The sequence below is a fragment of the Brassica rapa genome, chromosome A06 (assembly GCF_000309985.2).
Source record: "Brassica rapa cultivar Chiifu-401-42 chromosome A06, CAAS_Brap_v3.01, whole genome shotgun sequence".
NCBI classification, from domain to species: domain Eukaryota; kingdom Viridiplantae; phylum Streptophyta; class Magnoliopsida; order Brassicales; family Brassicaceae; genus Brassica; species Brassica rapa.
This window is the reverse complement of record NC_024800.2, coordinates 5,769,602-5,890,296: the sequence shown is the minus strand read 5'-3', so window position 1 is coordinate 5,890,296 and position 120,695 is coordinate 5,769,602. Positions and strand designations below refer to the sequence as shown.

At 36.4% G+C, this 120,695-nt stretch overlaps 20 protein-coding genes, 1 long non-coding RNA gene, 1 other non-coding gene and 1 pseudogene across 45 annotated transcripts in view; 12 read left to right on the top strand and 11 right to left on the bottom strand.

The window, feature by feature from the left end:
• The first annotated feature begins 3,840 nt into the window (after window positions 1–3,840).
• On the top strand, window positions 3,841–8,854 carry LOC103872262 (sodium/hydrogen exchanger 8). Of its 4 annotated transcripts, XM_009150599.3 has the most exons (19): window positions 3,843–4,428; window positions 4,511–4,561; window positions 4,850–4,941; window positions 5,044–5,121; window positions 5,190–5,347; window positions 5,426–5,527; window positions 5,613–5,730; window positions 5,814–5,866; window positions 5,942–6,007; window positions 6,102–6,146; window positions 6,265–6,317; window positions 6,423–6,607; window positions 6,752–6,796; window positions 6,872–6,979; window positions 7,279–7,507; window positions 7,589–7,891; window positions 8,064–8,161; window positions 8,242–8,373; window positions 8,449–8,854. In XM_009150599.3, exons 1-19 carry the CDS (start codon window positions 4,209–4,211, stop codon window positions 8,542–8,544), a joined length of 2,232 nt encoding a protein of 743 aa, XP_009148847.1. In that variant the 5' UTR covers window positions 3,843–4,208; the 3' UTR covers window positions 8,545–8,854. The 4 variants fall into 4 exon arrangements, with proteins under 4 accessions (XP_033128707.1, XP_009148847.1, XP_033128708.1 ...); XM_033272816.1 differs by having other exon boundaries at window positions 3,841–4,428; window positions 6,752–6,979; XM_033272817.1 differs by having other exon boundaries at window positions 3,843–4,439; window positions 6,752–6,979.
• Window positions 8,855–9,872: 1,018 nt separating this feature from the next.
• On the bottom strand, window positions 9,873–12,824 carry LOC103872261 (probable splicing factor 3A subunit 1). 2 transcript variants are annotated; one of them, XM_009150597.3, is made up of 3 exons: window positions 12,664–12,824; window positions 10,454–12,554; window positions 9,873–10,367 (listed from the first exon to the last, which is right to left on the bottom strand). In XM_009150597.3, exons 2-3 carry the CDS (start codon window positions 12,539–12,541, stop codon window positions 10,110–10,112), a joined length of 2,346 nt encoding a protein of 781 aa, XP_009148845.1. In that variant the 5' UTR covers window positions 12,542–12,554; window positions 12,664–12,824; the 3' UTR covers window positions 9,873–10,109. The 2 variants fall into 2 exon arrangements, with proteins under 2 accessions (XP_009148845.1, XP_018515437.1); XM_018659921.2 differs by having other exon boundaries at window positions 10,454–12,544; window positions 12,663–12,809.
• A 3,688-nt stretch (window positions 12,825–16,512) lies between these two features.
• Window positions 16,513–19,757, bottom strand: LOC103872260. The gene is made up of 5 exons (XM_009150596.3): window positions 17,861–19,757; window positions 17,482–17,666; window positions 17,298–17,349; window positions 17,078–17,164; window positions 16,513–16,939 (listed from the first exon to the last, which is right to left on the bottom strand). Exons 1-5 carry the CDS (start codon window positions 17,937–17,939, stop codon window positions 16,668–16,670), a joined length of 675 nt encoding a protein of 224 aa, XP_009148844.1. The 5' UTR covers window positions 17,940–19,757; the 3' UTR covers window positions 16,513–16,667.
• Window positions 19,758–24,128: 4,371 nt separating this feature from the next.
• LOC103872259 (valine--tRNA ligase, mitochondrial 1) lies at window positions 24,129–29,975 on the top strand. The gene is made up of 21 exons (XM_009150595.3): window positions 24,129–24,286; window positions 24,363–24,428; window positions 24,805–24,867; window positions 24,961–25,139; window positions 25,231–25,303; window positions 25,483–25,548; window positions 25,626–25,709; window positions 25,860–25,937; window positions 26,026–26,109; window positions 26,202–26,281; window positions 26,430–26,487; window positions 26,560–26,862; window positions 26,955–27,125; window positions 27,264–27,463; window positions 27,542–27,944; window positions 28,049–28,300; window positions 28,401–28,901; window positions 28,987–29,093; window positions 29,186–29,285; window positions 29,359–29,507; window positions 29,598–29,975. The coding sequence occupies exons 1-21, from the start codon at window positions 24,167–24,169 to the stop codon at window positions 29,782–29,784; spliced, it is 3,324 nt and encodes a 1,107-aa protein (XP_009148843.2). The 5' UTR covers window positions 24,129–24,166; the 3' UTR covers window positions 29,785–29,975.
• Window positions 29,976–30,144: 169 nt separating this feature from the next.
• LOC103872258 (protein NRT1/ PTR FAMILY 8.3) lies at window positions 30,145–34,733 on the top strand. Its single transcript, XM_009150594.3, has 5 exons — window positions 30,145–30,436; window positions 30,664–30,766; window positions 30,852–31,069; window positions 31,154–31,704; window positions 32,018–34,733. Exons 1-5 carry the CDS (start codon window positions 30,386–30,388, stop codon window positions 32,820–32,822), a joined length of 1,728 nt encoding a protein of 575 aa, XP_009148842.1. The 5' UTR covers window positions 30,145–30,385; the 3' UTR covers window positions 32,823–34,733.
• Window positions 34,734–38,873: 4,140 nt separating this feature from the next.
• Window positions 38,874–42,964, top strand: LOC103872257 (putative Myb family transcription factor At1g14600). 3 transcript variants are annotated; one of them, XM_009150592.3, is made up of 6 exons: window positions 38,874–40,489; window positions 40,684–40,760; window positions 40,923–40,962; window positions 41,403–41,523; window positions 41,713–41,836; window positions 42,597–42,964. In XM_009150592.3, the coding sequence occupies exons 1-6, from the start codon at window positions 40,348–40,350 to the stop codon at window positions 42,828–42,830; spliced, it is 738 nt and encodes a 245-aa protein (XP_009148840.1). In that variant the 5' UTR covers window positions 38,874–40,347; the 3' UTR covers window positions 42,831–42,964. The 3 variants fall into 3 exon arrangements, with proteins under 3 accessions (XP_009148840.1, XP_009148839.1, XP_033128036.1); XM_009150591.3 differs by having other exon boundaries at window positions 41,400–41,523; XM_033272145.1 differs by having other exon boundaries at window positions 41,400–41,523; window positions 41,713–41,860; window positions 42,612–42,964.
• Window positions 42,965–44,504: 1,540 nt separating this feature from the next.
• Window positions 44,505–60,537, bottom strand: LOC103872620 (protein indeterminate-domain 6, chloroplastic). Of its 3 annotated transcripts, XM_033272140.1 has the most exons (5): window positions 59,933–60,537; window positions 59,321–59,521; window positions 58,638–59,034; window positions 57,881–58,427; window positions 44,505–46,053 (listed from the first exon to the last, which is right to left on the bottom strand). In XM_033272140.1, exons 2-5 carry the CDS (start codon window positions 59,493–59,495, stop codon window positions 45,922–45,924), a joined length of 1,251 nt encoding a protein of 416 aa, XP_033128031.1. In that variant the 5' UTR covers window positions 59,496–59,521; window positions 59,933–60,537; the 3' UTR covers window positions 44,505–45,921. The 3 variants fall into 3 exon arrangements, with proteins under 3 accessions (XP_033128031.1, XP_033128029.1, XP_033128030.1); XM_033272138.1 differs by lacking the exon at window positions 44,505–46,053 and having other exon boundaries at window positions 57,648–58,427; XM_033272139.1 differs by lacking the exon at window positions 44,505–46,053 and having other exon boundaries at window positions 57,648–58,427; window positions 59,321–60,537.
• Window positions 49,134–49,240, bottom strand: LOC117126371. The gene has a single exon (XR_004448939.1). It is a non-coding gene; the product is annotated as a small nucleolar RNA R71 (small nucleolar RNA).
• Window positions 60,538–60,781: 244 nt separating the features above from the next.
• LOC103872256 (protein indeterminate-domain 6, chloroplastic) lies at window positions 60,782–66,996 on the bottom strand. 2 transcript variants are annotated; one of them, XM_009150589.2, is made up of 4 exons: window positions 65,197–66,996; window positions 64,579–64,776; window positions 63,899–64,298; window positions 60,782–63,631 (listed from the first exon to the last, which is right to left on the bottom strand). In XM_009150589.2, exons 2-4 carry the CDS (start codon window positions 64,748–64,750, stop codon window positions 62,851–62,853), a joined length of 1,353 nt encoding a protein of 450 aa, XP_009148837.2. In that variant the 5' UTR covers window positions 64,751–64,776; window positions 65,197–66,996; the 3' UTR covers window positions 60,782–62,850. The 2 variants fall into 2 exon arrangements, with proteins under 2 accessions (XP_009148837.2, XP_033128028.1); XM_033272137.1 differs by lacking the exon at window positions 65,197–66,996 and adding an exon at window positions 65,118–65,142.
• Window positions 66,997–67,494: 498 nt separating this feature from the next.
• LOC103872255 (plant UBX domain-containing protein 7) lies at window positions 67,495–70,539 on the bottom strand. Of its 2 annotated transcripts, none has more exons than XM_009150588.3 (10): window positions 70,384–70,539; window positions 70,120–70,251; window positions 69,627–69,754; window positions 69,428–69,532; window positions 68,901–69,123; window positions 68,747–68,824; window positions 68,591–68,659; window positions 68,259–68,508; window positions 67,911–68,188; window positions 67,495–67,822 (listed from the first exon to the last, which is right to left on the bottom strand). In XM_009150588.3, the coding sequence occupies exons 2-10, from the start codon at window positions 70,219–70,221 to the stop codon at window positions 67,655–67,657; spliced, it is 1,401 nt and encodes a 466-aa protein (XP_009148836.1). In that variant the 5' UTR covers window positions 70,222–70,251; window positions 70,384–70,539; the 3' UTR covers window positions 67,495–67,654. The 2 variants fall into 2 exon arrangements, with proteins under 2 accessions (XP_009148836.1, XP_018508147.1); XM_018652631.2 differs by having other exon boundaries at window positions 70,120–70,246; window positions 70,383–70,515.
• A 507-nt stretch (window positions 70,540–71,046) lies between these two features.
• LOC103872254 (mitochondrial carrier protein CoAc1) lies at window positions 71,047–73,208 on the bottom strand. Its single transcript, XM_009150587.3, has 7 exons — window positions 72,781–73,208; window positions 72,598–72,683; window positions 72,329–72,536; window positions 72,117–72,249; window positions 71,658–71,842; window positions 71,431–71,565; window positions 71,047–71,331 (listed from the first exon to the last, which is right to left on the bottom strand). The coding sequence occupies exons 1-7, from the start codon at window positions 72,922–72,924 to the stop codon at window positions 71,239–71,241; spliced, it is 984 nt and encodes a 327-aa protein (XP_009148835.1). The 5' UTR covers window positions 72,925–73,208; the 3' UTR covers window positions 71,047–71,238.
• A 296-nt stretch (window positions 73,209–73,504) lies between these two features.
• LOC103872253 (peroxidase 4) lies at window positions 73,505–77,465 on the top strand. The gene is made up of 4 exons (XM_009150586.3): window positions 73,505–76,139; window positions 76,238–76,429; window positions 76,654–76,822; window positions 76,909–77,465. Exons 1-4 carry the CDS (start codon window positions 75,939–75,941, stop codon window positions 77,298–77,300), a joined length of 954 nt encoding a protein of 317 aa, XP_009148834.1. The 5' UTR covers window positions 73,505–75,938; the 3' UTR covers window positions 77,301–77,465.
• A 1,419-nt stretch (window positions 77,466–78,884) lies between these two features.
• LOC103872252 (protein TOM THREE HOMOLOG 1) lies at window positions 78,885–81,339 on the top strand. 2 transcript variants are annotated; one of them, XR_633667.3, is made up of 12 exons: window positions 78,885–79,313; window positions 79,394–79,484; window positions 79,567–79,619; window positions 79,695–79,787; window positions 79,859–79,930; window positions 80,038–80,110; window positions 80,197–80,242; window positions 80,377–80,440; window positions 80,534–80,587; window positions 80,677–80,754; window positions 80,854–80,997; window positions 81,077–81,339. XR_633667.3 is itself a non-coding variant. In XM_009150585.3 (11 exons), exons 1-11 carry the CDS (start codon window positions 79,137–79,139, stop codon window positions 80,944–80,946), a joined length of 894 nt encoding a protein of 297 aa, XP_009148833.1. In that variant the 5' UTR covers window positions 78,885–79,136; the 3' UTR covers window positions 80,947–81,339. The 2 variants fall into 2 exon arrangements, 1 of the variants encoding a protein (XP_009148833.1); XM_009150585.3 differs by having other exon boundaries at window positions 80,854–81,339.
• A 1,179-nt stretch (window positions 81,340–82,518) lies between these two features.
• Window positions 82,519–84,558, top strand: LOC103872250 (inositol oxygenase 1). 4 transcript variants are annotated; one of them, XM_033272142.1, is made up of 8 exons: window positions 82,519–82,812; window positions 82,965–83,076; window positions 83,190–83,458; window positions 83,548–83,660; window positions 83,742–83,864; window positions 83,946–84,015; window positions 84,106–84,266; window positions 84,340–84,558. In XM_033272142.1, exons 1-8 carry the CDS (start codon window positions 82,779–82,781, stop codon window positions 84,364–84,366), a joined length of 909 nt encoding a protein of 302 aa, XP_033128033.1. In that variant the 5' UTR covers window positions 82,519–82,778; the 3' UTR covers window positions 84,367–84,558. The 4 variants fall into 4 exon arrangements, with proteins under 4 accessions (XP_033128033.1, XP_033128034.1, XP_009148830.1 ...); XM_033272143.1 differs by having other exon boundaries at window positions 82,523–82,812; window positions 82,971–83,076; XM_009150582.3 differs by having other exon boundaries at window positions 82,528–82,812; window positions 83,172–83,458.
• A 683-nt stretch (window positions 84,559–85,241) lies between these two features.
• On the top strand, window positions 85,242–87,245 carry LOC103872249 (PHD finger protein ALFIN-LIKE 7). Its single transcript, XM_009150581.3, has 5 exons — window positions 85,242–85,771; window positions 85,963–85,995; window positions 86,237–86,465; window positions 86,575–86,695; window positions 86,771–87,245. The coding sequence occupies exons 1-5, from the start codon at window positions 85,693–85,695 to the stop codon at window positions 87,059–87,061; spliced, it is 753 nt and encodes a 250-aa protein (XP_009148829.1). The 5' UTR covers window positions 85,242–85,692; the 3' UTR covers window positions 87,062–87,245.
• Window positions 87,246–87,478: 233 nt separating this feature from the next.
• On the top strand, window positions 87,479–91,195 carry LOC103849081 (AT-hook motif nuclear-localized protein 28). 9 transcript variants are annotated; one of them, XM_033272155.1, is made up of 4 exons: window positions 87,479–90,220; window positions 90,298–90,444; window positions 90,535–90,601; window positions 90,770–91,195. In XM_033272155.1, the coding sequence occupies exon 1, from the start codon at window positions 87,892–87,894 to the stop codon at window positions 88,507–88,509; it is 618 nt and encodes a 205-aa protein (XP_033128046.1). In that variant the 5' UTR covers window positions 87,479–87,891; the 3' UTR covers window positions 88,510–90,220; window positions 90,298–90,444; window positions 90,535–90,601; window positions 90,770–91,195. The 9 variants fall into 9 exon arrangements, with proteins under 9 accessions (XP_033128046.1, XP_033128043.1, XP_033128045.1 ...); XM_033272152.1 differs by having other exon boundaries at window positions 90,676–91,195; XM_033272154.1 differs by having other exon boundaries at window positions 90,520–90,601.
• Window positions 91,113–103,974, bottom strand: LOC103872247 (ankyrin repeat-containing protein BDA1-like). Of its 2 annotated transcripts, none has more exons than XM_018652656.2 (3): window positions 103,604–103,974; window positions 98,333–98,609; window positions 91,113–96,482 (listed from the first exon to the last, which is right to left on the bottom strand). In XM_018652656.2, the coding sequence occupies exons 1-3, from the start codon at window positions 103,921–103,923 to the stop codon at window positions 95,793–95,795; spliced, it is 1,287 nt and encodes a 428-aa protein (XP_018508172.1). In that variant the 5' UTR covers window positions 103,924–103,974; the 3' UTR covers window positions 91,113–95,792. The 2 variants fall into 2 exon arrangements, with proteins under 2 accessions (XP_018508172.1, XP_009148827.2); XM_009150579.3 differs by having other exon boundaries at window positions 98,333–98,614; window positions 103,609–103,974.
• Window positions 94,910–95,563, top strand: LOC103872623 (ankyrin repeat-containing protein BDA1). The gene is made up of 4 exons (XM_009151056.1): window positions 94,910–94,959; window positions 95,010–95,120; window positions 95,176–95,478; window positions 95,536–95,563. The coding sequence occupies exons 1-4, from the start codon at window positions 94,910–94,912 to the stop codon at window positions 95,561–95,563; spliced, it is 492 nt and encodes a 163-aa protein (XP_009149304.1).
• LOC103872245 lies at window positions 100,422–106,463 on the bottom strand (annotated as a pseudogene).
• A 170-nt stretch (window positions 106,464–106,633) lies between these two features.
• On the bottom strand, window positions 106,634–111,525 carry LOC103872243 (ankyrin repeat-containing protein BDA1). Its single transcript, XM_009150576.3, has 4 exons — window positions 110,771–111,525; window positions 110,021–110,669; window positions 109,143–109,843; window positions 106,634–106,841 (listed from the first exon to the last, which is right to left on the bottom strand). The coding sequence occupies exons 2-4, from the start codon at window positions 110,615–110,617 to the stop codon at window positions 106,772–106,774; spliced, it is 1,368 nt and encodes a 455-aa protein (XP_009148824.2). The 5' UTR covers window positions 110,618–110,669; window positions 110,771–111,525; the 3' UTR covers window positions 106,634–106,771.
• On the bottom strand, window positions 111,156–113,348 carry LOC103872244 (pentatricopeptide repeat-containing protein At1g14470). The gene is given in 9 exon segments (XM_009150577.3): window positions 111,156–111,487; window positions 111,635–111,875; window positions 111,877–112,219; window positions 112,222–112,274; window positions 112,276–112,493; window positions 112,495–112,576; window positions 112,578–112,711; window positions 112,713–112,993; window positions 112,996–113,348. Coding segments are annotated over 8 exon segments (1,458 nt in total). The 5' UTR covers window positions 113,288–113,348; the 3' UTR covers window positions 111,156–111,487; window positions 111,635–111,820.
• Window positions 113,349–114,208: 860 nt separating this feature from the next.
• On the top strand, window positions 114,209–115,499 carry LOC117125780. The gene is made up of 2 exons (XR_004448163.1): window positions 114,209–114,276; window positions 114,335–115,499. It is a non-coding gene; the product is annotated as an uncharacterized LOC117125780 (long non-coding RNA).
• Window positions 115,500–116,698: 1,199 nt separating this feature from the next.
• The window catches only part of LOC103872242 (protein STICHEL-like 1), a 5,934-nt gene continuing 1,937 nt past the window's right edge, over window positions 116,699–120,695 (top strand). Inside the window, exons 1-2 of the mRNA XM_009150575.3 lie at window positions 116,699–120,459; window positions 120,534–120,695. The exon at window positions 120,534–120,695 is cut by the window's right edge and continues 58 nt beyond it. Coding sequence (XP_009148823.1) covers window positions 118,759–120,459; window positions 120,534–120,695 — 1,863 coding nt within the window. The 5' untranslated portion in view covers window positions 116,699–118,758. The remainder of the gene's footprint in view (window positions 120,460–120,533) is intronic.

The window sequence follows — 120,695 nt, the reverse complement described above, 5'->3', positions numbered from 1 at the left end:
CATTTTGAGAGAGAATAGCCCCAATACCGTCGCCTGACGCATCGGTCTGAATGACAAAGGATTGTGTAAAGTCCGGTAAGGCCAGAGTCGGTGTTGTTGTCATAGCTGCCTTAAGTGCACAAAAACCTTGCTCCGCTTCAGAATCCCATGTAAATTGGCCTCTTCGCAGTCTGTTTGTCAAGGGACGAGCAATAATCCCATAATCTTTGACGAACTTGCGGTAGTAACCGGTTAAGCCCAAGAATCCACGAAGCTCTGTGATGTTTGTCGGAGGCGACCAGTCGAGCATGGCTTGAACCTTCGATTGATCCACCTTGACTCCTTGGCGAGATATAATATGCCCCAAGTATTCCAATTCTTCTCTGCCAAAGTCACATTTTTTGAATTTCACAGCAAGCTTGTGTTCACGCAAGAGTCGAAATACCTCATGTACATGCCGTAAATGGGACTCCCAATCTGAGCTGTAGATTAGAATGTCGTCGAAGAAGACGAGAACTGATTTGCGCATCAATGGCCGAAAGATAGAGTTCATGAGCGCCTGGAAAGTAGATGGTGCGTTGCACAAGCCGAACGGCATGACCAGATACTCATAGTGTCCGTTGTGTGTCCGAAAGGCTGTCTTAGAGATGTCGTTGGGGTTCATGCGAACCTGATGATACCCAGCAGTAAGATCGAGCTTGGTGAAGTACGCAGCGCCGTGTAGCTCGTCCAACATATCGTCTACGGTCGGGATTGGAAAACGATCCTTGATGGTTGCAGCGTTAAGAGCACGGTAGTCAGTACAAAAGTGCCAAGTTCCGTCCTTTTTCTTGACCAGAAGAACCGGCGACGAGAATGGACTGGAGCTAGTGCGGACGATTCCCGATTTCAGCATGTCTTCCACTTGTCTCTCGATCTCTTCTTTCTGGAAGTATGCATATCGGTACGGCCGGACATTCACAGGATCGGTTCCTTCCTTAAGAGTGATTGTGTGCTCAATCTCATGGTGTGGTGGTAGACCAGTTGGGGCCTGAAACAAATCGTCGAAGTCATGAATCAATGCTTTCATGTCGTCGGCTACTTGAGAAATCTGTGTCTCGGTGTCGGAGAGACAGAGAGCATACAGAAGGTGGCCTTGACGGGCTTCCTTAATGATTTCTTGTGGCCCAATTGCGTGAATGGTTGCAGCTTGGATCCCTTGGAGAAGATGGGCTTGGCCTTCCCACGCTATCTGTATAGATTGGGCCTTCCAATCGCAAATAGTTGGGCCTAGGGTTTCCAACCACTTAACTCCCAAAACAATGTCGAGGCCTGCTAAGGGAAGGACATGTAGGGTTATCGTGAAAGACGCCGTCCCAATCCTCATAGCTACTGCTTCATATCGCTGGTGACACTTCAGCGGAGTTCCGTTGGCCACCCGGACCGTGAAAGGCGTCGTACGCGTCGCTGATAAGTGTAATCGCTGTGCTGCCTTGTCGCTGATGAAGTTATGTGTGGAGCCACTGTCCACAAGAGCTAGCAAATGTTGCTGTTCGATCTTAGTGTGGAGGCGAAGAGTTGATGGTGTATCCCATCCTGTCAAAGCGTGTAATGAGATCTCAGGTTGCTGCTCTTCCTCGTTTTGATCCTCATCGCTGCTATCACCATCTTGTGTACTCTCCATGATGAACAACTGGGGTTGCTTACACTTGTGACCCGGAGCGAATTTGTCATCGCAGCTAAAGCACAATCCCAAACTTCGCTTCCTCTTCATCTCCTCCCACGTCAATTTCCGCGGCTCTGTTGGTGATTTCTCACTTCTGCGCTCCTGATTAGTTGGAGCCGATGAACTTGATGGATATTGTCGGGGATTATTCCAACGTTTCTCCTTCTGTAGTTGATCGTCCCGTAATCGTGCGAGATTGATGATCTCTGTCAAGGTTTTGGGCTTGAATATGCGTATAGCATTGGAGATGTTGGTGTGGAGACCTCCCATGAATGCACCAACCAGAGCTTTCTCCGTCCAGCCTTCCACCTTGTTCTGGAGTCGTTCAAACTCTCTCTGGTACTCCAATAGTGATCCTTTTTGTCGTATATGCGAAAGCGCTTCGTCGAAGTTTTCGCCGTCCATTGGACCAAACCGGGTCCACAACTCTGTCTCAAACGTCGCCCATGGGACCTGGGATGGATCGGTTCCCCGTGCTTTGGAAATCGCCTGCCACCACTCATTGGCCTCGTCGGTGAGATGATATGAGGCAAAGCTCACGCGTTTCTCCAGCGACATCTCATGGTACGCAAAGTATTGTTTCGCCTTGCTTATCCATTCGGTGGGATCTCCTCCACTGAACTTAGGGAATTCCAGCTTCACACGGTGCGGATTATATCGAACCGGAGCGAAGGGATTCACCGTTTCCTCCTGAGGAGTGGTTTGTGGTCGTATGTCAGGCTCTCTGCTCTGACGTGTTGCACTGGAGTCACCTGCACGACTATTGGCGACCATCTCCCGCATTCGTCCTAGAGTTTCCTCTAGAGTTCGTTGGAATGAGCTCTCAATTCCTCGGAGTCTGTCATCGATCCCGACGGTAAGCTTCTGGAACTCATCCTGCATCATTCCCAGTCCTGCTTCCAGGTCACCGAGTCTCTCCTTGTTGGTCATGGTCGTATCTCTTAGATTTTTTTTTTTGGTTTTTGTTTTGTTTTTTTGTTTTTGTTTTGTTTTTGGTGATTGTAGATGGAATGGTGGTGGAAAAAAAATGAAATGGTGATGGAAAGAAAATATGTTCTTGATGGACGTTGATTCACGTGAATGAATGTCGTCGCAAGAACAAACGGGCTTTGATACCAAATTGCTAAGGTCCCTCTTCAAAGCTTAAAGAGATTGTAATAACACAAGTACTCAAGATATTTGTTGGTAGATAAGTCTACCTTTTTCTGGGTTTTTCATTAGCTTAAATAAGAAAACAAATGGAGTCATGACTCCTTACAATACGTGAATGAGGGAAAGTGGAAGTACTCAACTTCCTACAAAACAGGAATGCAACAAAGTGGAGAACTATCTCCTCAAGACTAGGTCTTTTATTGAATAAGAAATAACAAAATGAAATACTCCTTCCTTATTCCACGTATCTTCTTGTTGGTACCTTTGCTCTAGTTGACTTACGTAGGACCATCTTGTCAACTCTGTTCTCAACTCCACCGTGTGCTATCCTATCACCATATAAGGACGATTACAACGATGGTTCCGAAGGGTAGTGCTGCGGTTGCGGTGTAGGTGATGGTGACGGTGTTGAGAAAGCAGAAGGTTAGGAATAGAGGAACGCATAAGAGACATCCTGTGAGTAACAAGAAAGGGAATTTTTTTTTTTTTTTAAACTAAAACCTATAAAACTGGGCCTGACTGGTTCAAACGCAGCGGTTGCAGTTGCGGTTGCGGGAGTTTGTGGATGCGGACGGTTGCGGTTTCTAGCGGTTTTAAGAGATTTGTACGACTGGTACTGTGGTTAAAAATTGGTGCGTTTGCGGGTGACTTATGACTGGTTAACTACCTAATGTGGTAACAGTCAAATAATAAATTAACAATATTTATATTTAATATAATTATAAAAATATCAAAAATCATAAAATTATAATAAATATAAAATTTATATTTAGAAAGTTATAATTTTAATTTTTGAAAATTTATTGAAATTTTTTTTATTATAAAATTTTATAATATTATTTAAATATAATAGATATATTTTAATATTTTCATAATTTTAATTTTAAATTTTTTATTAAATATTTTTACTTTTGTATATATATTGTTTTAAAAAAAAGAAAAAAATTTACTCTTCCGTAACCGTCCCAACCGCAAACGCTAGCTGGAGCCAGCTTTTGAATTTATGAGATTCAGAGCGGTTTGAAGCAATTTAGAGCGATTTGAATGATTGTTGCAAACCGTCGATAATCAATACCAATCGCAAAAGCTGCGTTTGCGGGTGGTAGCGGAAAAACCAGTCGTCCCAAAATCAGGATGCGAGCCAATTAAACCTTATCCTAGTCGTTATTCAGAAACCGTACAAAAACCGGTATACGCAAACAAAATTCGGTTGGACATCGATTACATTCGGTCCAATAAATAAATTTCGGCTAGGTTATTTTAATTTTCGTACCAAAGATAAACACAAACCGCTTCAGTCCTCAGTCACTACCCCCATTAAATCGAGAGTCCCCCCATTCATTTATCTTCCTTCTGCTTCCGTTTGACGGAGATGACGAGTATCACCGACGCGGTGGTTCCGTACTTTTCACCGGAGAAAACAAGTTTGTCGTTGTCGTATTCCGCCGAGAGCGGTTCGAGACCTGTAGATGCAGTTATCTTCGCGGGAGTTTCGCTGGTTCTCGGCACAGCCTGCAGACAACTGTTTAACGGCACCAGAGTTCCGTATACCGTCGTTCTCCTCGTCATCGGCATCGTTCTCGGATCTCTAGGTTTTCATTAGGTCCACGTTTGCTGCTTCTTTGTTTGTTTCCAATACTACTAATATCTCAGTATATATATTTGATTCTGCAGAGTACGGGACTAATCACAGCCTTGGGAAGATGGGCCATGGTATTCGTATCTGTAAGCTGACGTGTTCTTTCTCTACACTTGTTACATTACATTACGAGCTTTGAACATGGCTGGCCATAAACATTTTAAAATAATTTTTAATATTAAAATTCTTAGAACATTTCTCATGGTGGGATTCTTAGTGAAATATAAAAAACCGTTTATTAATTTTTTTTAGTAACCGGTTCTTACATTTTTTTACTTAAAAGTTAAAAAACAGTTTTTTATATTCTGCTAATAACTCCACCTAAGAATCCTTCATTAATCATGTTCTTATAATTTAAAGTTTCTTTTATACAGGGAACGATATTAACCCTGACCTACTTTTGGCTGTTTTTCTCCCTCCTCTTCTTTTTGAGAGCTCATTCTCCATGGATGTTCACCAGATCAAGGTTTTCTTTCTATCCTATATGTAAAGTCTGTGGTTTTGAGCTACTTTTTTGGTGTTTTTGGTTCTTGCTATTTGATTGATGATTGTCTATATCAATTTGTAGAGATGTCTTGGACAAATGGTTCTGCTTGCTGGCCCTGGAGTTTTGATTTCCACGTTTTGGATTGGTTCTCTCTTGAAGGTATGTATGCGTTTGATATGGAGACCTATCTAGTCCATGACGTTGTAAGTGTGTTGTGTTACCTGCAGCTTACTTTTCCATATAACTGGGATTGGAAAACATCATTGTTGCTTGGAGCACTTTTAGGTGCTACCGACCCTGTGGCTGTTGTTGCTTTGCTGAAGGAGCTTGGTGCTAGTAAGAAGATGACCACTATAATTGACGGGGAGTCCTTGATGAATGACGGGTAATCATCTCAAACGTGCCTAATCTAAAGGTGACTTTATGTCTTTTATGCTCAGCCTTGATTGTTTTATAAATTCAGGGTGTCAGTTGTGGTCTTCCAGTTATTCTTGAAGATGGTGATGGGGAGTACCTCTGATTGGAGTTTCATAATCAAATTTCTTACTCAAAACTCGTTTGGAGCGTATGAACTATTTTTCCCTTTGTTAGTGGCTTCGTATGTCATTGCTATTTTCTCAGATTATGTTGTTTGGTTCTTTTTGTTTTAGTGTAGGCATTGGTGTAGCTTTGGGCATTGCATCAGTTTTTTGGCTTAGATTCGTGTTTAATGACATAGTGGTTCAGATCACTGTAACGCTTTCAGTTAGCTATTTCGCGTATTACACTGTATGGTCTCTTCTCCACACGTTAATCTCCAATGCGAGAATCTTAGATCTCTAGAAATTCTGAGAGTTTTCTAACATGTACAGGCTCAAGAGTGGGCTGGGGTTTCTGGAATTTTGACTGTGATGACTTTGGGGATGTAAGTCGTGGTGAATTATCCCTTCTTTCTTTTTTTTTTGTATTAAAAAGTAACTTTGGTATATACTTGTTATAGGTTTTTCGCTGCATTTGCAAGGACAGCATTTAAGGGTGAGAACCACCAGAGTTTGCATCACTTCTGGTATTTTACAACTCAAGAGTTCTTACGTTCATCATAAGTAAGGAAATTATTTAAATATATATGTAAATATATGACTGTCTTCTTGATTATGTAGGGAAATGGTCGCTTATATTGCAAACACATTAGTTTTTATACTCAGGTAAATGTATCTGGAATCGTATATCTTTCATCTGTTATGAACTCTTCTTGCTATACTGCTGTCAATGTTTAGCTGGTTGATACAATTACATTGGATTTGTTTCTCTTGTGAATTGCAGTGGTGTTATTATTGCTGTAGGCGACTTTAGCAGTCGGAAAATATCTTACGAAGGTGCCTTTCACATTTGATGTGATTTAGTTTTTGTTCTGTTTCCTCTTTTTTTACATAATATTTGTTCCAAGGAACAATCATGACTCATTAGCCTTTTCTTACCAGGAGCCTCGTGGGGCTTTCTTTTCCTCTTATACTTGTATGTCCAACTATCCCGATGTGTAATGGTTGGAGTTTTGTACCCATTGCTACGTCGTTTTGGCTATGGCTTAGATTGGAAGGAATCCATCATACTCACGTGGTCTGGATTAAGGGGTGCTGTGTCCCTATCACTCGCTCTATCTGTAAAAGTGAGTTCTGTTATAAACGATCATTTTGTTCTTGCAAGAGCTATATGAACTTATATCTAGTTGTGTCTCTTTTTGCTGTCCTTTATACTCATGTCCTCAGTTCCTTAGCTTTGACACACTATGGCTCTCTGTCATAAATTTCAGCAATCAAGTGGCAATTCGTATATTAGTTCGGAGACGGGAACAAGGGTGAGGTTTAAATTTTATTTTTATTTTTGGGATTATTTTTTTTTGGGTTATCTTGAGGTTGCAGCTGTTTTGCAGTTTCTGTTCTTTACTGGTGGGATTGTGTTCCTAACTTTGGTTGTTAATGGATCCACTACCCAATTCCTCTTGCACCTTCTTCGCATGGACACTTTAACGGGCACCAAGGTGTGGATTTTAATCATATGTTCTCTTGAAATGCTACTTTTCAAAATTTAGATGCTAATGTTTGCGATCTTACTCTGGTAGATGATTGAACTTTTGATCATTTGTGTTTGTGCTTATACATACACAAGTGACTGCATCTTTCCATCAGTGTGTGTATATTGTCTTACGTTTGTGTGTGTTTCACCATCCGGTAATAGTATACATTGGATTCAACCTGATTCGGAATGTTTCTGATTCCTTATGTAGTGTTTTATAATGATTGTGTGTTTCCCCTCTGATTTGTGTTTTCCTGTTGGCAGAAAAGAATACTGGAGTATACAAAGTTTCAAATGATGAACACCGCCTTCAAAGCTTTTGAAAACCTTGGAGATGACGAGGAGCTTGGATCTGCTGACTGGCATACAGTTATAGGACATATTCCAAGTTTGAAAAATTTACAAGGGGAACAAGTTGATCCTCATGATGGGTGTGAAGCTGGCAATGTTGACCCAACGAATATAATGGACATACGTATACGCTTCTTAAATGGTATTTCACAATGCCTACATGAATCTTCTTGTTGTCAAACTATTTAGCTAGCTATCGATTCGAGACCCTTGCATGTATCAGGTGTTCAGGCAGCTTACTGGGAGATGCTTGATGATGGGAGGATTACACAAGGTACTGCCAACGTTTTGATGCAATCAGTAGATGAGGCACTCGACCTTGTTTCTACAGAGTCTTTATGCGACTGGAGAGGTTTAAAACCGTGTGTTCATTTCCCAAAGTACTACAAGTTTCTTCAATCAAGAATTATCCCCCGCAAGTTCGTCAGTTATTTAATCGTTGAAAGACTCGAATCTGCTTGTTACATTTCCTCTGCATTTCTCCGTGCTCATAGGATTGCGCGACAGCAATTGCATGGCTTTCTAGGTATGCGTCACCCCTGTTGTGTTATATCTTAATGTTTAATATTGGTTAAAACTCTGGACAACATTTCGGAAATAAAGACTAAAACCTTACCGGTTAGATCTATCTGATGTGAGCCTCAAATGAAACCATTTGCTTCATCATTTACTCAGTCATATTTGTTTCCTTTGCACAGGTGACAGTGACATTGCTTCTGTTGTAATCAATGAAAGTGAGGTGGAGGGAGAAGAAGCAAAACAATTCTTGGAAGATGTCCGAGATTCATTTCCTCAGGTTTGTTTTTTGAAACCCATGACATACGTTAGGTATTAGTTTATATATTCCTATATTACATCTAACTTGTGAGCGTCCAGGTTTTGAGTGTTTTGAAAACAAGACAAGTAACACATTACGTGCTGAACCATCTAAATGGGTATATCAAAAATCTTGAGAAGGTTGGGCTTTTAGAAGGAAAAGAGGTTTCTCATCTTCATGATGCTGTCCAGGTACGGTACCCACACAATTGTTTAGATTCTTTTGTCCTCACTGTTCTTTATATTTTTGTCTCTTAAATTTTTCAGTCTGACTTGAAGAAGCTCCTGAGAAATCCTCCTTCACTAAAACTTCCAAATGCACACGATTTGATCACCACCAATCCTTTATTGAGACCTCTCTGAGCATTAGCAATGTTAGCTCAAGCTTCATGGATTTTTTGGCCATGGACGAGACAGTCATGAACCTTTCGTGTTCGTTTCATGATTTCAATTAAGACTCTCCTTGTCAGAATCAACTCGAGAAGACTCAGTTTCATGAGCGGTTCAGCAACTCGTTCTTTTTACTTTTTTGAGTAGTTTAAGGATCCGAGTTCGTATGCGTATAGTTTTACTTGTAGGGAAAATACATTTTCAAGGGGAAATTGTAAAATAGTTATTGAATAAATTTGAGAGGCAAAAAATAAATAAATAAATTTAAGCTATTATGGTTTAATTGGGACTCAAGGAAAATTAATATCAATATTAATAACAAAACTAAAAACGCGTTAACTTGGTACCATAGAAAAAAAGAGAGTCTAGGACCACTTCAAACTATGAACAGTAACTATTCGAAAATAAACCTATCAAGTATTAATCACTTTTATGCAACATATATTATCCCAAAATATATACAAATTTCCAAAATCATAAATGAATTTGCATGAAAAGAAGAAAAATAAGAACGAGCCAACGCGTATTGAGAATTTTAACGCGGTCACTGTATATCGTTACAACGCTTCCTATATTAGAGTCATGTCGGCAGTTCCAGCTTGCAGACACATATCTCATCACTACTACTACTAAACCAAATCAAACCGACATAAACCGAGCAGAAAGACAAAAAGAAATGGCTGGAAGAGGAGCTAGTCTAGTCCCAAAGAGAGGAGAAGTCCTGAGAAGAGTTTTGAGAGTTGTTTTCTCTTCTTGTCTTTGGTTCTCTTCCCGGACAAGTGGACAGTCTCGCGTCCGATCATCTTCTTTTGTCACACCTTCTCTTGAAATCATCAAGCATTAGGGAAACTTTATTATATATTAGGATCAACCAAATAAGGATGAACCCCAACTCTCTGTTTTCTTCTTTCAACTTGTTTCTTGATAAAGAGTCGACGACCCATACGATACACGATGGTTTCAGAGTCATCCAGAGGGCACTTCAAAAATGTTCTAGTAGTTATTTATAGGCCACTGTAGTGTTTACTTTATTTTTTTTGTGTAGTCGTAAATCTCATTATAGAAACTTAAAGTCTGTTTTATTTTCTATTAATGTTTCATATTGTTTCAAACATGTCTCATCTATTTTTACGTTGTTTGATACAATCGAAGTGAAGCAAGTAAAATAGTACCATGGTTAAAAGCAAGAGTTTGGTTCTGCGAGCTTATGCTGGTAATTAACCATGCTATATGTTTCAGTATTGTAATATCGTGTACCATAGTAGGAAGACGCATGATTAAGGCAAATGCAAAACAAAGTATCAGATGGTAAAAAGGAGTTTGCCAAAACGTTACCTCAGAAACTAGCTGCAAAACGAATTTAAGTCTGTAATAATCTTTCCTCTTCAATCTAAAACTTCAATAGATACTAGATGCAATGGGCCAAGAGTAAGGATGTGCGAAAAAGATAGCAGTACATATAGTTTTGGCCACCAAGTTTTGAAAACATCTAAAGAAGGAATAAAAAGCATTTCTCTGCGTCCAACAGCTTACCCTCTCTATCTCTTTCTCCCACCACGTTCTCTCAAAGACAGTGTTAACATTTCACCTGCTCCAACATTGTAATGTGCAAGTGACAAGTTGTCCTTTAAGAACCCAGCTTTTCCACTCAACTTCTGTTTGTTTGCTGGAATCTGTGTTTCACCAGCTATCTTCTCTTTCAAACTTCCCACGTTTTCTGATAATGAATGCACTGTGATCTCAATGACTTGCCCATCATCCACGTTTGGAACAGAGACCCTGATCGTAGCAGGACCCTGCATACATAGAAAACAAATTATGTAAGATATAACTCAGACAAAAGATAAAAGAAAAGGATTGAAGGGTTTATAGAAAACATTACCGGATGCTGAGCAAGGAATTGTTCTTCTGGAACGAGAGCTGACTCGTCGAATTTCTGTCTCTTTGGCTCTGGCTCCTCAGGAAGAGGTGGTGCCTCCTCATGTGGTGGTGGAGGCGGCATCCCATGCATAGGTGGTGGTTGCATCATCCCATGCATAGTTGGTGGAAGCTGACCATAAGGTCTTGGAACTTGAAGATGAGCAAACTGTGATCCCGGTGGAGGTGGCACAGGCATGCCATGCTGCATCTGTGGAGGCCGGTTCATCATCATCGGCTGGTGTCCAGGTGGCCCAGGCATCGAGAGCTGGTGCTGTGGATGCATGGGTTGCATCATTGGAACACCTAATGGCCTGGGGGGACCGGGGTACTGAACAGACGGAGGAGGGCGAGGGAGGTTCAAGGCGAGATTGGGAGGTGGTGGCAATGACCTGATTATTGGGACACCTGGTCGAGGAGGAGGAAGAGCAGCTGGACCAGGGAAGCTATTCGGATCTCCATATTGCTCCTCTCCATTAGCATTCTGAGCCAAGGCTTGGTTTGCTGTGCGACCTATACTTCCTGTGTGACCATCCCATATTACTTGACTTGGCTGCTCATCTTTCTTCTTCTCAATCTCTGCTTTTACAGCGTTTGAGACTTCTTCTTCAGTTGTCCCGAAAATATCAGGACGCAGACGCGCAAGCCCGACTATGTTCTTTGCAATCTCGTCGTCTTGCGCAAGAGTAGTCTCGCGAATCTTAGCAAACATCCGATCCTTCTGCTCTTTGAACTTAGGATCAATAAGCGAGATCCGCATGTGCTCAGACATCTCGCTAATGGGAATCAGCTCGCCAGTAATTGGAGATATAACAACTTTAGTAGGATCTCTCTCTGTCGGGATCCTATCTTCTGGCCTCTTCCAGTTCTTAACAATCCTCATAGGTGCTTCCTCATCGTTCAAAGTTTCAATCTTTACAGAGCTACCGTTAGCTTCCAAGTTCGCTGCTCTCATTCCTTCCGCAACAAGCCTGACTTCTTCTTCATCCATTTCCATCTCGACTTCCTTGCCAGGCTCCACAACTTCATCCTCCTCCATCGCTGATGATACTTTGCTCCTCCTTATGACTTCCTCGAGCGTCATAGGCGGTGGCAACTCATCGTCCTCCTCGTCAGCAAAATCAATCGATTCAACAACCACGAAATCATGCCAATCAATCATAGCCATCTGCACTCTCTCCTGCTCTTTCTCGTCCTCTTCCTTCTTCCTCTGCTGCTCCTGAGAACGATCCCATTCAAGACGATGCAAACAACGCTCAAGAACAGTAGTCAAATCAGCAGCGCTCTTCCTCAGCTTCTCCTTCAAGTCTTCCGGAGGCTTTAACACATCAAAATACGCATCAACCAGAGCAGTGAAAAAAGAGAACAAACTATGAGTCGGCTTCATAAAATGAAACTGAGGATTGTTACTCTCCCTACTCTGCAACCCAGTCAAGAAAGACTTGCCATTCCTTGCCACAAACTGCGCCGTGAGCTTAATATACTCAAGCTCCTCCCCTGTAATCCCTTCAGGAAGTCTAACAGTATACTTCTCAGGCTCAGGAGGTTCCAAAGGCTTAGGAGGAACCCGAAACTGAGCCTGAAGGTCCGGCTGTCCCTCACCTGCTTCACCATCACCACCACCACCAGCATCAAGCTGAAGACTTGCACCATCAGGACCATCAGTATCATCACCCTGAGCTCCATCTTGATTCTGAGCACGGTACTCAGCGAGCTTGTGCTGGTAAAAGGCGTGATAAGGATCTGAGCTCGTCAAAAAGTTGAACTTAGCGTTCTTGGCATTGCTGGCGATGATCCTCTTCTCAAACTCCAAACCGTTCTTGGAGACGAACTGAGCAGTCTTCTCTACAATACTTCTGATATCCGGAGGCGGGTGGATGATTCCGATGGTCCTCGTGTGAGTCGCTACAGACTCCGGAGCTTGGTTTGAGCTGCTGCTTTGAAGCTCTCTCTCTTCGGCTTCCTGATCCGTTAGCTGCGAAGGAGGAAGTGGACCGAGGTTCCCGTCGGTGGGAGGAGCCTCGAGTGGGAGTATCTGCGACGAGCTGAACATCTTTTTTTTCTTCCTGCGAATGGATTCAAATCAGATCTTTGTTTCGACCTAATTGAACTCGGCTCTAGAATCTATCGAAGATGCGATAATCGATTTGGAGAGAGGGATGAGAAACTTCGTACCTCAGCTGTTAAGTAAGAGCTCCGCCGCGAGAAACGTCGTGAAGTAGAGGAGAAGCGGAGGAGGAAGCAGTTCGAGATTCGACGAGCAAACGGGAAGGAGATGGAGAAATCCTCCTGAGTAGAATTGAACTGAGCCCTAGGAGATTAATGAACAAGAGAGTTGTATTCAGATTTTAAATGGGCTTTTAAAAATGGGCTTTTAAAATTGGGCTGAAAGACGGCCTTTTTTAGTAGTTCGCCTCCATTGTATTCTTTTCAATGCAAATTTTTAACGTCAAATCTCATGTATTATATAACTACGAAAAAGTTCTAGCCTGAAATGAGATATTAATTTGAATTTTGGTCCAGTGAATCTCTGTGTCAAATTAATGTAGTTATGTTCTAATACACTACTGATTTAAACTTTTACTCAAGATTAAGCTTTATTAGATCGAAAGTTAACAAGCCTGAAATGATAATTGCAGTTAAATAATACACAAACTTAAGTGTGAGGACAAACATAAATTATTTTTAACGGGATACTAAATATACTACTAGTTAGAATTTCACACGTTTGATTTTGAAATTGTTTGTTTCATTATAAATTAGTGTAACTTTACAAGATCTTTAAATTGCTCTATTGATTTACACTGTAATTTTCTAATAAAAAGAGTTGCGGAGAGATCATTCAAAATATTATAGTTTTTTTCTCATCGTTATTAAATTTAGCTAGTGGTCTTATGAAGTGGACCCAAGCCACTAAGGTCAAAAGCTACACTGGTCCTTTGCAGGAGGAAAAATAATCGTAGCGACCAGTCGATTAGTAACTAATGTTCAATTTAATTTTGATTAGTCTAGCAAAGAGCACATTGAGTATTGTTGATTTGTTAACCAATCCACGTCACTTTCCACCTGAAGATATGTATGTTTTGTACACATGCTAAACACTTGTTTATCAGAGGAAACAGCAGTGCAACTTAAATTTTTTGCAGTATAACTCATGCCGACAAACGTCAGTTTTCATAAACATGACGCCATGTATGTATCTGACTGAGGGCAGATCGATCTGGGTCTTATCATAAATTATGTTGGATTTGGTTTCATTTTAATAAATTATATATACTTTGGAATAAAGTTTGAACTAAAGAGTGATTCAAATTAAAAATGATATTTAAAAATCATCAAGTTTATACGGAATTAAAATTTCTTCTCTTGTAACTTTTAGTTTAACTAGAGATTATTTCCGCGCTTCGCGCGGATTGTGTCTTATAAATTTATTTTATTTATGATATTATTTGTCGGTTTTTTTCTTTTACATTAACTTCTTGTTTTTCCAATGTTAGTTTTTCTTAATTTAAATTTATATGTTTATAATTTTTATTTTTCTTGTTGTAGATGGAGAATTATATTTTTTATTGATGATTTTTTGTATGTGGCATAAACTTTTTGAAATTTTAAAATAATGTTATATATAGTACGATTAATACATTAAAGAAGAGAAAGATATTCAGACACATTTTACACAGATTTTATATGCATAATTTTAAACATTATATATGTATATATTATAAGTTTGAAACATGTAAATGCTTTCTAAAGCTAAATACTTGTTCTGAGTTTACATAACTTATCGAAAGTTTTATCTTTTTTTTTTAAATTTAAATCACAGAAAAAAATATCAAAAAGTCAGTATAGATGGTTTTTTGGGCTTTTAAATCAACACTGAAAAATTACATGAATCAGATAACAACACTTTTATAAACAATTGGATAAAATTTGACCGAGTCAAAGATTTTCACACAATATGTTCTTTCTTCTTCAAATTGCGAAGAGCCTGTAGACACAAGAAAAAAAATCATAATTTTTGTTTTCACTTATATAACATTTTTTCTCCTTTACCCACAGAGTATATTACACTGCTATAAGCAATGGAAAACTCTATTCATATAAGATTCACATCTATGCATTTTGACAAAGAAGAATTTTAGCCATATTTAGTTTTGGAATGGACCAACTTCAGTCATATACACTATATTTTCTCTATGATTCAAATGTTACAATTTTAATATATGTGCAAATTTCCATGTGAAAAAGCATGCACGCCATCTATCATTCAACCTTTTACTTTTTCCAAAGTAAACACTATAATCCTCGTTTGGTTAGCTCCACAAACTAATCTCTTTGGATCAGTTTACTAAAAAATATGGATACTAATGTCAGAAAAGAATATAAACACTATCAACAATAAATATTGGCACAAGACTGTTTGGTTCAAGGAACATATTCAACGTAATGCGTTTATATCATGGTTGGCTTTGCGGAGAAGACTGCCAACCAAGAATCGCTTGAGGCGTTGAGGATTAAATGTCTCAGGAACGTGCGTCCTTTGTAATCTGGAAATAGAGACTCACTATCATCTCTTATTTGAGTGCTCTTTCTCTCGCTTGATATAGGAGCCTTTTGCTGCTGAAGTTTGGATTTCTCCTCCGGCTGATCTACACTCTGTTGCAGCCTGGATCAATCAACCTCGCGTCAACGCAGATGCACATACTACTCCACTCATCAAGCTCTACTTTCAGTCTGCCATCTACCTGCTGTGGAAAGAGCGTAATGCTCGTGTGGTCATAGCTGTCTCCTCACCTTCATCAGTCATCCTTGCCTCTCTCGACCGTATGATGTGTGATCGTCTCCTCTCTTACCTGGCAAGTTCTTCTTTCTCCTCTTCTCTACTTCTTTTTATCTTTCTTGTATAAGACCTTCTTAAGGCTTTTTTTACCTTAAGTTGTTGTTGGTTGTTTTTGTTTCCTTACTGTAATAAGTTGTTTAACATCTTACCAAAAAAAAACAACAAATATTGACTTATTTATGTGAACATATATTTTATTTTAAATCATTATAGTGGACGAAGAAAGCACCATAATTTGTACAACAAATTTTCTTAGATTCACCTCATCATACTCACTATTTTACCATTTTATTTACATAATTTTACATGAACTTCTTCACCTTCCCCGGATATTTTTTCTTTATTTATAACTACAATATAAAATTATAAACTATATATATTATAAATTAATAATTTATTACCCTTGAAGTCTAACGATTAAAAATAGAACATAATTCAATATAGATATATGATTCTATTAATAAATTAGCAGTTACAAATTTAAAATTTTTAAAAATATCAAAAGTCGCATGTTAGTTAATTATCTTCTAAATGATATTTATTTATAATTCTTTTTGGTTGAGAATATTTTGGATGAGGTGGATACTCCCAAAAGCCTTGAATTTAGTCCCTTTTATATAGTAGGATTTAAAATTTTCCTATGCCCTTTTGCACTTACTACATGGTAGACAAAAAGAATCAAGTATGTTGAACATATATGTAAGATAGTAATGATTTGTTGCCTTACAACTCTCTTAGAACATTGGAATTATAATGTCCTAAATACTCTCACTTTTTTTTCTTGCTTTTCAATACATTGATCTCTTTTACTTTATTTTCTGTAGTATTTATTCTTCTTCACGCTTCGTTTACTTATCGGGACCTTTATTTATTTATTTTGGGGGTAAAATTGGACCTTTCTTTATTTGTTAGTCTCTACACTCTACTGGATATATTTTCTTAAAGAACAAAGGTGGGATGCTATGGTGGAAAAGAGTAAAGAACAAAAAAAAAGCACGAACATGCAAACACATAATAAACCGAAACGAATATTTTAGAACTTTTTTGTTGATTCAAATTTTTGGCTAGTAAGTTTGTAAATAATTCTTGGTTCTTTGTCGAATAAACAAAAAAAAACAGAAAAAAAAATCTCAATAGCAAAAAAAACAGAAAAAAAAATCTCAATAGCAAAAAAAACACGAACAAAAAGAAACAGAAAAACGCATAACCATTTTTTCATTATACACACGAAGACGTTTAAACATGACAACCAATGATTAACGTTGTTTTATCATCTCGAGTACACACTACTTACTATCTATAAAGATTGCCCTGTCTAGGTACGAGTATTACATATATCTCATCCCTTGGTTCTTATTATAGTAATTGTACCCCTCCCTGATGTTTGTATCTTTGTGAAAGCAACCACGGCTTTGCCTGAAAGACCCGGTCCATGAGCAGAGAGACACGGACGGCATGCAAAGGCTCCAACCGGATGCCGAACTGGCCGAGCCGACGGCATGAGAATCTTCTTATTTATGTCGTTTAGGGTTACATCTTCTTCTCGACCACCTGGTTTCACCAGTCCAAATGGATACACTACTCTCTTCTTATTGTCACAGTAATGTTTCTCTGTACACATGTGAAATTAGTATGTATTTAAAGATTAACACAGAATATCATATTATGTAGACAGCTAAACGCAAATGAGAATAAATAATCTGATCCCAGATTATACAATTCATTCTGAATGAAATAAAGCATACATACCTGAAGTGGATGAAGATGGCTCGAAAGAGTGTTTCGGCTGATTTGAAGATTCTGGAAAAATATTAATGGATGAATTTGGAGATTCATCTGCTCAATATATAAGAAAATCAAGTCAAAAACATAAAATTTATTCACGAAGACTGTGAAACACCAGTACTAAAATAGTAAGCATACACACACACATATTATATGGGTGACAATTATAAAAAGTAGAACTCACCTGCAAACTGACTACTCGTGCAGCTATAATTCTCAGAGATTCTCCAATCATTCTGCATAATTATAATCCGCAGTCAACCAAATCAGTTTCACAATAATTTAAAAATGTCATTTAACCAGATAGTTAGAATTTTTGAACAATTATGTTAATGACTAACAAAAAAAAACAGAGTAAATATGCAAACCTGATAATTGTCAAAGTGATTATTTGGTTTGTCCTCGGCGTTGAACGAAAGACGTCTCCGCTTGCTTTTCACACGGAATTCGATGAGTGCGTCTTCGAGGTAGCCGGTGGATACATCACCGATAATATCCACCTCCGGCGAACGGAGTATATGCTCCGGCGATTCATCAATGTTGTAACATGCATCTACAAGTACATTGCACGGCCAAATTCCTCGCGAGCATTATTATATGGAATTTATAGAATTACTCAAATACATCATATTCAACAAAAAAATACATTATTTTGTCTGCATGAAGCCATCCACTTATGTATATCAACATGCCTAACATAAATCATACATATATATACATACATGAGTGTGTGGCAGTTGTATATACCTAAGTTGAAGTTTTGGTTGAAGAGTGATCCAAGGTTATGGAGATCCCAAGTGGGGAGAGTGTCGAAAAGCTCACTCATTGTTTTTATTTTCTTTACGAGATGTTCGTTGTGTGAATATGTTGAATTCAGGGGATACCATGTACCTATTTATCTTGGTGGGTTGTGAGGAAAAAAATTAAATTAAATTAAATAACTAAAAAGGAGAAAAAGGCAAACCACTGAAGAAATTAAGGAGAAAATTTATTTCTTAACGCAGTCAAATTGTAAAGAATATGTTGATGACAATAGTGGTTGGATAGTGTGTGTCCATCATCACGATTAATTTCAACAAGATAAAATTTACTGGTTTATCCGTGAGATAGTGAATTGTCATTTTTGTATATACTAATTCTTATACCGCATTGTAAGTTTTTTTTAAGAAAAATATCATTTATATGTATTCCTCCAGTACAGATTTTACAATATATTGACATTTACCAGTGTATAAGACAAAAATGAAAAAAAAAATGGACATTAACGTTTTAAAATTTGAGTGGGGTTAGGTAAATAGGGAACTGAATGGCTAAAGGCGATGATATTATCATCATGATTTCTATGTTTTATTGCTTCTCATGCATGTTATTCATGGAAGATAGATAGCGTGGTAGATACATGACATACAACTTGATTTGTGGTTCTGTACTACGTACGTACTAGACTATTAGTACTACATATAAAGCAATGATATGTTATTTTATGTTTGGTTTGTACATCTACATGAATGAGATCATCAATAATATTTATGATGGTTTCAGAAGGAGAAAGCTACTTATCGCCAGTTGTGAATATTGTCCTTGAGCTGGGTTTTGAAGTTTGAATTAGACTGCTAGTGAATATACAAGACCTTCAAAATTAGGAACATGAAAATTAAAGTGGGTTCAACTACAATAAAAACTTAAAAGAACAAAAAATGATCAAAATCTAACCAAGGCTCTATAATTGAAACGAGAAACTTCGTTAATTAATTAATCTTGATGTTAATGTTTGATCCAACCACATAATGCGAAAAAAATCTGCATATTCTTCATTATTTGTCATTGTGTACTGTGAAAGATTCACATTATATAAAGAAAAATGTAACTAGTAAATAAAACGTCAAGCCATTTAAATATGAACGTAGCAAGTTGTGAAGTAAAGAAAGAAGGTTTATCAGGGTCATGCATGCTGATCAGTTGTTGACCAAACAAAAACATCAAAATTCAAAAGTTACAAGATAAATTCAAATTTGCAGCTTTATCTTTGTATGTAATATTTATTCTTCGAAATAATTTTTGCTTTCAGATTTGGGGAACAACCTGTTCTTCTATCATTAGGTACTTTTTCTAATGTTTTTACTTTCATTTCTTCGCCATCGTGGGGTCATGTCAAACCTATCACGTTTACTCCATCATTGCCCACCTTTATTTATTTCAATATATTGTTATTTATATCTTGCACATCTCTATACTAATATGATGAGAATATAGCAAGCACATCACAAGCATACTAATTACTAACTCTATGACAATTTTAGCGTTATAAGATTAATGAAGCTTATGTTTGAGGTCATTGGATTATAAGATTATATAATTTAGCTATTTGTTTGAAAAATGTATAATTATGACTTTACACGTATTTATACAGTGACTATTAGTGCGACAAAAGAAAAACATATGTCTTTTGTCTCCCAGTATGCTTTTTATCGATTGCAATGCATATAGCCGGCACATAATTTTCAGTGGGCCCGAATGTATGCATGCCGGCGGGGCCCATTTGGAAAATCAGAAAGATGGCAACCGGATCATTTGTAGGGCATACTTCTTCAAATTCGCCTTTGAATGGTCCAAATGCACACCTAGGTTTAAAACCATCGATATATTAAGTTTGATGACTGTAGTTTACTTAATTTTCTTCATGGTGATGCGTAGAAAAAAGTTTCTCAGCTACATAAAGTTTACTATAATATGGTGGAAACCATCCAATGTATGAAAACGTATCAACAACTACACCACGTTTATGTTAATACATGTCACATATACAAAGTAAATGATTATATGGTGGCAACATCACAATCGGGTTTAATTGATTTTAAACTAAGTTAATGGGGTCAATCCATAATATATTAAACTTATATTTGATCTACTAAATTCGACCCGACCCAATTCTTTTACCCGACCCGTGTCGACTTAAGTATCATGTTTGGATCCCCAATTCTTAAATTAGGGTTCTTAACCAAAAAAATGATTTCAAAGAGATGCAATATTGAGATAGTTTTCTTTAATATTTTTTTTCTTCTCCGCCATTCTTAAACCTCGTGGAACAGAGTACATGAGTCAATCTTCTACAAAAGATACTTTTTTTTTTTCATATTCTGCAACTTTTGTATGTGAAGAAGCGTAAGAACAAGTGGGTGTGCAAACTCAAAGTTGGGGTTAAGCAAATCAACGAGAAAACATTATTTTCTCAGAAGTTGGACCAAGTTCTTGACAATGAGAATTTGACATTTCACTTGGCTCACATATCTCTTTTTTTTTTGCTGACCAAAGGAAAAGCGTTATGTGAAGGCTCCTTCTCTCTTTCTCCCTAGACTTTCTAACTCTTAATGTACATAACATACATTTGGCTTTGTTCCAATACAGGCACTAATCAGTTGGGGTTGGGACCGTTTATAAGAAAGAACAAGTATAAAAAACAAGCGGGAGATAAAAGTATTAAAGAAAATCTCCTCTGCATTGCATCTCTTTGAAATCAATTTTTTTTTTTTGTTATGAACCCTAATTTTGTATTGGGAATCCAAACAAGAGACTTAAAGGTGACACAGATCGGGTAAAGGAGTTGGGTCGGGTCGGATTTAGTAAATCAAATGTAAGTTTAATATATTACGGATTGACCTCATTAACTTAGCTTAAAGTCAATTAAGCCCGATTGTGATGTTGCCACCATATAATCATTTACTTTGTATATGTGACATGTATTAACATAAATGTGGTGTAGTTGTTGATACGTTTTCATACATTGGATGGTTTCCACCATATTATAGTAAACTTCGCGTAGCTGAGAAACTTTTTTCCAACTGAGAATTATGTACATATATCAGTCACATGGTTATATGTTGTATTATTTTCTCATTTTTTAAATTATGTTTATATATTAAAGTTTGGTTGACAATCCTTCTTTTTGTTTGGTTGTTTGTATCGAAGTCAATAACAATAAACATGCCCCACCACATAGTTACTCACTTGATTCAACCATTGAGGCTCGTCTACTTAGTTCAATATATGTTGTATATACTGCAGAAATAGCCGGTCGTTGAAAATCACAAACCATTAGATTTATTTTCATTCGCAGCACAGAAAATACATACAATTTTAACGATATGATTGATCCATGATATAAACATCTTTTATTTTGTATGGGTCCGAGTTGGATTTTCAAAATCTTATGTTGCTGGATCCTGTGATTATGCACCAACACACTGTTTATACATAAATATTTTAATGGGGGTAGATTCCAACCAAGGTTTTCTGGCATTATGATATAATTACACAATATAGGACATAAAAAGTTAATAATCAGTAGCTCAAACAATAATATATATATATATATATATATATAATATTTACTAAACCTAATCATCGATAATTTGAATCTTTGTTTCAGTAACAATGATTTTCATTCTACTTTTTTTTTGAGTAAATTAGCTAAATATACTAACAAAGGTGGGATATCATTGAATGGAGGGAAAATGGTAATGTTGGGGGGAAAAAAATTGGAGGGATATAGGGTATGGAGTGTAAATAGGGGAAAAATGGTGTGTAGGGAGTACAATTTCTCTTTTTTTTTTGCATGAAATTCAATCTACCTTCCAAGACTTGCAACTGCTATATAAAACTTGTAATTAGAAAAACATTCAAACGAAAAATCAATGTTTAATATCAACCAGAAAAGTACGACGGATACATTCCCTTTTCATTATTAATTTGGGGTATTCTGGATCTATAGAAATGCAAGATCTTCAAATGGAGATGTAATCCATGAATATATTCTTTTTTTTTCAGGTATTTCAATAGGCCAAAAACAAAAGTTCATATTCATGCAGTTGTTCAGAAAAGATGTGACTTAGTTTCGAATAACAAATTGATCGAACCTAAAACATGTTAACGTATCAATTATGTTCCTTTACACTCAATCACAAGATCCCAAACACTAAATAATTGCCATATATCAGTTGAACACCTTTTTGTAAATTATACATTCATAAACAAATCCATTATATATTAAACGAGAAACATTGTAATAAATGCGTTAGCACTATGATAGATATGTGATAGCCTCACAACGATTTGAGAATGAGCACGTTGACGTGTCACGTGTAGAAAACTTCTCAGCCAAACTCTACATAAATGTATTCATACTATATACTTTACGTTTTGTTCTAAGTGGGGGTTATTGGTTGGTGTATTTTGATGGATTTGAAAATCTAAACTAAATCTAGTGTTATTAATTCTATGATTTTAAAATATGTATTGAAATCATGTGTTATTCGTTTAATGATTCATAAATTTTAATTCAAATCAAGTGTTATTCAATCATACGGATTTATTAATAGATTTGATTTCATAATGTATTTGAATGAATTTGCATGAATTTCTTTGTTAAAAATACAAAGGCTCAAATCCGAGAGAAAACCTCCGGATTTGTAAATACTAATCCGAGAGAATTAGAAAATTTGTATATTTTACTTGGATTTATAAATATTGTATGAATTTCTACATCAATCAAAATATATAAACCAATAATATCTCCTAAATATAAAATTCACATGTAAGGTTCCAATAAAACTCACACTATCCATATTTTTTTATTCGAATCAAAACGGACAATGAATCGAAATTCCAATTATACATATATTACTTTTATTATTTACGGATAAGTTGGACAAAATATTTGTAAATTTTTTGTTTTGATTCGTTATCCATTTTGATTCGAACCAAAAAATTGGATATTCGTAACACTACGAAGCAAATCAAATACTAAAATGTAATATCTGTAAAACATGAAGCAAATAAAAAATACTAATATTTTTAGGAATGTATATCCGATTCGATCCGCTTTATGCATATATATACATATATTAAAAATATATATATGTTATAAATATATTATAGTTTATATAATTTTTAGAATATTTTTTGTATTAAATTTATTATATTAGGTATCAGAATTTTAAAATTTAAATAATAATTTATTTTTGTAAAGAAATATTATTATTTTATATTATTTTTAGATTTTCATTTATTTTTTAAAAAATTATTTTATTTACGTATCAAATTGGATATTCGTGAAACTAAAATTTTCTGGATATCCGAGACACAGGATATCCGAGACACCAGATATCCGGGTAGCTACGAATCAAATCGACACTAATACCTCCAAATATCTGGATATTCGATCCGTACCAACCCCTATTTACCCCTATTTACGGATACAATTTTATTTTCTTTATATGAAAGAAAATTCACTAATGTCTAGGCTTATTTTATTTTTTGTTATCACCGGAAAACCAAAAAAAATCAACGATTTGAACCGAACAAATTAAAATAAATATTAATTTAGAATTATAGCTATATTTTAGGAGATTTAAAAAACAACATAAAACCGAACCGATATTCAAATTAAAACAAATTTAATGTCTTTTTATTAAAAAAATAACAAAACTAATAATCATATTATATGGGAGGCGGGTGTTATTACCTAGTTCATATCAAGAGAGCTTTTGTCTTTATAAAAGATAGTGCTATATTTATCGTTGCATGTGTATTTGTACGTAGAGTTGCGCATCGGACGGTTCGAGATCGGTAATTATGGTGAATCAAACGGCCATGATTGATGCGCATGTTCATCTTCAGTTGAAAATTTTGGCCGTTGCTATGACTTGGACCCATTGCTTTCAATACTATACAAGTAAAGTCATGGCCACACTAAAAGTTGCCTTGAGTAATTTTCACAATCTACAAATGACATGAGACAAGAACTCCAAACACATGGACTCTGTCTTCTCGTGTGTTGCTTGCTTGCTTGTGTTCTACTCCCAGCAAATCGACGTTACACAAATATAAGTCAAACTTACGTTAGACAAATATAAAATCACAAGTCTGAAAAAGTCAATTGTAATTTCTAGCCCACTGGGCCTAAACGACCCGTTTTACTAACCCAAATCTCTATTTTTCTTTCAATAAAAATAAATATAAAACATTTCAATCAGCCCTAGCAGGTTTGGTTAGTCTATGTCACTCTTCTTCCTCAGAAGAGCCAAGCCGTTATTTACATCTCCTTCTCAGGCCAGCTTCGTATCTCCGACGCTTACGAATCTAATCCATCGTTCGTTTCACGGTTCGAGAATAATGGTACGGATGATTCTGAATTGTTTCTGCCTGTTGTTTAAGCTCAGAGAATCTAATGTTTGTTTTCATGAATTCGCAGTCCGAAGCTGAGAAGAAGATCCTCACAGAGGAGGAGCTTGAGAGAAAGAAGAAGAAGGATGAGAAGGTTTGACTTCTTAATCTTCTTTTTTTTTTACAGTTGTGATAAAGTTAGAATCAGCCTTGTTTATGTTGCTCTCCTGCAGCTTGATTACAAGAATTTTAACACTTCGAATCTTATAGACCAATGCAGTTTGATTTTGTTGCTCAATCAAAGAGATCCTTAGAGAGATTAGATAGTGATGCAATTGATGAATGACGATAAGGACATTGATAGATAGATAGATAGATAGATAGATAGATAGATAGATAGATAGATAGATAGAATACGTTGTTGCTTAAGATAAGAAAGTTAGTTCAACTGTTCAACCATCTTTGCTATATCAGAATTTAATTAGTACAGTATCAACTTTGAAAGTGACTTTTAAAGAGCATTTTAATAGGCTAGAGAAAAGGAGTTGAAGAAGCAAAAGGCTGCGGAGAAAGCAAAGCTTGCAGAACTCAAGGTAACCTCTGAGGAAAGATACATACTTTTTTTTCCCCTGGAACATGGAATAATGAATTCGTTTATCATGGTGATGGTGTGATTGTGGTATTAGGCAAAGCAGGCGAAAGATGGAACCAGTGCCCCTAAAAAGAGCACAAAGAAGAGTTCCAAACGGGATGCAATCGAAGAGAATCCTGCGGATTTTGTTGACCCTGAAACTCCTCTTGGTGAGAGGAAAAGACTCTCTTCACAGATGGCTAAACAGTACAGTCCTGCTGCCGTTGAGAAATCGTAAGTGTGTAGAGCTTTGAGCTTTTTGTGTTCATTAATCTCACAAAACAACTCTAGGTAATCTTTGTGTTATACTTTGATTGCGTGTCAGATGGTATGCTTGGTGGGAGAATTCTGACTTCTTTAAGGCGGATGCTAAGAGTTCTAAGCCACCGTTTGTTATTGTAAGGCCTCATTTCTTGAATTCATGTTCATTCTGGATTAGACCTTGTTTCTATTGTCTTCACGAATACTTTAACCGTCCAACGAAATTCAGTTGAGAAAGTCTTGAGCATTTGGAAGTTATTAGTTACAATTCTAAATTCTGTAAAGGGTTTCTCTAATCCTATTGTTGATTGTGCAGGTTCTTCCTCCTCCAAATGTGACTGGGGCCTTGCATATTGGCCATGCCCTCACATCTGCCATTGAGGTTTCATTTTATATTGGTGCTATTGCTCTGTCTATTGTAACTCCTGATGATCACCGACATGAAATTATCTGATGCAGGATTTGATTATTCGTTGGAAGAGAATGTCTGGTTATAATGCTCTGTGGGTGCCCGGGATGGACCATGCTGGTATTGCTACACAGGTTCGTCATTACCGTCATTGTTCTTAACTTATCTCTGGTCCCAAATTGATATAAGTTTAGCCTATAGAGCAAACATCTTCTTTTGGCATGATTGTAGAATATTTTTATTTGCACATTGTTATATGCTATTTGATTGGATGTACATTCTAGGTTGTGGTTGAGAAAAAGCTCATGCGTGAAAGAGGATTGACTAGGCATGACGTTGGCCGTGAAGACTTCATAAACGAAGTAAGTTGAAAATAAATTTCGCTCACGAATCATTTTCCATTTTGCATTGCTAAAAAACATTTGTGGTTCCTTTATGATCATGTAAAAGGTTTGGAAGTGGAAGAACCAACATGGTAGCACGATTCTAACACAACTACGGCGTCTAGGAGCTTCTCTTGATTGGTCTCGTGAGGTAAAATTCGCTGAACCGACCTTTGTTGGTCAAATGTTATGGAAAATTGGCAATGTTATTATTTACTACTACATTCTGCCTGTATTTTGTAGTGTTTTACAATGGACGAGCAAAGATCAAAAGCTGTTACTGAGGGCTTTGTACGGTTATACAAGGAAGGGCTTATCTATAGGTTTGTTTAAGACTGACTTTGTTCTTTTAGGCTATAGAATTACCTTTAGTAAAAGTACTTGGAAACAGAAATGTACAAAAACCAGGAGTAGTACTCTTTTATTTTTTCAGTTACTTTGTTGATAGAAACCACATGTGAACTTGTGCAGGGATGTTCGACTTGTTAATTGGGATTGTGTTTTGAAAACAGCCGTATCTGACGTTGAGGTAAGCCAACAACTGTTGGACTATGATTATTAGACGGCATCCTTCTTATACGGAGTGTGTCTGTTTCTGTAGGTTGAGCATATCGATATCAAAGAAAAAACGCTGTTAAAAGTTCCTGGCTATGAGAAGCCAGTAGAATTTGGTCTGCTAACTTCATTTGCTTACCCTCTGGAGGGAGGCTTGGGCGAGGTTGTCGTTGCCACTACTAGGGTGGAAACAATGCTTGGGGATACTGCCATTGCTATTCATCCTGATGATGCAAGATACAAGCATCTTCATGGAAAATTCGTTGTGCACCCATTTAATGGACGGAGGTTGCCAATTATTTGTGATGGTATACTTGTTGATCCAAACTTTGGTACTGGTTGTGTTAAGGTACATGCTCGCTCTTATATATTTCGATGCTTCGTTTGTGCCTCTATTAGTTGGTTTACTTGCGTTAAAGTTGCGTTATTCTTCTTTTGTAGATCACTCCAGCCCATGACCCCAATGATTGTGAGGTCGGAAAGCGTCACAATCTTGAATTTATAAACATATTTACGGATGATGGAATGATCAACACAAACGGCGGTTCTGACTTCACAGGGATGCCACGCTTTGCAGCGCGTGAGGCAGTTGTTGAAGCTCTGAAGAATAAGGTAATTCACTAATACTTCACGTAACAAATCATAGCAACTTGATTCTTCGTTTGAGAAGATATTGTTACCGAGGGTGGTTGCTTGTAGGTGTCTTTCATATCTTACCTTAACTGTTTCTTTCACTATATAATATTCCAGGGGCTGTACAGAGGTGCCCAAAACAATGAAATGAGGCTTGGACTTTGCCAGAGAACGGGTGATGTCATTGAGCCTATGATTAAGCCTCAATGGTACGTCAACTGCAGCATGATTGCAAAGGAGGCTCTCGATGTTGCCATCACTGATGAAAACAAGAAGCTCGAGTTTATACCAAAGCAGTACACGGCGGAGTGGAGAAGGTTTCTTTCATTTACCATTTTCTCTATGGTTCTATCATTAGACTACCATCTATTAATAATTTCAATGAACCTTAACAGATGGCTAGAGAACATACGTGACTGGTGTATTTCAAGACAGCTTTGGTGGGGCCACCGGATTCCAGCATGGTACGCAACACTATTGGAAGATGAGCGCAAGGAGGTCGGTGCGTACAGTGACCATTGGGTTGTTGCAAGAACCGAGGAAGAAGCTCGAAAAGAGGCTGCTGAAAAGTTTTCTGGGAAGAAGTTTGAACTCACCCAAGATCATGATGTGCTTGATACGTGGTTCTCTTCTGGGCTCTTTCCGTTATCTGTTCTGGGATGGCCTGATGAAACTGAGGACTTCAAAGCCTTCTATCCGACATCTGTCCTAGAAACTGGGCATGATATTCTCTTTTTTTGGGTTGCTCGTATGGTTATGATGGGAATGAAACTAGGTGGTGACGTTCCATTCAGTAAGGTACGTGTGGGATGTTACCCTTCTTAACAATCCTTTTCGATGCCAAGTCTTATCTTGTGACCTCTCGTTTATATGCCTAAACATATTTGTTGTTTTTGCTGTAGGTTTATTTGCACCCTATGATACGTGATGCACATGGGCGTAAGATGTCAAAATCTCTTGGAAATGTCATTGATCCGCTTGAAGTAATAAACGGGGTAACTCTCGATGGTCTTCATAAGAGATTAGAGGAGGGTAACTTGGATCCGAAAGAGCTGGTTGTTGCCAAAGAAGGACAAGTGAAGGACTTTCCAAATGGTATTTCCGAATGTGGTGCGGACGCTCTTCGGTTTGCACTCGTCTCTTACACTGCTCAGGTACTATCCATTGCACGCAGCGTCAGAACCTCTTATTTGCTCCTTCAGTTTGTTGTCTTGTAAACTAAGAATATTGCTCTACTCTTGCTTGTTTTTATAGTCTGACAAAATAAACCTGGACATCCTCCGAGTGGTTGGTTACCGTCAATGGTGCAACAAGCTTTGGAACGCTGTCAGATTTGCGATGATGAGGCTTGGCGATGATTATTCACCTCCCCTGACTCTAAGCCCTGAAACGATGCCATTCAGCTGCCAGTGGATTCTCTCTGTACTGAACAAAGCAATATCAAAGACAGTGGATTCACTAAATGCATTTGAGTTCTCGGATGCTGCCAACACAGTATATGCATGGTGGCAATATCAGTTCTGTGATGTGTACATTGAAGCCATCAAGCCTTACTTTGCGGGTGACAACCCTGCGTTTGCTTCGGAGAGGGCTCATGCACAGCATGCTCTCTGGGTATCGTTGGAGACTGGTTTGAGACTGCTTCACCCTCTGATGCCTTTTGTTACGGAAGAGCTATGGCAACGTCTGCCTTCACCCAAAAACTCTGAAAGAAAGGCGTCTATCATGATATGTGACTACCCCTCTGCTATAGAGGTTTGTAAGATCTTCTTAGTGACTTTTCTCTCATTGTTTATTCGGTTTTAAAACTCTTTTCTTCTGATGTTTGATGTCCGCTCAGAATTGGACAAATGAAAAAGTGGAGACTGAAATGGAAACCGTTCTAGCGAGCGTGAAGTGCCTGAGAGCACTCCGTGCAGAGTTGCTAGAGAAACAGAAAAATGAAAGGTCTGAGTATCTTAATTAATGTCCCATTCGAGCAACACTTCGAGACATTTTTATAACCATCCTGCATTCGTTGTTTACATTTTTTGTCTCAGGTTACCTGCCTTTGCTCTCTGTGAAAACAACGTAACTTCTGAAATTGTAAAATCTCACGAGTTGGAGATTAGAACACTTGCAAATCTATCGTCGTTAGAGGTAAGACAAGTCCACCTTTGGTTATGGTTACTCTACTTTTTTTCTGTTTCTTTTCTGAGTTATTTTGGTATAGGTTCTGTTAAAGGGAGAACACGCAGCCCCAGCTGGATCTGCAGTTGAGACAGTGAACGAGAACCTTAAGGTGTATCTCAAAGTGGACAGAGCCATTAACACAGAAGCAGAGCAAGAAAAGATCAGAAACAAGATTGACGAACTACAAAAGTAAATCCCTTAATCTCATAACCAAATCAAAACAAAAATGTTTGTCAGAACGTAGATCTCGTTTGACCATTTGATTTCTCTTTTCATCAGACAAAAGGAGAAGTTGCAGAAGATGATGAGTGTGTCCGGGTACGAGGAGAAGGTCCCCGCAAACATTAAAGAAGACAACGCCACAAAGCTCGCTAAGATTCTCCAAGAATTCGATTTCTTTGAGAAAGAGAGTGCTCGTCTCGTTGCAGAGACAGAAAACTCGGGAAATGAACAGCAGAAGAAGTGAGAACACACAAAGCCACGGTTTGGCTGGAAAAATGTTGATCCACAACTAGATGTTTTTGTGAACCGGGTTTTACTACAGTTTTTGAAATAAAGGAAAAATGTTGTGGACTAATTTGTTTTTGTGAAACGTCAAGATCACTTTGAATCGTTCTTATAAGAGTTGATTACATTAAGAGACACCTTTTGAGCTTAGGGGTGATATGTATCTAATGACTAATGACACGAGGAAGGGGGATAATTGTAGTTAGAGAAGTTTATGGGTCATGTGTAAACAAAACAAAATATATTGGTCAAAAAAGATATTTTATGGTCTTAAATGGGGTTTCGTGTATGATTAATCACGTGGCTTGAATGTCCTCACACAGTTCACCGTTTGTCTCTATACAGTTTCATTAGATAGGAAAAGTAAAACAAGAAAAAAGTACGAGAAAAGGACACTTTATATCAAGTTTTGAGAGATTCTCCTAACACCTGTCGCTGTTTCAACGGTCAATTTTTATAAAATATTGGAATGACTTTGTCCGATAATGATTACAACACCAACTAAAATGCACAATTGAGTAAAGGAGTTGTTTTCATCAAAGTTTGTCTGAAAAAAAACTATGGGTTCCGTTGAAGAAGAGCAATCCCTCATCGAACAAGGTTCAATACAGGTTCAAGCTCTCCTTGGGATCGCTTTTGTGTATTTGTTCATTATTTTTTTTCCATCTGGGTAAAGCTATGTGATGGTCTTGTGGATTGTGTACATCAATTCCTTATTAGTTTGCTGATTTTATTCATAATATTGTCTCTCTAATTCTACTTAATTACTCTACCATATTATGACTAAAGTTAGATTAGTGTGGGCTAAAAATTCGATTGCATTTTCAAATTTTACTAGGAGGAACTGAAACTATATGCAGAAGATGGCTCCATCGACATCAATGGAAACCCACCGTTAAAGGACAGAACTGGGAACTGGAAAGCTTGTCCTTTTATTCTAGGTCAACACTTTGACTTGCTTCTGTTTGTCATAACTTTTTAACTCTTTTTTTTTTTTTTGAGTTCTCGTCTCTGTAAAATGTGCAGGCAACGAATGTTGTGAGCGGTTGGCTTACTACGGTATTGCTATTAATCTCATTACTTATCTCACCGCTGAACTCCACCAAGGAAACGTTTCCGCCGCTAGAAACGTCACGACATGGCAAGGAACTTGTTACATCACTTCTCTCATTGGAGCCGTCTTAGCTGACGCTTACTGGGGTAGATACTGGACCATTGCTTCTTTCTCCTCCATTTATTTCATCGTAAGTCTCACCTTTTACAAGCATATGCTAGATCCCTCTTTTTTGTTGTTCTTGAACTCTGTTTTGGTCTTTCTTGATGTTTAGGGAATGTCTGCTCTGACTCTCTCCGCAACAGTTCCATACCTGAAACCCTCTGACTGCATCGGAGACTTCTGCCCGTCGCCAACAACACCTCAGTACTTAACCTTCTTCCTCGGGCTTTACCTTATAGCTCTTGGCACCGGGGGAATCAAACCGTGCGTCTCCTCCTTTGGTGCAGACCAGTTTGACGAAAAGGACCCGAGTGAACGTGTTAGAAAGTCTTCTTTCTTCAACTGGTTCTACTTCTGCATCAATACCGGAGCGTTTGGATCCTTTCTTCTTGTCTTGGTTCAAGAGAATATCGGCTGGGGGTTAGGTTTCGGGATACCGACTGTGTTCATGGGATTAGCTATCATCAGTTTCTTCTTTGGCACTCCTCTTTATAGGTTTCAGAAACCTAAAGGTAGTCCCATCACAAGGATCTGCCAAGTTCTTGTGGCTTCATACCGTAAGACCAATCTCAAAGTCCCTGAAGACAGAACACTTCTGTATGAAACTGAAACACAAGAGCTGTTCGTTGCAAGTAGGAAACTCGAGCATACAGATGATTACAAGTAAACCTTTTCTCCTCTCATCATTCACTTGGTTCGGTTTGTATAAGGCCGGTTCTAGGCACAACCGGATGAAACATTCGTCTCGGTTCCCAAATTTTAAAAAGCTATTATATGGAGTCGAGGCGAAAGTATATAGAGCAAGATCCTTAGAGTTATACAATCAATTGAAACATTCAAAAATTAAAAAGCTATTATATATTGTTACATTCAAAATCTAAATTGTCGATTTTTTTTAATTAAGATTAACCTAAAAATGTTTATGGTCCTATAAATATTTGTTTAGACATAACTCGTATATACAATGTCCATGCAGGTATCTTGATAAAGCTGCTGTTTTATCATTAGAAGAAGCAAGATCCTTAGAATTTTTCAATCCATGGAGTCTATGCACCGTTACACAGGTCGAAGAAGTCAAGATTCTAATCCGAATGCTCCCTATATGGGCTTCAGGTATCATCTTCTCATCTCTCTACGCCCAAGCAACCACCATGTTTGTCCAACAAGGAAGAGCCATGAACTGCAACATCGGCTCCTTCAAGATTCCACCAGCGACTCTCGGGGTCTTCGACTGCGTCACCGTCCTTATTTGGGTCCCACTCTACGACCGGTTCAACGTCCCGGTCGCTAAACTTCTCACAAAAACCGATAATGGGTTCACCGTGCTTCAACGAATGGGAATAGGTCTTTTCATTTCTATCTTCGGTATAGCAGCAGCAGCTGTGGTTGAGATGGTTCGGCTCGGTATGGCGGAAACCGGAACCGATGTTTCTTTAACCGTGTTTTGGCAGGTTCCGCAGATATTTATATTTGGTGCAGCAGAGGTTTTTTACTTTGTAGGACAGCTTGAGTTCTTTTATGGTCAGTCACCAGACTCGATGAGGAGTGTGTGTAGTGCGTTGGGACTACTGGCTAATGCGTTGGGGAGTTACTTGAGCTCGTTAATCCTCACGGTGGTGACGTATTTCACGACCAAGGACGGTGGAGATGGGTGGATTACGGATGATCTTAACGAGGGACATCTTGATTACTTCTTCTGGTTACTGGCCGGTTTAAGCACTTTGAATGCATTGGTTTATGTTTTTTCTGCTGTTAATTACAAACAAAAGATAACGTCGTAATTGTAGCTTTTGTTCGTTTTTTGCCCTTTATTTTTTATTTTTTTTGGTTTCCTATCAGAACATAATAACAATTGTCATATTTATCTGTAGAATTTAGTCACTTTCATTTGTAGTTTTCTCAATCTTCTGATTTATGATAGAAAGTTATCAAAGCTGACCAAAGCTTGAATGAATGATTCAAACCAAAACCGAATTAAATTTAAATAAACCAAATCTAAACGATAAGAGGATTAATGATGTTCTCTCACCAAAAATCGAATGGAATGTAAACCGGTTCGAATTAAGTTATTTGGCAAAACTAAAGTTCAAAATTGGTTAATGATATAGCCGGTATATATCGGTAAAAATTTTACAAATTAATAAACACGAATAAATTTTATTAATGAATTGCTAAATGGGATTTTCTACTATATAATCCCAAATTTGCAAAGCCTAAGCATATAATTATTGCCTTGTTTTATTTCCCATCATAAAGTATTTTCTTCCTTTTGCTTATGTTCTTCTTATTCTGGAACATTAGATCTGGTTTCAATAACTTGAATAAGTATTATTGGACCCACGATTACTTTGCCGCAGCCTTTTCATTTCTTCAGAGTATTATCTAACATTTGGTCTCGGTTTCATTCTTTTATGTAATGATACTATTTCTGATAACTCGTTGCATATTTCTTTATGCCCATTATTCCTCGTTACCGCTTTTCCCTGGAACATTAGGTAAGTGTCTGATTTTCTCTTTGTTGAGATCATTTGTTTGGTAAGAGGTTATTATTATTAGGCTGGTCAGGACTCCAAGTTGGCTATGTATGCACACTCTCATACGGTCATACCTTTATCTATAGATTTGAAAACATGTTTTCTGTTATCTAACAAATCGTGTAATGCAAATTTCCATACCAAATGTTGTGCATTCCAACAAATATATAGAACCAGAACAGATAGATACCCTCCTTCCTTATGGTCTAGAATACATGGCTTTGGCATCAAATCTTTAGAAATACGTCTTGATATACGTATATGTACGTTAAAGAAAATGAAATGAGCACATGTTTTAAGTTTTGGGCAGGGGCTACATAAACACTAGACCCGGTGTTAATAAGTTTTTAAGTAGACCGCCTAAAGACTCTGCATTTAGATATCGTATAGAAGAATCTGCAAAACAAAAAAAATGCAATTATGGATTGGTGGATAAGAGAACTTATATACAAAGCCTGTAAAGGGGGAATTATTCTCTCTATGTCCCTCTCCTTCTTCCTCTTCTCACCTGCCATATTACAATCTACACAATCAAACTTGTGTTGTTCTTCAATTATCTCTGTTGCTATGATTACAGCCATGTGTGCTGCCTCTTGAAAACCTAATTAGCTTCTCTCGAATTTTCAACGTGTTATGATTTCCCTTTATTTGAGTTATCTCATACTTTTGATATATCTGGACAGGAAGGTCTCAGCTTATGCTCCCAGTGTGCTATGTCATCAAATTCAATTGTGTGTCCAAAATTCTCCTTGTGACCTTTTTTCAGTGTTGCGTCTATTGTTTACATAGCCGTATCCTATGTCAGGATTCGGGTGGATTTAAACAACAATCTTAGAAGGATCTTCATAGTAAACTTCCAATTTTTAAGGAAAGAAAAAGTCAAAGGGTTGTTTGGTTTTTATTCCTACTAAATAGATATTCACATTACAACATCAATATCATTGTATATACTGAATAGTAATAATAACATACTAGGTTACGATCCGCGCCTTGCGCGGAATGAACATTATATATATAAATTATTTTATATATTATATGTTTATAACATATTATGAAATAATTAATATATATTAAATAATTAAAAAGTCATTATCTACTATTTATATAATTAAATTGGCGCGAACATATAAATAAATTTTATAAATCGAAATAAATATTTTTTCTATTTAATATGATATATAATTAAATTTAAATGATAATAACATATATATGGTATATTTTAATATTAATATTTATTAGATGATGCTTTTTGCTCATATTTTTTTTTATCATTTGTATTTGTTATAGCAAAAAATCTAAATTAGTGATAACAAAATTTTCACTGTGGGATTAATGGTTTAAGTAATTTATAATATTTTAAAAAATTAAGTTGTCAATATTTTTTCAATTTTTTTTATCAAAAAAATGTTCAAAGTAAATTTCAAAATTAAAATATTTATGTATTTTTATATGGCATATAGTTTAAAAAATGATACATATATTTATATATCTTTTATTTTTGGTACTTATTAAATGAGACTTTCAACTTATATTATTTTCTAATTATTTGTATTTTAAATCATAGATCACAAAATTTGAATGTGAAACTTTTAACAGTTTTTGTAATTTATAGTCGTTTTTTAAAATTAAAAATATAATATATAAATAATTTTTTAATTTTTATTATATGGTTACTATGATTGTTTAATTTATTTTAATAGCTTAAAATATAACCAATATAATTATAATACACATTTATTTTTATCAAATTTTTATTATTCAAAATCATTAATTGTCATATATATACTTTAGCCACATTAGGCAATTTCGTAATCTTATTTAAGGAAATAATGAAACACATTAATAATGTATTTATTGTGGTTTAATGAAAAGCTTATTATATATTTAGATTGACCACCTATTTTTCTAAGGATTCTAAATATCATTCTAGTGATGACATGTGACTACAAAAAATGTTGCAATTCTTCTCAAATAATATATAAGGGATTGTGGACATATCATTTTATATATGGATTAGTAGTAATAGCATACTCTTTGGCATATTTTTTTTTATGTTAAACTGTTCTAAGTAGAAAGTTACGTATTAAATATGTTAATTTTGTGGACCATTTATTCTCAAATCACACTTTTAAACAAATCCTCTCCAGGTGTCTTTCTCGCTCGGTTGATTACACCTTTTATTATATTTTTCGAATTTTCTGTCGCTCGTGCATGTGCTATGATTGAAATCAATTAAAGTGTTTTTTTAACAATTAAATACCTCAAATAAAGTGTTAGGGCATCTCTATCTTTACTCCATTTTTTCTTTTAAAATGGAGTAAAAGTGAATATGAAATAAAGAATGTTCTAACCCAACTTTATATCTCACTCTATAATGAAATTTATTCCATAAATAGAGTAATATATTTTTTGTTTGTTCATCACTCCATTATGAAATGAGAAATGAAGTAGGGTTGGAGTAATTTTACTCTATTTTTACTTTTACTCTATTTTAAAAGAATAAATAAAGTTTCACATTTGAAATGCTCTTAGGGAAATAATACGGTAAATAAAATAATCCTAATAATGGTCAATTCTTAATGGTTGGTTCGGTGAGAATTTCTGAATCAAAAATAGAATTTAGACGTTCTGATAATCCAAAACCTTTTCTCAACAGTCCTATATTGTCAAGCACTAAGGCTGGATTTATATACATATCCAAACACAAAAATATAATATCAGTCAAAGAAATTTATTGAATGTTGGATTGTAGCAAAATGCTAAAAGCCATGAATCATGGACTTCCAGTCAATTTCACATTAAAATTCTTTTGGAATTATTTGGGAATTCATTGCATGTCTGATTTTTCATTTTTCGTTTTCATAGATTTCAGAAAGCAAGACCAATGTGCGACATGTAGTCACAGAATCAATTTCTTCGTACCAGCTTAGTATGTGATAAATTGCTCTACGTAAGTTCAATATGAGTACAAACTTAACCAATCAATAACATTAATATTATATGTTAAAAGTCTTTATCTTGAAGGTCAATAACATCACCTTGACATATTCAAGTATGAGGTTCCGTGATTCATATGAGGTAAAAAGGTCCACTTTGTACGTAACCTCCGATTGGTTTTAGAGCAGGATTATTGCAGGTGCTAAGAGGAGTGCTTAAGGGTGGGTTCCACCAAAAAAGGAGAAGCAGCGATGCCAAAAACGCCAGATCTGGCGCCGGTGCTTAAGCTGTATCGCGGGCCCCACTGACACGTGGCGGCCCGCGATTTGTTCGTTTTATTTATTTTTTTTTTTAAATCAGAGAAAAAACCAAAAAAAAAAAAATTAAGCACCCCACTTGGGGTGCTAGGGTTAAAGATGCTCTTAGTATCATGGCTTGGTTTGATTTTTAGAATGTTATACGTAAAATTACTCATCTTGGTCGGGTTTGTTGGAATTCGTGCATATGTAGTTTCGTTGATTATATGGCATCTAAATGATACATATCTGAAAACAAGTATGAATGAACATTTTGAAGAAATGGTGTAAAATAAGTCCAACATGCGAATAAGTTATGCATACTGCAAAGCAAACGCAATGATTATAAAAATTGTCTAGATAATTTTGTCTACTCTATGCTTAGGCTCCGAATGGTGACTGCGGTTTGAGCGGTGCGGGACAAGTGGTTCAACTGCAGTGCGGTTTTAACAGTTATAAAAATATATAAATATATAGTATATGTATAGATTTTTGTTACTGTTAAGTGCGGGGCGGGACAGGACGATGGTCACCATTCAAAGCCTTAATTTCATTATTCTACAAAAACATAGAAAATCCCAAGGCCAGAGAAAAAAACTGATATAATATATAAATAAACAAGAGATTTTTTTTTTTTTTGAGAAATTAATTCAACCCTCGATAGTGTTGGACCGAACAGTCCAACACTACATATTTGTTTGGGTACTGGGGGTAGACTTAGAAGAATGCCTACCCCTTAGATTTTTTTTTTTTTTTTGATCGAAAATAATCAAGAGATAAAAAATAGGGGTTACGGTCAAGAAAACGACTGTGTACTACCAACATACTCATTTGGCCATTTCGTCATAGACGAAATTTACGTCCCACCTTCCCACTTTGAGCAACATCCTACGTTTTTCTCTTCCTCCTCCTCTTCTTCTTTTTATTTTATTTGGAATTTAATTTATCTGTAACAAATGACAGGATCACTTACACCAACGGCTAAGAGTTAAGATCACAATAGTTTTGCGGAAGCATTGCAATTTAATTTGCTGGTTTATTACTTTTACATGTTTAGATATCATCCCTTGTTGTTTAGGTACCCTATTCTTTAATACATTACGATGGATGCAAAGACTATATTTATTTAAAATATGAATATGAATTTGCACTAAGAAATTAAGGAAAAAAAAATCGGTTGAAGGAAAAAACGAAAAAACAAGAATTTCAAACCAGTTGTTTTAATGGGCTACCACATAGGGGGAATCATTTTGATTTGTTTCTCAATATGCAGGAAGAGATCAGATAAAAGTAAAAGGACAAACTAGAAAGAAGTATAAGCATAGGGGCATGTGTAATAATATCATTACATTTTTATTTTAAATTGCGTACATAGCTACAATATAGAAAAGAAAAACAAAAAGGAAAAAGAGAATTAATTGGAAATGGACGAAAATGAAAAATAGGGGAATGAAGTCAAAAGGTTTGGTTTAGATACGTACGAAGGACCATTAATATAACTTTTAGGGGAAGTGAATATTAAACAACACGAAAACCGAGAAAGAAAATAAGAAACTTAAAAACAAGGGAATGATGATCCTAAGGTCAAAGCTTAGCAGTTGGCCTATTTTCATTTTTGTTATATTTATTTTAATTTGGTCTAAAGAAAAATAAAGTTAAGCTTCTTCTTATGGGTAACTCCCAAATCCCAATATGGTAATTCTTTTAAGCTATTAGGAGACTGGACAAAACAAAAGCAATTATTTTGTTTTTCGCATTTACAAAAAAAAAATTATATTTTGCAAAATTTTATATTTAAAGTTTAAATGTGTTTTTTTTTCAAAAGCAAAACTCCAAACCTAATTTTAAAACTATTTGTATTTTATAATATAGTTCTTATATTTGTGATAACTAATTTGAATTCATAAAACTTTTGTATATAACTAGAACATATATAAACATATTACAACAATATTAATTAATAAAATATAAAATTAAAATATAAAATTTTAAACAAAATAACTTAATTAATATTAAACTTCAAGCAAAATATCATATTATTCCATAAAGTGATTTTCGTAATGCATATATGATATAGTAGTGCATTTCGAAGTAAAAATAACTCTCCTCATTTTTAATTTGTAGATTAGAGATAAAAATTGTTGAAATTGGGAGATATTAAACTTGTAAATACATTAGATGAGAACAAAAAGTAAAAGAGAAACATAAAATATTGCTAAAAGTCTAACTTTTATCGATGATATTAATACTCGTGAATATATTCAATATGAACAAGAAAGAATTGTACGAAAAGACATCATCAACAAAACCATCTTCACACCAAAAAAAATTAGACAATATTTAGAAATTTTGAAGGTTCCAGATCAAACTTACACGACTATTAGTGTTGTTGCAATATTTAAATCTGTGTAATAGTTATGTCTTCATGTAATTTTTAAAAGTTTTGTTGTTAAGTTTTTTTTTGTATATTTTTGTTATCTAAATCTAGTTTTAAATATTTTAAATCTTCTTTTAAAGTTTTATTTAATTTTATGTGTAAACTTAAATTTTGAAAACAAAACTTAAAATATTTATGAGATATAATTTTTATAAAGATTAAAATAATAAACAAAAAAATATTTATGAATTATAAATGTGATGTGTAATTGTAGGAGCCAAAATACAAATAAAAATATTGTTTTTTTGGAGAGTAAAAAACTTTATATTTTTGAAGTTATAAAATATCTTTTAGAGATGCTCTAAATAAACGGTGCTGGACTACTGGTTAATATTGTAGTGGTTGTTTACACTTTTTTAATACTATAATTAAGAAAATTGTATACTTTGGAAACCATTTCTCTGGTTAGTACTTAATTAACTTCGAAGAACAACATTCTCCAACGGGAGTGGTCCATGGATTATAACACCCAAAATTCAAAAGATTTTTAGAAAGCTGTTTTATACTAATGCATGCAAAGTCAAATGTATCATAAATTTGTGTTGAATGTATTATATTCTGTTAGGTCAAAAACACATGTCACCTCAAACTATATAAAAGTATGACAACAATCCAGCTGGTTACTAATTATAAAAATAAATATCCCATCCTTCCCTTTTTTCTATTTGGTCGACTAAGAGGTTATTTGGTCGACTAGAGGTTACTTATCATATCACAATTTCTATAAAAAAATTATTTTCTTTGCCCTTTGTGCACACACATATAAAAAATAAACGTATTCATATTATACAAACACATTTCTTTTTGTTCATCCTAGACAGCCACATAAACACGTACATATAAGCACGAGTTCTTCCAAAAAGAGACAAAAGGGACTAGAAGGAAAATAGAAACATTTATCTTTTGTAAAAACAGAAAAGTTTCGTCCTTATTAATTAATCTTTAACCTTACTTCACTCGCAGAAGATCATAATTTCCTCTTAGGATTCTTATTCTTCACCATCTCTCTTCTTCTGCTTCTTCTCTTCTTCAAGAAAATAAAGAAATAGTTCAGAGAGATACAAATCAAAAGGATTAGGGTTTTTCGTGGGTTCATATCTAAATGGGTAAGTGCGGAAGGAGCAGCGACGGAGGGATTAGTGGAGTTAGGCCGTACGTACGGTCTCCGGTTCCTCGCCTGAGATGGACGCCGGAGCTTCACCGGAGCTTTGTTCATGCCGTTGATTTGCTCGGTGGTCAATACAGTCAGTCTCATCAAACCAACTTATAACTTTTTTGCTATTCTATTTTCGAAATATCTTAAGTTCGGTTCTTTTACGTTTAATTTATAAAGTTTGGATGTTTTGTTTGCAGTATATAATTATCTTATCCATATTGATTATCGTCATATCATCTTGAAGATTTAATGTTCGTGTGTTTTTGGGTTTGAATGAAACAGAAGCAACTCCAAAACTTGTTCTTAAGATAATGGATGTGAAGGGACTAACTATTTCACACGTCAAGAGCCATCTCCAGGTCAAACCAATTGATAATAACATTACCATTTTTTTTACTGTCTTCTACTGCTTTGCACCGTCACGCTGCTTTCTTCACCTGAAGTTTCAATAATTTGATTTGTTTTGTTAAATTTTATGGTAATCTGAATATCTAAAATTCTTTGTTTTTATCATACCGCAGATGTATAGAGGATCCAGACCCACTCTTCTTGGAAGACTAGGTAATAAATTTTACATATGTCTTGGTTTAAATAAGACAGCATATTAGACTTTTAATTCTAATGCATAAATTTCAACTATAGATACACATCAAAACTCTAAATGTATAAATTTATTTAAGTCTTACTAGACCATTGTCATAAATAAACATATGCTGGTGAAATGTTAGCTAACGCAAGGAAAAATAATTTGGGTATACAGTTCTTGTCACCATTCACATTAAAACTGTAATCGTAATAAATGAAAGTATCACTAGACCGTTGCCATAAATATAAAAATGCTGGTAAATATTTATTAAAACAAAGAAAAAAGAATTTGGCTATAGCCTAATAGGTAAATAGATGTTTCTTTAATTTAATGGAACGACAACGATAGGGTGAAGAGAATATTCATCATGGTCATATTAATAATGTTTTTATTATATATTTTTGGGGGACAGAAGAGAGTTCTTCATCATCTTCAAGAAGAAGAAGAAGACAGGACAATGGAGATCAGCTTCATGACAACTTGTCTGAACACGCAAGGAATGATTGTCTTTTTGGGTTTCACTCTTTTAACTTCAGGTAATTTTTATTTTTGTTTCGTTTTACTTTTTGCAAGAAATGGAAAGACAATATTAATTTGTTTCTGACAAGTGTTTTAATTTTATTCCAGAAAATAGGTGTGCTATCATACAGTTTTGTTTGAATCTGAATTGTCGAGTTTCTATAATTTTTGTTTTCTGTTTTCTTTTTCTTTGTTTGGGCGAGAAGAGAGCAGAATTTAGGGACTGATAATGATGACGATGACTTTCTTAACATCATGAACATGGCGAGAACGAAGACATTTGCAGGCAATGGCGAGTCCATCAAATTTCAGCCTCATCAGTTTTTCGAGGTATTGAATATATTTAATTTTAATGTTTCATAAATAGCCGTTACGAAAAGTAACATCATTAGTAAAAAAATATTCAAGGCTCAAAGATAAACACTCTCTAGACCATTGAACATTGGTATGGGTCAACAGTAGGGTAGGAATGGGGCTGAGTACTGAATTTTTTAAAGATACTCAATTATCGAAGACTTATTTAGTAGTAGTAAGCAGTAAGCACTAATTGTTCAATTCTTTATCATTGTAAATTATTGTAAGTAATGATCTTTAGAAAAATAAAATCATCAGATATTGGAAGCATTGGATCAGGTTAGGCTAGTTCATTGCTTTTGGAATCCTAGACATGTCTAAGATTTTTCTTTTACAATGTTGATTTATGTCGAGGAGTTACAATTTTTTTTTTTTTTTGAAAAAGAGGAGTTACAATTATTGCAATACCGAATGTTATGTTTCACATTCTCAAATACATTTGACTTGTGACGATGCAACTCATCAATCAATTTCCTCATACAATAAATGGCCTCTAAAAATTAAACTAATAAATAAAACTAGGCCCCATTTTCTGATTTTTTGATAGAGATATTTATTATGCTCCATCAACAGTCAGTCAGTACGCGACGTTCCTGCGTGAATCAATGTAGATTTTATAACCTAATCGTAATATTTTCCGATTTTATTACTTACCTAGAGTATCTGTAATAAATATGACACATTTTAAAGTTTCGATTAGCAGAAACTAAGAACTTACTTCTTTGGAACTGATTAGGCTCAGAGCATGAAGAGTAACATGGGAAACGAACACGAAGAAGAAGAACTATCGCTCTCTCTGTCGTTGAATCATCCTCCTAATCATCAACAACGTTGGAGAAGCAATACGTCATCGTCACTCAGTGAAGCAAGCGAAGCAGTCTCATCTCCTTTCACCTCCAGAGATTGTTTTGCTTCTTCGAAGATTGATCTTAATCTTAATCTCTCTTTTTCTTCTCTATTCCGTAGCTGAAGCTTTGTTCTTATGTGTCACCATGGTCCTCGGATTACATTTGTTCTTGTATGAATGAAAGTTAACGTTTCATTTGGTGAGTAGTATGTGCGCGTCAAATTCTGTTGTATTCAAGAACAAAGCTGTTGACCGCATCGTTTTGTTCCTAAAACGCGCCGTTTAGTTGTAGGCGTGTGAATTATGAGACGCATTGATTTTTGTAAAGGTTTCTTTTGCGGACGAAAATGATAAAATAAATTAACTTAAATTAATAATAACTAGAAAAAGCGCCGGATAGCTATTTGGTTAAATTTTTCAATTCGAAGGTTATTAATTTTTTGGTTTGAATTTTACTATTTTAGTTTTGACATCTATAACTGAGATCAAATTAATTTTGATATCTTATAATGATGGTCATTCGAGTTTTAGATTTGTGTCGGTTCAGGTTATTCGGTTTTCAAGTTATAGGGGTTAGGTGTTTTAGACCCGTTTATGAACCACATTTTTCGGATCAGATCAGTTCGGTTAATGTTGGGTTTGAGTCGGTGTTTTACTATCCATAAATCCATAAACCTTGAAGTGAACCAAATTAAAAAAAAGTTTGGGGTTAATTTAGGTTTAAACCCAAAAATCTGACAAAAATCCAAAAATCCCAAATTAAATCTGAAAACCTGAAAAATTAGTTAATTCATGTAATTGGTGGTTTTAGATATTTGTATTTATAAATTAAATTATATATATATATATATATATTATATTTTAGATATCCGGATACCCGTTAGTATTCGATGTGATTTTAGTTTTTCTAATTTAGAAAAATAGGACCTGTCCAGGTTATTGTAAACAGGCATGCGGGGGTTGTACATCGTAACTGATTTCGTTGAGCAGTTTCAAGAAACTTTGTTATTTAGAAAATTTTATTAATAAATTATTTTTCCTGTGGAGGTTCCTGATTCAAAACTCTCGAATGGCCTGGAATGCATTTTGATAGAAATTGAATTCATTAATTTTAAAGGCCCAAATTTAAATTCATACCTTTGTTTATATTTAGTCATGCAAAATGCCGTCTCCCGTAAGCCATGGCTAAACCATTCTTTATTTCTTATTACTCGAAGTCATCAGTCAAACTTTACAATAAAAACTGCGGGAAGTTTGTTTTTATCGAAGAAACCGTAATAAACGTTTCGAGTCAAAGACGGCCCAAAGAGACCTAAAATGCAGCTCGAAGCCCACTTACGATTTCTTAACCAAAAACCCATAAGCCTTATGATGGTTTATGCCTGGTTCGTAAGGCAAGATAAATGTCAAGTTTTCGTTGATAAATGTGAAGTTTCCGAAGATAATCACGAAGATCGGAAAAATCAGAATATCTCCATTTTTGAGCTATGACGGCTTAAGTGCAGAATAGAAAAAGCTAAAACTAACTCTGGAGGAGTATATAAGGAGTCCTAGGCGAGAGGCACAAGAGGATCCGTGATACACAGCAAACTTAGCACTTAGAACAATTTAGATAATTTTCCGTTTTTGTTATTCGAGCTTCGACTCAATTAGGTTTAGCAATTTTAGGGTTTTAGAACTAGGAATCTCGCCGACAGCTCTCGTGGTCCAGGCTCTTACCTTGTTGTAACGCTCAAACGCAAATTCAGAATAAGATCTACTTTGCTCACTCTTTTCGATTTCTTATCTTTTATTGTGTTTATTTCGTGTTCTGATTGCTTGACATGTGGTATTAGCAGATATCCGAAATTTCTGAAAAATTAGGGTTCTCCTACTTTTCTTATTTAAACAAAAATCGACAGTGCAAATTTCGGTTCCCCCAGCTATGCATAGGAGCGCAAGTTATTCAATATTAATTAATGAATACTTTTTTATAATTAAGGCGATTTGCTTTATCTAATATACCCTAGACCTTTATCATTACATATATAAATACAGAGTCGTATATCCACATCTCCTCACCACCGTCTGTTTCTCAAAACATCGTTACCAAAACATTTTCACAAGCACAAGACTCAAGGCATGCTTTAATTTCGTAGCTGATTTGAAACCTTTTAAGACAATGTGGAGTGTGAGGGTGAGTATTGTTCGATTGTGGAAGCAATACTCTGCTGGTGGTGGCCTAACCTGAAGTGGTTCTCATTGATTCTAATATAAGTTTCTACAATCTTCGCTATGTTAAATTATATTTATAATTTATTTTATAAAAATAATAATTTTATTGTCTATGTTTCGTTTTATCTTTACTTCATAATTTATTTTATATAAGTTTTAGCTTACTCTCGTAGATTCACTTCCACTAACTATAAATCAATTAAACAAAACAAATACACAAGTTTTAAAACAAATTGAAGCTTACTTTATATAGACATACACAATTTCGTTGAATCCTTTATTATATAACATGTAATATTTATTTCCATGACTTTTTATCTTCTAATACTTATAGATTCAAAGATATAATCACTTTAAGTCTCTTCATTCTATGCGGGGCGCAGATTATAACCTATTAAATAAATATTTCAAGAAATTTATTCATTTGTTATCCCAGATTTTTTTTCTTTCAAATACTGTATATGCATATATTGTAACTTTTTCTGCTAAGTTTAAACTCCTATCCGGGAATGCACTAGATGCTAGTCGGACGGTCGGGTTGGACCTAGCGCCTAAAGAGAAAATCGAGGATTAATGGAAATTATGCGGACGAAATTTTTAGATTGTTTACTATGTTATAAAACATGTTAATCTTTAATTGTGTATAACATTAATACATTTTCATGTTTAAGATTGTATAAAATACACAAATAGATTATATATGTATACAATGTTGCAGTCATTAATTTATATTAAAATTAATATAGTCACTTTCCAATAATTAATGGAATTGACTCAACAGGTTGAAGAGATCAAATTTTACCAGAGGAACTCTGGTCCGAGATTCCCATTACATCATTAATAACAACTTAAAGGGATACTTATATATAGTTTTTTTTCTTTACTTAAAGATATTTTTTTTCCATACTTATAGATATTTTTTAATTAATAGATAGTTATATAGGCTTAAAAATAAAATCTCCAAGGAGCCAAGCAAGAACATAGGAGGTGTACGATCTCCTCAAACATTTCCGAATGGATTATTTGGATCTGAAAACTTCATGTCAAGGTCCAAAGGAGGTTCATTACGGCCACCACGACCATTAACGCCAAGAAAGTCCAAAGTCCGCCTATCAGGGCCTTCGATGCTTAGATTTGCGCAAGTTCAAGAAACTTTACTGAATTATATTAAACTTGCTTGATTTACAAAGATAACAATGATGCCAATATATAGGCTACAAGAGAACGATCTAGGTCTTTGAGCTAACAGCTGTAAAGCTAAAGCAGCTAGCCAGCGCAGCATATTGACAGAAGAGCAAATGAATTGTGAATCGGGAGCTGTGAGGTTGACTCCGTACTGAGCCTCTCTGTTACAGAAGACGACAAGACTTGATCTTGTTGAGAAGATGACCGTTGATGAAGGTGGGCTCTCTCGCTCGTATTGGGCTGGGCCTTGACTCGCGTAGATCCACTAACATCCCCCCTCAAACTTTGCGTGGGATTCACTTCAACGCCAAGTTTGCTTCGAAGATGTTCAAAAGCTTTCCGTGGCAAAGGCTTTGTGAAGATATCAGCTACCTGCTTCTCAGCCGGAATGTGCCTTGTTTCAATCAATCCTAGAGCCACTTGTTCTCTAGTGTAGTGCCAATCTCGCGCAAAATGTTTTGATTTCTTGTGGAGAGCTGGATTAGTTGTCAGGTACACAGCCGATAGATTATCACACAGCATTAAGGTAGCTTGGTCTTGAGGAATGTGTAGATCACGCAAAAGCTGAGAAATCCATGTTACTTCCTGAGCTGTCTCTGCCAAGGCCCTATACTCAGCTTCCGTAGAAGAACGTGACACTGTATCCTGCCTCTTAGCCGACCACGACACCAGATTAGACCCAAGAATCGTACAAAAACCCGTAGTCGATCTCTTCGTTTCTTCACAACCTCCCTAGTCACTATCACAGTATGCCATAAGAGACAAGTCTTCACACTTCTTGATGTGTAAACCATACTCCATTGTGCCCTTCAGATATCGGAGTATGCGTTTTAACAATGCAAAGTCTGTCATTGTAGGAGCATGCATTCTTTGACATACCAAATTGACTGCATACTGAATATCAGGGCGCGTGATTAAAAGAACAAGTTTGGGGGAGTTGATATCTTGCATATTTACATTGTTTTATCCATTCATTCATAAACATTTTCATCATATAGATTAGGATTTAGACATGTTTAGGTTGCATTTTGCATACATATATCTCTATCAGGTATTTGAGTACCACATCGAGTTTCTGGAGACATTTGGGTGCATTTGGAGCTCAAAAAGGAGTGTTTAGAGTGGTCATTGGGCGAGCAAGGCATGGAGCGACCAGTCCGGAGCGACACCACCAAGTCGCTCTGACCTCCCTATTGGAGCGACCTTACCAGAGCGACAGGGAGAAGTCGCTCGCGGTTTCATCACTCGGAGACGCGAGAACGAGCCCGGAGCGACCTCCCGGAGCGACACCCCGAGGTCGCTCGCGTCTCTATGGCGAGACGACACGAAGCGAAGCCTGGAGCGACCTCTCAGAGCGACCCACTGAGGTCGCTCCCGAAGGCCGGAGCGACTTGTCGGAGCGACATGCCGAGGTCGCTCCGCGCCTATTATCTGCTCGATTTCTATTTTACTTAAGGGCCTTTTGGTCATTTCATTATGCACGTTTTACATTTCAAAAACCTATGTTTTAAACATCTTTTGTAGCCACCAGTGGCAGATTATCTTTTATCTTTTGATCTATTGAGAAATACACAAGAACTCTCTTGAGAAGTTCATCTCTTGGATTTTGATTTGTTATGATCTTGTGTTCTTGTTGATTTCTTATCTATTTCTCTACATGGTTAATCTAAAATCCAATATGGGTTTAAGAGGAATCATGGAGATTAGTGAGTAATCACCTTTTGAATTCATGGGTTAGAGAGATTAAGGGTGATTAGGTTAGTTCTAGGATGTTTTAGTGTAGATCATTCTTGTTCCTTGCTAGTAGAGTATTCATAATGCATCTTCTGAGTTGGCCACTCAAAAGTTGATCAATAGACATTTCCCACCCAAAAGGTGTTTGATGAAATGCCTGAGACAACTCTCCTAGGCTTTTAGTATACTTTGCCAAAGACATTTGTTGTTAAAGATGCTAAGATAGCTAATAGACTTGTTAGTAATGATTGCTTTCATATTATTCAACCAAAGACATTTGATGTTTGAGATATGTTAGCAAATGAGCATTCATCTAGACATAGAGCTTGCTTAGAATTGTGTCTAGGCTTAAGGTTGATAGTTTGATTGATCATTTGCCATCCTTAGTTCGATACTTGATCACCCAAGGTCTAATCCCTATGCCCATGAGTTCTCTTTTCCCTTAGTCAAGAAAGTATCATTCTGTTATTGCTTTCTAGTATTAGTAGTAGTTTAAAACTCATCTAAATCATTGGTTGCACTTAGATTAAGTGAGTACTTGCATTCTCAGTGCTTTGATATCCCTCAGAACTGGTTCGACAATCATTTATACTACAACATTTGTCTTAGGAGCCTTGAAAACTCCTAACATCAAATTGGCGCCGTTGCCGGATTCTGAGTAGATTTGAACATTGAGATTTAGTCACTTGCTTGAGACTAAGTCATTTTTATTTTCTTTTGTTACTGATTCTCTTTCTTCACCTCCCTTTAATCTACAGGTGTATGAACTTGAGGAGCAGGGGTCCATCAAACCTAGTTCCAATAGCTGCAGACATCAGAGCTTTAGAGAGAGAGTGTGCTAGAAATAGAAGAGACGAAGAGCAACAGGCTCACTTGCAGAGATTGAGTACTGATATGGGAGACATACCTCAAAACCAACAGCGAGCAGCTCGACCCATTGGCACTTACGACCGCCCCAACATTCATGGTCATAGATTGGGAATCCGAGCACCCGCTGTGGCAGCCAACAACTTTGAGATCAAATCAGGACTCCTCAACGTGATCGAGAATAACAAGTATCATGGCTTGGCTCTAGAGGATCCATTTGATCACTTGGACAGGTTTGACAGCTACTGTGGGTTGTCAAAAACCAATGGTGTGTCCGAAGATGCCTTAAAGCTCAAGCTATTCCCTTTCTCTTTGGGGGATAAGGCACGTCAGTGGGAGAAGTCTCTGCCCAGCGACTCCATCACCACTTGGGTTGACTGCAAGAAAGCATTCTTGGAGAAGTTCTTCTCTACTTCAAGAACTGCTAAGCTGAGAAACGAGATTTCCAGCTTTCAACAGAAGAACTTGGAAGGCTTCAGTGAAGCCTGGGAGAGATTCAAGGGCTACCAAGCTCAATGCCCACACCATGGCTTTTCTAAGGAGAGCTTACTGAGCACATTCTACCGTGGTGCTCTTCCTAAGTACAGAGCCAGACTGGATACAGCTAGCAATGGGTTCTTCTTGGGAGAACTGAGGAGGATGCAGAAGAGCTGGTTGACAACATGGTAAAGAGTGATGCAGTCTACAGTGGAGACCACGACAGAGGCAGTAGGACAGATGATAAGCAGACGAGGAAAGAGATCAAAGCTTTGGAAGACAAGATCGACCTACTCATTGCTGAAAAAGCAACCCAAGAGCAGCTGAAGTTTGTTGGTAACTCCAAGCAAGAAGATCCACTTGCTGTCAATGAGGTTGAGGGTTTGGAAGGTCAAGAGGAGTTGTGTTTCATTAACAACAATGGTAGCTGGTACAAAAAGGAGCCCAACTTTCAGTACAACAACTACTAACAGAAATCCTATTCCAACAACCAACAGAGTGGTTATCCGCCTAGAAATAACCAGCAAGGCAGCTATCAGCCTCAGCAAAACCCCTCGTCTGGTTCCTCTGCTCCTCAAGAGAGCAGCACTGATACCTTACTGAAACAAATCTTGGAGTCTCAGACTAGAAGTGAGAAGCAAGTTGGTTATGAGTTGAAGAACCTTCATTCCAAGATTGATGGGAGCTACAATGAGCTCAACAACAAATTCTCACACCTTGCTTCTACAGTCAGGAATTTAGAGAATCAATTTGCTTCCATGAACACTCACCAGAATCGCCAGCAAGGATCTCTACCTGGAAAGTCTGACCAAAACCCCAAGGAAGCCAAAGCTATCACCCTTAGGAGTGGTAAGCAGTTACCTCCTAAAACCCTCACCAAGGATGCTGAGAAATTAGGTGAGGGGGTTGCCATCAACATAGATGATGAAGTGGTGATTGTTGATGAGAAGATCAATGACGAGATCTTGGAGAAGATAGTGGAAGCCAAAGGTAAAGGAAAGGTTGGAGAGGACAAGAAGACAGTAAAGGATGGTGAAGTTGTTACTCCAGCAAGTGAAAGTTCTTTTGTTCCTCCTCCCTATGAACCCAAACTTCCATTCCCTGGTAGATTCAAGAAGCAGCTGCTAGAGAAATACAAAGCTCTGTTTGAGAAGCAAATGAGTGAAGCTCAGGTTGCAATGCCCATCATCGATGCTTTCATGTTGATTCCTCAATACAACAATTTCCTGAAAGATGTTGTAGCTGCAAAGAAGAAGGAGATGGAAGGCATGATGATTCTTACCCATGAGTGCAATGCCATCATCCAGAGGCTTGATGTTCCAGAGAAATTAGAGGATCCAGGAAGCTTCACACTACCTTGTGCTCTTGGACCTATGGTATTTGAGAAAAATCTCTGCGATTTGGGAGCTAGTGTCAGCTTGATGCCTTTGTCTGTTGCAAAGAAGCTTGGATTCACTCAGTACAAGAAGTGTAGACTCTCTCTGGTGTTAGCTGATCGTTCAGTGAAGTATCCTGTGGGAATCTTAGAGGACCTCCCTGTGAAGATTGGAAGGTATGAGATACCTACAGATTTTGTGGTGCTTGAGATGGGTGAGGAGGCTCAAGATCCATTGATTCTAGGAAGGCCATTCTTAGCTACAGCAGGAGCTATTGTTAATGTGAAGGAGGGCACGATTGATCTCCATTTGGGTAAAGAGAACATCCTCCACTTTGACATCAAGAGGAAAATGAGGAAACCAACTGTGTTCGGGCAAGCCTTCTACATTGAAGAGATGGGCACTCCTGCTGATGAGCACCTTGAAGAGTTACCACCTGAGGACGACGAGGAGGGAGCATCTCCCTCTACTCATTCCCTATAGAAGGTAACCCACCACACTCCCTTGTATATACCATTTCATTTTTGCATATTAGTCTTCTTTTCGGTATCTCTCTCTCTACTTGACGACACAGAGACTGTGTCACTCAAGTTTGGGGGAGGTACCAAGTATTTGATCATGTTTGCTTTAATGTTGTTTCATTGAGTCATGCATGGCATACCTATTTGCATAGATAAAAAAAAAATCAATCATTTAGTTTGCATCATTTGCATTTTTAGGAGATTCTAGAGCATATAGGTTGCATTCACTTGCATTGGGAGCAATGATTTTGAATGCCTTGTAAAGAACACTACGTTGCACTTGACTAGCTTTTGCACCTCTCAAAAAGACTTGTATGTTTCGAGCCTTGAAAACTCTTCCTGAAACTTGTTGATTGCTGAAACTCAGTCTTTGAAGCCAACTACAACCTTATTTGAACTGAACGAACTTAATGCTTCTTGCTCATGGTCCCTTGTGTACTGAGTCATGGCTATACACACTTGAGTTGTCACATCTTTTATACCAATCTTTTTTGACAAACTCTAGTGGTAGACCACTCCCAAAACCTTTTCCTCCTTTTAAGCTTTCATTGTTTGATGAGTGAGGCCTTTTTCGGAAAGTCTTACATGTGCATAATGTTGAGAGTATCGGGAACGACAATGCTTGATCTTCATTCTTGCTAGATTGGACACTCTATTGTCTAGCTATAGGTGGGGGTGAGTGTTGTGATTATGATTTGGGAGAAATGAAAAAGGAAAAGAATAGACTCTTTGTGCTTAAGTGAATTGTTTTATTGGGACCAGTATAGAAGCCTCTAGCTCAAGTTTTGAAAAGTCTTGGCCCCCAGCCTAAAAAAAAAAGGGAAAAAGAAAAACGAAAAAAAAAAGAGAAAAGAAAAAAAAAAAGAAAAAGAAAAGAAAAAGGGGGCTAGCAAAGTTGTTAGGAGCTAAGAAATATTTTGAGGTTGTGAAAAATCCCTTGTAGATTTCAAAGAGAAGGAGTTAAAGTTCTTAGGATCTTTTGGTGAGAGATGTGAGTTGGGTTTGACATTTGTGAATGATTGTGTAATTGTATGTTTGGGAAAAGGGTAGAACAATGGAGATTGAGCATTGTATGCATGAGTTGGTCCCTTTCTTAGATAAATTATGTGCAATGTCAAGGCTACTTGTTTTGAGAGTAAACCACCTTAAAGATCATATGTTTTGAACCTCTTGAATCACTTGAATAAAAGCCTTCCCTTACTCAACCAAATGACTTGGACCAACTGACCATTTGCAAGAATTCACCTGATGTTTTGTGCTTAATGAATGTGAGAGTTGGTTGATTTGAATGTGTGGATGCTTGATGATGAGTGTAAGAACAAAAAGAGTTAAGATAGGCCTAGAGAAGCTAGAGTGTAATAAGAGAGTGTGCTAGTTGTGTTTCTTTTGGCTATGTGCTCCCACCTTCAACCTCTCTCCCTATGAGTTCTAGAAAGTTCACTTGTGGACAAGTAAAAGAACAAGTTTGGGGGAGTAATTTGATGTTAGGAGTTTTCAAGGCTCCTAAGACAAATGTTGTAGTATAAATGATTGTCGAACCAGTTCTGAGGGATATCAAAGCACTGATAATGCAAGTACTCACTTAATCTAAGTGCAACCAATGATTTAGATGAGTTTTAAACTACTACTAATACTAGAAAGCAATAACAGAATGATACTTTCTTGACTAAGGGAAAAGAGAACTCATGGGCATAGGGATTAGACCTTGGGTGATCAAGTATCGAACTAAGGATGGCAAATGATCAATCAAACTATCAACCTTAAGCCTAGACACAATTCTAAGCAAGCTCTATGTCTAGATGAATGCTCATTTGCTAACATATCTCAAACATCAAATGTCTTTGGTTGAATAATATGAAAGCAATCATTACTAACAAGTCTATTAGCTATCTTAGCATCTTTAACAACAAATGTCTTTGGCAAAGTATACTAAAAGCCTAGGAGAGTTGTCTCAGGCATTTCATCAAACACCTTTTGGGTGGAAAATGTCTATTGATCAACTTTTGTGTGGCCAACTCAGAAGATGCATTATGAATACTCTACTAGTAAGGAACAAGAATGATCTACACTAAAACATCCTAGAACTAACCTAATCACCCTTAATCTCCCTAACCCATGAATTCAAAAGGTGATTACTCACTAATCTCCATGATTCCTCTTAAACCCATATTGGATTTTAGATTAACCATGTAGAGAAATAGATAAGAAATCAACAAGAACACAAGATCATAACAAATCAAAATCCAAGAGATGAACTTCTCAAGAGAGTTCTTGTGTATTTCTCAATAGATCAAAAGATAAAAGATAATCTGCCACTGGTGGCTACAAAAGATGTTTAAAACATAGGTTTTTGAAATGTAAAACGTGCATAATGAAATGACCAAAAGGCCCTTAAGTAAAATAGAAATCGAGCAGATAATAGGCGCGGAGCGACCTCGGCATGTCGCTCCGACAAGTCGCTCCGGCCTTCGGGAGCGACCTCAGTGGGTCGCTCTGAGAGGTCGCTCCAGGCTTCGCTTCGTGTCGTCTCGCCATAGAGACGCGAGCGACCTCGGGGTGTCGCTTTGGGAGGTCGCTCCGAGAGGGGCGTGAGATGCGAGCGACTTCGTGGTGTCGCTCCGGGAGGTCGCTCCGGGCTCGTTCTCGCGTCTCCGAGTGATGAAACCGCGAGCGACTTCTCCCTGTCGCTCTGGTAAGGTCGCTCCAATAGGGAGGTCAGAGCGACTTGGTGGTGTCGCTCCGGACTGGTCGCTCCATGCCTTGCTCGCCCAATGACCACTCTAAACACTCCTTTTTGAGCTCCAAATGCACCCAAATGTCTCCAGAAACTCGATGTGGTACTCAAATACCTGATAGAGACATATGTATGCAAAATGCAACCTAAACATGTCTAAATCCTAATCTATATGATGAAAATGTTTATGAATGAATGGATAAAACAATGTAAATATGCAAGATATCAGTGATGGTGAGATACTGAAGCTTACCCGCAAGGCTGCGAAAGTATGTTGGTTCAGGGAAGAGACTCCTATCTTGTGCTTCAATACGTTGAGGCAGAGGAGTGGGCATTGCGTTACAATCTGACATAGCCGTTGTGTGCAGTATCTCCTTTATATACGCCTTTTGATGAAGCATAAGATCTGCTTGACTTGTCTCCATTTCAATACCCAGGAAATAAGAAGGCCTTCCCATGTCTTTCATTGAGAACCGAGTAGATAGAGATTCAACTAACTCTTGAAGCAGACTCTCTGAACTTCCAGTTAGTAGAATGTCATCCACATATAACAGTAACACCATGAAGCTGTTGTTTCTGTTGTACGTAAACAGAGAAGGATCAGACATACTACACACAAAGCCAAAATCAATCAGATAGTTTCTGAAAGTATCAAACCACGCTCTTGGTGCTTGTTTGAGTCCATACAACGCTTTGGTGAGTTTACACACATAGTCTGGTTTCTCTGGATCTACAAACCCAGCAGGTTGATGCATATATACCGGCTCTTGTAGCTCCCCATGAAGAAAAGCACTCGATACATCTAACTGCTTGATTATCCAACTTCTGGCTGTAGCTATATTTAACATCAACCGTATGGTAGCTGTCCTGACTACCGGACTGAATGTTTCCAAATAGTCTAGTCCTTCTTCTTGAGCACATCCCTTAGCCACCAGTCTTGATCTCAGCTTCTTGACTGTACCATCAGGGTTCAGTTTTACCGTGTGAACCCATCTGTTACTTAGAATGTTCATATCTTCAGTCGGTGGCACCAAAGACCAAGTGTTCAACATGTGAATGATACGCATTTCTTGAGAAACAGCATCATTCCACCCTGGGTGCTTCATTGCCTCCGCTATATTCTTCGCTATTGCTACTGAATACTTAGGAGCAAGCAGAGCATATTTGGTATTTGGTTTATGTATCCCCGCTTTAGCTCTTGTCTGCATTGGATGAGCATTCCCCACTGGAGCAGGTTCTACTGCTGGAGGAGCATTCTCCACTGGAGCAGGTTCTACTTCTGGAGGCACTTGGTTCTGGTTATTATTGACTTCTTGATCCATAACAGCTGGTACATTCAACGGAGGAGCAGTTTGAGCCTGTGGTGCTGGAAACACCTGAGACATCCTTGGTGCCTTTACTTCTTCTCCCATTGATTTTGTCATCAACTGCCAGGCCTTTAGTAGTGATGTATCATAGCGAGGTACCAACTGCTTATACTGCTCTCTAAACGGATACAACTCTTCATCAAAGATAGCATGCCTTGTGATATAGACTTTCCCTGTTGGAGGAAAGAGACATCGATATCCCTTATGCATACTGCTATATCCTACAAACACACACTGCAGAGACTTAGGATCAAACTTGTGGTCTTGTCTATCTCTCAAGCATGGGTAACACGCTGATCCAAAGGCTCTCAATGCTTTATAACTCGGTTTCATTTTGAATAAAGCTTCAAATGGACTCTTGTTGTCTAACGCTTGTGATGGCAGAATGTTACTTATGTAACTAGCCGTGGCGAAGGCTTCAACCCACAAGTGTAGAGGTAGATGACTCTGAAACATCATAGACAGTCCCAACTCAGTGAAGTGCCGATGTCTTCTTTCAGCAAGACCGTTTTGCTCAGGAGTGTAGGGGCATGACACTCGATGCAGAATACCATTTTCTTGTAGCATTGTCCTCATCTGAGTGTTTACAAACTCTCCACCATCATCAGACTGGAACACTTTTATTTTAGTATCAAATTGTGTCTCCACCAACTTCTTAAACGCCACAAAGATTTGAAAAAACTCTGATTTATTTTTCAACGGATATAACCAAGAGAAGCGAGTACAATCATCCACTAACACTGCGTAATAACGAAACCCTTGGCTAGATAAAACAGGAGAAGGCCCCCAAAGGTCACAATGAATCCTTTCTAATGGTTGAGAAACATGAGAATGTGACTGAAAAAACTGCAATTTATGACTTTTCCCCATCTGGCAAGGCTGACAAATGTGGCTTGTTCTGCTCTTATTTATATTTATTTCCTTGCTGCTCTGAAGTTGTTGAAGAACTCTGAAGTTTGCATGACCTAGTCTGAGATGCCAGAGATCTTCAGAAGCTGCAACTTGACGATCTGAGAAGTAAGCTGCAAACTCTTCATTCTTCAACATATACAACCCCTTATTTCGAGTTCCCTTTGCCACCACTTTCTCCTGAAGGAGATCAATGATACATACACTGTTAGCATCAAAAAATACTCCACAGGGATACTCTTCACACAGTTTTGATACTGACAATAGTGACTTCTGAATATTAGGACATACGAGAACTTCATTTAGCGTTATATTACCTGAAGTAGAAGACAAAGTGGTTGAGCCAACATGGGTTATGGGTAGATAAGCTCCATCTCCCACCATAACCGCATCTGTGCCTTCATAGGGATGAACTTCTTGTAGGTTCGTAGAGGACGAAGTGATGTGAGCAGTTGCTCCAGAGTCAGGATACCACTCTCTATCGTCTGATACACGCAACGAGTTGAACGCAGCTGTGGCTGACTGATAGTTGTTGTCAAACCTGTTGTAGCACTTCAACGCCGTGTGACCAACTCTACCACAGATTTGACATGTAGGTCTCTCTCCCTGCGTGTTGTTGCCACCAGACTGATGCTGAGGAAACCCTCGACCCCGACTCGTATAGCCTCCACGTCCTCTGTACTGTCCTGATCTGCCTCTTCCTCTGTAGTTGGGGTTGTAACCCGGACCCACGTTCTGAGAGTTAAACGCCATGTGAGTGTTAACAGCAGGAGTATCTTCATATGACTTCAACTTCAGATCAAATCCTTGAACTTCAGACACCACATCATTAAACGTTGGAGCCGGGAACTTCGTCAAGGAACTTTGGATCACCGTCGTGATGGGATCAAACTCACGTCCAAGACCGTTGAGAAACCCAAAAATCTTCATGGATTCATCAATCGGTTTCCCAATAGCACTCAGTGCATCACAGATTGCCTTGAACTCCCGACAGTAGCTCGCTACCGGCTTGTCTTTTTTCACCAAAAGCTGAAGACTTCTTCTCAACGAAAACTCTCTCGAGTCTGAGCTCTTGTTGAAGTTGTCCGCCAATGAGATCCACACATCACGCGACGTAGACAGTGTGTGAACCGACCCCAGAACTTCTTCAGACAGCGTACCGAACAACCAAGATCTGATTAACTGATCAGTGCAGAACCACGCTTCGAACAAAGGATTGGGCTCTTCGACGTTCTCCATGCCGTGAAGCACCACTCGAGTCGCCGGAGGAGACACCACTGCACCATTGACAAACCCCAACAACTTCTGACTCGACAAGAGGGACTCAAACTGGGTTTTGCACAGTAGGTAGTTGCTGTCATTGAGCTTGAGTGTTACACAGCTCAAGACATGAACTTTACTGGGAAAGGGATATGGGTTCACCGGATCTGCCATACCTGTTAAGGTTAAACCTGGCTCTGATACCATGCGCAAGTTCAAGAAACTTTACTGAATTATATTAAACTTGCTTGATTTACAAAGATAACAATGATGCCAATATATAGGCTACAAGAGAACGATCTAGGTCTTTGAGCTAACAGCTGTAAAGCTAAAGCAGCTAGCCAGCGCAGCATATTGACAGAAGAGCAAATGAATTGTGAATCGGGAGCTGTGAGGTTGACTCCGTACTGAGCCTCTCTGTTACAGAAGACGACAAGACTTGATCTTGTTGAGAAGATGACCGTTGATGAAGGTGGGCTCTCTCGCTCGTATTGGGCTGGGCCTTGATTCGCGTAGATCCACTAACAAGATTGTTTCCCAAACGATGGTCGAAAATGCTGCTACCGGGCCGGCCTTGTTGACCACTTGTCGCAGCTAGAGAGTTCATTTGACCTTGAAAGTTTACATTACCACTGCCTCCAAAGTTATTAGCGGCCACACTTGACCCTCTAAGCTGAGCAGAAGGAACGTTGTTGTTGTTGATCAGACCGTGTTGGTTCATGAGATTCTGGTCGTTCCGTGCCAATAGTCCTTGGTTCGAAGGGTATTGCATGGGGAAATTAGTAGTAGGACCATGGTTAGGGTTTGTGGACTGAGGAAAAAAGTCTTCAAACTTTGGGGACGATGAACGGTTCAGATTGAAACCTGCGCCTGGAGGGGCAAAACCAGAGTTTGAGTTGTCACCAAAATGGTTGTGAGAGAGGGCAGAAGAAGCACCGCCGTGTAAGCCATCTCTGCTACTGCCATCACTTCCACCAGCGGCTGCTAACATTTCCGTGAAGCTCAAGTTAGGGTTTCCTGCTGACTCTTGTGCTAATGCCTCACAGAATGCCCTATGCGTCTCGTAACTGTCGCTTCTGCAATATTATCAATTCACCGTATTAAAAAAAAACTGCATTTGGAATAACAAATGTTAATGGCTATAGACTATTACACGTTTTTAATGTTTATATCACATTATAGTTTAACCGATTCTTATTCAATATGATTCATAATATGAACAAAACTATCAAAAGGAAAAATAAAAGATTATAGAATGGAACCAAGAAAGACGTTATATAGTTTACCTTGAGAATTTGGTACCACAAACACATCGATACTCTTTGGTACCACAAATCTTAGAGTGGGCTTTGCAATCAGATTCTACAGCGTAAAACTTATCACATTTCTCGCATTTAAACTTCTTCTCACCGTGCTTCCGGCAATAATGCTTCTTGATTCCTGTGAGGTCTCCGAGAGCACGTGACGGATCATGGTAGACGCACGTGGGCTCGGGACAAACATACACCTTCCTCCTTATTTCTTCGTCAGACTTTTGTTTCAGGTTAAATGGAAGGTTGTGTCCTCTCCTGTGAAGCTGGAGATTCTGTTGTCTTTGAAATCCTTTTTCGCATACTTCACATTGGAACCTGTTCGTCGCCATTATCTCCTCGGGAGTCAAGGCTATCACTTCAGCATCTGGACCTTATGAATCACCACAACAAATTCCATTAGCCAAGAGACAATGATATATAAGTAATTGAATAGACTAATCTTCTTGTAAAAAAAATCTAATAATATAAAATATAATCTGGTCAAATGATGATAATATTAATACTTATATTATCAATAATAACTACAAAAAATTAATTAACTCAAAGGTTATTTGGAACAACACTTCATTTATAATAACAGATGATGATAAGAGTTCAAGGTTTTTTGGAACAGTTCATTTATAACAGCATATGTTAATAAGAGGTATTTAATTTACTTGGGTTTCCTGGTTTGTTTCTTAGTCTCCTGGGTGGTGGAGAAACGGAGTTGGGACGTTGTTGATTCATTGTCATCGCCGTCTCTTCACGGTTAAAGTTGTTTGCTCCGATGGCTAAGAGGGGGAAAGACTGAGTGGAGGATGATGAAATTGTGTTGTTGTACGATGAAGACATCTTCTCAGGGTTTGCTTTTGCTTATTCTACAAAAGTCCATTAGTAAAATAATTTGTAAAATAAAGGTAGAAATGAAATATGATTTAGAATAAAACGAAAGCAGATATTTAGATGAACAAGAACACGCCACATATATAGATTGACGACACGAAAGGAAAAAAAGCCACTAGAAGACATTTACGAGTAGAGCAAATATAATTCCAAAGAGTTAGATTTCATTTGTAACTTTTTGAAAGAAGACATGTAATAAGTTGTTTTCTTTTGTACTCCTAGTGTTGAGGTGCAAAGAAGGAAACCAAGAAAAAAAGGTCAGTAAATAGCTAAAGTTTAGAGACAACGAAAGACGCCAAGTAGATGATGATGATAATGTTTGAAGGTGAAGAAGAAGAAGCCTTATGCAAATTATATTTATAAGTATACTGTATACAAATACACACCTCAAACAATCCTATCTCTCTTTTATTCTGTTGCTCTGCTCTTGAATATGTAGAAGTAAGCCTTGCAATATCTCAATATATATAGCCATAGTCCATTTCACCTTTTCTTAAAAGGACTTTTTAATACATTAATTAATTTTTGAATACGTTTCAACTCTGTAACCGTTCGGTAATTAATCATTGAAAATTAGTCGTAGATATTGAAATCATTGTTCAAACTTATCCATTGTAATTTTGACCATCATTAATTAGCTATTGTAAATATATGACATAATAACATATTATTATTTTATTTTTAAATTATTTTAGATTTTACATATTTAACGTTTTGGTTATAAAATAAAAAATAATATATATATTTGTTTCAATTATTATAAAATCATATTAAATTCACTTAGTCTTCATAGAAGTATAATATCAATTTTTTTAAATCATTATTTTCTTTTTTAAAAACTGGTTTTGAATATTTGGTTAAAACCATTTAAAAAGAAGTTTATTGTATAATTTTTTTCTTAAAATCTATCACTTCATTTAAATCATATCTTTTTGTTTTTTAAACAACTAAAACATTCACTATTTTTTATACTTTTCCTACATTGAAGGTTATACTTTAAAAGAAAATATTACTAATTTGGTTCAATCGTAATATTTAGCGTATTATTTGATATCATTTTTTATAGTTGATTATAAATGTGAGACATATATTTTAAATAATGCACAAATGGTTTAATTCGCAAAACTAAATTTTATCTAAACCGCTTTAATCGTCATTTTTAAAGAAGGAAAATACATTTATGGGGTAGAATTTTTGGAATGTGGAATTTAAGGTTCTAATAAATATATAAATTAAAAAACTAAAGATGATTATATTAAATAGAGTGTTTTACAGCAGGTACAATGATCAATATCAACCCTGGCGGAAATAAAGGATTTCCCTGAATTTTAGGCCGGCAGAAACATGTTCTCTAGAAACAAAGCCCTCACCAAGAGAAAGAGATTAACACAAACTAGATAAAACTTACATGGTGATTAAGAGGTTCAAAGCTAAAGCAAGAATAAAAGTAAGCTAACACTAAGGCGAAGAAAGTTCCAAACTGATAAACACTACACTCCAAGCGCAAATTTGAAGAAGAACATGAGACCTCCCAAAGTGAATAAGCATAACAAGTTAACTAAAGAACCTAAGCTTTAACCGGACACATCATTCTTTTTTTTACCCGAAACGGCAGAGTCAGACTCGATGAAGGAGTGACAAGGAGATGCCTTTGATGAAGCAAGTGAGAGACGAGGACTCGATCAGACCTCTGAGTTGTAGACAGGGAGCGAATCACCATAAACCATTCAAACATCAGATTGAGAAGTAACCGGATGAATGATCGAAACGGAGAGCAGGCAAAGACATCAGCAAAGGAGATGGGATACATGCAACTTAAGACCAACCTCCACCGTAGTTCTTGCAGATCCAGAACCTCAACGCAAGCTAACACAAAACAGATCAAGGACAGATCTGAAGGTTGAGCTTATCACCATCAAAATCAACATGCAAACCACCCGATGAAAATCAAAAGCAAAAAAAAACATAAAACTAAAAACGAAACCCAACTCCGGCTCTGAGGAAGCAGCCGGAGCTGGTGAACGAAGATGAAGTTTTGAAGAAATTTTAGAGAGAATGTGGAGAGATTAAGGAGAGGTGTTTTTTAGTTTGTTCTTTTTTTTTAAGATTTTAAAAATATTTTGAAGAAATTTTAGAGAGAAGGTGGAGAGATTAAGGAGAGAGGTTTTTTTAGTTTGTTCGTTTTTTTAAAGATTTTAAAAATATTTCTAAAATAATTTTCGAATTCCAAAAAAGAAAACTTGACAAAAAAATTCGAAAAAAATATTTATTATATATATATATATATAAAAAATAAGATTATAAGAGTCGTTTGCCTCTTAATGAATAAAATATTTTGAAATGTCTGTTTATTGATGGTAAAAATAAATAATGATACCAACAATGTGATAAACATAAAACTTCCCCCTAAAAAAATAGTTTAATAATTTCCATATACTTATATATACTATGTTGTTTAAAATAATAGTTTAAAGGGATGATTATTTATTTTCAATTTCAAATTTTTTGTGAACTTTTTTTTTCCTGAAAAGCAGTGTATATAAAAATATATTTTCATGCTCATATATTTGTAGAATCTATTATAATAAAATATATGGTCAATATTTCCAGGCTTTAAGAACCAAGCATTTCAACGTTTTCTGTTAGTGGGATCTACATCTATTTTGAGATATTGACCATTTGTTTTTATTTTTTCGATTAGAGGAAGAGTAATCTCTGACACTAACAGTATTGTGTAGTTTCTCGTTATGAATTAGCTTTATCGAAAACCTTAGATATAGGAATTGCAGGTTGAAAACCCAATGATGTAACTCGATCATGTAGATTGGTTATTCTGAGCATGCAACAATTCATATATTAGACGTTTGCATGGTTGCTAGTAAGGTAGTTCTTCAGTGAAGTAAATTATTGCAAAGCCACTAACGTTTTCTGGTTATTTGTTTCCAGGCTTTAAGAAACAAGCATTTCAAAGTGTTTTGTTAGCAGGATCTAATCTTGACCACTGTTTGTTTTTGTTGGCGTAGAATAAGAGCAAATAATATAGTTATTTTCCAATAAAAATATATATTAACGGGGATTGACTCAACAGGTTGAAGAAACCAAATTTTACCAAAGAAACTTTGGTTCGAGATTTCCATTACATCATTAGTAACAATTTAAAGAAATAGTTATATATAGTTTTTTTTTCTCATAGATATTTTTTTTCTTTACTTATAGATATTTTTTTAATTAATAGATAATTATAAAGGCTTAAAAATAAAATCTCCAAGGAGCAAAGCAAGAACATAGGAGGTGTACGATCTTCTCAAACATTTCCGAATGGATTATTTGGATCTGAAAACTTCATGTCAAGGTCCAAAGGAGGTTCATTACGGCCACCACGACCGTTAACGCCAAGAAAGTCCAAAGTCCGCCTATCAGGGCCTCCGATGCTTAGATTGTTTCCCAAACGATGGTCGAAAATGCTGCTACCGGGCCGGCCTTGATGACCACTTGTCGCAGCAAGAGAGTTCATTTGACCTTGAGAGTTTGCATTACCACTGCCTCCAAAGTTATTAGCGGCCATACTTGACCCTCTAAGCAGAGCAGAAGGAACGTTGTTGTCAGCATGGTGGAAAAGAGGAGGACCACCTGTCTGATCAGAGAGGTTCTGAGTGTTGGCTTGAAAGTATCCGGGATTGAACAAGTTGTTATTGTTGTTGTTGCTGTTGATGAGACCGTGCTGGTTCATGAGATTCTGGTCGTTCCGTGCCAATAGTCCTTGGTTCGAAGGGTATTGCATGGGGAAATTAGTAGTAGGGCCATGGTTAGGGTTTGTGGACTGAGGAAAAAAGTCTTCAAACTTTGGGGACGATGAACGGTTCAGATTAAAACCTGCGGCTGGAGGGGCAAAACCAGAGTTTGAGTTGTCACCAAAATGGTTGTGAGAGAGGCCAGAAGAAGCACCGCCGTATAATCCATGTCTGCTACTGCCATCACTTCCACCAGCGGCTGCTAACATTTCCGTGAAGCTCAAGTTAGGGTTTCCTGCTGACTCTTGTGCTAATGCCTCACAGAATGCCCTATGCGTCTCGTAACTGTCGCTTCTGCAATAACACCCCCCAAAAAATGTAATTAAGATAAGCTCAGTATTATCAATTCACCGTATAAAAAAAAATTTGAATTTGGAATGACAAATGTTAATGGCTATAGACTATTAACATGTATGGCTTAACCAACACGTTTTTAATGTTTATATCACACTTATAGTATAACCGATTCTTATTCAATATGATTCATAATATGAACAAAACTATGAAAAGGAAAAAAAAAAGATTATAGAATGGAACCAAGAAAGACGTTATATAGTTTACCTTGAGAATTTGGTACCACAAACACATCGATACTCTTTGGTGCCACAATTCTTAAAGTGGGCTTTGCAATCAGATTCTACAGCGTAAAACTTATTGCATTTCTCGCATTTAAACTTCTTCTCATCACCGTGCTTCCGGTAATAATGCTTCTTGATTCCTGTGAGGTCTCCGAGAGCACGTGACGGATCATGGTAGACGCACGTGGGCTCCGGACAAACATACACCTTCCTCCTTACTTGTTCGTCAGACTTTTGTTTCAGGTTAAATGGAAGGTTGTGTCCTCTCCTGTGAAGCTGGAGATTCTGCTCTCTTTGAAATCCTTTTTGGCATACTTCACATTGGAACCTGTTAGTCGCCATTATCTCCTCTGGAGACAAGGCTATCACTTCAGCATCTGGACCTTATGAATCACCACAACAAGACCCATTAGCCAAGAGACAATGATGTATAAGTAATTGAATAGACGTAATCTTCTTGTAAGAAAAATCTAACAATATAAAATATAATCTAGTCAAATGATGATAATATTAATACTTATATTATCGATAATAACTACAAAAAATGAATTAACTCAAAGGTTTTCTTGGAACACTTCATTTATAATAACATATGATGATAAGAGTTAAAGGTTATTTGGAACACTTCATTTATAACAGCATATGTTAATAAGAGGTATTTACTTGGGTTTCCTGGTTTGTTTCTTAGTCTCCTGGGTGGTGGAGAAACGGAGTTGGGCCGTTGATTCATTGTCATCGCCGTCTCTTCACGGTTAAAGTTGTTTGCTCCGATGGCTAAGATTGGGAAAGACTGAGTGGAGGATGATGAAATTGTGTTGTTGTACGATGAAGACATCTTCTCAGGGTTTGCTTTTGCTTATTCTACAAAATTCCATTAGAAAAATAATTTGTTAAAAATATATAATAATAATAATTTGTAAAAAAAGGCAGAAATGAAATATGATTCAGAATAAAACGAAAGCAAATATTTAGATGAACAGGAACACGCCACAGAGATTGACAACATGAAAAGGAAAAAAGCCACTAGAAGACATTTACGAGTAGAACAAATATAATTCCAAAAAGTTAGATTTCATTTGTTACTTTTGAAAGAAGACATATAATAAATTATTTTCTATTGTACTCCTAGGTGTTGAGGTGCAAAGAGAAAAAACAAGAAGAAAAGGTCAGTAAATAGCTAAAGTTTAGAGACAAAGAAATACACCAAGTAGATGATAATGTTTGAGGGTGAAGAAGAAGAAGCCTTAGGCAAATTATATTTATAAGTATACAAATACACACCTCAAAGGCTCAAACAATGCTATCTCTCTCTTTCTCTGTTGCTCTGCTCTTTAATAATTTGAAGTGCCTCTTGCAATATCTCAATATATATAGCCATAGTCCATTTCTTTTTTTTTGGTCTAAGCCATAGTCCATTTCACCTTTTCATTAAAGGACTTTTTAATACATTAATTATTTTTTAATACGTTTCAACTCTGTAACCGTTCGGTATTAATTATTGAAAATTAGTTTTAGATATTGGAATCACTGTTCAAACTTATCCATTGTAATTTTGACCACCGTTAATTAGCTATTGTAAGTATATGAAATAATAAAATATTATTATTTTTATTTTAACTTTTACGTATTTAGCATTTTGGTCATAAAATAAAAAATAATATGTATTTTTTAAAAATTTGTTAAAAATCGTATTAAATTCACTTAATTTTCATAGAAGTATAATATCAAAAAATTTAAAATCATGGTTTTAAAAAAAATGGTTAAGAATATTTGGGTAATTATAGTTCTACACCATTTAAAAAGAAGTTAAAGAAAATTATAATTCGAAACCATTTAAAAAAAATTGTTACTTCATTTAAATCGTATATATTTGTTTTTAAACACCTAAAACATTCACTATTTCTTATTCTTTTTTCTACCTTGAAGGTTATACTTTAAACAAAAAATATTACTAATTTTTTTCAATCACATTATTTAGTGTCATAATTTAACTATTCAAAATGTATGATCTGATATAATTTGTTAAATATGATTAGAAGTGTGAGATATATATTTTAAATACTGCACAAATGGTTTAATTGGCATAACTACAGTTTAAGGAAAATAATCTAATTAAACTGTACAAAATGTCTTTGGCATTTAGAAATGATGATTAATAAGAAAATAAAAAATAAAAAACCAGTTTGACCAAAAATAGTATATTATAAATAACTATAATTATTAACTTTTGTTAAAACAAAATTTCAATAATTGCATTCACTACAATTAAACTTAGTTGTCCCAGTGTGCTCCAGTTTGTGAGTGTAATAAAAAGTATCAACTCAATTATTACTATTTATGACTATATTCATTAAAAAAAAATTAATATCCTATGATTGCAATACTTTATTTATATAATAAAATTAGGTGTTATTAAAATTTACAATCTTATTTAACTTGTGAAATGTATATATTGGATATAAAAAATAATTTTCATTAAAATAATTATATTCTTCATATTACATATACATACACGTGTTCTTCAGTAATATTATTGGATTAATTCAAAGTTAATATTTTTAACTTTCTATTAAAACCTAATTAATATCATAATAAATACTTATTACTAATTCATATGTAATTTTGCTCTTTTCTTATTTTATACTAGTTCATTTATATGTATTGTATTTTTATTCTACAAATTTACTACTGATAAAAAAAAGTTATGTAAGTAATCAAAATTTCAAGCTTACAAGTGTGCTTTATTTTAACACACTAGCAATTTATTTACGATAATCATATACATGTGATATAACACAAGTTTTTGACTCTTGACTAACAAAATGAAAAGATATTTGACCTTTTAGTCTTTCTTTTTTCTTGTGGAAAATCCTTAATCTAACTAAAGTATATAGATTTAAATGATTATTGAATCTAACAAAAGCAACATAGTGGCCAATATCTATACTATTATTTGCGAAGTAATTTTTAGCAACGGAGCTTCCACGTTAAAAGTTAGATATATCAATTATATCCTTAATAAATTAAATGTATAAATTAAAAAAAATAAAAACGAATTTGATTTTTTATTAATATAAGTGACTAAAACTAAGAATTATTCAAAATCTAAAAATATATTTAAAAATAAAAAGATAATTCATGTATATTTTATAATAAGATAATTCGTATTATACTGTGTTGTTATCTTATATATTGTATTGTTATCTTGAAATAATATTTTTTTATTAAAAAAATTGAAAATTAAGATATGAAATTATTTATAATTAAATATTAATAAAAAACATTTGTATAAATAAAAATATTTGTCATATATAAACAATTTGATGTTTGATTTAATTAAAAAAAATATATAAATAAAAAATTATCATTTTGATTTTTGAATTAATAAAACATAAACTAATAAATATTCACAAAAAAATACCTAGTAATATAAAAAAAAAAGTTAACCCATCAAAGTTAATAGACGACGGAATCTTATTTAAGCTCATAGTGACCATTTAGTACAAACATCATCAATCCAATTAAATTCATTGAGATTTTTATAATATTAAATTTCAAATTTAAATTTAAAACCTGCAATAATCTGATGATAGGTATATATATTTTTCCAATTCGTAGCAAATAAAATATCACAAATTTTTCATTGTCTCAAAAGGTCGAATCTCAAAAGAACAAATCTAATAAACCTTAAAAGTTAAAACACAGCATCATAGGATAAAGTTTAATAGATATGATTTTGTCATTCCCATGTAGCAGAGATCATGGAATTGGCAACACCAGATTGCTCCAAGGTTAAGTTAGATTCAAACTCCAACGTCTTTGATTCACCTGGAATCGCCTGTGTTAGCTTCAGTGGCTTCTTCCTCTCTGATTCCTCAAGCTGAGAATAGCAGAAAGACCAGAGAAGCTACAATGGAGACGACAGCAACAACATCTCAGAAAACCTCAGACAAATAACAAGAGTCAATGTTTGTTTCTTAGGAGGATTTGCAGACCTGAATACTGTCGGTTTTGAGGAAGTTTCTCTGGACTCTCTGTCCGTTTGGTAAACGGATCCCAACTCTGCATTGAACGCTGCGGTCGCCTCCCTTTGGTTCTTCCGGGAGAGGTGGGAACGTTGGCAGCACCGTTGTTGTAACAGCTTCAACAACTACTTCTTCTTCAGGTATTATTGCTGATTTGTCATCTGAAGACTCTTTCATGTCGTTGTCTTCCAAGGAAGCAGCCAATGCTCGTTGCAGTTCTTCTTCTTCCTCATCTTTTGCAACAACCTCTAAAGGAGGAACAAGTCAGTTTCAAAAGACCAAATCAGTTGCTGAAAAGTTTTTTAAAACTAACTAAACCTTTGGGTTTGGAATGAGGAGCCAATGAGAAGCTGCCTCTTGGCCGCTTCTTTGAGAGAGAAGCAAAGTGTTCACGAGGACCACCGTCCATGAACGGCACCAAATCCTCAAGCAAAGTCTCGGGTTCGACCATTCCAGACCACATTCTCATCTTTTGACCAGTTGTGGGATCAATCACAAGCACCACAGGAATGGATTCGAGCTTGTAGTAAGTGCAAACCTTCCTTCCTTCCGTGGTATCATCATAGACCTTAGTACCGGAAACAAAGCAGGAACTTAACCAATTCTGTAAAAAGATAGTTTAGGTTTAACCAATTCTATACTATTAATACCTGCCAGAAGATGAAGTTGGCCTTGATAGTCTGAGAAACAGCTTCATTTGCCCAAGTATCTCGGTTTAGCTTTGAGAAACAAACAAAAAAAAACTGGATGTGAGTGATTGAGTTTGCTTAGATGTGACTATCATTAAGGAAGTTTTAGAGAGTAACCATGTGAGAGCTAAACTCCGTGGTAGATTGGAGGTTGACGAGAAGCCATTTATCTTGAGAAGATGAAGTAGCTTTTGCCTGTCAATAGAGGAGGTCTAGAGAGTAAAGAAAGCAGACAAGCAATTAGCAAAAGCATGAAAGTTTGTAGAGGAACCTGCTCAAAGGAGCCGTGTAACATAAGATGGAAAGGAGGACGGTACAAGGAGGCCAAGCTATCACGAGGAGCTGATGCTGCCTCTGGTGCAGAAGCTGAGCCAGAGGCAGAGGAAGCACCCTCATCTGGCTCCCAGATTCCAGGGCTTTTTGGCTCTTCACTGAAGTTACGGAAAGCAATCAAAGAAGCTGGTTCACGCTGAGAGCTTCCCACTCTCGTACCCCTAATCACAAATGCAAGTGAATTAGAACTTAGAAGAGTATACCATCAGCATAAACGGTACGGAACTAGCAGGAAGACAAGTCTTTTGACCAGAGACCAGGACCTGATTTTGATTTTGCAGTATTAACGTAATCTAGATATTAATCATGACCAGAGCTAACTGAGACAAAAGTTAATCCGAAAACTGCAAGTAGATGCACAAAACATCAACTAGACCCCACCTCTGAATCCAGAAACTAAACAGAATCGTTTAGTAGTTAAGATCCTAAGTAATGAGGGTGAAAAACAAAAAAAAAGAGACTAACCCATAATACATAGAGTCACCGTAAAGAGTCTCCCTCACAACAGGTAAAGGAGCACGCACTTCATCTACTTCGTTCTGCATCCTTTCATTTCCTGTCTCAGCCGCCCTACAAATTGTAACACAAAACCATTAGCTTCATCAAACCAAAAATGGATAAAACTTTGCAGTAAAAAAATGAATATTATAACATTGATTCATACCCCCAAGAGTGTGCAGCCATGGGATCGTCGACCGTTGGCTGAGTGTGTGTACCACCAGATGGAAGAACACCAACTTCGCCTCCCACGTAGAAAAGCTGAATAGCTTCCTCAAGTTTCCAGCTTGTTGCCTTTCATACAACAAAATCATCCTAATGTTAAGTAGTTTTACACAAGTGTAGAGAAAGCAAAACAAACTATCAACAGAAGCGTGGTGAGTCACCAACCAAACAGAAATTAAGAATCTCATCACATAAACTCTCAATCACAATGCCAGATCGTAACACCACAGAGAATAAAACTCAATCTAATCTCCATTACAGAGATCTTATTACACAAAAAGGAACAATCTGTGTTCCAATCTAGGGTTTCAATCCCAAAAGTGTCAGTCTTTCGATATTATCTAAAGCCCTAATCTGAAATCAGAAACTCAATCAAGGGTAACCTCACTCAGACCAATCACATCAGTTGACTAGAAACAGACAAATCTACGAACCTCTAAGAACTGGCGAGCAGTTTCAGATGTCTGCCCGACAGCGATCTCAAGGAAAGAGGAGACTAATCTCTCCTGCTCACTCGAAGAGAGCATTCCCTCCATTGCTGCTCAACTCCGACAAACAAACAAACCCTGAAGAAGAAATTGAAAAAAAAACATCTAAATATGTGAGAAAAACCAAAAAAAAAGGCGAGATTTTTTCGAATGATCTGGAGAAAATAAGAAAAACCCATGAATCAAAATACCAAAGAATCGGACTTTTACCAGAAGATGAATCTGTAGAGTCGAATCCTGCCGGAGGAGAAGGAAAGAGATACACCGATGATGATATTTGTTCTCACTGCCAACAATATTTATTTACACGCATCTATATATATATCTCTCTCTATCTCGGACTTGTCACCTGAAAAGACGGTTTTAACCCTACAAGTCGAGAGTTATTTTTGACGGTAAGTTGAGGGTTGTTTGTGACATTTCCCAAACGCATACACGCATGTGAAATTGGCCCCATCATTAAATGTAACTATCAAGTTCATTTTAAGACATTGTCCCACATTATTAGTCTTTAATCATATCATTAACTTGTGGTATAACTAATACCTCCATTGCTATTTAAGTTTAAAATTTTCATACTCATTCCCTTTCACCAAGATGCATATTTAAAAAAAAAAAATTTCAAAAAGATACTTTTATATTTTTATCAATTATGATGATTAAATTATAAATTTCAAAAAACAAATTTATTAAATTTTTATTGGTTAAAATTATGAGAAAGAGATAATCACAAAGTTTTATGTAATTATAATTAAATACTCATCAAATATGTGAGAAAACTCGTTATTTTAAAATGAAAAAATACAAGTTATTTTGAAACAGAAAGAGTTCAAGCTAAGAAAAGTGAAATCTTTTAATCAGCTGCACAGCATATAAATCAAACCTTTTTTGTATATATATGCGTTTGGTAACAAATTTATAAACTTTTGCTTCATGTATCCAAAGAATATTATCACTACAAAGTAAAAAAGAATAAGGGGCCAATTTGCCTGAGAAAGTAAATAAAAGAACTGTGTTATCTTGTGTGTTCTCTGCTTTAAGAGTGTGCCAATGAACAAAAAGCCCTTATGCTGGTTTTGATCTCTCTCGTGGTGGAATCCGCAACCATGACTTCATTGACTCATACACTGCGAAGCCAATTGCAACCGATGGAACAATCTAACAACACAAAGACAAGTCAATGGAAGTAGATTGAGTTTTCTTGGTGTCATTCTCTTAAAACACTTGAAAATTGAAAACTTTATACCAGATTTTTACCTTAATGTAGTTGATACTTAAACCAGCAAACAACTGTCTCCAACCCTGAGTTCGAACAATCGTGTTAAGCCCATCAAATGTGTTCTTGTAACGTTTGTTGCTGCCATCACCCGTCATAGGCAGCAGATTCTCCACCTGTTGTCACACGAGAAACCATATAGATTTTGAAAAATTATTGCAAAGTTTGAATCTTGTTTCTAGTTTGATTATTATTATTTTTTTTTAACCTGCATTTGTCTCCTAACAACATCTAATGGGTAAGTCAAAGTCTGGCCAAATAAACCAGCTAAAGCACCACAAGGTAGATGCATTCGAACAGAGTTTTGATGCTCTTCAGGAACATGTCTTTTCAGTTCTTCGTATATGTAGAACTTAAGCCCCGCGTATGGAAGGATGCCGATCAGCGTTGGCCCTGCAAAACACACACAGGAAAGTCCAAACCTTTATTATCATCTTCAAATCCAAATTATAGAGTATATTGCAATGCACAACACACAAATAAAAAGTTTAAGAGTCATTTTGTTAAGCTAAATCAACAAAGTTTAGACTAATAAATTCCTTATAGAGTTGGTGTTGCCTTGATCCGAACGTTTAATAACTATTGATGAAGTGGGCTGCCTCTGTCAAGTGTCAACTTGAAATAGTACACTTTAAACATTAATGCAAGCAACTTTTGAGAGTGTTACCTATGCCTCGATATAACCCACGTGGTCCCCCTTCTTTATAAGCCATTGTAAGCACCTCTCTAATGCCTGAACATGCAGGTTGGCGGTAAAAGCCAATGGTACCACCTCGGAAACTCTGTCCTGTATCAGAAACCTTTATATACAAATAATAACAGCGATCAGCAGAGAAACTAAAAAGTCTATAGAAGATCGAGATAATAAAATTCAGGCACCTGGTAAGCTAGCTTAGTACGAGCTAAATCGAGGGGGTACGTGCACAAAACTGCAGTTCCACCTGCGGCTGAACCAGCCACAAGATCAACAACGGGACCAGAGCCTAAAGGAAGGTTGTTTTCCAAAATCCAGTCACGATAGACTTCATACGTCATGTAATGAAGAGCGGCGTAAGGGATAATCCTAATAACACTCGCTCCGTTTCCTCTGCAAGAGCTCAAGAGATTTAGCGCAAACATAAGAGTTATGAAACCACAAAGGAACTTACTTGTAGAATCCGAGAGGACCGTCGCATTGTAAGACCTTCTTTAGTGAGTGGGTCAAACCAAGGGACCTGAAGTCGTTGGTTCTAGTCTGTGGAGTTGATCATTAGATGGTGAAAACTTAAAAACATTTCATATGTAATCAGAGGCACTGAAACATTTTGATGAATAAAAAAAGGCCACCTCACCTGCAATAGAATTTTGATTCTTTCCAAGGGAGCAACAGCACTTTTAGCAACTGCACCAGCAGCTCCACCTGCGATAAGGGTTTTGGCAAGAACAGGCAATGTATCCACAAGGCTCATCACGTCAGAGCCTTGTGAAGAAACCATCTCAAAGTTATCAACACACGAAGAATCTCTGCCTTATCCCATCTAAATCTAGGGTTTACGTTGGAGGCAGGTTTCTTCTCAAAACTCAAACTTGTGATGAAGCTGAGAGGTTTCAGAAACGAACACTGAAGCAGATTCTCCTCCTCCTCCTCTGTTACAGTAATATTCATCAACTGAGTGAGACACTCTGCGACGATCAACGAAGATCAAATCATTCCAATCGCATAAGAATAAAACCAATCTTCAGATCCAATTGAAAGATATCACGTAGTTATCGGAGAAGATTCAAACTTGGTCTCTGCTCTGCTCTGCTCTGTTTACTTTATTGGTCGCGCATTCTCTCATAGGCTTTCTTCAAGAAACAGAGATGCTTTTCCTTTTTTTACGAGAGGTCAAAGTATATTCCATGTGCGGGCACTGAAAACGACCTTGTCCTCAACGTGACACCATTTTATGTACACTAGTTGGCCCATACACATAAGGCCCGCCTTGTTTTTGACTTTATCCGAATATCTCATTGTCCGAAATAATCAAATTTGGTATTACAAGACTAATAAAATTTTATATCAACATAATTTAATATTTTTTTTAACTAAAATCAATTACATTTGCATGCATGTTACGCTAAATTTCAAACGTTTGTGTTAATTAACAAAACGTTATCTATACAAATTTTTGACCGACCAGAGAGAGCGATCGGCGAGATATCTTTTGTTGCGGCCTTTTTTTCGTGAAAAAAACTAGAAAGTTGATCAAGTCACTACTATTTGCTAGAGCCTCAAATGCCAGCCATGGAATCTCTCATCCCGACTCATGAGCAATGGCGGTTCTAACTTCTAATGTATGATTGGATCCTAGACAAAGCGTTTTAAGAAGACTGATGATCCTAGAATGTTGGAGTAAGTTGTGTTTGATAGATCGAGAGTATTAGGATTTAGGATGATGCTCATCATCATCAGCACGAACCTTAGAGAAAATCGCATCATAACTTGGTCTCGATCTCTCTATTCCGTACGCAAAACAGAAAAGTGAATTTTCTTCTTTCTTTTTTTGTTTAAAAAAAAAAAACTGATTATCTTTTCTTGTTAGGGAATATTGATCAAAAATGATATTTGAGATGTTGAGTGTTACAAGCCCTAAGAGGTTTCATCTACACAATCCAAAATTGGGTAAATTATAAACGAAAATAAGTAAGAAAATTGAGGAAGAAGGAAAAGAGAACATCATTAGTTAGCGATTATAATTTGTTTAATCTTTTAATAATGTAGGTTGAAATTTGGGTCTGAAGACCTCTAACCAGCAATTATTTAGTGCAATTAGTTTGAAAGGAATAATTGACTACCAAAAAATTCAAAGTCAAAATTTGAAGAACACTATATAAAATAATGATCAGAAGTTTTTAATTAGGAAAACAGTTCATAGCCATACTAACAAAATAAGCCTCAACACCGACGAATGGTAATTTTTATTTAGCAAATATAATTGGGATTGACGTAAAACTATTGTGTGGTTAATGAGACTTGCGATGCCCCTGAGCTGTCAATTTGTAGTGCTGTAAATAGCAAGACAAGGTCAATTGCGTTAAAACAGATCATGTTGATATGTACTGTCGCTATTCATATGATTTCCCTTAATCTCTTTAAATCACATAGTCGAGTTTTGTGTTGTTAAAACTAACTATTACAGTGTATAATTCCACACCCATCACTATAAAATACAACATTTCCTGATCACTATACCCATGTTTATGATTGAGATCAAAATTTTATTCATCGATCAGTAATTCTGTTTGGATCGTTAATATGTGTACGGACGACGGTAGACAGAGATCAAGCATAAAAACATCATAATATTTGTATCCAAACGAAATTGTGTTTTAGTATTTTCAGGGGTTTCGATTAATAACTTTCTTGTTTTATTAACATCATGAATTAAACTTTGATGACACGTTAAAAAAATTACATGACATGTAGACTAAATTCTTTGTGTTATACATGATTTTGCTTTTCTTTTGATTATTTCTTACATTTCATTAGAACTTAACGTCAAAAAACTGTAGAAGGGATAAAAAGGAGATATCATGTGACATGAATACATGTCACGGTGGAAACCTAAGACCATTATAATTTCACACCATATGTGTGGCCACCACAAATGTATAGAACAGATGCGTAGTACATATATATGAATGTGTTTGTCTCGAACGTTCATTTTTAATTGTTTGTATGAAAAGGCCAATTCAATTATGTTCGTCTAGTAAGCTCCAAACTGTCTTCCCAAAATAGGAAGGCAAAGAAGAACAAGTTAAGAAGCAACCTCGTCACCACTTATGGTTATGGTATGGACAATTCCTCAAAACACTAGCCTATCAAAGATGCTCTCTCGCTACTTTTCCAAAGTCAAAAGTCAATTTTCAAAATTTTGCGTAACCATTTTAATATGTATATTGAACTATACTCCATAATCTAAACCTAATTCGGATACTTTACTCAGTTTCCTTTTGATTAAAATGTTAAAGTGATGCAAGAGTAGAAAATGAAGGGGAAATAATCAAATACTCCTGAATATACATGACTCTTCTCTTAAAAACAAACATCTTATAATCATAAAATTATAATTTAAGTTTAGAATGTTCAATATTTAAAACAAGCTATAACTCTTAATTAAAGTAAATTTACTAGAGTTTACCTAAAAATAATATTATAATTTCAAATTATTGAATCTAAGAAGAGAATATAATCATTTTAGTTTGTTTCACTATCAAGCAAAATAATAAAAACAATACGTAAAATAAAAGGCAACGTATTTGAAAAGGTCAGAAGGGCATATATACTACCACGCGTTCCCGCAGCTAAAAGGGACCGCACTTTGATTATTTCGCTAGTATATATCAGGGCTTATTTCGTCTCATTTCTATCACTCACATCAAATATATTCAGCTCATCAAATCACTTATCCATTAGCTCTTTACAAAATTTGTTTTAAGTGAGAAAACTTCTTGTTATAACACTACTATGGCGATCTTCAAGATTCTTGTGTTGCTATTATTAAGCTTCTCTTGTTTCTGTCAAGCACAGCTCTCTCCTACTTTCTACGACCAAAGTTGCCCAAACGCTCTATCAACCATCCGATCCTCAATCCGAACCGCCATCAGCCGTGAACGTAGAATGGCTGCTTCTCTCATCCGTCTCCATTTCCACGACTGCTTCGTTAACGTATGTATATTAACATATGATCGTCTAATGCATGTATACACACCATGTTAATAGACAGCTCTTAAATTTATGTTTGGTTTTGATTTTTTCTTTTGAAGGGTTGTGATGCATCGGTCATGCTCGTGGCAACTCCTACCATGGAGAGTGAGAGAGATGCAGTCCCGAACTTTCAATCAGCGAGAGGGTTTGAAGTTATCGACCAAGCCAAATCAGCTGTTGAGAGAGTGTGTCCTGGTGTCGTTTCTTGCGCTGATATCATTGCCGTTGCTGCTAGAGACGCTTCCGAATACGTAAGTACTTAGTAATATATGTACGCACGATCACAAACATATATGTTCACTAAACGTTGTGTTGTGCGTTGTTAATTTTGGGGAAACCACATGCACTTTTTTAACACTATATTATAACAGCTAAATGAAAAAGCCAACATAAAACAATTGCATTATAACACTTAATTCGATTTTTCATAGTTCTAACTAATTCTTAAGTATGTAAAATTTGGCATCATCAATAGGTCGGAGGTCCAAAGTATGCAGTAAAGGTTGGCCGGAGAGATTCCACCGCTGCGTTTAGAGCTATAGCAGACAGTGGCGATCTCCCCAGTTTCAGGGCAAGTCTCGACGAGCTCTCTGATCTCTTCCTTCGGAAAGGTCTCAACACTAGAGACCTTGTCGCTCTCTCAGGTCAGTCCCAATAAAAAAAACTTATTTGTTATCGATTTTTCTCCTAATGGCTTTGCTTTTGACACACGTGAACCCTATATATACAGGAGCTCATACATTAGGGCAAGCTCAATGCGTAACGTTCAAGGAAAGGCTGTACGACAACTCGAGTGACATCGACGCCGGTTTTTCGAGCACACGTAAGCGTCGCTGTCCGGTCAACGGTGGGGATACAAATCTAGCACCTCTTGATCAAGTGACACCAAACTCGTTCGACAATAACTATTACAGAAGCTTGATGCAGAAGAAAGGACTTTTGGCGAGTGATCAGGTTTTGTTCGGAGCCGGGGCTTCTACGGACAGTATTGTGTCGGAATATAGCAGAAACCCTTCTAGATTTGCGTCTGATTTTGGAGCTGCAATGATCAAGATGGGAGATATTCAGACACTCACCGGCTCAGCTGGACAAATCCGAAGGATATGCACTGCGGTTAATTAATACTTCTCTCCAGGAAAGTTTGATGACTTTGTAAAATTCATGTTATTATTTTTTACATTTACCCATTAAATTTGTTTCATTGTTGTAATTGTATGTAACTGATTTCTTCAATAATCCATTTGTCATCTGAATATTATTGGAATAAAAATTTATGTTTTTCATATATTACACGGTTCTAATCTTTAAAACTAACCAAACCGAATTTTTCCAAATCAATGTTCAGTTTTACTATGTTAATGTTATTAGTTACAAATTCTAGGAGCATTAGCTAGGCATCAGTAAAAAGTCTAAAACTCATATACTATTATCTAAAAAAGAATAATATAAATATTCTTATAATTTAATTAAATTTTAGTTTCAACAAAAAATCAATAATTGAGGATAAAAGCATGTTTGAGTAGAAAGTTGGACTGTTTAAGGTTAACTGTTTTCGACGAAAAAAAGGAGGACGGAGACCGGGACTTCTCTCTCTCATCTGTGAGATGAGATGAAGCTTTCTCCGGTGTTCTATCATTCCCGTTTTTTAGGTTTTGCTTCTGAGAAGCCGTTGTTCCTTATGCAGGTTTCGCTGGCACTGTTTTCGGTAGAAGAAAACTTCTCTGGCTCCGTTCTCGCCGGCTTATGATCCCGGGGGTGGAGACTTTCTCAGTCCTACGACGCCGACTATTTGCAAAATACCCGTTGTGTTTGTGTTCTAAATATCTTTTGTGATTAGTGGTGTGAAGGTCCTGGATGAGATCTCGAAATAGGTTTCGATGGACGTTCTCCGTGGAAAGGGCTCAGGCGCTGATGGTGGTGAGGTGATTCCAGGATTTGTGATGATGTATGGATCGTGTGGGTGTGGTGGTTCTACGATTGGATGATATCTCGAGGTTCTCGATGGATGCTCTCCGGTGAAAGGACCAAAGATGATGAATTTGAATGAGTTGGAGTTCATGGTTCCGACGGTTTCCGGTGTCTCGGTGAAACGACGTTCGGTTTCCCGGTGGTGACTCAAAGCGGTGAAGGAGCAACGGTCTTGTGACGCGTGTCCATCGCTTGCTAAAGCTTCAACACGTGTTTCGTCCTCTCAGCGCGCGGTGCGGCGCCTCTTTTGTTTTTAGGGTTTCGGTGTAATGGGTTTCCGGCTAATGGGCTGACGGCCTAGGTTTATGTTAAATTTGCCTATTCTGTTTCTTAAACTTTCTGTGTATATTTTAAATGTATGATTTTTTTTGTTGGGCTTAATCCCTTAATAATAACTATCAGATGGAAAAAAAAAAGCATGTTTGAGATTTTAATAATTTTCTTAAAATTTGTGCATTCACCTAAAACTAACTACATTAAAAAACAGAGGGAATATTCTCTAAAAAGAATAATATAAATATTCTTATAGTTTAGTTAAATTTTAGTTTCAACAAAAAAATTCAATAATTGAGAGATAAAGCATGTTTGAGATTTTAATTGGGAGATATCATTTGAGAATTCATGAGAGGTGTTGTAAACTTCAATTTTATTTCCAGCTAGCCTTGGCTTTTCCACGTGGAACAATGACAACAACTTAGCGTGTCGGTCACCACAACTTGTCCTCTTCGAAAGAATCACCGGCTACTTCAAGTTACTTTATAAATCTGCTCTTCTATTGCTTCCACGTCATTCTCGGTATATTTCCCCATCACGGTCGTTCTCAATCTTATTTCTAGAACACTATAAAAAAAACAGGAAAAAAACAAAAAAAAACTAAACAAGGAAGGAAGGAGAAGGAGAGAGGAGAAGTGATTCGATTCTATTCGATTCTCTATTCATTGATCGAAGCTAAAACCATCAACGAATCCGACTACATTTGATTCCTATGAGATGAGAACCCGCGGCTTGTTTCTGATGCACTCTCTGTCGTCGTCTTCCTCGGCATCATCGCTTAACCTCAAGGAGGCTACGAATTGGTGGTGGGACGTGAACGAGTCTCCGGTCTGGCAAGACCGTATCTTCCACATCCTCGCTTTCCTATACGCTGTCGTTTCCGTCATTGCTGTGGTACGGAGATTATGAATCGAACTTTGCTGATAAAAATGTATAATTTTGATTTAAATGTTACATTCTTTTTATTTGTGTAGATTCAATTGGTAAGAATACAATTGAGAGTTCCAGAATACGGATGGACGACGCAGAAAGTCTTTCACTTTCTCAATTTCGTCGTGAACGGAGGTGTGTGTTAGCTGCAAAAACGTGATCTTGTTGTCTATCTTTTAATTTGTTGATTGTTTTGTACTCTTCTTCCTCTTTGTAGTTCGAGCTCTAGTGTTTGTCTTCAGGCGTGATGCACAGAACATGCAGCCAGAGGTTTGTTTGTTTGTCTTCATTGACTTTTTGTGATTATATATCAACCTCGTTGACGGTCTGATTTTGCGCTTGTAGATTCTACAACATATCTTGCTTGACATTCCAAGTCTTGCTTTTTTCACAACGTATGCGCTTCTTGTCCTCTTTTGGGCTGAGATTTACTACCAGGTAGAGTCTGATTTTTGGTGTATATGTTTTAATTAGTGCGTTGTTGTTTAATGTTTACTATGTCCCAACAGGCACGTGCTGTATCAACTGATGGACTGAGGCCAAGTTTCTTCACTATTAATGCCCTTGTCTATGTAGTTCAGGTGAAAATTAATACTATTAAACTTGTTGTTATATTGCCTCGCATCCTTTGTGTCTGATTGATATGGTTTTCAAGCTCTGATCTTTCGTGTGAATGCATTAATTTCAGATTGCACTTTGGTTGGTATTGTGGTGGAAGCCTGTTCACGTTACGGTTATCATTTCCAAGATGTTCTTTGCATGTAAATAGCTTGAAGTGTTATTCATCCTTGTAGATAGTTTTTTGTATTCGGTTACATCTCAATTCTTGTGAATATGTATATTGCAGGTGTGTCATTGTTCGCTGCCCTTGGATTTTTACTATATGGAGGAAGGTAATAATAAGTCGTTTGTCACTTGCAAATGCTACACTATGATGGTAGCTTCGTTTATATTCTTGTTACCTGCTGCCACAATTGAATTTGATGTTTGATATCATTTTTGTTGATGATAAACTATCTCCTCGCAGGCTTTTCCTAATGTTGCAACGGTTTCCAGTAGAATCCAAAGGGAGGCGGAAGAAGCTGCAAGAGGTGAAACGTGAATTTCAAACTAGAAAGTTGACAGATTAAGTTTCATATTTACTTTACCCAATTTATGTGTTGTTGTTTATGCGTATGACACAGGTTGGTTACGTGACAAGCATATGCTTTACGTGTTTCCTCATCAGATGTATCATGGTAAGCATATTAGTGATACTAGTGGTCAAATTTTGAAGCTACAGCTAACAAAGAGCTTTTTATTTCATCTTTTTTCATTAATGGTGTAGATGTGCTTTAATGCGTTCGACGATGCAGCGGATCTTGATGTCTTGGATCACCCCATCCTAAATTTCATATATTACCTGGTAAGCTATATACATAATGGATCATGGATGTAAAAATAGAAGTGTGAAACTTGTTTTGAAAATCTCTAACAGAAGTCGTGTTATCTGGTTTAATTACAGTTGGTGGAGATATTACCTTCTTCTCTGGTCCTCTTTATACTAAGAAAGCTTCCACCAAAACGCGGTATCACACAGTACCATCAGATTCAGTGAAACTGAGAGTGTATCCCATGGAGATGGATGCAAACAATTGAAACACCTGAGGTAATACAATAATAGAGAGAGAAACAATTCAAACAGCTGAAAATGGTGGAACGTTAATATCTTCTTTTTTTTTAAGCAGGAGTGTTAAGATCGTGTAGGTAAATCGTGGGGAGGATCTTGCTCCTCTTCATAGATATAATTGTACATGTAAAGGATTGAAGAATGATCAGTTGTGAGATATCTTCTTAAACTAATTGAATATGGTTTAACTAGTAGTTATAGTCTCTCTTGTTCTTATTAACTAATGGTCTCAGAATGATAAGAGTTCATACCTTGCAATGGTTTAATTGAGATTTCCAACTTTGTGTTTAAAATTCAATGATCATTGGTATTTATGGATCATTGCTGGCTATGCATTCAGTGTTTGCTTTTAAGAAAAAATTAAATGCAGTTCGTCGCTTTCGGCTGGTTGGTCATCTTGCTACCATTCTTTTCTTCTCTATTCGACTTTTGACATAATTGAAGCTTAGGTGAAATTTGCTTTGCTACAATTATGCCTTGGCTTGATTCTAATTCTGTAATTAGTTTGAAGTTTGTCTGTTTACAACGCTATTTATTTTACCTATTTTGTGGCAATTTAGAAGCATGTAGAACTTACGAAATTAGTGGTATATAACGGTTAAGTTGATAAATTTGAGATTGTAGGAAGAGTTAAGAATCATCTTACAAATTTATTATGATCTGTCGATTGATTAAAAAACAATAGTTCTAATTAAGCTTACAACAAAGTTCAAATGAAGACGCAACCAGTGGAAACCGTGAATTGTAGGGGATTATTTTGTTACGTACTGCTAAGATTAGTAAGCACACATGCAATCGAGACGTCTTCCTCTTTTTAACTCTCTTACTAAATTTTTTTGTCGTATAAGCACACGTCGTCGCCGGATCAGTAAAAAACAAAACTTACCGATCCAAGGACTCATAAGAAATAGCCTCCATCGCGTTTCTCAAGAAAATGACGGTGTGATATAGGACAAAGACAAAAACTATCTAGTTAAGACAAGAGAAGCACCACGTCATGTGGAGCCAACCGAGTTGGCTTTTTCTTCCTTTTTTTTGTGAATCTTACGTTAAAGTGACGTGGTTGTTCAGCAATCTTTTTACGGCTCACCTTCGAGATTTTAAACAAGAGAAAATAAATATCAGAAGATTCGTTACATTTTAGGCCCTTCATCATTTTATAAAAGGAACTTTATGTTTTAACATCTAGTTATTGCTATGTTTTATTATGATTTGGTTTAATAACCTTTAGATTTTTTATGGACCAGTTAGTTTTGTTACCACCTTTTTACAAAACATAGGTTTATTGTATACTTCAAAACAAAAGTAGTTTGTCAACTTTTAAAAGCCGAGAATAAAGCAAATTTCAAAGTAGTTAAAAAGCAAAAATGTAAAATAAAAAGTTGGTTAATTAATATTTAATCACTAAGATCTGACAAATGTACAAAGAAATAAATTAAAACACGCACTTAACCACGCACCAAGTCATTGTCTTAACTCATCTCCACTTTTAGTACAGCTGTTTCTTTTGTCTGTTTTGTCTGCATGAACACTAAACCTAAAAAAGAGGGAGATTTTGAACTTATTGCCATCGAAGGACTCTTTCCGAGTCCTGATTCTGAAAACATGGCGAAGGGCTCACTTCCTCCTTTATTCACACTTCAGGACTCACTTCCTCTCCTATATAAACCATCACACTTCCTTTCGCCGTCTTCACCACCAAACCCTAGCTTCGTCTCCCATCCTCATCCTTTACCTTTGGTTTATTCATCTGAATCTCCATGACGATTCTCATCGACCACTCTGATCACAATGGTTCGTGAATCTCTTTACCTCTCTAGTCTTGAAATGATCTGCTAATAATATTGTGCAATGAATATTTTGGATTAAATTTCAGCTTATATTCTTTTGTGGGTTTGCTTGGATTATGTTTTTAGAATTTGATGATTGAATTTGAGTTTACGAAGATGCAGGTAATGATAATGTAGAGAAGAATGTAACAGAGGAAGAAACAGAGTTGGTGTTAGATGATGGAGGTTTTGTGGCTCCTCACACCAACTCTTTTGGTCACACCTTCAGGTAAATTTCTCTCTTTGAATATTTTTCATATTTTTATTATTACCTAGGTCCATATACTGCAAGATCGAAACTTCTTGTTGTCATATAAAAAAAAGGGATTATGATGCTCAAAGTGAGAGGAGGAGAAGTGTGGAGGAGTTTTACAAAACAAATCATATTGGCCAAACCGTTGACTTCGTTAGGAGGATGAGAGAGGAATACGGAAAGCTAAACCGAACCGAGATGAGTATTTGGGAATGCTGTGAGCTTCTTAACGAGTTTATCGATGAGAGTGATCCTGACTTGGACGAGCCTCAGATCGAACATTTGCTTCAGACAGCTGAAGCCATCAGAAAAGATTACCCTGATGAAGACTGGCTCCATTTGACCGGTCTTATCCATGGTAACTTCTATTGATAGCATATTAAATATATTTTTTAATTACCGGCCGTTTTGTAATGATTTTGTTTTTGGTGTGTGTATGTGAATCAGATCTTGGAAAAGTTCTTCTCCACTCTTCATTTGGTGAGCTTCCTCAATGGGCTGTTGTTGGTGATACATATCCAGTGGGATGTGCTTTTGATGAGTCTATTGTTCACCACAAGGTATATATATAAGAGATCCCCTTAATACACTTTGAAAAACTAAAAACATTTTAAAAACTGATTCCATGTTTCTTGATGCAGTACTTCAAGGAGAATCCAGACTTCAACAGCCCGAGTTACAACACCAAGTACGGGATATACAACGAAGGCTGTGGGCTTGACAACGTGTTCATGTCTTGGGGGCATGATGATTACATGTACCTGGTATAAGCAAACTACAGTCTCAACACTTGTTTACGTTTGCATATAAGAATCTTTGTTTGATGCAGTCGCTCTGTTTCACAGGTTGCCAAGAAGAACAAGACTACATTACCATCGGCTGGCCTTTTCATTATCAGATACCACTCGTTCTACGGTATATGGAATTTACTAGTGTCTGATATGTTCAAATCCACCGATAAATAAACGAGTCAAGATTATCTTATTCATGTTTGTGTGTTGATAGCGCTTCACAAGTCAGAAGCATACAAGCATTTGATGAACGACGAGGACAGAGAGAACATGAAGTGGCTGAAAGTGTTTAATAAGTTTGATCTCTACAGCAAAAGCAAAGTCCGTATTAAAGTTGAGGAAGTGAAACCATACTATCTCTCCCTTATCAACAAGGTATGTATATTTCATATTTACAATTTTGAAGCAAACCTGCGGGTTAGTAATAATCGGTGTTTATTGTTGGCAGTACTTTCCGGCAAAGTTAAAATGGTGAAACTCAGTCACAAGTAGGAGGAGGAGGCTTTCTAATAAAGTTGGATGTGATGAGAATGTGACTCAAATATGTGTAAACTTAAAAGGCAGAAAATGTGCCTTGATGAATAAATCAGAGTGTTGTTTCATTTTTGCTAATATTATTTCCCAGTGGTACATTTCGGTTGAAAGTCTAAAAAGTATTTGTCACTCATTATAACAGTTCTAACTATGCTAATATAATTAGACCTTAAGACTTGTAATATCAGAGAACTAAAAGCAGAGGTCATCACTCATCAAAACCTTAACTCCCCCTCTAAAAGAAATATGATAATTACTCGCCTACCAAGTAAAGGACCATGAGATGGTTCTTACTCTTGACTCTGATTTGAAATCTCTTAGTCAACGTTTATATATTCAGTAATTTTTTTTGTTTAAAATTTTAATTATATTACTAACTTACACTACAGCAGAGGTCATCAAAACCTTAACCCCAACTTCAAAGAAAATAAAATTATGATAATTATTCCCCTACCAAGTGAAGGATCATGAGATGGTTCTTACTCTTGACTCTGATTTCAGGTTGGAAATCTCTTAGTCAATGTATATATCCATTAATTTTGTTGTGTTTAAAATTAAATTATATTACTAACTTATACTAAAGCAGAGGTAATCAAAACCTTAACCCCAACCTCAAAGAAAATAAAATTATGATAATTATTCCCCTACGAAGTGAATGACCATGAGATGGTTCTTACTCTTGACTCTGATTTCAGGTTGGAAACCTCTTTTAGTCAATGTTCATATGTCCATTAATTTTTTTGTTTATTTTTTTAATTATATTACTAACTTTTTTTTTTTTTGAACACCTATGTTACTAACTTATACTCCATAAAAAATACTACTAATATTAAACTGTTGACTTAAAAATTTAAAATAAAGGAAAAATAGGAAATGACAGTAATAAAATATTGGAATTTAGAACTAGTCAGCTAGACTAAAAAAACAAAGAGACAAACAGTAGTATAATTAAATTTAATATAGAGATTAAATATACATGTTGAATTGTTGAGTAAAAAAAAAAAACAAAAAAGAGTCGCCGCTGTTAATCTGATACATACAACATAGCGCTCCCCCGAATAGTCTTTCCTTTTTCGTTTCTAGGGTTCTCTCTCCTCTCTTCTCTCTCTCACAATATATAATCTCTCTTTCTCTCTCTCTCCGAATCCAAAATACAGAGCTTGGCTGAAAGAGAGGGAAAAATAAAATAAAAAACCGATCTTTGGCTGCTCTTTTTTTTTTGTTGGTTTCTCTCCGTACATTCTCACCGCCGGTGTTTTGCGAGCAGATGGAGGGACGCGCGGCTGAAGATGTGTTTAAGGACTTTAGGGGAAGAAGAGCTGGTCTCATCAAAGCTCTCACTACTGGTTAATACTTCCCTTCTCTCTCTCTCATCTCTCGAATCTTTGTTTCCTGTCTTCGAATCTAAAGCTTGTTTCTTTCTCAAGCCTTGTAACCGTTTGTTCTTCATTCTTAAAGCATAAAGTTAACACCTTTCGTGTTTTATTTTGCTGGGATTTTGACTGATTCATGATTTTTTTCTTTTCTGTGGGTGCAGATGTACGCAAGTTTTACGATAAGTGTGACCCTGGTGAGTTTTATCCTCCCGCATTGATTCTTCTCTGCTTTATTTCACAAAGTTTTTATCTTTCAAGTAGTTTGAGGTTATGGATTAGTTTGTGATGATGAACTCTTGTTTCTTTGTTTTTTTTTATGTACAGTTGTTGTCAGTGTCCTAATGTTGTAGATCTTTCATTATCTTCCTCTTCGGAGTAGTTTGAGTTTGTCTCCTTTTCTAAGGGTAATTCTGTTTTTTTTTTTAATGTGTGCAGCCAATGAAAACTTGTGTCTCTACGGACTTCCAAATGGGTCGTGGGAGCTTAATCTTCCTGTCGACGAGGTCCCTCCTGAGCTTCCTGAACCAGCTCTTGGCATCAACTTCTCAAGGGACGGTATGCCAGAGGAAAACTGGGTCTCTTTGATTGCTGTTCACTCTGACTCTTGGCTCATCGCTGTTGCCTTCTACTTTGGTGCTCGTTTCTCTTTTGATAAAAACGAGAGGTATAATAGCTTCCTTTCTCTGCTCTGTGTTCTATGTTCTTGAGTACACATGTTTGGTAACGCCACATGTTTGTAACTGGTGGTATTATATAATTAAATTTTGTTTCAGGATGAGGCTGTTCAAGATGATAAATGATCTCCCAACCATTTTCGAGGTTGTAACTGGCAACGCAAAGCAATCCAAGGATCAGTCTGGTAACAGTGGCAGAAGCAAGTCTGGTGGTGTCAAGGTATAATAGAAGCCTCCTGTTTAATTCTCAGTCTATTTATCTATCTCTCTTTGTTAACGTTCTCTCCTCATGCAGGCTCGCCAATCTGAATCTCAGACTAAGGCTGCAAAGAGATCCCCCCCACCACCATCAAGAGAAGAAAGTGAGAGCGGAGATGATGATGGGGAGGAAGGCGAGGGGCAAGGTGAGTTTTGTGGGGTCTGTGGAGAGAGCGATGATGGAGAAGAGGAGTTCTGGATATGGTGTGATACTTGTGAGAAATGGTTCCATGGAAAATGCGTCAAGATCACACCTGCAAGGGCTGAGCACATCAAACATTACAAATGCCCTTCTTGCTGCGGTTCCAACAAGAAACACAGAGCTTGAAACAGTTGCATTTGATTGTGTAGTCTGAATGTGATTGAAACTACAGTTAGTAATGTCTCTTTTTTTTTTCTTGTTGATCTTTACTGTTATTATCAAAATGCTGTGACTAATTTTGTCTTGTGATTCTTATAAAAATTATGTCTTTAAAGGAGTCTATAGTCAATTAGCTATTACTATTTCTCTTCTTGGTATGAGACTTCAATTTTGGCTCTTTATGCCTGTCTAAAATGGTTGATGTGATTAGCTTTTATACGTTTACATTCTCAAAGGCGTCTTTGTTTCACTAGTGTTACAAATATTCGAGTTAACTGTGTAACCTTCAGCTGGCTCAGCCTCAGTGTCATCAAGAGATACAGAGGAGAGAGGAGGTACAAGTCGAAGGCTGTTGCAGATAAACAACAACACAGGAAAGAGCAGGTGCCTGGAGCGGAGTGTTACAAATGGCACGGCCTCGATGTTATCAACAATGTAACATATTGAACGCATTTACACCCACCAAAAAAAAAAGAAAATATATATATATATATTGAACGCATGAACAACGCATGTAATGTTACTGTAGTAGAGATAGAGAGAAAAAAAGCAATACTTTCTGGTCAAATTATATAATTAATCAAAATATACACCACTTTTGCCCATTAAAGAGACAACGACTAGTCTTCGTACACTATTACCAACAAACTCTGCATCTTCTTCCTCTTTTACTTTTCACCATTTTACCACACAAATAAAAAGGTCAAAAAAAAAGGAGACATTGGACCTCCAAGTTCCCTCAACACCAACACGCTCTTTCCTCCTCCTCCGACTCCAACTTCACCGCCGCCGTCTCAATGGAACCCGTCCAGCGTCAGCGTCCACGTGGCAGACCCCAAGGTTCGAAAAACAAACCGAAACCACCGGTCTTCCTCACCGTGGAGCCTCCCATGAGTCCTTACATCCTCCAAGTCCCCTCCGGAAACGACGTCGTCGCCTCCATCAACCGCTTCTGCCGCGAAAGATCCATCGGCCTCTGCCTCCTCAGCGGCTCCGGCTCCGTTGCTGACGTCACGCTGCGCCAGCCTCCCCCTGCACCTCCCGGCTCCACCATCACTTTCCACGGCAAGTTCGATCTCCTCTCCGTCTCCGCCGCTTTCCTCCCTCCTCCCGTCTCCAGCTCCTTCACCGTCTCGCTCGCCGGACCTCAGGGGCAGATCATCGGCGGATTCGTCTCCGGTCCGCTCATCTCCGCCGGACCGGTCTACGTCGTCGCCGCGAGTTTGAACAACCCTTCGTATTACCGGTTACCCGCGGAGGTGAAGCAAGAAAACTCCTCGGCTTCGGCGGAGGCAGAGGAAGGGAAGGGACAGTCGCCGCCGGTCTCTGGAGGAGGTGGAGAGTCTTGCCACATTGAGGGCTCTGATGTTGTCTGGACCCCCGCCGCCGGCATACTAACCAAACCTTCCCTTTAGAGTTTCTGCTATTAATCATCAAGAATCAATTTGTTTGCTTTTAATCTTTGTTCTTCATGCTCTCTGTCACTCTTTAAGTTCGACATGAGTTTATATGATTCGCATTGTCTTCTAGAGATAATTAGAATGTTTGTCCCCTAATGATTGGTTGGTTTATTTAAAACATTTCTTTAATCTTATCGCATTGTTTATTTTATTGGATGTCTGGTAGTTTGGCTGTATAGTTATATGGTTTTATATTGACTTCTCCAGCAGAAGATATCCTTTGGGCAATGGTTAAGTGGTCTCATTATTACATGACAACATCTCTCGCAGATTAAACTAGTGGCCCAAAAGGTCTCATTAATTACTACTTGGAACATATCTATACTATACTAAAAGGGAGATATACTCCATTCTAAAGCTGTCCACGTCGGATAAATTAATTAGCCAATGAGAGAGAAGTTTTTTAACACGTCATTATCAACTACGCTGGGCTTCTTCCCATGGCCCAAAACGAATCCACTTGAGTAATCTATTGTCTGGCGATTTCTATCGATTTCTCCGTACTTCGTCTTCTCCGCTTCGACTTCTTGCAACCTCAATTACCGCGATCCCACTTCTTATCAATCAATAGGTTTTACCGTTTCAATCACTCATTCAGTTCTTATATCTCTTCCAAGACGTTGTATCTCTATCTATAAAAAGGTGAGGATTCATCCCTTCAGAATCATCCTTTTGAACGCCTCTCTGTTTCTACCATTGTAGTAGGTGGATCTTCAGCCATTCCGTTTAGTTTGATATGTACGATCGAGCTAGCATCAACAATCGGAGCCATAACTACCCTAGATTGTATCACCGGAACCGTTCTCATCCCCTCCTTGGATCCACAAGTGTCATCCATCTTCCGTTGGGTCTGGCGATTGCTCCGGGAATGAAGCAAACGAATGAGACGGCGGAAAGAATAAGCTGAGGAAAAACTCAGGCTTTTGGAGAAGGATAGAGGACAAACAGCGACTGAAAGGATTTCGGATACGAGAATTAAGATGTGTACGATAACGGCGAAGACGGTGGGATGTGAAAGCCGTAGGGGATTTGTTGGATAGAGAGTGTGTGAGGCCTGATGTGATATTAGCTGAGGGAGAAGAAGACAGTGATGATGAGGATGATGATACTGTGTTATTGCAATGGGATAAGAACGAGGACGTTTGATATCAGCCGAAGTGATCAGCATTTTCTATAAACTATGAAAATAATTTTTTATTTGTGATCACATGAAATCCAGCGATTAACTCTGTTGCTTCTTAAAAAGATTAATAAGACTAACTCTGTTGCTTCTTAAAAGTCTAGCAATTTTGCTGTTTGGAGATTTTGCTCACAGGACATCGTTGCCGATGTAGAAAGTGGAGGAATTGTGGCGGAGGAAGAGCTTCAGCTATTGAACAAGCCTAATCATGTATCAACACCAGAGGAGGCCGAAAATCAGTGTGGGAAAGCAGGCTGTGGCCAGGTCCTGCATGAGCCCTTTCTGAAGTTCTTAAAGCATGAAGAAGAAGATGAATCAGAGATTTCCCAGGACATGGAGAGACTCGCCCTGGAGTATTACGATCCCAAACCAGGTGAATTTGTGGTTGGTGTTGTGACCTGTGGTTTCTGGTAACGAGAACAAACTTGATGTGAGTATAGTTGCGGATATGTTGGGGACCATAATGACGAATGAGAAAGTTCCATTGTAAGACAAAAAATTTGATTATTTGCTTTGTGATTTAAAGTACGTTGCTGAAGAATTCTTGGTTCATGGTAAAATAGGGATTGTTAAGGATGATGATGAAGATGGTGTTTAAGTTGTGTAGTTTGCAACGCAAGGCATGCATGTGGTGGAGATAGGACGTTGAGTGGAAGGTCTTTGCTTTCTTCTAGACGTTACTTTAGAAGAATAGCTTGGCACCAAGTGAGGTAGGTCTCTTTTTGTTCCTTGATTTCAAGAACTGTTACTGGTTGATGTATCAAGAAGATTCTAATGAAAAGTAGGTTTTTATGTGGTAGACCAAACAGCTTAATGAGCCCACTGATGTTAAGATAACTGAGTGGAATATCTCTCACCAGAATTGAGGTCGGCTTCACATGTTTGCTTAGAGTTCATGCCGTTTACTGGATTTAATAGTTAGTTTTTTTGTTTAATCTCAGGGCTTGAGAGGTTCTATATAGTTGAAGAAAAAAGTAAAGCAAGAGCTCTTTTTTTGCTGACTTGCAGTAAGCTTTTTGGTTTCACTGTTTCTAGGATGGAAGCATGATAAGGCAAAACGTCATTCGATTGAAGAGTTTCAGAGATAACAAGGAATTGTTTTCAAGATTGACGAACTCGAGATACAAGCCGAACATAGCGAGCTTTTGCAAGGATGTGTTGAAAACTGGGTAGTAGTAAGCTATGACAAGACAAATCATTAAAAATATGGATGGTAAATGATGATGGAAAGACAGATGGAAATGAGGGAAGTTGATGATTGTGTGTGATATCAGTAGATAAATACAAAAGAAACACGTACGTGTTATCCACGTTAAATAGCTGAGTGTATCTTGGGTCTTTTTTGTATTTAATTCAGCTTGAGTTATATATGTGTTTGTTTTAAGACTTTTAGTGCAAGTTTTTTTTTCTTCTCTGTTATTGTTGTAAACTTGTGATGTGATCATCTTTGATAAATAAGTTGGTACAACGTGGGTTTGAGACTTCTTTTGAATGTGGTGTAATATGTTAGAAAATGAATATTAGTTTGAAACTTTGATCAATGAGTACAATTATTTCTAATAGGTGAAGTAAAAACGGACAGGTCAGCCAATTATTTAAACAATTGTAAAATCTTCCATAACTTTTGTTTAATTAACATCTAAACCAAATACTTTAATACAATTTTATGAATATATTCCATAATTTAATGGTACATTTTGAACAAAAAATATATTTTTGTCAATGGAATATAAAATAATGATAATTTCTAAAATCATGAACAAAATTCACAAATTATAAAAATAAACTTACTTTTATTAACAATTAAACCAAATATTTTAAACAATTACATCATATATATTTCATAAATATGTTTTTAACCATGAGTACATTTTGAACCAAAACTATTTGTCAATTTTAAAATCATAAATTAAAATTTCAAGAAATTTTCTAACGATAGAAAAAAAAAACAATGGTAGAGTATAAGGTAACTTGAATCCCTAAACGGAGCTAAGGAGGCTGAAAAAGATGTTTGAAACATGAAAGAAGAATCAAGGAAGGAGACAAAGGGAAACAAAAATGATATTTGATTATTGAGCAAAGTGAATAAACTTTTGGAGAGGGTGTAGCTTAAGTGGTGGGGGAGGTTAAGGAGTACCAGATATTGATGGTCTGTTTCTGTTCTTGAGACGCACGTCTCTTTTTAACATGTTTGGTGTTAATAAGGTTTTGGTTCTGGTTTACAAATAAGTCATATTTCTCATGTCCATCTAAATCTACTGGCAAATTCTGTTAATATTTTATATTAAACATGTATTTTAATATCGATTTGTCAAAGGTTCAAAAGTCATGTGGACAGACCAGTGTTGCGTACTGTTCTTTTTTTTCATTATTTAGAAAAAAGGTCATGGATCCTGAAATCAGAAAGCATAACGTCAAGACTTTTCAAACATCATATTTAGAAATTCAATTTCATATTGTTTTTTAGAAAAAAAACTTTAGAATATAAGCTTACATAAATTTATAGAATTAAACATTTATAACACTGCATGCAATGTTCTTAACATAAATTTTTTGACATACAAATAAAATAATAGACAAACAAAATAAATGAATATATAAATATAGATTTGTAATAAATAAATATCAACACTTTTTTTTTTGAATTGTTATGATTTGTCAGTTACCAAAATTGCAAAACCTTCCAAATTCAATTCAAAATAACTATTTTCAAAATTTTCTCAAATAAAATGATCTGTGTTCGTATATTATATTTTTTACCTTTAACACATAGTCTCTTTGTTTAATATTAGATGATATTTTACATCGGTGAACATATATTAAAAAAACTACTATTTTTGAAAGTAATATTAAAATATAATTTAGATATAGTTTCACCAATTAAAAATATAAATAATAAAAATATAATTAGTTACACCATTTTTAGTAATGTAAAGTTATTTAGATACTTGAAAACATCGTCTGATGTTAAATAACAAAAACATATATAAAAACATCATGATTAGTAAATCACCTGAAACGGAGGGAACAGTAAAGATGTGTCAAAATAATTTTTAACTCAACTGAAAATGATTTATAGCCATTGTGTTAGAAGTCTCCATTATGAGTGGCTGATGAGATATATTTCAAACCTTACGGTATTCAAGAAAAAGGAAAATGAAGCAGTCGTAAGTACTTACAAAAGTCAACCCAAAACAATCGCATGTTTTTAATTTTTAAAATAGTTAAATTGTAAATATTATTTGTTCGTAACAAAACATATATAAAGGATGTGATTGGTTAATCAATAGAGTAAAACGGTGGAAAAGAAAAGTGAAAGTAGGATGAAACAAAACAATACAGTTGGCGTTAACTTTTCCATTTCATCCAAGGTGAGAACAATTTTACTCTACTTTATTCTTATTTTTAGAGTATGGAAGAATGAGAGTAAATCAGCTGAAACTGAAAATATTTTTCACATTTTTCACTTTACTCTAATTATACCATACAGTCAGACTCAAAATCTCATAATAATAAGTTTAAAATTTACAGAAAATTATTCATACATAAACAACTAATTTGGTTAGTTGTACAAAAAAACCTTCTAAATGCCTAATAATGATTAAATCTACCTTCTTCTTTAATATTTTAACATTAATCTAAGATAGCTAATAGTACTACTAATTTTTGTGAACATTATTTATAAAAAAACTAAATTGAGGTTTCTGTTTATGCGTCTATGAAAAAACTTAAAACTGAAAACTACAAAGGGATAGTCAGAAAGAATGAATTGTTAGGAAATATTTACATGCATTATAATTTTAAATATATTTTCTAAATATATTTTTTCATTTTATTATACACCTATTTCATTTTAAATCATTAAGAGTATAACTATCTTACACTGTCAAGTAATTAAATTTTATTTAGAATTAGCATGAACGAAACACTCTAATAACATGATCTTGCTGGATTCTCAACCCAATTTTAATTTTTATGTTAAAAAAAAACAACAATTTCACTTAAAAAAAATAAAAAAAACAACAATTTCATCTAAAACAGTTTTTGCATTTCCACTATCATAGGGGACGAAGAAGTGAAAGTTTTAGATAATTATAAAGCATACAGATTTAAATACAAAAATATTAAATTATTATGTACGGTATTTTAAATTATTGAAAAATAGATATATTGTTTGCTTTAATACCAACAACACGATTATACTTCAACAGTTCCAATTACATTAAAGATAAATTGCTTATAATACCACAAATTAGATATAACTTTCCACAAATGCATTTAATCAAAACTATCCTAACATTTGAATTTAAGATTTAATTGGGGTTTATTATTTAAAGGATGGAACTGGGTAAAAGTCCATAAATAATTCTTACATATTTAAAAATGATTATGAGGGTTAGTTTAGTTTTTTATTACAAATTTAAAGTATTTATGGAAAATTATTCTTTAAAGATATTTGAAAATAGTATCAATTCAATAGTAAAATTAGAATTTCCCCTTAACATTATTAGAAGAACCAGGAAAAATATGCAAAACTAAATTAATGTACGAAACACAGTGATCACCATGTTAAAGAAATCACAATTAAAAATATCCCAAACTACTTTATTATTATGTTAGAGATACTAGAGTATTTCTGATCAAATATTATGTAAAACTATTTTCAAATATAATATAAATTAAAATGGTGAAAATTATTGTATCTAATCCGCGCGTAGCGCGGAGAAAAGATCTAGTATCTTTAAGAAGGGGTTACAGCATTTGCATTCTCAAAATATAAGCCATATATTATGCTAACGGTAACGTTAAAACCAACTTGATCGGGGCTCAGGCCTCAGACTTAACACTGGTGTCTTGACAAGCTTGCAGCGGCTTAAGACTATAAAATATTCGAATGATTAAGAAACCCATAGGTAAATCGCTTTGCTTGAATGGATAGGATGATTATGTGTGGATAAGCAAAGATATTAGTTTTTTTTTTAAAGCTAGTGTGAACTTCATGTGTCAAAAGGTCTTTCTTTATTATTTCTCTTACTTACATAGTTACATGTGAAAAGTCACTCTCTTCGTTTAGTCATCTCACTTACTCACTGGTTCTTTTGCCTTTATAATCACTTTAACTTCATCAAACTTGTAGAGTTAGCTCCATAATAAACCTTAAAACTTGTTTTTCCAATGGATCCAAGACTTCAACAAGCAGCTGAATCTGGAAGCATCGATGAGCTGTATGATCTTATTGATGAGAATCCATACATACTTGAGAACATTGATGCAGTACCATTGTGACCACTCCCCTCCACGTAGCTGCAGCTTCTGGGAACTTACCATTTGCCAAGGAGATGCTGAATTTCAAGCCCTCTTTTGCCAGAAAGCTCAACACAAAAGGGTATTAGTCCGTTGCAACTCGCTGTCAACATGGATCAAGATGACTTTGTTTGCAGGATGATCTGGCTTGACGGCGGTCTTGCCCGCGTTAAAGGGAGAAACAGCATCACGCCGTTTCATTTACTAGCGCTAAAAGGAAACGCAGACCTTGTGGCAAGGAGCCTTCGTAAATCCCCTGAGTGTATCCAAGATGAGAGCGTAGATCGCCAGAATGCTCTGCATCTTGCTGTGATGCATGATAGGTTTGACGTTCTCCAAGTCCTCACAGGATGGATCCAGAGAATGAGCCAAAGAGACGCTGACTCCATTGAGAGTCGTGTTTTGAATAATGTGGATATTGACTACAACATGATCGCCAGGCATGTTTTTCTTTTCTTTTTCTATATTTAAAACCAAAGTTCTAAAATTTGGTATAGACGGTCTTGCCAGAAACGATTTTCTTAAAACCAATTCATACAATTCAAATTGATTGAAACTGTTCTAAATTGGTTAAATCGATCTAGGTTAGTTTCTGCTTTTAAATTAATCAATAATGTTATTATAAATCTATAAATTTGTCTTATTTCTTTTGTTTTGTACATCTAATTATAATAATTCATCACAATAATTTTATAATTAAACTTAAAAACTAATATATGTCATAGTCTGTTGTAAAAGCGACACACATGTTGTATCAAACTTTCCAAAACCAGCTCAATTTGGGATCAGGTGCTACCGTCTGATGCCTCCGCCATTGCCTTAGGAAAACTTCCATCAAAACATATAGAGGAAAAAGCAGGTACAAGGCAAAGCACGCGGTAAGAAACACTAAAGGCTGCGGTGAAATTACAGCCATTGCTAATGCGTAAGAAACACACAGAGACGCTCCTATATAGAAAAACCACAGTGTCAACAAACCTCTAGCTGGTAAGAGAGAATAGGTGTAGAATAAAGCGCAGCAGAAGCCTATGGTATTGGAAAGCCACAGCACGATGAAGAATGTCTGTTTCATCACCGCATGACCCTCTGATTGGGTTACACCTCCTGGAGGCTGGAGGGAGGTCTGGTAAGTGGCTGTGATTAGCAAAGTGCATATAATTAAGAAGACTCCACGAGCTTCGTCTGATGTGTCCGAACTTATGCGTCTTGTATGCGTGGAGCAGTAAGCCCAAAACGTGATTGGTAATTTGAAGAAGTCGTACGTTTTTTTCATCAGTTTTGGCAGAGAAGCTGCTTCCATGCACCCGGTTTTTAGAGCAGCTTGTTCTAATTCTCCACCTTCATCAATTTGTCCATGTGTTCTTAAGATATCAAGGAATGTTAAACCATCACCATTTACTTCGTTCCGTTGAACCATTCGACATTCTAGTAAAAGTTTCATCATCTGCATAAAATGACTAATCAGTTTAGGGGCCGGACATCATTACTTGGTATTCGTACTTGATCCATACTCGCCTTAAAAAGTCAAGTACTGCCGTTGTCAAGACAAATAATAATTACTCCTTTATTTGCTAATTGTTATATGCTCTATTAAATACTTGTTACTTCCTAATAATACTTATCTTATTTTTTTATTTTTATTTAAGGTAAGGCACAAATATTCATTACTCATCTTATACTTGTTACTTGTTTCGTATCTGTCTTAATTTTGCAAGTATCAAATAATTGGACGGAGCAAAGAACCCGCAAGGAATTCATTTTTGATCAAATACTCAGAGATAGCAAGTATTCGTTTATAACAAGTAAATCTTATATATTAAAACAGAAGTCACAACCTTGATTCATGTGTGATTTTTTTAAAAATAGACCTAATGGACCTATTCATAGAAATTCATACTATATTTTAATTCAGACTAATAATAAATATAATTTTTAAAATACTTTAATCATAGTATCTTTTGATATCTTTTCATTTTAAATATAAATATATTTATTTTAAAATTCTAACAAATCTGTTTAAAAAGATTTTTACAAGATCTTCATTTTCGAAATTATATTTAAATATTTTCACTAATTTCGAAATTAGTTTAAAATATTATTATACATTAATATATTTAATTATATAAAATGAAAAATAAAAAAATCTATAACATTTTAGTTATTATATAATCATAATCAATCATATTAAATTAAAATTATTATATTGAGCTAAATATAATAAAATTGTATTAAATTTACATATTTATATATTTTATTTTCGTAATTATAAAATATTTATGTTCAAAAATAAAATCTAATATGTTGGTAAGATGGGTTAACATTATCAAACTATATAATACATGTATTTTTAAAGTTAATAATATAAAATCTTTGCAACTACTTTAATCATAATATATTTTCATTTTAAATATAATATATATTTATATATTATATTTTAAAAATTCTAATAAATCTGTGTAATATTTAAACAATAACTTAATGTATTTTAAGTTATCGTTTAGAAATAAAAATAAATAAATTATAGTCATGATCACGTTAAAATATAATTATTATACTAAAATAAATATGATAAAATTATATTCAATTGATAAATTTATAAATTTTATTTTCATAAATATAAACTATTTATTTAAAATATAATATGATGATAGAACGGCTGAAAATTAACAAACTATATAATACATGTCTAAAAATTAACATATCTTACACTTTTATATATACAATAATAAATTATCTAAAATGAATAAGCATAAAAATATTGGTAAAAAGAAATCCAGTTTTGAAATACGGGTCAGAATTTAGCATAAATTAAATACAAAATATTTTTTAAATATATTTTCTCATGAATATATTTATTTGCTTAATAACTAAATGCAAATACAATAAGATAAATATATAATAATAAGTGGTAAATACATAAGGTTTAAACAATTAATTAATTATAACATGTAAATTATAAAATTATTGTATTTGAAATAGTTATATAAATATTTATGTATATGATTAACATCAAAAATATATACCACTTATGTTTTTTTTTTTTTGTAACATACCACTTATGTTCTAAAACAATAATTTATGTATAGAAAAGTGAAAACAAACACCCGTGCGGTTGCACGGGTCAAAATCTAGTACAAGTTTAAATTGTTATTACTCATGCAATGCAAGTCAAGTATCAAGTACACCTAAAATAGCGAGTAAGCTACTTACTCCCAGCCCTATTAATCACAGCTTTGAAAATATTGTTAAATCTTTGGCTTCCTGTCTCTTGTGAAATTAGAATATAAAGCATACCTGATGATCATTCTTATATGCTGCAAGGTGCAAAGGCGTGTTGCCGTTTAAATCCATCTTATTCAGAACAGAATATTCGATAGATCGAGCATTTCTCTGACTCATTCTCTGGATCCATCCGGTGAGAACCTGCAGAACTTCAAATCTTTCATTCATCACAGCAAGATGCAAAGCATTTTGGCCAGTCACGCTCACATCTCGAATACATTCAGGAGAAGTTACGAGGCACTCCACCACAAGATCTACGTTCCCTCTTAACACTAGGAGATGGAACAGCGTGATTGTAACAGCCCGATTCCCCGGAGTCCGACCGGGGTTATCGAAGGGGCGTTATGGACACGTGTCTACTCATCTAGACAACCCTACGTGTCCCGTTACTGGTCCCGAGAGACGAGCGCATAACCTTCTTTGAAATACCGTCATACCCACATCCATATACTTCTACTTACAGTCCTGCGCACAGGAAAAATGGAAATGGAGGGGTGAGCAACAAGTTACTCAGTGAAGTGGTTCTAGACCAGCCTGCCCGCATGACACTCTATACTACTCCATGCGGGAACTAGGACTGACTAGCCACTACAATCAGTTAATGCATTTTCATCATTTCCTAATGTTATCTGCAATTTCCACAATCACTTCCATTCATTTCTAACAACCTAGCGATCAATCAATACAATGATCTCACTCATTGCCACACGCGTCAAACCCTAGACTTAACCGACTCCTCTTGTCCGTCCGACCCGACCCTATGACACCTTTAACTCCCCGTTACCCGACCATGAGCTAAAACCCTACAATGCACATCCTTTTCAACTTTTCATCTTTTCCTCTTTTCCTCTTTTCCTCTTTTCCTCAGTGGGTAGCCCCCCACTAGGCTTCTACCCCATATTCATGTGGATTCGCCACATCTCCTATGGGTGCTTCCATATTCATGTGGATTCGCCACATCTCCTATGGATACCTAGCTTGGACCACTTACCCCACCTACAAACCTTAGACTCTCTATATGCTTTCCCACCCATGCTTAACCTTAACATCCTTCTTTCATACTTTTACTTATCATTTCACTTCCTTATCGTTTTCACTTAATCCTCCCCATTCCCAATTACTTTCCCTTTTCATTCATACTTGAACTTGGACTAAATCACTAGACGCCACCCGTTATCGGTGTCACACACAATACACATCGCATTCAAGTTCTACTTCAATAACGTTTATAATCATTGCTCATCTATCATCCTAGCATTTGTTCCTCTCTAGCATCCTAACTTCAATCACAACAACACATGGGACAACACAACCAAACATACAAGTATCAACTACCAATCAATCATTACCACGACAATTCAATTCAGTTCATCAAGTCCCATTTATCAGTATGAGGGTTCTTATGCATCATGATTCATTCATCTATCATCCTAGCAATACCATGTCCTATCAACCTAACTCCCAATCAGGGTCTAATCAAGCCTAACTCCAACATAAAGGAGTATACAGAACCATGAAAGAAGGTTGGGTTCGAAACACTCCACCTTAGTCTTAGATCTGGATCTGGATCTGGAAACGAGGATTTGAGAAGGTTGAGATCTGGTCAGCACCACCACTTCACGGCGCCGGCGAGAGGGAGAGAGAGAGAGAGCGTGCGACGGCGAGAGAGAGAGAGAGAGAGCGACGCGCGGGAGAGAGAGAGAGCGACGCGCGGGAGAGAGAGAGAGAGAGAGAGACGGCGCAGGAGAGAAGGAGAGAGAGCTCGACGGCTAGGGTTTTCGACCTCCGGGAATTCTCTGCAGAGCTTCGCTTCAGATTTGTGATGAGGCGAAAAGGGAGACTGCATCTCTTTTTATAGTAAAGGGAAGGGGAAGCCCTAGGGTTTTGCTAAATGGGCCGTAGAGAAGCCCATATTCTTTGGGAAATTTTTATGGGCCAGGAACCGGGCCGTTACAATCCTCCCCCGTTAATCGGAATTCGTCCCCGAATTCCAAAGCCCACATCTTTCAGACCAATCGTTCGTTACCAAAATGGATTCACACATTCACACAACAATCAAGGGAGGCATACATGACACGATAACTCTACTGGGATCTTTAAAACCAACGAAGGAATGTCATAAATAATAAAAGGAGTAGGACTACAATAGTTTGTAAAAGAAAACCCAGCACATCTGCACAATACAGAATGCCGTAAATAAGGGAAGGAACACCAACTCCAATAACCAATAAAATGAAATAAAACCAATAGCGAAACACGTGTCCTACTCCTACGAATCGTCTCTAGGATCTCGTCTAGCCACATTGACATGGCGAGGGGCAGCGGGACTCGGATCCCAGGTCTTCATCGCCCTCTGCGACGCGGTCCTCCTCGGCCTCCGCCTCCTTTCCCGCCAACCACTCCTCCGCATGCAGTGCTTGGTTAGCCATCCTTCTCACCAGTGCAAATTCCAGAGGCTCCAGGACTCCCACGAGTTCTTCACGAATATCCCCACGTAGCCCGGCCCTAAACAGATGACACCACTCCTCAGCTGGCTTCGGTTGACACATCTTGGCCGTATCCAAGAACTCCTCCAGGTAATCTCTCACCTTGCGTGGCTTCTGAACCATCTGGACCAGTACGTCACAATCACATGTTACTGCAGGTGGTTTTCGCGGACGCCCCCGCTTTCCCTTAGCGGGTGTCCCTACCGGCACCTCATGGCCATCGACGTCCCCACCCGGGTTTCCTCCTTCCATGCTCGAGAGAGCGGCCTTATCGGCTGCAATCTTCTCTTCTGCCTCCATGGCGAAACCTGCCATCCGCCTCACTAACGCGAACTCCAAGGGCTCCAAAACACCCCTCAGCTGCGCCTGGAGCTCCTGGCGTAGCCCGTTCTTATACCATATGCACCACGTCTCTGCATTCTTCGGTTTGCACAGCTTGGCTTGGTTGATGAAGTCCTCCGTGTATCCAGCGACTGATCGGTCCTCCTGAGCATTCTTGCTCAGCACTCCACACTGGCACTTCCCGGTGAACGCCCTTGGGGTTCCCCCTGCTGCACTTGGCGTCTTGCAGGGACGGCCACGCTTCCTCGGGGGTCCCTCTTCGGTTGCAAGCTGGAACCTCGCATTGCCCTGCAGTAGGCGTGTCTCCATAGCCATCCTCTGGAAATGAGGCATCAACACCTTATGCCTCACAGTCTGCTCGTGCGGGTACCTGAATGGGAACTCCCTGTACTGTTCTTCAGGATCCGGAAACATGGGTAGCACCAAGTTACCCTCCCTGTCATAGTGACGCCTTTGGGCATACTCCCTGGTGTTCCTCCGTCCGTAGTGCATACGCGGCATCCTCCACTCGTAATGGTCAAGCGAAAACATCCTGCAATAAAATTTCAATCAGAACCATAATAGAAGTATGGGTATAGTGGGATTTTCAATTAATTCTTTCACAATCCGAAAATACTTAGTAATATTGCAAAATTTTTTTTTTTTTTTTTTTTTTTTTTTTTTTTTTTTTCCGAAAACGAAATATATAAAAATATTTTTTTTTTTTTTTTTTTTTTTTTTTTTTTTTTTTTAAACGTCGGAAATGCCGATCCCTTAGGACAGAACTAAGGGATCTTAACCCGCTCTGATACCAATTGTAACAGCCCGATTCCCCGGAGTCCGACCGGGGTTATCGAAGGGGCGTTATGGACACGTGTCTACTCATCTAGACAACCCTACGTGTCCCGTTACTGGTCCCGAGAGACGAGCGCATAACCTTCTTTGAAATACCGTCATACCCACATCCATATACTTCTACTTACAGTCCTGCGCACAGGAAAAATGGAAATGGAGGGGTGAGCAACAAGTTACTCAGTGAAGTGGTTCTAGACCAGCCTGCCCGCATGACACTCTATACTACTCCATGCGGGAACTAGGACTGACTAGCCACTACAATCAGTTAATGCATTTTCATCATTTCCTAATGTTATCTGCAATTTCCACAATCACTTCCATTCATTTCTAACAACCTAGCGATCAATCAATACAATGATCTCACTCATTGCCACACGCGTCAAACCCTAGACTTAACCGACTCCTCTTGTCCGTCCGACCCGACCCTATGACACCTTTAACTCCCCGTTACCCGACCATGAGCTAAAACCCTACAATGCACATCCTTTTCAACTTTTCATCTTTTCCTCTTTTCCTCTTTTCCTCTTTTCCTCAGTGGGTAGCCCCCCACTAGGCTTCTACCCCATATTCATGTGGATTCGCCACATCTCCTATGGGTGCTTCCATATTCATGTGGATTCGCCACATCTCCTATGGATACCTAGCTTGGACCACTTACCCCACCTACAAACCTTAGACTCTCTATATGCTTTCCCACCCATGCTTAACCTTAACATCCTTCTTTCATACTTTTACTTATCATTTCACTTCCTTATCGTTTTCACTTAATCCTCCCCATTCCCAATTACTTTCCCTTTTCATTCATACTTGAACTTGGACTAAATCACTAGACGCCACCCGTTATCGGTGTCACACACAATACACATCGCATTCAAGTTCTACTTCAATAACGTTTATAATCATTGCTCATCTATCATCCTAGCATTTGTTCCTCTCTAGCATCCTAACTTCAATCACAACAACACATGGGACAACACAACCAAACATACAAGTATCAACTACCAATCAATCATTACCACGACAATTCAATTCAGTTCATCAAGTCCCATTTATCAGTATGAGGGTTCTTATGCATCATGATTCATTCATCTATCATCCTAGCAATACCATGTCCTATCAACCTAACTCCCAATCAGGGTCTAATCAAGCCTAACTCCAACATAAAGGAGTATACAGAACCATGAAAGAAGGTTGGGTTCGAAACACTCCACCTTAGTCTTAGATCTGGATCTGGATCTGGAAACGAGGATTTGAGAAGGTTGAGATCTGGTCAGCACCACCACTTCACGGCGCCGGCGAGAGGGAGAGAGAGAGAGAGCGTGCGACGGCGAGGAGAGAGAGAGAGAGCGACGCGCGGAGAGAGAGAGAGCGACGCGGGAGAGAGAGAGAGGAGAGAGAGAGACGGCGCAGGAGAGAAGGAGAGAGAGCTCGACGGCTAGGGTTTTCGACCTCCGGGAATTCTCTGCAGAGCTTCGCTTCAGATTTGTGATGAGGCGAAAAGGGAGACTGCATCTCTTTTTATAGTAAAGGGAAGGGGAAGCCCTAGGGTTTTGCTAAATGGGCCGTAGAGAAGCCCATATTCTTTGGGAAATTTTTATGGGCCAGGAACCGGGCCGTTACAGTGATGCCTTCTCTGCCTTTAACACCAGCAAGGCTGGGATCAATCCTGAGCAGCCAGGTGACGAGCTCTTGCTGATCCTTCTCCACAGCAAGGTGCAACGGACTGCACCCGTTTGTATTCAGTTTTTTGGCAAAAGACGGCTTGAGATTCAGCATCTCTACGGAAAACGCTATTTTCCCACAAGCTGCAGCTATGTGAAGGGGAGTGTTCACGAATGGCATGGCGTCGATGTTCTCCAGTATGCACGGATTCTCATCGATCAAAGCATAAAGGTCACTGATGCTACCTGATTCAGCAGCCTGTTGAAGTCTTCGATCCATATAGAGCTTCGGGTACTCAAGTAAGAATACTACAGTAAAAGTATAGGGTAGCAGAAGTAGGCAGAAGCTCTATCTTCTGTAAAATTAAATTCTATCCTATTCTGGCTACCAGGAAGTTTCAAAGCAAAGAACCATTCAAACTTGTCGTTACAGATGGTTTATTTCCGTATGTACAGGAGGTGGGTCCTAAAGAGTTTCCTACCACACGCCATTTTATCAATCAATGATATGCCCATCCATGTCAACAAGAGCTCTTGAATGACTTGTCCCATTATAGGCCTATGAAAAATAAACATGAATGTCCATCCATGTTGATTCTCTACCCAATTGTTTGCTGGTTAGATTTGTGTATCAGAGTTTTCATGCTCTTAATCTTTGTCTCTCACTCTTTCAGTCTGAATTTTGACATTAGCTTAGTCTGACTTATTAATATTATATGATTCACATTGTTTTCTAGAGATAGTCAGAATGTTTGTCATTCATGATTGGTTGGTTTTAAAATTTCCATAACCCTTATTGCATTGTTTTTTGGATGTCTGGTAGTTGGCTGTAGACATGTCAATTAGGGTAAGACATGTTAAACCATCACCATTTAATTTGTTTTCACGAACCGACCGGCATTCTAGTAACTCTGATCTCGGCGGAGTTTCTTTTGATCTTTTGCTGGATCCATCCGGTGAGGACTTGGACAACTTCAAATCTGTCATTCATTACAGCGAGGTGCAGAGCATTTTTGCAATTCACGCTCACATCTTGGATACATTCAACAAAGATGGTGTTGAGAGTCGAAGCAAATATCAGTGCATATTTTTCACATGCATGAAATCATTTCCTTACAATTATATTAAACAACATGTACAGCATAACAAACATAAAATTCAATAAATTACAAAACTGAACATTATGGCAATTTAACGAAAAATCTAAACAAGGGGCATGGCATATGTTTTTTGACGGTTGCATTTTTTACCTTCTCAGAATCAATCATCTCTTCTCCTGTAATAGAAGTAACACATGTTGTATCAAGCCTTCCAAAACCAGCTCAATCGGGGCATAGGGGACACATTCCGATACTGTCGTATGAAAATTTCGAGCAAGAAATAGAGAGCAATGAGCAGGAAGAAGGCGAAGGTCGCGGAGAGAAACACTAGAGGGTGCGGTGAGATTACTGCCATCGCCAGAGCATAAGAAATGCACAGAGATGTGCCAATCCAAAAGAACCAAAGTACAAACAAACTACCAAGTGGTATGAGACAAAAGGTGTAGAGTATAGCGCAGCCGAAGCCTAAGGCGTTGAAAAGCCAAATAAGGATGAAGAATGTCTGTTTCATCACCACGGAACCCGCATTCGAATCCCCGAATTGATGTACACCTCCGGGAGGCTGGAGGGCAGTCTGGTAAGTGGCTGTTATTATCAAAGTGCATACAATCAGGAACGCTTCACGGGTTTCTTCTGATGTGTTAACCCTATGGCGTCTCATGAATGTGGAGAAAAATGTCCAGAAAAGTAAATGGTGATTTTAAAATATCAAACCAAGTTTTTGCAACAATTTGTTCCAAATCCAAGTCCTCTCTTAAGTCTCCACCTGCGTCTCTTCGTCCTTGGTTTCTTAAGATATCAAGGAAAGTTAAATTTTCACCATTTACTTCATTTCGCTGAACCGACCGACATTGCAGTAACAGTCTCATCATCTGCATAAAATGGATAATCATATTAGGAAAGAATCATAATGCATAGGAATCTTACATTGTTCACTCATCCATTGTTTTTTTTTTTTCATTGTTACTTAAGTTTGAGATGGAAGCCCATCCGCTTCACATGGTAGAACTTGTTTTTATATATAATTTTAAATAAGAATTGAAGAAGAAAAGAAAAACATGCCTGACGATCATTCTTAGATGCTGCAAGGTGCAAAGGCGTGTTGTAGTTAAGATCGAATTTATTCAAAACACGATACTCAATGGTGTCAGCGTCTCTTTGGCTCATTCTCTGGATCCATCTTGTGAGGACTTGGAGAACTTCGAATCTATCATGTATCACAGCAAGATGCAGAGCATTCTGGAAATCTACGCTCTCATCTTGGATACATTCAGGGGATCCACGAAGGCACCTCGCCACAAGATCTGCGTTTCCTCTTGACACTAGTAAAAGAAACGGTGTGATGTCGTTTCTCCCTTTAACGCGGGCAAGATCGCCATCAAGCCAGATCATCCTGCGGACAAACTCATTTTGATCCATGTTGGCAGCGAGATGCAACGGACTGTACCCTTTTGTGTTGAGCTTTCTTGCAAAAGAGGGCTTGAGATTCAGCATCTCCATGGCAAATGGTATGTTCCCAGAAGCTGCAGCTACGTGGAGGGGAGTGGTCACAAACGGTAGTGCGTCAATGTTCTCAAGTATGTATGGATTCTCATCAATAAGAGTACACAGCTCATCGATGCTTCCAGATTCAGCTGCTTGTTCAAGTCTTGGATCCATTGGAAAGAAAAGTTTTAGGTTTATGATAGAACTCTGCAAGAATGATGATGTTGAGTAAGGGAGAGGACTTTTATTTTCTGTCGTGGCCTCGTTACCTACAATATTCAGATTTATATACACTCTTGAAACAAAAGAAATTAAGTATCGACCTTGAGTGTGTTAAGAGGGAGCTTTGGAGCAAAAGGCAGGAAATGAAACATGCACCACGCGGAATGAGTCCCATTTTAAAAATAAAGAAAAACCTTTTATAAAGATATTATATTCCCACATGGTGTTCATACCGGAGTGGAGAGAGCAAACAACTAAAGACAAAAAGTGGAACCTAACAAGATAATCATAAAAGATCTGCAATCACTAGCATTTCCTCAATTAATCTCTTTTGCTAATTACCCACATAAAATCATCCATCCAAGCATAGCAATCTCCTGATGGGTTTCTAATTGATTCGAATTATATTAAGGCCTTCTAATAATCCTGAACGGGTGCAAGATACCAGTGTAAGTCTTCCTCTATGCCAGCTAGTCTTTTCTTCTTGGCATGGCATTAAACTTATTCACTAATCATTCGCAACTTTTAACTCCGAAAGCCTCATAAAACTCATGAAACACACCAAATTTTCTACATATATATATACACGAGGGAAAGCCACTCAATGTAAAATTTATAGACAATATTTTTCGGTCTATTTTTTATTGGTTAAAATATCTTTAAATTAGATGTATAGTTAATGATATTTTTATTTTGAAAATATATAAAAGTAAGTGTTTTATTAATGGATCTCACAAGACGGCTCAAGGTGAGGCAGTCAGACGGGTAGAATTGTCGGCTATAGTATCATTTATATAACGTTTCTTATAGTTTGTAATAGCATAATCAATCAGTGTTAAAAAAAATTAAAATGACAATTAAAATGAAACAAAGAGAATATATCATATATCATTAGTTAGACATGCTCTTCATTTTATAAAGTTATAATTTCATATCTATAAAACTGTTTCTTTTGAAGTAAACAAATTAATCTGATAGACGAACTAATATGTAACATGTTGGAACTTTAAAGAATTCTACAAAATTGGATATTTTAGAGTGTAAGCATATACTGTATTTTAAAACATTTACGGGCATGGATTATGATTGTAACTGTAAAGACATTTTATATGAATGACTATAATGCATTATCAAAGAACACCGAGTATAAGCAGACAAGAGTTTGGTCCAATGTTTTGAAACCCGATCCGGACCCGCGGTTGAACCGGTAAACCCGTCGACCCATAAACAATCCGGTTTGGGTTTTATGAAAAACCCAATATTTAGAAACCCGTAAAAACCCGCAAAAACCTACTAAAACCCGGAATCCGATACCGATTAAACCAATAAATAACTTTTACTCATTTTTTAGTTTTTAGATTATATTTTATATTCTAAGTTTTCAATTAAAAAGTTAGGTGCTGACAAAAAACAAGTTAGGTCTTCTACTTTCCGTTTTATATTTGTGATTTTTAGATTTTGATGAATATTCACTATGCCACCTAAAAAAATGAAGTGAACGATGATAGAGATAATCAAAATTAGTCGATGTGATTTGGTGTTAATTTATTTATGTTATTGACAATTTATTACAATGATCTTTTACTTTTAGTTTATTTTGAATTTGAAGTTAATTTATTATTCACATTAGATATTTAAATATTTGTAAGTTTTATATCTTGATTTTTTTAGATGTCATAACTCTTACTTTGTTACAAAAAATTTTAAATAGTCTAAACTATTTTTTTGATATTTTGCATGTCAAATAAAAATTAAAATATAGAAACTAAAGTTAAGTATTTGTTAAATATTTTTTAAACATAAAGTATATACATATCCAAACTATTATTTTATGTTTTAAAAAACATTTAGAAAATATTAAATTTTAGTTTTTATATATTTATTTTCATAGCTAATATAATATTATTTAATAAAATTAATTCATTTATTAACCCACGGTTCATCCGCGGTCGATCCAGTGACCCGGTAAATCGTCCGGTTCAGTCTCCGGATTGGGTTTAAAAACATTTGTTTGGTCATATGCATGATATTGATAGATAATAATATAATACATATCTGTGAGTATATAAACTAACGTGACCATACCAAAAAACATAGCGCTATACTATATTTTATGAATTCACATTTCTCGCATATCTATTTATACTTAGCACTAGTTAAAGTGAATAAGTATTGAAAATTGAAATTCATACAGCAATCAGAAACACTCCACGAGCTTCATTTTTAAGAGTTTGCCTTTGGCCTCTCAAGACCGTGGAGTTATATGTCCAGAAAGTGACTGGCGATTTAAGAAGATCAGACCTTGCCTCTAGTTTGGATTTTTTTGGCATAGAATCCGCCTCTTTACACCCTGATTTTGATATGGATACATTCAACAAGAGAGTTTTTTTTTTTGTAGAAGCTCTGTGAGCAGGAGTCCTTTTCTAGGCCATAAAGTTTGAGCAAGAGGACAATAGAAGCAAAGATGGTATCAAGATTCCCATGCATGAAATCATTTTTTACATAGCATAGTATATATAAAAGTCAATAAGTTACAAAACTGAACATTATTGCAATAAAAGACTAAACAAGGGGCATGGCATGTGTTTTGACGGTTGCATCTTTTACCTTCTCAAAATCCTCTCTTCTGTAATAGAAGTGATACATGTTGTATCAAACCTTCCAAAACCAGCTTAATCGGGTCTTAGGGGCCATAGATCGATGCTTCCGCCATCGTTGTATGAAAACTTCAAGCAAGATATAGAGAACAATGAGCAGGAAGAAGGCGAAGGTCGCGGAGAGAAACACTAGAGGGTGCGGTGAGATTACTGCCATTGCTAGAGCATAAGAAATGCACAGAGTTGTCCCAATCCAAGAGAACCAATTTTCAAACAAACTACCAAGTGGTATGAGACAAAAGGTGTAGAGTATAGCGCAGCCGAAGCCTATGGTGTTGGAAACCCAAATAAGGATGAAGAATGCCTGTTTCATCACCACGGAACCCGCATTCGAATCCTCGGATTGATGTAAACCTCCGGGAGGCTGGAGGGCAGTCTGGTAAGTAGCTGTTATTATCAAAGTGCATACAATCAGGAACACTCCACGAGATTCATCTGACGTGTTAGTCCTTAGGCGTCTCATGCCCGTGAAGCAGAATGACCAGAAAGTGAATGGTGATTTTAAAATCTCAAACCTTGCCTTGGGTCTTGGCAAGGACGCCGCCTCTTTACACCCGGTTTTTGCAACAACTTGTTCCAAATCTAAGTCCTCTCCCAAGACTCTCGGTCCCTGGCTTCTTAAGTCTCCACCTGCGTCTCTTTGTCCTTGGGTTCTGAAGATGTCAAGGAAAGTTAAACCATCACCATTTACTTGGTTCCGCTGAACCAATCGACATTCCAATAACAGTTTAGCCATCTGCACAAAATGGGTCATCATATTAGGAAAAAGAATCTTAACTTATAAGAGGAATCTAACATAGTTCACTAGTTCATTGTTACTTAATTTTGAGATGGGAGCCCATCCACTTCACATGGTAGAACTTGTTTTTATATACAGTTTTAAATAAGAAATGAACAGGAAAAGAAAACATGCCTGGTGATCATTCTTATATGCTGCAAGGTGCAAAGGCGTGTTGTTGTTAGAATCCCATTCATTCAGAACACAATACTCAATGGAGTCAGCATTTCTTTGGCTCATCCTCCGGATCCATCCAGTGAGGACTTGGAGAACTTCAAATCTATCATGTATCACAGCAAGATGCAGAGCATTCTGGCTATCTACAGTCTCATCTTGGATACATTCAGGGGAAGTAAGGAGACACTCTGCCACAAGATTTGTTTTTCCTCTTGACACTAGTGAAAGAAACGGTGTGATGCCGTTTTTCCCTTTAACGCGGGCAAGACCATTATCAAGCCAGAGCATCCTGCCGACAAACTTAGTCTTATCCTTGTCTACAGCAAGATGCAATGGACTGTACCCGCTTGTGTTGAGCTTTCTAGCAAAAGAGGGCTTGAGATTCAGCATCTCCTTGGCAAATGGTATGTTCCCAGAAGCTGCAGCTACATGGAGGGGAGTGCTCACAAATGGCACTGCGTCCATGTTTTCAAGTATGTATGGATTCTCATCAATAAGAGCATAGAGCTCGTCGATGCTTCCAGATTCAGCTGCTTGTTGAAGTCTTGGATCCATTGGAAAGAAAAATTTTAGGTTTATGATAGAATTTTAGGTTTATGATAGAACTCTGCAAGATTGATGAAGTTGAGTGAGGGACTTTTGTTTTCTATCGTGGCCTCATTACCTACAATTCAGATTTATACTCTTAAAACAAAAGAAAGTGTCGACCTTGGGCGTGTTTAAGAGGGAGCTTCCGAGCAAAAGCCAGTAAGTCAACCTCCATGCGGAATGACTCACATGTAAGAGAAACGACAAAGAAAAACCTTTCATCAACCACTTTTAAAGATACTATATTCCCACATGAAGTTCATACTGGAGAGCAAGCAACTAAAGACAAAAAGTGGAACCTAACAAGAAATCATAAAAGCTCTGCATCCACTAGCATATTCTCAATTAATCTATATTGCATACCCACGCAAAATCATAAAGACAAGTATTGCCATATCTTGACGGGTTTCTAATTGATTCGAATATATTAAGGCCTTCTAATAATACTGAACGGCTGCAAGATACCAGTGTAAGTCTGGCTCTATGCCAGCTAGTCTTTTCTTGTTGACATGGCATTAAACTTATTCACTAACCATTCGCAACTTTTAACTCCGAAAGCCTCATAAAACATGAAACACACCAAGTTTTATATATCCAGAAATGATTGCATTCCAGAAAACAAGATTACTCTGCGGATCCAACTCGTTCTAAATTCTCCTAGCAGATAGAATATCTATGTACTTAGCAAGCATTTCAAGAACAAGAGAAGGATATACCCGAGAATACGCAGTAGCTTGGATCAACCAGTACACACATCTCCAAGCAAGACACAGCTGATTTGTTACGTCCTCGGAATTGAAGTCATTATGAAGACCCATATAGAATGACCAAAGAGATCTGTAGAAAACATAAAGACGAGACAGATCAAGATGCTAAACCATTCATACAGTCATATCAGACATCCGCACAGACGCATTATTCTGAAATGATTTTGCATATTTTTTTTAGAAAAAGACCAATTCACAATCTTCGTATTTACATTACATTGAAAGTAAAAAAAGGAGGTTATCTTTGCCTTCACAAAGTGTTTCTTTGTTTCAGCAAAGTGGCAAATGCTCAGCCTGGGATGTGATGCCGCTGCCTTCTTATTAGGCCTATGAAAATACTCCTGAAAGTCCCATTCATGGGGATTCTCTCAATTACTCTGTTTGTCTCACTATGCTTGCCAACTCACCCCAGTAAATCCGCCGATGGATTTCTTATTAATTTGAATATTTTCTGACCCAAGTAATCCTGAACGGCTGCAAGCAGTCAAGACATCAGTCTAAGTCACACGGTCTGGCTCTATGCCTTCTTCTTTCATCTTTGAGAATAAATTCAGCGTTTCAGCTCTTTCTCCATTAGCTGAAAAGGCTGAGATTAACGTATTATAAGAGACAATATCTCATTCATTCATTTCTTCCAAGACCCGTTCTGCTTCCCTCAAGTTTCCACACCTTGCGTGCATGAAGATCAAAGACCTGTATCCCGAAATGCTTAGCTTGATCTGGTTCTTAGCAGTGTAATCCACAATCCAATCACCTAATTTCATATCCCCCACATGTCCACAAGCCGAGAGAGCAGTAACCTTGTCACTTCATCCAGTTTGGAATCTCCAGAGTCAATCATCTCTTTGAAAAACTCTGCACAGTGCAGGCTGTCCGTTATGAGCAAAACCAGCAATCATCGAGTTCCAAGAAACAACACTCCGCTCAGGCATTGCATCAAAAAGCTGCATAGCCGAACTCAAATCTCCCATTCTGGTATGTCCCGAAATCATAGCGTTCCAAGTGACAAGATTCCTCTGAGCGCCTAGCTCGTTGAAAGTTCTCCTAGCAGATAGAATATCTTTGCACTTAGCATGCCATATCAAGCAACGCCCTCTTCACATAGCAATTCAAACAGACTCTCTTATCACCAATCAGTTTCACCAGTGAATGAGGAAGGGAAAGAACACGCGGATATAACAGTGACCCATGTGGTCTCATTTGGCCTAACTCCAAGTCTCAACATATCGTTAAACAGCCTCAGAGCTTCCTCTGTAAACCCATCATGTGCATAACCTGAAAGCATCGCCTTCAATCCAACTCACAACGCTCTTCTCACCCATCCGATCAAAACACTACCTTGCTCTTTCCAAATCCTTGAGCTTTGCGAAACCAGTAATCATCACCGTCCAAGAAACCACATCTGTTTAACTCTCAGGCATCATATCAAAAAGCTTACAAGCTTCCTCCTTATTCCCACACCTCCAATACCCAGAAACCATCACATTCCAATAAGAAACCTTTCTCTGAGTAAATTCATCGAACACCTTGCGTGCACTTCCCACTGACTCATACTTCCCATACATATCCATCATCCAGACCTTTGATGGTAGAGACGAAGATCATCGTTCGCCATACCCACCAGCTAAAAGTATCTAAACACCGAATTGAAGACTACGACGTTGGGGAACGCCACTGAACGTAAAACGAGCCGCGCGTAGTGAGACGGCGCTCGGCGGCGCGTGCAGGAGGCGATGAGACGCGAGGCCCAGTAGCTTTGTCGATGGAGGGAGTTGGAGATGACGAACTGACCATGGAATTGGTTTAGTTGAGTGAGTGTTAGAGCTTGTGAAGATATGGCGGCAAGAGATGAAGTGATCTCTCGAGACATATATATATAGTTTCCCGCTGTCTTCTCTCTTCGGTTCAAATTGAGGGGAGAAGTTTTTTTTTTTTTTTTTTGTCACTGTCAGGGGAGGGAGAAGTTTAAAGTATATATATATATATATATATATATATATATATATGTGTGGGTAGAGTTGGATTTTGAAAGCCCGTAAAGTCCATTACTTGGACAAAAGACCCATCTATTTAAAACAAATATTTAAGTGTCCATAAGATTTAGATTTTCTTTTCTAATTTCGTAAGGCAGAAAGCAAATCAATTACAAATATACTCCATGTTTCAGTTTAAATATAGTTTTATAATAAAAGTTTCGTTTAAAATAAATATTATTGTATAATTTTAGTGTAAAATTTATAGACAATATTTTTCAGTCTATTTTTTATTAGTTGAAATATCGTTAGATATATAGTTAATAATATTTTTATTTTGAAAATTTACAAAAGTAAGTGTTTTATTAACAGATCTCACAGGACGGTTCAATGTGATGCAGTCAAACGGGAATCTTCATAAGGCCGGTTGTAGTATCGTATATGTAATGTTTCTTATACTTTGTAATAGCATAATCAACAAGTCTTAAAAAAAATTAAAACAACAATTAAAATGAAACAAAGAGAATATATCATATGTCATTAGTTAGACATGCTCTTCATTTTATAATGTTATAATTTCATATCTATAAAACTGTTTTTTTTAAGTAAACAAATTGATCTGATAGACGAACTAATATGTAACATGTTGGAACTTTAAAGATATTTTTAGAGTGTAAGCATATACTGTACTAGGTGTTTTGCCCGCACATGCGGGCATTATCTTCTTACGAATAATTTTTGGTTTATGTCTTATTAATTAAAAAATAATATAATAAATAATTATTAATGATTTAACAAAAAGTTTAATATTTTTATTATATATGTTTATTATTGGGATAATTTTTGATATATTAATATTTAATTATAAATGGTTCTATATCTTAATGTCTTATAATAAAAAAATATTTCCAGATAACAACTGTATATATATATATATATAAAAGAATTATCTTATTTATTTTTAAAAATATATGTTTTTATTTTGATATTTTTTCATATTAGTTTATAATCAATTAGCTAATATAACTTATAATCTATTATTATTAATATAAAATTCTTTTAAATTATATATTAAGCAAAAATATCTAAAATCATGAAGAATACGACACACAAACAAAATCAGCTTTTGATTGATTAATATTTAATTAGAAATTGTTCTATGTCTTAATCTCTTATAATAATAAAATTTTATTTTCCAGATAACAATAAAATATATATGTAAAACAATTATCTTTTTTTTTTAATTTTGATAATTTATTATATTAATTTATAATCAATTTAGTAATATAAAATATAATCCAATATTATTAAAATAATAATTCATTTTAATTATATAATTAGCTTTTAAAAGCACTTATATATTTGAAATATTTTATAAAAATATTTTTGATTGATTAATATTTAATTATAATTTCTTTATATCTTAATGTTTTATAATAAAAATATTATTTCAGATAACAACAAAATAATATGTAGAAGATTTATAGTATAGAAAAATGTATTTTTGTTCATTTATCATATTAATTTGTAATTAATTAGGTAATATGAAATACAATATAATATTATTAATATAAAATTCGTTTTAATTATATAATAAGTCAAATACCTAAAATTATGGAGAACTTGACACATAAGCAAATTCACTTCTCAAATAATAGTATAGATGAGCATTAAGCAATATCATTAAATAAAACAGGGCATGGATTATGATTGTAACTGTAACGACATTCGGAAAGGAGCGTCTATGATTAAACCCCGACCAGATTGATCAGTAGCTTGTCTTGGTTCTTCCTTCGGTATTGACTAAGGTTCTCTAACATGTTATCAACATAGAGACAACCTTTGCTAGTTGTTTTTCTTTTCTTCTAGGAATTTAGAAGACTAATAAATTTAATTTGAGTGGCAATGAAAAAAGCTTCGAAAACAGACAAAATAGCGGCATGTGCATTTCGTCGTTAATCTGTTTATTGCTTATATGAATGACTATAATGCATTATCAAAGAACACGGTATAAGCAGCCAAGAGTTTGGTCATATGCATGATATCGACAGATAATAGTATAATACATATCTGTGAGTATAAACTAACGTGACCATAGCAAAAAAAAAACAACTCAATGATTCCTGGAAAATAACTCCGGTCTATGTAAAAAAGCAAATTATTAACACATCTAGTAATAAGTTCCGATGTGTGAAATATTGACCAGACAAAAAAACATAGCTCTATACTATATTTTATGAATTCACATTTCGCGCATCTCTATTTATAATTAGCACTAGTTAAAGTGAATAAGGAGTATTGAAGAATATATGATAGTATTCAAAAAATATTTCTACATAGATATATATGTGTGCAAGACTGGGATCCCTTTAGTTGTGTATGTCAGTATGTATGGTATGGTATATATATTTGAGAAAAAGATCAACTTCATATTCCGATTTGTAAGGTACGTAAGATTCAGTGAATAGTGAATACATATGATCCTTGTATAGTATTGTGGTGGTTGTAAGTTGTAACTTGTAAGACTATAATTACTGGTGTAATAATTTGGCAGTTGTAACATTTTGTCCAATTATTAAAAACAAGATGAGTTGAATGTGGTAAGTAGTTACATTAAGATCACTCACGATGGAAAACAAAAGAAATATTTTTAAAACGACTTATTCTTGGGTTCACTCCCTAAGGTGAACCTCTAGGTTCACCCACCAATAGGATTGTGTTATTTCATATTCGAAATCTTTTAAAGGAGGAAACAAAATATTTTCTCAAGATATAAGTTATATTATATTTTTAAAATAAAAAGGTAAAAATAAATAAATTAAAAAAGTAGTAATTAAAAAAATATATTTTTAACGTCCTCAGAAAAATACTAAACCCTAAATCCTAATCCCTTATCCCTAAACCCTAAATCATAAACCCTTGGATAAACCCTAAATCCTTGGATAAATCCTAAACTCCAAATCAAAAACACTAAACACTTAAGGGTTTAGGGTTTTAGGATTTAGTGTTTTTGATTTAGAGTATGAATTATTCAAGGGTTTAGAGTTTGCCCAAGGGTTTATAGGGTTTATGATTTAGGGTTTAGGGATTAGGATTTAGGGTTTAGTGTTTTGCTGACGACGATAAAAATATATATATTTTTTAAATTCGTTTTTTCTAACTATTATTTTTTAACCTTTTTTTTTGAAAAACATAATATATTTTGACAATATTTTGTTTCATTTTCTAAAAGATATCGAAATTGAAATAATGAAATTCTATTGGTTGGTGAACCTAGAGGTTCACCTTAAGGGGTGAACCCAAGAATCAATACTATTAAAAGAGAAGGAGTATTAATAAATCTACTTAAAAAGTTGTTTGGACCCTTTCATTAACTAATAATATTTTTGGTTTTACATTATTTGGACAAACAATATGTTGCCTTAAATTTCTCTAACAATCATTTAGTCAAATTTTTATTTATTGGACCCATATCTTTTTGTAAACAAAAAGATTATATCATATATATACGATCACATAAATTTGGTTCACGAAAATATTATCACATACACTTTATTATATTTTTCTCTAAATATGCCTCATTAACTTCATAATTAAAATAAGTTTAAAAATGATATATTATGTTAATTTTATTTTATTGATAAATAACAATTTAATATTTAAGATAAGTTTAAAATTATCAAAAACCCAACAAATCTTTTTTTAGTGCTCAACAAAAAACCTACAAATCCATACTGTTAAATTAGCCAAAAACCTCTCAAATAAATTTTAAGTTTCACCAACTAATCAAAAGTAACTTTTATAAAATGCACAAAGATATAATGAAATGTGAGATTTGGGCATTCGGGTCTTCGGGTCAAATATAAATCGGTTTTTTTCAGGTCCAAGTTCTTTGGGTCTTGGCATTTATATCCAACTAGGTATTTGAATATATTTTTTTTGTTAAGATTTGTTTCTTTTAGTTCCAGGTAAGTTTGAGTCAATATTCAAGTATTTATAAAATTTACTATGTAATTTGGCTACGTAATGAGTCTAGCTCGGTTCGAGTATTTAGGACAAAAAATCTAAAGAATCCTAAAAGCCAAAAAAATCAAAACACGAAAATACTCAAAATCAAACATATACCAAAAATAACTAAATATCTAAAAGACCAAAATCTTACCCGAGAACCAAAAATATCCAATATTTTAAATATATTTTTACAATTTGAAATTTTACCCAAAACCTGAAACTATAACAGAAAATACGAATCCAAAATTTACAATAATATTTTTATACTGAGAACATATATGAATTACTCAAATATACATAATATGAACAAAACATTCTAGGTACTTTGGATACCCGGAGTTCAATAGAGACCCGCATGTCCAAAAAAATCTAATAGGTACTTTTTCTCAATCTTGAACTGAGCCTGTATTTCGTATTAGTTTGGTTCGTTTATCAAATTTAGGTAAAATTTTTATACTTAAGAAAGCGTTACATAAGAGTGTATATAAAAAATCTCGAATAAACTTATTCATAAGTTATATAATTTTAAACAAATTTATATATTTGATATAATACGATTTTATAACATAATAATACACAATATACTCAAAATACTATCTCATATCCAACTTCGTATATAACCCATAAAATCCGCGCTTTCGAAGCGCGGGTCGAAATCTAGTGACTCTTTTAAAACAATGGAATAAACTAGGCATGTGATTTTTTAGCCGTTTTCGTTCACAGCATTGTCAAACGGACCAGACGATAACACATGAGAGAACTAAAGAGTGAAGGTATGTATGTATATGTCACCGAACTGAATATTAATAAATCATTATATACATGTGATGCTACGACAAGGAGGAAACGAGATATGTTTCGTATAAGCACAACATGTAAATCATCCAAGCCTAATAAATGGTTTCAAATTAATCTAACAGAGTTTTAGACAAAGTTTATTTTGCTGGTCAGTATGTACTTGCTTTGGTCTGTTATGTATAAAAAACACACCAAAAATGGATTATTAAAAAAAAAAAGGTCAAAGAAGACAGAGAAGAAACGTGAGGAGTGTGAATTGGATCTGACAAGAAGAGAGAGAGCCCCCAGTAAAGGAGGAATCCCGAGCGTCACCGCTCCTTCCGACCCAACTTTCACTTTTTCACATTTCTTTTCGTGTGTCCTTTTCTATTTTCATTTATTATTTTTATTTTATTTTAAACAATTAAATCATCACCAGTCATCATCAACACCTTGATTTTATTTTTTTTGAATTTCTCAACAATCGCTTTCTTCATCCATCGCTCTCATTGTCTCTCAACAGAGATTCTTCTTCTTCTTCTTCTTTTCAAACTTGAACAAGAAGAGTTAGCTCTGAAGAATGTCGGGTCTAAAGATATCGGATCCGAGCAAACTGCATCTCAAGAGAGAGCTAACTCAAATCAGGAAAGTCTCCAAATGCTTACGCGATCCCGGAACCTCTTCCTCCTGGAAATCCCCTCTCACTTCCTCCAGATCCGTCCCAGTGGAAGAAGAGCTTCCGCCGAGCAACAACAACAACGTCGCCCTTCTCAATCAGTTGGATTCACAGTTTCGAGCTGAGAGTAGTCGAGGCAAGGAGAAGGAGAAGAAGGTCTTCTTGTATAATTGGAAGTCTCACAAAACTTCTACCGACAATGATGATGATGATGATGATGTGAGTGATGCTAGGAACAAGAATCGTTTTACCAAGAAGAAGAATCGATATCATCATCATCAACCTAAAGAAGCAACATCAGGTGAAGAAACAGAGGATTTCAGCAATTCAGAGAGTCTTGGCAAGCTCACTCAAATGCTGAAGCTTAAGCACAAGAACTGGTCACGCTCTTCTTCTTACAAGTTCTTGAGAGCTACAAGCAAGAGAGACTCCTCTTCTTATACTTGTAACAGCACGCCTGCATTGTCCACCACCTCGTACAACAACCTGTACGCTCTCCGTAGCCCCAGCACGGTGGAATCTTTTGATGATGATGAGTTGGATGTTACAGGGAGCCAACAAGGCTGCGGGATTCCTTTCTACAGGAATCTGAAACATAGAGGTGGGTGTAGGAGTTGCTGTTCGCCTTCGTTTTCGGATACTCTTAGAAGGAAAGGAAGCAGCATCTTATGTGGTGGTGGGAGTCAATATAGGCATAGACATTCTTCTGGGAGATGTAATAAGAAGCTGAGTGTTGTACCTTTGCTTAAATACGGTGGTGATAGTACTAGAGGAGGAGGTTTATCTATAGGGAGTGATGATGATTTTGGAGAGCTTGATTTAGAGTCTCAGAGTAGATTAGATGGGAGAAGATGGTCTACTAGTGAAGAAGAAGTAAGTATGCAGAGCTTGAGCATAAAGTACAAACCAATGTTCTTTGATGAACTCGTTGGTCAGAGTACTGTTGTTCAGTCCTTAATGAACGCTTTGAAGAAGGGTAGAGTTGCTGGTGTTTATCTATTCCAAGGTCCTAGAGGAACTGGGAAGACATCTACTGCGAGAATCTTCTCGGCGGCTTTGAACTGTGATGTGTTGGCGAATGAAGAGATGAAGCCTTGTGGGTACTGCAAAGAGTGCAGTGACTTCATGTCAGGGAAGAGTAGGGACTTGTTGGAGCTTGATGCGTCTAAGGAGAATGGAGGTGAGAGAGTTAGGTACGTTTTGAAAAAGCTGATGAGTTTGGCTCCTCCACAGGGTTCAGCAAGGTACAAGGTTTTTGTGATAGATGAGTGTCACTTGCTGCCGTCTAAGACTTGGCTGTTGTTACTCAAGTTTCTTGAGAAGCCTCTGCAGAGAGTCGTCTTCGTTTGTGTGACTACTGAGCTTGGGAACGTTCCTCGAACGATTCAGTCAAGGTGCCAGAAGTTACTCTTCAACAAACTCAAGGATGGTGACATTGTTGTGAGGTTAAGGAAGATTGCTTCAGATGAAAATCTCGATGTGGAATCTCAGGCGTTGAGCCTGATTGCTTTGAATGCTGATGGCTCGCTTAGAGATGCTGAAACCATGTTGGATCAGCTGAGTTTGATGGGGAAGAGAATCACTGTTGATCTTGTAAATGAGCTAGTAAGTTTTGGTGTTTGCTCTATGTTTCTTTTCTTTTCCATCAACTCAATGTGACTGTTGGGTGTTTTGTGCAGGTGGGTGTTGTTTCTGATGAGAACTTGCTTGAACTCTTGGAGCTAGCGTTAGCTTCTGACACGGCAGAGACCGTGAAGAAAGCTAGAGAGTTACTGGACTTAGGAGCTGACCCAATTCTCATGATGTCTCAACTAGCTAGCCTTATCATGGATATCATTGCT

Coding starts and splice junctions, on each gene's coding strand:
- LOC103872247 (XM_018652656.2), bottom strand. CDS start 103,923: ATGGATCGAAGACTTCAACAGGCTGCTGAATCAGGTAGCATCAGTGAC. Junction 98,610..103,603: donor AAAGGCAGAGAAGGCATCAC/TGTAACGGCCCG, acceptor TGTTACAATCAC/GCTGTTCCATCTCCTAGTGT. Junction 96,483..98,332: donor CATATAAGAATGATCATCAG/GTATGCTTTATA, acceptor CATTTTATGCAG/ATGATGAAACTTTTACTAGA.
- LOC103872253 (XM_009150586.3), top strand. CDS start 75,939: ATGGCGATCTTCAAGATTCTTGTGTTGCTATTATTAAGCTTCTCTTGT. Junction 76,430..76,653: donor CTAGAGACGCTTCCGAATAC/GTAAGTACTTAG, acceptor CATCATCAATAG/GTCGGAGGTCCAAAGTATGC. Junction 76,823..76,908: donor AGACCTTGTCGCTCTCTCAG/GTCAGTCCCAAT, acceptor CTATATATACAG/GAGCTCATACATTAGGGCAA.
- LOC103872255 (XM_009150588.3), bottom strand. CDS start 70,221: ATGGAGGGAATGCTCTCTTCGAGTGAGCAGGAGAGATTAGTCTCCTCT. Junction 69,533..69,626: donor ATGGCTGCACACTCTTGGGG/GTATGAATCAAT, acceptor TACAATTTGTAG/GGCGGCTGAGACAGGAAATG. Junction 68,660..68,746: donor CGGAGTTTAGCTCTCACATG/GTTACTCTCTAA, acceptor TGTTTCTCAAAG/CTAAACCGAGATACTTGGGC.
- LOC103872252 (XM_009150585.3), top strand. CDS start 79,137: ATGAGAACCCGCGGCTTGTTTCTGATGCACTCTCTGTCGTCGTCTTCC. Junction 79,485..79,566: donor CAATTTCGTCGTGAACGGAG/GTGTGTGTTAGC, acceptor TCCTCTTTGTAG/TTCGAGCTCTAGTGTTTGTC. Junction 80,588..80,676: donor TCCTCATCAGATGTATCATG/GTAAGCATATTA, acceptor TTAATGGTGTAG/ATGTGCTTTAATGCGTTCGA.
- LOC103872623 (XM_009151056.1), top strand. CDS start 94,910: ATGGATCCAAGACTTCAACAAGCAGCTGAATCTGGAAGCATCGATGAG. Junction 94,960..95,009: donor TCTGGAAGCATCGATGAGCT/GTATGATCTTAT, acceptor ACATTGATGCAG/TACCATTGTGACCACTCCCC. Junction 95,479..95,535: donor GACTACAACATGATCGCCAG/GCATGTTTTTCT, acceptor AATTTGGTATAG/ACGGTCTTGCCAGAAACGAT.
- LOC103872249 (XM_009150581.3), top strand. CDS start 85,693: ATGGAGGGACGCGCGGCTGAAGATGTGTTTAAGGACTTTAGGGGAAGA. Junction 85,772..85,962: donor CATCAAAGCTCTCACTACTG/GTTAATACTTCC, acceptor CTGTGGGTGCAG/ATGTACGCAAGTTTTACGAT. Junction 85,996..86,236: donor TTACGATAAGTGTGACCCTG/GTGAGTTTTATC, acceptor TAATGTGTGCAG/CCAATGAAAACTTGTGTCTC.
- LOC103872254 (XM_009150587.3), bottom strand. CDS start 72,924: ATGGTTTCTTCACAAGGCTCTGACGTGATGAGCCTTGTGGATACATTG. Junction 72,684..72,780: donor GAATCAAAATTCTATTGCAG/GTGAGGTGGCCT, acceptor TCAACTCCACAG/ACTAGAACCAACGACTTCAG. Junction 71,843..72,116: donor TGGGTTATATCGAGGCATAG/GTAACACTCTCA, acceptor TGTGTTTTGCAG/GGCCAACGCTGATCGGCATC.
- LOC103849081 (XM_033272149.1), top strand. CDS start 87,892: ATGGAACCCGTCCAGCGTCAGCGTCCACGTGGCAGACCCCAAGGTTCG.
- LOC103872250 (XM_009150582.3), top strand. CDS start 82,779: ATGACGATTCTCATCGACCACTCTGATCACAATG. Junction 83,077..83,171: donor TCTTTTGGTCACACCTTCAG/GTAAATTTCTCT, acceptor TATAAAAAAAAG/GGATTATGATGCTCAAAGTG. Junction 84,016..84,105: donor CAGATACCACTCGTTCTACG/GTATATGGAATT, acceptor GTGTGTTGATAG/CGCTTCACAAGTCAGAAGCA.
- LOC103872243 (XM_009150576.3), bottom strand. CDS start 110,617: ATGGATCCAAGACTTCAACAAGCAGCTGAATCTGGAAGCATCGACGAG. Junction 109,844..110,020: donor CATATAAGAATGATCACCAG/GCATGTTTTCTT, acceptor CATTTTGTGCAG/ATGGCTAAACTGTTATTGGA. Junction 106,842..109,142: donor TGGCGGAAGCATCGATCTAT/GGCCCCTAAGAC, acceptor ATTCGAATCAAT/TAGAAACCCATCAGGAGATT.
- LOC103872261 (XM_009150597.3), bottom strand. CDS start 12,541: ATGTTCAGCTCGTCGCAGATACTCCCACTCGAGGCTCCTCCCACCGAC. Junction 10,368..10,453: donor AATTCCTTGCTCAGCATCCG/GTAATGTTTTCT, acceptor CTATGTATGCAG/GGTCCTGCTACGATCAGGGT.
- LOC103872260 (XM_009150596.3), bottom strand. CDS start 17,939: ATGAGTGAGCTTTTCGACACTCTCCCCACTTGGGATCTCCATAACCTT. Junction 17,350..17,481: donor ATCACTTTGACAATTATCAG/GTTTGCATATTT, acceptor ATAATTATGCAG/AATGATTGGAGAATCTCTGA. Junction 17,165..17,297: donor CACGAGTAGTCAGTTTGCAG/GTGAGTTCTACT, acceptor TATATTGAGCAG/ATGAATCTCCAAATTCATCC.
- LOC103872620 (XM_033272139.1), bottom strand. CDS start 59,495: ATGTCTTCATCGTACAACAACACAATTTCATCATCCTCCACTCAGTCT. Junction 59,035..59,320: donor AAACAAACCAGGAAACCCAA/GTAAATTAAATA, acceptor GTGATTCATAAG/GTCCAGATGCTGAAGTGATA. Junction 58,428..58,637: donor TGTGGTACCAAATTCTCAAG/GTAAACTATATA, acceptor ATAATATTGCAG/AAGCGACAGTTACGAGACGC.
- LOC103872262 (XM_033272816.1), top strand. CDS start 4,209: ATGACGAGTATCACCGACGCGGTGGTTCCGTACTTTTCACCGGAGAAA. Junction 4,429..4,510: donor CATCGTTCTCGGATCTCTAG/GTTTTCATTAGG, acceptor TTGATTCTGCAG/AGTACGGGACTAATCACAGC. Junction 6,008..6,101: donor CAGAGTTTGCATCACTTCTG/GTATTTTACAAC, acceptor TTGATTATGTAG/GGAAATGGTCGCTTATATTG.
- LOC103872256 (XM_009150589.2), bottom strand. CDS start 64,750: ATGTCTTCATCGTACAACAACACAATTTCATCATCCTCCACTCAGTCT. Junction 64,299..64,578: donor AAACAAACCAGGAAACCCAA/GTAAATACCTCT, acceptor GTGATTCATAAG/GTCCAGATGCTGAAGTGATA. Junction 63,632..63,898: donor TGTGGTACCAAATTCTCAAG/GTAAACTATATA, acceptor GTGTTATTGCAG/AAGCGACAGTTACGAGACGC.
- LOC103872258 (XM_009150594.3), top strand. CDS start 30,386: ATGGGTTCCGTTGAAGAAGAGCAATCCCTCATCGAACAAGGTTCAATA. Junction 30,767..30,851: donor AGCTTGTCCTTTTATTCTAG/GTCAACACTTTG, acceptor TAAAATGTGCAG/GCAACGAATGTTGTGAGCGG. Junction 31,070..31,153: donor TCTCCTCCATTTATTTCATC/GTAAGTCTCACC, acceptor CTTGATGTTTAG/GGAATGTCTGCTCTGACTCT.
- LOC103872257 (XM_033272145.1), top strand. CDS start 40,348: ATGGGTAAGTGCGGAAGGAGCAGCGACGGAGGGATTAGTGGAGTTAGG. Junction 40,963..41,399: donor CACTCTTCTTGGAAGACTAG/GTAATAAATTTT, acceptor TTTGGGGGACAG/AAGAGAGTTCTTCATCATCT. Junction 41,524..41,712: donor TTTCACTCTTTTAACTTCAG/GTAATTTTTATT, acceptor TTGGGCGAGAAG/AGAGCAGAATTTAGGGACTG.
- LOC103872259 (XM_009150595.3), top strand. CDS start 24,167: ATGTCACTCTTCTTCCTCAGAAGAGCCAAGCCGTTATTTACATCTCCT. Junction 25,549..25,625: donor CCCTCACATCTGCCATTGAG/GTTTCATTTTAT, acceptor TATCTGATGCAG/GATTTGATTATTCGTTGGAA. Junction 26,282..26,429: donor AAGGAAGGGCTTATCTATAG/GTTTGTTTAAGA, acceptor GAACTTGTGCAG/GGATGTTCGACTTGTTAATT.